This window comes from Lytechinus pictus, chromosome 8 (assembly GCF_037042905.1).
Source record: "Lytechinus pictus isolate F3 Inbred chromosome 8, Lp3.0, whole genome shotgun sequence".
Lineage (NCBI taxonomy): Eukaryota > Metazoa > Echinodermata > Echinoidea > Temnopleuroida > Toxopneustidae > Lytechinus > Lytechinus pictus.
The window spans coordinates 19,610,877-19,720,800 of record NC_087252.1 but is presented as its reverse complement, the minus strand read 5'-3'; the positions used below and the strand labels follow the sequence as shown (position 1 = coordinate 19,720,800).

Genomic DNA, 109,924 nt, shown 5'->3' with positions numbered 1-109,924 from the left:
ATTGGATGATGTCCTCGATCTGTGAGCAGATGAAACATCTTGGACCTGTTGCACCCCAACGGCATGCTTGACAAGCTAAACTACTGTCTGAGTGAAAGCACAATGCCAAACTTATGGAGGAAATCAAGGGTAGTTGCCTTATTCAAGCCAGGCAAAAAAACTGCTAGCACAAAAAAGCTACAGGCCTATATCTCTGCTTTGTCACACACACAAGATCTTTGAAAGGCTCCTAGTCAACCACATTGCTCCCTTGGTGGTTGAGCTCCTCATTCCGGAACAGGCAGGATTTAGGCCAGGAAAGTCTTGTACTAGTCAACTGCTGAATCTGATACAGTACATTGAAGATGGCTTTGAGAAAGGGTTGATAACAGGAACAGCCCTTGTTGACCTCACTGCAGCTTATGACACAATCATTGAATTCTCACAAGGAAAGTCTTTGAGATGATAAAGGACCTTAAGCTGACAGAGATGATTCAGAACATGCTCTCAAATCAGCGGTTTTTGTGAATCTCAGTGGTTCCAGTAGCAGATGGCTGACACATAAAATGTCTCTCACAAGGAAGCATCATCGTCCCACTCTTTAGCATCTACACAAATAACCAACCAATCCAGCGTACAGGGAGAACTTCCTGTACGCTGATGACATTTGCATTGCTTCACATAATTAGTCCTTTGAAGAGATAAAAAAAGGACTCAGCGATGCTCTGGTCATGCTGGTAGGCCTGACTCCTTACTATGCTGCAAATCATCTCTGGGCAAATCCAGAGAAAATCCAACTCTGCTTTCCATCAGTAACTAAGGGTCTGATGATATACAAAATGGTTGGATAACAACAGTAAGCTAATCTACCTTGACGTCACCCTAGACAGTTCCCTTACCTAAAAAGAACATGTTGCCAAGACAAAGGCTAAAGTTGGAACTAGGAACAGCATCCTGAAGAAGCTTGCCAGCACAAAATGGGAACAGATGTCAAAACCATCCGTGCGACAGCTCTTGCTCTATGCTACTTGACTGCTGAGTATGCAGTCCCCATCCCTTTTAGGTCATCACATGCTGCAAAGATTGATGCAGCCCTGAATGCTGCTTGCAGAGCAATTACTGGCTGCGACAAAAACAAGAGCAGATGATCTCTACCTACTGTGTGGTATTGCCCATCCACACATCAGAAGAGAGGTGTCAGCACAGGTGGAAAAAAACGCAAGAAGATCACCCTCTTCAAACCGCCAAAAAGAGACTCTAAACAAGATGTCGCTTCCTTCACTCGACTGAATCCCTTTATGGCTCTGCTCACAATCAAAGGGTCACCCTATTGTCTAACCACCTATGGTCTGTGATGCACAACCATTCCTTTGAACCTAGCAAATTGCTTCCCAGGTTCAAGTGAGGAATGTGGAGTGTAAAGATCCATTTTTGACCATTTGTGCTCTAAAAAATTTTATAAAAAATAGCCAGTATTATCAGTATGCCATTTTTTCTAAGGGTTTGTGAAATTTGGGAGAATTCAGCAAGAGACCATTTTGAGAATATTTTGGGCCATTCGGCCCAGAAATCTGACAGAAATATTGATTTAGGGGTAAAGTTTTGAAGAAATAGACATGTCACATCTATTTGCTGAATTGAATTAGCCCCAACTTCAAACTCCAAATTTAAGGGTCACAAATGTCTATATTTTAAAGCTAATGGTTAATGGGCTGAAATAGAATTGCTAATTACATTCATGTATGATTTGTTTCTGGGCAATTAATTGTATGAAAAAATACTGACCATGAAATTTGTATTTAAAAACTTTAAAATGGCTGCCGGCAAACATTTTGAAGAGAAATTTTGGGTGGATTTTGTTATAAAGCTGATCAAAATATTATAAAGAATGGGTTTTATAGGGGAAAAGGAAATCAAAATCTTAAGTCTATTTGATGAGTTGAAGTGGTCTTGACCTCCTGAACAGAGATTGACTAAAATAAAAATATCCAGAGTGGCCGCTGGTGGGCAGTTTGAAAAAAAAAGTATTTGGGTTGATTTGTGCTATAAATGAAAATAGCAATATGGGGATTTTGGGGGTTAGGAAATTAAAATCTTACGTTCATACAGTAAACCGACCTAAACTTGACCGCCTAATAAGAGATTACTGCCATGAAAAATTCAACCTGACAGCTGTCTGTCATTTTGAAAAATTACAATTTTAGGGGGTGATTCTATTTTGATAGTTGTTTTATTTATTTGGGGGTTTTAGAATCAAGAAATCAAAATCTGAACTACATTTGACACACTGACCTGGCCTTTAAAACCAATGGCGGTCGGTTGCCATTAAAAAAAGGGTCATGGGTTGCAAAATGGTGTTCCTCAGGGTTTTGTACTGGGACTTTTACTTTTCACACTGTATTTTTAACTACTTGGGGACACTTTGAGGCAGAATAATGTTGAATTTAATTTCTTTAGATCCCAAATCTGCAACTTGTTTTCACAATGCTGTTATACAATATTGTGTTCAGGAAATTAATGAATCAGTGATAAGAAATAAAGTTGAACCTACTCTTGAATGAACAAAAACTCCTAAACGTAGACACTATTTACATGCCCATGTTCATTAGTTAATTGGTAATTCTGAATGTGTCAGAATTCTAGGGGTTGAAATTAATTTGTCATTAACTACTAAACCAGTAAATTTGCTTAATTTAATTAATGGTCGGAAAGATATTGACAGATGATGCTTGGCATCATGCTGTTCAATCACTGGTGTTCAGCAGCCAGGATAATGGTCACTACAGCACATTGAGAATTGAGCAGTCGGTACCATTTCAACGGCCAGAAAATATGATCATGTGTTTCCTTCGTTCAAAGAGCTTCACTTGCTACTTGTCAAAAACAGAATTATAGACAAAATTGCTTTGTTTACTTGTCAATTGATAGCCTGACACCACAATACATTTCATGCTGGGGTGTTTTCCAGACCCTTTCCTATCCCCTAACTTAGGTCAACAGTGCATAAGTTTCACTGGTCCCAGTATTCAAAAACCGTTCATGTCCTTCTGTACAATTATTTGTTAAAAAGCTTACAAACCTGTAACACCCACATTATATATTGTAAGCACTTGAAGAGTAAAATTATTCATTTTATTCATAATAATAAATAAAATAATATAGGATTTGTATAGTGCTCCTATATTACCCTGGCTAAGCTGGTCTACCGCATCTGGTGCTCACCGTGAGCTTTTTATTGACTTACTTCCTGCAGGTACCCATTTACCTCACCTGGGTTTAGTGCAGCACAATATTGATAAACTTCTTGCTGAAGGAAAACACACCCTGGCAGGGAATCGAACACATACCCCTCAGATTGAAAAAAACAGTCTATAACCACTAGACCACGACGCCCCCACAATGCTATGTTATATTGAAAAGTGCTTTGAGCATGTTTACATGAAGAAGTGCTATGAATGTTAAAATTTATGTATTTATTTTAATAGAAAGCTGTTAATTTAACTCCAAAGTTTATTTGGCAAATTGACATGACATAATCCTGGCCTCCTATTAGATACAACTCACCTTTTGAGGATACTATGGTAAAATTCTTCCATTTTTTTAATGTAGACTCAATGTAGGATTTTCATGAAAAACCCATTCATTTAATAATAGAATCCTGAGGGTTTTTTTTTACCTCAAAAAACCATTGACCTTCACCTAGTGACATGATATCTAATTATCTTGAAAATTAATAAACCTAAGTAAAGTTTTTGATGTTGATACCACTGTACAGTCAAAGTTCATTGACCATAATTTTAACCAGAAACTCATGCACAAAGATTAGTGATAGTTTAATACCGTTATGTCCAAGTTTCATGAAATAGATTCATATATATGCACTCTCAAAGTTTTGCCCTTTCAGAAACTTGATGAGATTCAATGATGATAATACAACATGATCAATTTTGGTGATAGTAAAAGACCGCAGACCTTGATCATATGACCTGAAACTTGTGCAATATGATTTTTAATGATCATCCAATGTTTTGTTGAAATTTCATGATATAGATCCATACATAACCAAAATTATGAAAACATTTCTAAATTCACTTTTTTCAAAATGGACATCAGCTGCCATGTTGGATATGGCAATAATCTCAGATTAGGAGGTCACGACCACGTCACCTGCTGAGTCCTGTCATAGATTTTTTATTTTCATTCATCAAGTGTATACCCCCCTTATTATGTTGAACTCTTTTTAACACAAATCACCCAAAATCACTTTACTTGAAATTACTATCTGCGGTCATTTTGGAGTTACAATACTGGATTTCCTGCAGAATAAGTACAATTTTTCTTTAAAGATTGTCCATCATTAAAATGAGTGTAATTGGATAATTTATTTGAGTACATGTTACGTCAAGAAAATAAGCTGTTACCATGGTAATGGGAGGTTTGCAACATTCATACATGTATTTATATTTATATTAAAAGCAAGTGTCACCAATGCAACAGCTATTCTTTTCTTTCTAATGAACTCATGCAGACCACTTACTGTATTTTTTGTTTAATATAAAACGAATGGTTCAAACCTATTATATATGTATTATGTATGTATGTATTATGCATGTAGATTGTAATTTTTATGGTATTTTCCACCATTATCCCCCCCATGTTATTTGGTTTCCATGGCAATGGCCTAAGATGGCATTTATACATTTAGCAACAAGCATATATAGATCTAGCATTCTATAATTAGGGAAAATGAAAGAAAATTCAGATTCTACAATATTTTTTATCAAATGTATACTTTTCTGAGAAAATTAAGCTGTTACCATGGCAACGGCCAATTTGCAATATTGATATTATCTTTAAATTCAAGCATTGTCAAGGCAACATCAATTCCTATCATTCCAATAAACTCCTGCATAACACTTATGTAGTTTTTGTTCTAACGTTAAATGTGTGGGAAAACCCAATGCATGTAGATTAGGTTGCTTTTATTGTATTTCTCGCCATTATCTTTTTTTACCATGTTATTTTTTTTTTACCAAATTAGGTATTATTTGGTTGCCATGGAAATGGAATGAGAGTGTATTTATACATTTAGCAAAAATCACTCCTATGTTTAACACCCTAAATGCAGGGAAAATGACACAAAAACAAATTCGACAACTTTAATTCAAAATTTCTACTTTTCTGGAGGAAAAATGAGCCGTAACCATGGCAACAGGCCAATTGGAACTGTTTTGATGATCTTAAATATTTTTTAATTTAATTTTTATTTAATCAGAACCTTGAATTCAATCTATTGGCCAATTTATATCATGATTATCTACCATTTACAGGGGAATACATGCTATTTTTGATAAATTAATCCGTTGCCATGGCAACGGTCGAAGATGGCATTTATAAATTTGGCAACAACCAGATTCGCGTTCAGCACCCTCAAAATAGGGGAAATAGCACAAAAAATCAGATTCTACAGAAAATTTTTGGTAACCTTTAATATTATGACGAGGAGCTGTGTACTACTAGCGCTGTTTGGTGATGACTGGAACGTGCAGAGAGGATCTGCCTTTTTAGCATGAACTTTGGCGGCTTATTGGGTCTCGTTTACGGCAAGATTTACCTCTAAAACTGCGTTGATTCCACATATATGTTCATGACTGTTGCTGTCAAGATTAGGTAAAGGAGATTACAATGGTTGTATGATTTTAACAATATAATTTTTGCGTTGATCGCGGAGGTTTCCGATTGGGGGCCGGGCTTGCTGCTCGAACTGAGCTTTTTGACCCCGTCGTTATCCAGGGTTCACCGCTGGCTTGACCGCTGGGCGAAGCGAAGGACGTAGCTGGGATCTCATAGTCATACTCTTCTTTACATAACGTGGAAAAGCTGTTGCCTGAGCCGCATTCAAGATGTTTCCAGGAAGGTTTGATCATAACTCGAGACCTGAAGTCTTACGGGAGCTACCTGTTTCAAGCAGTAAGTTGGATAAAAGTTTATGAATAAAACTCACAGAGGGTCAGAGTAGACCTCTAATTTCTAAATAAAAAAAGTTATCCTAGCCCATTTAAAAACCAGAGCAAGAGTTGGTGGGCTCAATTCATGATGTATGGGCCGCTACAAATAAAGTCATTTAGCAAAGGCCAAGTTAGGCTAACTAATTCAATGTTAAGTTAAAATTCAGACAAAGCAAACAGTAAGTTGAAAAGTTACAACAGAAGTCAGAAACAAAGTTAAAGTGAAAGTAAAGAAAAAGTGAGTGTAAAAAAATACAAGAATGAAAAAGATCATTGTTATTAAATAATGCTCAAGTCATCTTTAATTAATCTAGAATGAGATCTGGTCGAGTGAGATTTCAGAGATTGACTGATTTTTTTTTCATGATTGAAAAATGTGAAAGGAATGAATAAATCTGTCACTTTAAAATTCCCAGCTGTTTGTGTCATAAAAAAAAAATTGATGGACTTGCAGTACCTCACACTAAATAAATTTAGTGAAGCAATAATGTGTGTCAGTGTCTCATTGCTACAAATTATTCTACTCAAGTGTAATAAATCTAGTTTTAAGAGACCTTGCAAAACTAGGTCATTACAATTTTCTTCCTATCATTTATATTTTTCAGTTGACAGTGATGCTAACATTGGAAGAGCAATGCGATCGGGGAATACCACCATCATCACGATGAGCCCTGATCGTCCACCCAGGATCCCGATCCATGCAATGGGCGGAGAGGGGCTGTTCTGCTCCCCGGTCCAGTATCTCTATGCAACTGGTAGAACCAGAAGAAGACTACAGCTTTACCCTGGTAAGTATGCATGGAAGAAATCTCTAAATATGGGGTATGGTTTTATGCTGGAAAATCCCTAAACATGGACCCAATTTTTAGATAATGGCCTTAAACATGGGTTCATATTCTCCTCCACTGTCTTAGGTGCAAATACGAAATGACCTTACATTTGTAAATTTTTTTTTTTTACTTGTCTTGTCAAATTTTCCAGGGGAAAATGTGCCCCCCCCCCCCCCTTTGGAAAATCCTGTATCTGCCCCTGTAATAAATCCCTAATAATGGGTACCTTTTTAGCCAAAATGACCTGTAAATATGGGTATGGGTTTTTAACCTTCAGCCGCACAACCCCGTCCAAACCAAATCTAAGTACCCCCCCCCCCCCCCGGATCCGGGGGGGGGGGGTAGACACTGTAATTAGATGGTGGACACCATATGTAATCATGCACAAAGCATGTAGCCTATATAATGATACAGGCAAATTAATGAAAATAAGGTTTGAGCTTTGGTTCACTTTCCTTCCGCAGTCTTTCCATTCACTAGTAGTTAGGCAAGTTTGATATAAAATCATATGACTTTATGGAAATCCTCATTAATTTAGACTTATGATGAGGTGATTGAAATTTGAAATCCCTCAAATTTTCACTCGTCACCCGTTTCTCCTCCATCCTCTGTCTATTCTTTTTTACTGACTCCTGAATCTTCGCATACTGGAGACAAGGAAATAACTCAAAAGTATAGAAGAGTCTTTTTTATTCTTCAATATTAAGAAAGTATTAAATAGACTGTAAACAAGAGTTTATGTTTTGTTGTTGCAACTGTATATTTCTTATACCTGGGGTGCCAAGTCTCCCTGATTATCAAGAAGACCCTGAAAATTGACTGCTTTTCAAGTGAAAAACTGGAGATTTTCAACATCTTGTTTCATTTATTGACTTTTTTTTTCATTCGATTATGTGAAATGGAGAAAAGTTTCCCTCCTCCCTCTGTAAATTCTCCCAGTAGTGTAAAGGGTGAATGTTGTACTACATGTATGTTGTAAAACATTGCTTTAAATCATTTTCTAGATGTTGACCGCCCAGTATCGCCGACCTTTGATGACTTCAAACCCCCGATGTCCAGCACCCCCGGTCCTTCCTCACCCTGTCGATCATCGCCCCGGTCGTCGCCACGGAAACGCAACATCAACCAATCATCGGGCTACTACAGCCACCTTGATTCTGCAGAGGAGAGCATCCTACAGGAGAGTGTTTCGTGGTTACGGAGGGCTAAGAAAGCGAGGAAGGAGAGGAGGGAGACATCAGCTGACCTGGTGAAACGGTTGAGGGCACTGACGGCCGATCAGCTCGCAACAGTCGTTGGTGACTTGCTCAAACAACATCCTGATCTTGAAGAGGTACTTTTTTCATGATTCTGACCAATAAAAGTAATAATCGTGAGTAGCATAATGAGCCCAGCTCTTTTGAGGAGGTCAGACATGATGATGCTGTATGGGCAATATTAAGTTGCAGTCGAGTAAGTGAGTTAAAAAAAAATGACCTTTTAATTATGAAAATCTTGTTTTTTTGACAGAATATTTATTTAAAAAATGAAAGTTTTGTCTCTCTTTTCCTTTTCTTTTATTCTCTTTTGTCCTGAAACAATATAGCAGTGATACAGTGTGAGATGCCCTGGTGAAGTTTAAGTCAAAAGTTAGTTTGATCAGTACGCCAAGCATTTCTTCATTTTAAACATACACTGTAGTGTACGTGTATTACAATATTATCGAAACAGCACTAAACCAAATATATTTCTTCATCTTTTTTTCAGGACCTCCAAGATTTAATACCAGAGCCCGATATATCGTCATGCGAGGAAGAAATATGTGAACTGCTCCATAATATCTACAGGGCTATGCCACGGCAGAGACTAAGCTCATCTCGTAGTGCGTTCACATATAGACAGGTCCGACTACACATTATCAAATTCAAGGTAAGTAAAATTGAGATTGAATTGACTGAATCTTCCCATGATAAACACTCCTGGGAAATTGTGCTATAATCAAGCTTCAAAATGTTTTTGTCGGCTAGCCCACGTTAATGAGCTCAAATTTATACAAACCAAAAGTCTAGCTCTATATGTTGCAATGTAAATCGAGAATACAGCAATTGTTGATTTGACCCTAAGAAAGATCCAAATACTGCACTTTGATCTGCACTTCATAACATACATGTGCATCTAGGGAAGTGAAATATGTGGAGACGTTGGTGATTGCATATAAAATCTCCGAAAGCTGGGAGGGAGAAAATCATAAAAAGGAAAAAAAGTTGTGAAATTATGAAATTATCAGGCTGACATAATAGATGGAAAGGTCTCCCTCTTTAATAGCTGAATACCCCTTTTCTGTGTTGCATTACTACAGAAATGTAGCTGATACTTGGAGGTATTAGCATTCGTTTTCCAGCCCCCCCCCCCCCTTTTATTCTCATTAATTGTTATAACAAGTTAAGTCTCTCAGCTTAGCACAACAATGACCAATGTTCAAAGCATTTAATAATGGTGGTCCCTTGTAGCTACTGTATAGGATTTTCTGAATCCACAGTATTGGTCATTTGTTAATCTTGACCAAACATTGTATCTTGGCCTGAGTCATCTGGATGACTATTGTCCAGAGGTGGTCATCTGTGAATAGGTGGAGAGGGAATTGTTGGGAGCCCTTGCCAGCCATTGTTTATAGACTGGGCATTGGTGAATGGTTAGTGGTGTAAAGAGGGATTAAGTTGCACTGTGTGAAGCATTCATGGTTGTGTGATGTGTTGATGGATTAATTTTATGACACAACCTCTAATACCTGGGCTAGATCTATACATGTAATGCAGGTAGTTTGAAGGGAAAGAAAGTAGTTGTGTGAGTGTGTGTGTGTGTGTGTGGGAGGAAGATGGGGGATATAGTATTGATTTTAATTGATGTTATGAAGGGACTAATTGCAGTTTGGAATATAAATATGCATGTCCAAACTGGCTGTCAAGTAAATGCTGCATGAGCTAGTAGCTACATGTACATGTAGTAGTTCATGGCTGAATGTAAATGTATATATTTTTTATTATTGAGCTAGAGGGAATTAAGTGGCCAACCAAATGACAAGAATGATATTTGTCGAAATTTTGAAATTAAAATTGAAAGATGTCGTGGGTTATTTAGGTTTTTTTTAAATTTGTCGAACCCATTTTATATAGTGGTACCTATCTAAAAAAATATGAATAAGTTCAAATAGGATCCAGTGAAATTACTGCTTAAGTGTTGATGTGTTGAATGATTTTGGGTGACAAATGCATATTCTTGAGAAATTTTAGGGTCGTTTTCCAAGCCATGGCAATATACCAGCCCCAGATGTGCTTGTCTGTGTTAGTGATCTTTAGTGTGATCATTTTTGTCTCGCCTGTGTAGCAGACTCGTGGCACATGCACCACAAGCAATTACACCTGGGGTTGTTTCACAAAGATGCATACATGATATGAAACAAGCAATTTTATTGATCAATACGCATAACTTTGTGCGTGTCCTCTTGGCATGATCTGACCAATGTGGTAGTCAATGCCTTTTACACCGAATGCAGCTCGGCATTTAACTGCGACTCTAAGTCATACTTAATTCTTTGTGAAACACCCCCCATATTACATGTAGATAAACATGTGTATTCATGTATCTGATCTACATGTAGATCTATTACACATGATTACAATTAATTGTTTTTATACATGCAATCCTTGTTATATCTGCAACTATTTATATTAAAGGTCAATTCCACTCAGCAGAAAGTTGATCCGAATAAAAACAAAAAACATCAAGCAAGTGTAACTGAAAAATATTATCAAAATCTCATGTTTGAAAAAAAAGTTTTGATATTGTAAAATTTCACTTAATTTCACAAAAGTTCTTTGCACGTACAGGTTAGTATGCAAATGAGAGAACAGATGACATCATCCACTCACTATTGTGCCAATATATATATTCTAAAAGAATGTTTTCTTTATTTTTTGCCAATGCAGAAGGAATGCATCCAACATGGCCGCCATTTTGTGAAGTGTAAAGCATGGGATGCTGCGATGAGATATGTTCTGGTTGCCTGGCAACAGGTCCACAAACTACCTGTGTAAGTATAATTTTGTTACGGGGGAATCCACTCTACATATAATTGGGTGTTTTTTTTAAGAGTGGATTTTCATGAAAATAGTCATCTTTGACACAAGAATTAGTGACTACAGCTCATTTACTTATTCTCAAACACAATTCTAACAATGTAAAGAACAATATGTACTGAAATTTTGCTGAATTTTACAAAAATTCATGTTTAATCTGAAGTTCAGTTCTTAGGTGTGAAGACATGGGCCCCCATCATATACTGTCAATGAACAACGGAGCATCCATAATACATGTAATCCTGTGTACATTCATGAAAAGGTCAACTTGTTACTATGAATATAAAGGTCAATGTTTGATGGTTGGGTAGGGGGTTTTAATGCATTAATGAGGCTTTACTGTAGGGGTGGTTAATCCTAATCTTACAAATAATCTTCAAAACATTTGCATAATAGTTTGCTTGGGGATTCATTTTCTATAGGATGAAACTTTTATTGTGATATTGATCCAGAGTTTCAGACTTGCCTTTTAAACTTTTGAATAGCTGCATTGGACAATGGGCCTAATTGGCTGAAAAGGAGAATAATTAATTCTCTGTGTAATCTTTAATAGCAAGTATTACATGTAGGAGTGCCTTGGCCTCCAGTGGAAAAGACTATGACTGTGTAAAATATGCATTTCTTGGAATTTGGTGTTAATAATTATAGCATATGGTAAATGGTGCATTTTTTTACCTGATTGCTAAGAAAGCATGAATGCTTGTAATAAATCGAGCAACCAGAGGTTCAGTGACTTCAGGTCCTCTCCAAGGGACCTGGTTAAGAGGATGAATGCCTTACCAAAGGACACTAGCGCATCAAGTGGAAATCCAACCCGGGTCACCGGAATCCGAAACCCCGCTCTACCGACTGAGCTATCGCACCTCCACAATACAGTAGACTGCAAAATTGCACCTTCCATAAGTCAAATAATTGCCTGGCTTAGTTTGAGCATTATTTCTGACTAGAATATGTATGTAAAGGATGCATTAATATTGCCTATTAAAGTCAAGCAGATTTCTCTAGTCCCAAGACGCCATGATGCTGTACCAAAATTTTTATTTCCATTCAGCATGCATTTTTTCTGTATGATCAAGTCCTTTCCCAACCACCCAACACTACTCAATATTACATCGCACTTCAATGTATTTAAACAAAAAAATACGTTTTTCCATGGATCAAATCTTCCAGCCTTCATAAGTTTTTTTTTTTTCTATTGTAGGTTTTGGTACATGAAGTGCAAATACAATTTTGGGATAACAAGACCTTGCACTCTGTTTTTTTTTAGAAAGATTTTATTTCATAACATTTTGTACAAACATGTAGTATCGTGTAACAATGAGTCCTTTCAAACTAGCTCCAAATGCCAGAGCCACTGTTATAATATCAAAGTCCTTTCAAAAGCACCTGGAGATGTTAATTGGTAAATGATAAGTGCTATACAAGAACCAAATATTATTTTGATTATCATCTTCTATTCTTTTATTCTTCCTATATAGGTGGGAGTGTCCTGCTCACAATCGTCTAAAGACAAGCTGTTATCTGGGTCTTGCTGCTGTGTGTGTAGAGTCTCTAAGGAAAGGAGCATTCAGTTTACAAACATTGCAAGAATTCAGACCAAAGTAAGAGCTATGCTTGTGTAGAAAATAATGTTACTTGTAATAGATGTTCATTTCACTTCACCCGCCATAACCCTACTGGGCAATTCCATAAAATATGTACGTCCAACCCCCTATATGTGGGGCCTTTATGAAATTTTCTGTCTCTGACTACTTGTTCTTTTGACAGTCTGTAATGTTCTCAAAGGACCATGACTTGGTCAGTTTATCAAGTGAAGTAACTTGAGAAAATGGGGGTCGGACGTACAAAAAGGTTGATTATTTTAAGGAATTGCCTCTCTTGTAATTTCTCAGTCTTTACAAGAGATTGGGTATTTGGATCAGTTTGGCTTTCTTGTTTAGAGTAATCTCAATTTCTAATACTTTTCAGTGCTCTGGGCGCCGTAACACAAAGGTTAGCCAATCGCTAAATGAAATGGCCTATCAAGATCATCGTTGCATGCACATTTTGCTCGGTAGACTGAATAGGAACCAATCAGAATTGGTCTTTCAAATTTGTGATTAATCACTAACCTTTATGTTACGGGACCCAGATCATATCATTTGGAGAAATAAAATTTGAATTGAATAAATCACACAAAAGCTGTATTGTATTGGTATTGCTTTGTTTTTGTTTTTTCACTCTGGTTTGGTGGAAGTGTATTGAATGATGATTTTCCTGTAAATCAGTGCCGGCCACACCGAAACATTGTTAGCCTAACAGAAAGCCCAGTCACATCTTTCGGATTGTGAAGTCAAAACATTTATTTTAATGTGTAAGTAAGAAAAATTGGTTGTCACATTAGGCATCGCTGCCATATTACTGATTGTAACATGGCTTCTGTTTGCGCATTGTTAGCACTAACAACGTTTCTGTGCGGCCCATACAAATCACAAAAAATATGTATGTTGCTATACATCTGATTTGAATTTATCAATAGGTGCAAAGTCTACACCAAATATTGTCTGCAGATAATTGCATGGCTACCAAGTCTCCCTGATTGTTGGTGAGACTCCCTGAAAACGGACCAATTTTTGAGCGATAAAATGCATATTTTCAACATCTCCCTGTTTCATACATTGATTTATGTGATTGGAATGTGTGTTAAAGAGAAAGATCTCCCTCCTTCCTTAGTAATTGCTTTCTGAGAGGTAAATATTTAAATTGGCATTAGTGTTATCATTATAAAGTCCTCTGCCCATATGGCATGGTTGATGAACTAATATTATTCTTGTATGAATGTTCCTGATATCTGTATGCTGTTCTCTATTGTGGATCAATGGGTAAATTCACACATGTTCTTATTTCTTTTCTTTTTATCGTTTTACAGGATTGAAGCCATGGTCAGCGCTGCTCCAGAGATGTCGGCTTGTCTACAGAGGTTGAACATCATGATGGAAACGTCATCAGAATCGTAATGATGGTCTGAACACTGCATTCTTGTTTGTTGTTTTAAGAGACACAACATCAAGTTCTTGTAGGAATGGGTTTAGGACATGTTGGTCACTATTTCTCAGTTGTACAACATGTCATCTTTGAAGTTTTGTGATGATCGTAATTCCAGAGTTGTTGGTTTGTCTAGAGGGTTGAACATTCATGACAGAAAAGCCATCAGAATTGTAGTGAAGGTTGTGTAGGTTTTGTGTTTTTCTGGGATTGGGTTTAGGACATGACTTGCTTCTTAATAGTTGAACATCATCTTAAAAGGTTCATTAAGAGCAAACTTGGGAAAAGGATGGTGAGAAGCCTCAGTAGTGAGTAGAGATGTAACGGAATCGTGAGGCTGCTGGAGAAAACCTTCCGTAGACTTTTTACACGTGACTCGGGCCGAGGCCGGTGAATTGTGGCGTCGAGGCCAACCAGCCTCCACTACATCCCTGCCAGTGAGCTTAATAATTATTGACCTTGTTAGAAGGATGGTGATATCATCAGTGCAGAGACCTGTCTGTGACTTGGTTTGTTCACATCGCAACTGTAAACTTAAGGCATAAGATGGCTGACAACGCCAAGAAGGCTCCTATTAAACCGGCCAGCGACCCATCCGCCTGGTGCTGAAATGGTTCTGACAGCAATCACCGAATTGAAGGAGCGCAACGGCTCTTTGCTCCAGGCAATCAAGAAGAACATCGAGCAGAACTTCGATGTTTAGATCAACCGACAGCTCATAGAAGGGCAAACTTATGCAGATGAAGAGGATAGGTGCTTTGGGTCGCTCAACTCGAATGTGCAAGCAGCCAGTCAAAGACAGAGACCTATTAAAATACTTTAAACACTTTTAATCCACTTCTTTAATTCCTATGATTATGTGAACACATATACCAAAGGATAGTGTTTGGTTCTAAGAGTTTTGACAATTTGAAAAGTTTGTAAAGGACATGTTCTATTGTCAATAACATGTACTGGAAATACATTTAATTGTGATGTAGTCATATTTTCATAATGTTGTACATGTACAACATTATGAACACTGGTTTATACTACAGTTGAATGCTATTGAGAACTTTCTTGGCTAAGATCATCATGTTGTTGGAGATGAGAATCTGTATTTCCAATACCTTTGTAGAAGTAGCAAGAAATAGTAGTAATTCACAGTGCATTAAATTTGCACACTTCGGGCAGCTGAATAACATTGAAAAAACATTGCATTGCAACTTCTAATGTTTACTGTGCTTCTGTCTACATGAAAAGTACTCTTAATACAAATTTTCTTTGTATGAAATAGTTCTTGACACCTGTCAAGTCTTGATTTGTAATGAATTTATGCTTGTTGATCGATTTAGTTCTACTATTGTGCCTTAATTTCTGATAAACTTATTCTTCCTTGGCCAATGACACTATTATGTGTACTGAACTGTGCTTTGATTTCTAATTCATACACTGAAGTATGATTTGTTACCGAACTTTATTGTGCCTTAATATCTGATAGAGTTGTGCCTTGATATCTGATAAATTTATTCTTTGTGGGCCAATGCTACCATTTATTGTGCCTTGATTTCTAATAAACATATCCTTTCTCTTGTACGTTAATTTGAATTAAAAAACTCTGTCTCGGCCAATGTTGCAGTTCTACTTTAAAGGAGAATGAAACTCTTGGAGCAAGTTAGCTTTTGTGAAAGCAGAAAAATCAAAGGATAAGATCAACAAAAGTTTGAGTAAAATAGGACTAGCAATAGAAGAGTTATGAGCATTTGAATGTCGAGATCACTAATGCTATGGAGATCCTCCCATTGGCAACGCAACCAAGATCTATGATATCACAGATGAACAACTCTCCCCTTTTGGACACTGAAAATATACCCCAAAACATCTCTTTTTGCTCATTCTAATCATATGACAAACGATTAATCAATGATATAATGTTGTGAAACCTCTGTATTTGTCCTCTCATAAAGAGAACACCTCACCTTGTGATAGATTCTATAAAAGTGAGAATATAAGTGAAATAAGTACTAAAGCAATGAGGGAGTTGTACGTGTGTGACATCACAGATCTTGGTCGCATTGCCAATGGGAGGATCTACATGGCATTAGTGATCTCAATATTCAAATGCTCATAACTTTCTTATTATTCATTCAATCTTCCTCAAAATTTCAGCAATATGTTTCTTTGATTTTTCTCTTTGATATGGATTCAGCTGGTTTCAAGGATTTCATTCTCCTTTAACATAACTTCATTTCTGATAAACTTACCTGTATTCATAACTTTGCTATTATATCTGTTATACATTTTAATATTGTGCCTTAATTTTTAATGAACTTATTCTTTCTTGGCCAATGTTACTTTTAGTTTATTGTGCCTTAATTTCTGATAAACTCATTTATGTCTCAGCTATTGTAACTGTTATACAATTAATATTGTGCCTTAATTTGTAATAAGCTTATTTTTCAGCAAATTGCTCCTTACGCAGTACTAGCGACAGAATTACAAGGTACGGGATTTGTTTAAACCTTTTTTTGTATGATTATGTTCAGGAACTTGACACATCTTTTTCTATATTGGCTGTGCATAGCTTAGTATAGTCAATGCATTCCCTCTTCTGTACAAGCAGTAATAATGACTCATTTGAATGTACTATAATTTGTAATATTTTTTTATATTGTGTCATCTTGTAGTATTAAGAGTTGCAATGGTATGTTGTGCTTGTTGATATTTGATTTCAATGTTAGTCGATTATCACCAGCAAAATAACGCTGATAACATGATGTATCGTCGAGTCTGAAAATTCATTATGAGCTGCAACTCCATGAAGGCGGGGAAGGGGGAAATAAAGTAAGGCCGTCATCGTAATGAATGAAATCGTAATGAATCTGACTTCATTCCTGATCAAGAGAAGGTATTGATTAAAGGGGAATTTCACCCTGACTAAAAGTTTATTGTAAAAATAGCAGAAAAAATAATAAAAAATATTGGCAAAGTTTTTAGGAAAATCCTTAGGAAAAAAAAAGTTATTAGAATTTTAATTATTTGATTTGTAACAATATGCAAGCAGTTTTCCTACATATCGTATGTTAAAAAATTAATGAAATGTTTATTTTCTCAGAAAATTGCAAATGGTTTTTATTTTACCTTCAGTACCAGTATATCAATACGCAAATGATATCACACCCACTCCTAAAGAGAAAATAATAAAAATAAGTCATCACAAATCATTCAAAAATGAAATTTAATGCATTTTGTATCATGGAACATATGGGGCTCGTTTTTTAAGTCACAAACCAAAAACTTAAAAATGTAATAACTTTCTTAAACTTTAATGGATTTTCCTCTAACCTTCACCAATATTTTTGATTTTTTCCCCCTGCTATTGTAACAAAGTTTCGGTCAGGGTAAACTTCCCCTTAATGACATTCCAGAAATGTATTCTTATTTTTTACAGTGTACCTTGCTAAAAATTTTTTGTCATGCTACAGTACCTACTCTTTCAGACCAGTCCACCTCATTTCTTTTCTACTCCATTTTATTTTTTTCTCCATTCTGCATTTTGTTTTCATTCCTTTCCACCTCACCTCTTTCCAGGCCTACATGTAGATATAAATGTAATTCAGCTGACTTTGTTGCTTTTTTCATCATTCCAATTGAATTGAGCGGTATTCTTGCACATTTAGATGTAGATGTTAATGTAATAAGTGCTATACAAGTGAAGGATATTTTATATTAATATAATTGCTATTGTGAATTATTGATCAGATATTATGTATTTCCATTCCAGTACATATTTTTTATTATGCTTGTTATTGTAAAATTTGTTTAGAAGTTGAAAAGGGAATTTTCGCTGCAATTTGGCTAGTTTCTAATGGCTCTATGTTGGCTTTGCCAATGTAAAGGTCAGGTCCACCCCAGCAAAAAGTTGATTTGAATCAATAGAAAAAAAATAAACCAATATGATGCTGAAAAGTTTTATCAAATTAGATAAAATAAGGGAGCTATAAGTTTCACTTATTTTCACAAAATATTCAAATGAAAAATGGTGATATGCAAATGAGCACACACCATGGACCTACTAGTCCATGCACACACTATTTCTTTTGTAATACCGTATGAATTATAGAATATTTCGTTATTTTTGAGATACGGCAATATTAAATGAAGCTCGTCAATAAGTCACGGTATGATGTAACAATGCTCATTCCACATTTTTCAGGGAGAAATAAATCTTTTTCACATTATGATAATGAAATATTTTAATGAAATGAATGTTTGATATATCACTATTTATTCAAATAAACTTCTTTTTGGAGGTGTACTTGATATGTAAGTAGGCCATCTACAAACAGGGTATGTACAGAGTTTTGGATAGATTGGAACAAATGAAGCTCGAACACTCAAAATTTCGGCAACTTAAATAATTTGCCAAGACGTTGATTGAATGCTTTTAAGCCAACTATGCATACTACAATGTAATGTAATGACGTCTTCCGTTCAAAATATTTAAATAACTTTAATTTACAGTAAGCCAAACTCCACATATTCAGTAAAGTCTTGTTAGGCGGTTCTAGTGACAATATGAGGCTGTTCTCACTACGTTCCTAAAACTAGTTTACTGGAAACTAGTTTAACGCGTAGTGAGAACGGTCGAAGCGATCTTGGAAGCGATCTTCCAAACCAGTTTGGAAAACCACCTCGAGATGTAGTTTTCAAGATCGCTTTGCCTCGTTAAACTGGTTTTAGCGTAAGTGAGGACACAACCGTTCTTCGGGAAGCGATCTTCGCACATTTTGAGTGTGCTACTCCACACGACAGGTGTAGAATGCCTATGCTGCAGTTTCGAATTTCGCGCGATACGTGTCACCCCACTGAGAGCATTTCCATAGCAACAAGAGCGCTTTACGTGAAGTGATTTTGAAAACCACTTTCGTGTGATCAAGTGAGAACGCTAGCAAAGCGATCTTCCAAAGTGGTTTCCTGAATCGGTTTCCAGTAAACTAGTTTTAGAAAGCGTAATGAGAACGGCCTCTATGATTAGCACGGTTTCCAATCAGTACGATATCAATACTTACTGATAATTGTTGGAAGTTCAAGCATTTGTTGGAATGATTGTACATAGTGGAACTGTATATTGTCTGTTAATGGACAATCGTATTTTGATTGAATTCTTGTTGTTCAATGATTTCAGGGTTTGAATAAAGAAATGTTAAAAAAGAGAAATATGCCTATCATATATTTCTATTTTAGACTCTTGTTGGCATGTATTTTGGTGCAAGACAATAGGACCAGGTTTTAGTGTGTAGTCAACTGGTAGGGATGAAGGCTGGATGGCCTGCAGGCACAAACCCTTATTGGAACTTTGATCCAGGGGAAAAACGTACACCGGGGCTTGGGGCAATTTTGCCCCCCCCCCCCCCGAAAAACTCAAAAGAACCCTGGAAAATCCCCATTCACTGCAGTGTATGTTTCAGATAATAATCTGTAGGTTGTAAGAAGTAGCTCCTGAACAAACAAACAAAAATCCTACTTTGATCAATAAGTGGGTCTTCACACATGACTAGCACTTACAACTGGCTGTTCTGAACTCAAGTCATTGGTAGGGGCTGTTACAACCGATAATGTCGCACCAATGCATAATGTCGCAGATTGCGACATTATGCCAAGAGCGTCCAACGCATAATGTCGTAGCTTTTCTACTAACGCATAACGTCGCAAGTCTTAACGCATAATGCCGCAGAGGTATAGGACTCGAGTTAAATATAACACATAAGATATGTTTTCACTGATTAATTTGTGCAAGCTCTGTCATCTGAAAGGTTTTAAGAGCGTGTTTAGTGGGGCAGGTGCGGATGCAGGGGAGGGGGTCAGTATCAAATTCATTGTCAGGAGGGGGGGGGGGGGACTTTGAACAATAATTGTAATGTGTGGACTAGTGAAACGCAAGTATATGCATATCACCATTCATCTGTGTATATCGCTTCACATGCAATTCAATTCATTTTGCAAGAGAGTAAAGTCATCTAGCTGAAAATTGAATACAAATTTCATTACATTTCATTGTTTTCATATTTTAATAAAGAAACCATATTTCGTATTGTTACTAGGAATGTGTCATCAATATATTTAGCGCTCGCATATCTTATACTGCCAACTGCTCAGAATGTTCATTGCTTTGGTCTAAATGCATCAAATATCCAAAAAGTTGAGCTCGCGCTTCGCGCTCTCATCTATTTAGGCAATGTGAGATAGCATATCTTTAAGAATAAAGCTAATTGAATGCACTTGAAACTTCAGCCTTTAGTTGGGACTGCTTCCCCAATAAACCAACAGCAAAAATTGGCTTTTAGCAGACCATCATGGAAAGTTGAATGAAAACATTCTGCACCCCACCCCTTTTGGCAAAATCCCGCTTTATATACTGTATAATAAACAAGTACATGCATGCTCTGAGCCTGGACTCCAACAGGACCCAAAAGTTTGATTCAGCGCCCTATTCGCGCTTCACACTCCATTTTGTGAAACATGCAAAATAAATTTTAGTCCCCCTCTATCCCTTTTTCTTTGCCACCTGGTGCCGCCACTGCTCAGGGACTCTCGTTATTTAGAGGAGAAACGAAAACAAGTTGTCAATGCATGTATGAAACATTGGAATGCCCGGTTATTTTTTTTATAGAAATACATACACAATTTTTTTTCTGTGAGGAGGGGATGTAATCATGTGAAAAACGAATCTAAAGTGATTTCGTGCATATTTCAGTGAAGTTTGTGAAACTCTGCAGTATGAAAGGAAGATTTTCACCTTTTTCCGGGTGGGGGGCATTAATTCTGCCCCCTAGCTCCCGCTACGTACCAACATGTTATTAATTCATCACGTGCTCCGCTCTCCCCTACGGGAGATTTTTATAGGACCTATCGCTTAAAATTATTGTTTATACAATACGAAATATAATTTCTTTCTTAAAATGTCATGAACAACGATAAATATATATTTTTTTTAAATTGATCACTCTTCATCATGATAAACTCAATACTGCCCCCCCCCCTACATTCGCGCCTGTACCACCAAACTCAATTTCAAAAACTTTCAGATGACAGAGCTTGAATGAATTGCCGAGTGAAAACATATCTTATCTGCAACTCGATTCCTGAATAAAATACCGCTGCGACATTATGCGTTAAGACTTGCGACGTTATGCGTTAGTAATTTAAGCTACGACATTATGCGTTGACTGTGACATTATGCCAAAATCATCCAACGCATAATGTCAAAATCAACGCATAATGTCGCAATTGCGACATTATGCGTCGCTGCGACATTATCGGTTGTAACAGGGGCCTCACATGTACGCTGCATACTCAGATCAGTTTCCTTAAAGGAGAATGAAACCCTTGAAACTAGCTGAATCCATATCAAAGAGAAAAATCAAAGAAACATATTGTTGAAAGTTTGAGGAAGATTGAATGAATAATAAGAAAGTTATGAGCATTTGAATATTGAGATCACTAGTGCCATGTAGATCCTCCCATCGGCAATGCGACATTATGCGTCGCTGCGACATTATCGGTTGTAACAGGGGCCTCACATGTACGCTGCATACTCAGATCAGTTTCCTTAAAGGAGAATGAAACCCTTGAAACTAGCTGAATCCATATCAAAGAGAAAAATCAAAGAAACATATTGTTGAAAGTTTGAGGAAGATTGAATGAATAATAAGAAAGTTATGAGCATTTGAATATTGAGATCACTAGTGCCATGTAGATCCTCCCATCGGCAATGCGACCAAGATCTGTGATATCACACACGTACAACTCCCTCATTACTTTAGTACTTATTTCACTTATATTCTCACTTTTATAGAGTCTATCACAAGGTTAGGTGTTTTCTTTATGAGATGACAAGTACAGAGGTTTCACAACATTATATCATTGATGAATCGTTTGTCATATGATTAGAATGAGCAAAAAGAGATGTTTTGGGGTATATTTTCAGTGTCCGAATGGGAGAGTTGTACGTGTGTGACATCACAGATCTTGGTCGCATTGCCAATGGGAGGATCTCCATAGCATTAGTGATCTCGACATTCAAATGCTCATAACTCTTTTATTGCTAGTCCTATTTTACTCAAAGTTTTGTTGATCTTATTCTTTGATTTTTCTGCTTTCACAAAAGCTAACTTGCTCCAAGAGTTTCATTCTCCTTTAAGTGAAGGGTTTGCACTGCAGACTAGGAGGGGGAAGGAGAGGAAAAAGAAAGGGATTAGGGATGGGGTAGGAGCGAGGAGGGGATGGGCACAGAAGAAAAGAGATGTTGATAGGGGAGGGGCAGACATTAAGGTAGTCTGCTGTGCAAACCCTTCACTTGAGTTTATAAGGGTCTGAATGTGCAGCCTATAAATGCCTTGTGTACTGAAGGCCCTCTCACTCAATTGAATTGAAAAAGCAAGTTTTGTATGAGCTAGTCTTTGCGTGGAGACCCACTTGTTGATTAAAGTTTCAATCAGGACTGTGCCTGCAGACTAATAAGGTATGAAGGATCTGAACTTAGGTGAGGGAAGGGGCCAAACTTTTTTTTTTTGGGGGGGGGGATAAACGATAGGAGGGTAATTTTTCTAAATAAGTGCCAGGGCATAGACACTTTTTATCAACTGAAAAAGTTAATACATAATTGCTTCATTTTCCTCTTCTTCATTTGTAATTTCCCTTCCATTTTTCCCTTGTTCACTCACTTAAACCCTTCTGGAGGTGTTTCACAAAGATTAAAGTATGACTTTTAGAGTCGCACTAACATGCAGATGCATACATAATATGCAACACACAATCTTATTAATACGCAGTAGTGCACATCCTCTTTGCATGATCTGACCAATGTGGTCTTGCCTTTCAGAACTCAAGAAACTCAGCATTTAAGTGCGACTCTCAAGTCATACTTAAATCTTTGTGAAACGCCCCCTAGATTTGCTCCTGTTCCCCATTCTATCATCCCTTGCCCCCTTCTCTCATAGGTTCTCTTTCTTCTCTTCACTCTATCCATCCTTCCTCTCGAGTGCAACCAAACAACAATATTGTAAATGGGGACAAGGCCTGGGCCTTGTTTCATAAAGAGTCAAAACTGTGTTAACTCTTTTCCACTTTGGCAACTACCATGGCAACAGGGCTCAGCAGCCAATCACAATCAAGATTTCCATGGTAGTTACAATAATGGCAGAGTTACCGTAAGTCTTCATGAAACATGCCCCTGATGCCATAATGATTACATACTATATGTATAACAACATTGTTTATCCATGCCACAAGAGAATGGGGGCAGGATTTTTTTCTGAACTTGTATTGCACATCAAAAGTTGGTCGTTCTTCTGTGCACTAAAAAAATGGACCAAGATCAGGCAACAACACACCACAGATTGAACCTAGATTATTTTTCAGCCAAATGTTTCTCTAGAACTTCTCCGTTTGCAAACAAAGTTTCTGTAGTAGAATCTGCATACCAGTGGGATCTCTTGATTGAGACCACAGAAATCTTTTAAATTTGCACAAAATTTGACTAAGATGTAAATACCATGCTCTCAAGCATTTTGGTGGGTTTTTCATAAAGCTGTTCGTCAGTTACGAATGACTTATGCACAACTGGTGACCCTTTCCTGTGCTGTATGATATATCCCCTATGTAACCGGCTTTCCACCTAAGAACATGTTCCAATCAATTGTAAAGTTGTTCGGAACTTTACGAATAGCTTGATGTAACACCCACCTGGGTGCCGTTTCATAAAGATGTTCGTAAGTTAAGAGCGACTTTAAGAACAACTGATAAACCATTCTTACGCGCTAAACCATCGCCAATGAATATACCATTTACCACAAGAAAGTATCACCAATCATTCTTAAAGTTGCTCTTAACTTACGAACAGCTTTATGAAACACCCACCTGGTCTGACAGACTCTACTACAATGTCCACCTTGAATTCGCAAAAAAAAGCCCAATGTAATATCATGCACACAAGATTGGATCTAAAAACACAGTAGGCAAAACTTGGGAAATACATTTGACGAATGACTGCATTTATTGAAAATTCTCAACAAATCCTTCTGTTCCTGAATTCTTCAACAGACTGTGCGGTGTTTGTGGGTAGGTGATAGGGTCCTTATCCAATCCAAAATGATCGTCAGTTTATCGGGCATCACGAGTATCCATGACAACATCTCATATCAAATAAACATGTCATTGATATAATGGTGACTAGTTGATATTTGACAGTTCAAGCATTGTCAAAGGAGACTCATGAGTATGTGGGTTGTGGTCAGAGTTCATTTGATCTTGTTAATCACATGACATGGTGGTCATGTGACAAGGTTGGTCGGTCATGTGACTTTACTTCCTTCCTTGTTTTGATTTGACCTGGGCTGCTATCCTGTCAAGGTCACGTTGTCCTTGGCTAGTAAGGCGACGTCCGCAGTTGCCTTCTTTCTCAATGATGTTGAGGCCTTCGAGAGCCTGGAGAACCTTGCGGGCAACGGAGGTGGATCCCCTGTTGAAATGGCTTGGGCGAGTTCCACGGCGCATGCGTCCTATACAATGAAAGATGATTTGATTGTTTGTTATTTGGCTATGATTTGAACTTGATAAATGGTCATGGTATTAACTTACTACAGGTAACTATTCAGTTGAAACTCTTTAGACAGCTCACATAAATATGTTTGACTAGAATTCGACTTACAGGCCCGTATTCTGAAGTCGGGTTTGACTTAAACTCAGGTTTAAAGTTTTTTTTTTTTTTTAAAGCTTTTTTTATTTCCCTCCGATAGGGCATATATTTGCATAAACATTTTAACCATGATATAAATGACATAACATATCATACACACATAGCATAATTTTGTACAAAGTATAGGCCTACAGGGCGTTTCAAGCAAAAGGCAACCGATACTAGAGTGCCCATGTCCTACACCCATCCGTTCCGCCGTTTAAAGTTGTGGTTTAAGTATGGGAAGCAGAAAGTATCAAATTTTTTATTAAAGGAGAATGAAACCCTTGAAACCAGCTGAATCCATATCAAAGAGAAAAATCAAAGAAACATATTGTTGAAAGTTTGAGGAAGATTGAATGAATAATAAGAAAGTTATGAGCATTTGAATATTGAGATCACTAGTGCCATGTAGATCCTCCCATCGGCAATGCGACCAAGATCTATGATATCACACACGTACAACTCCCTCATTACTTTAGTACTTATTTCACTTATATTCTCACTTTTATAGAGTATATCACAAGGTGAGGTGTTCTCTTTATGAGATGACAAGTACAGAGGTTTCACAACATTATATCATTGATGAATCGTTTGTCATATGATTAGAATGAGCAAAAAGAGATGTTTTGGGGTATATTTTCAGTGTCCAAATGGGAGAGTTGTACGTGTGTGACATCACAGATCTTGGTCGCATTGCCAATGGGAGGATCTCCATAGCATTAGTGATCTCGACATTCAAATGCTCATAACTCTTTTATTGCTAGTCCTATTTTACTCAAAGTTTTGTTGATCTTATTCTTTGATTTTTCTGCTTTCACAAAAGCTAACTTGCTCCAAGAGTTTCATTCTCCTTTAAGTTGTATGTTTCTTATGTTTACTGTACTCTTTCCTGATTCATCGATGGTGAAGACAATAATCTATTTATACTTCCTAGACAATTATGAATGATTTGAGAGCAAAATGAGCTGAAATATGATATCTCTACTGTTAGTGATTTAAATGTAACAATTGGCTATCCATACTTAAAACCACAACTTTAAACCTGAGTTTAAGTTAAACCTGCTATCAGAATACGGGCCACAGTATGTAAATAACACGTCTCAAATTAGGTGATTATTCAAATTGTGCAGAGTTAACTGTGTGAGTTGAATACATATATACAATAATCTAATTCAAAGTGTTTTTAACCCTAAAATGGCCGGGGGGGGGGGGGGTTGAATCAACCCCCCCCTCAACATTTTCTGCGTTCATTCCGCCGCGCGAAATTTTTTGACCACGCCACTCGCAGAGTTTATACTTTTAAGTCTCGCGCATCTTTTGAGACCAAATTTACGACGCCCGGGTACGCGGTTAAAAAATTACGCAACATTTCATAAGTGCATGTCAGACCAAAAATTGTTCAAAAACGTGATTTTGTGTACAAAGTCAATGCAAATTGAGTTTTCTCATCTTATTCATAAAGATATGATTATTTTTACTTTGAACAGCTGAAATCAATTGATTTTAGCATAATTATTCTTCAAAAAGGTTGTGCAATAAAGCTGGTGAAAAAACAAAGAAAAACAAAAGGTTGAAAAACAAAGAAATACATAAGAAATTCATAAAACAATAAAATACATAAGAAATTGATTTCCAAACCGAAGTTTTTTTCAATTGTGATTGTTAAGAATGCTACAAAGAATATTTTTACCAAAAATTAGCATACTAGGAGCTTTATTTAGTGAATTAGAGAAAAAATTATGATTTATGCATAAATTAGCATAATTAATTCATATAAAATAAAATCTCATTATTTTGGAAAATTTTACCATACAGCCTTGTAGATTACATCGCACACTACCAGCGTGTAAATTTTTGCGGCGCTCGCACGATCGGCGGCCGAGATCTCAGGGGGGGGGGGGGGGTGAATCAACCCCCCCCCCCCCGGCCACAGAACAGCCAAAAAAGCCCGGCCTAGTTAGGGTTAAGACCAAAGTACATAAAACAAGTTATTCACTCTTTTACCAGAGGCACTACCCTGGCATGTTGATTTTAGTGCAAGCAGAAAATTTAACTGAAAAAATATCCGTTACAGTTTAATGAAACAAGTGGAATGCCTCTGGCCGTCTCACCTGCATCACGCGATTCAATATAGCAGCAGTGCTGATTTTGAAAACTACTATAACTCGCACAAGATGTTCAGTGATACTTGGTTACTCGTATTTCCACGTTTTATGAATTAGACCAATACACTTATAGAGATATGATGGCAATTCAACAAATACCCCCAACGTGGCCAAAGTTATTTGACCTTACATGACCTTTGACCTTGTTCATGTGACCTGAAACTCGCACAGGATGTTCAGTGATACTTGATTACTCTTATGTCCAAGTTTTATGAACTAGACCAACACACTTTCAAATTTATGGCTGTAATTCAACAAATACCCCAATTTGGCCAAAGTTCATTGACCCTAAATGACCTTTGACCTTGATCATGTGACCTGAACCTTGCACAGGATGTTCAGTAATACTTGATTACTATTATGTCCAAGTTTCATAAATCAGATCCATAAACTTTCAAAGTTATGATGGTAATTCAACAGATACCCCCAATTCGGCCAAAGTTCATTGACCCTAAATGACCTTTGACCTTGGTCATGTGTCGTGAAACTCATGCAGGATGTTCAGTGATACTTGATTAACCTTATGTATAAGTTTCATGAACTAGGTCCATATATTTTCTAATTTATGATGACATTTCAAAAACTTAACCTTAGGTTAAGATTTTGATGTTGATTCCCCCAACATGGTCTAAGTTCATTGACCCTAAATGACCTTTGACCTTGGTCATGTGACATGAAACTCAGGCAGGATGTTCAGTAATACTTGATTAACCTTATGGCCAAGTTTCATGAACTAGGTCCATATACTTTCTAAGTTATGCTGTCATTTCAAAAACTTAACCTCAGGTTAAGATTTGGTGTTGACGCCGCCGCCGCCGCCACCGCCGTCGGAAAAGCGGCGCCTATAGTCTCACTCTGCTATGCAGGTGAGACAAAAACCATCATACGATAATAAACTCATAAATTTGTAAAGGTTTTTATTTTGTGAAATCACATGCAAGCAGCTTCCCAATTTTTCATATGGAGGAGCTGCTTGAATGTGACATTAAGAAAATAAAAACTTGTCAAATTCTTGTCATTCTTTGATGGAATTTCGCAAGACTGTTCGTTATTCATGATTCTCTCTCATGTTTTTCTTTGCTATTATGAAAACCAACTGACATACAGACATTTTCCTTTTAGTCAAATCTCTCTTAAAATCATCAAAATAAATTCAACTTTGACAAAGTTATTTGAATCTTTTCAAATTTAATGAATAGAATTAAAATATTGAAACAAAATTCCTATTATCTGTCGACAGCTGCATTTTCAATCACAAGACAGACTTTTACAAATTCTTATGTGAAATTCAATTCAATTTAATGTATAACGTACATAGAATAAGCCTGTTCACGGTTGTAAACTGCGCATGAGCAGAAAAAGGTCATTGGAGATAAACCATGAAGGTGGCTTTCAAATTCACTGACATAGGCATTTGTGATTTGATGATTATTCATGTATTCCTTTCAAAATGTTCATTTTATCACATCCAAGCTGAAGAGTAATAAATAGAGCCTTCATAATCACTGGTATTTGACAGTAGCCTAAACAATAGTCAAATGTGCCAAAGGCAGACAATAAAACAGATTTCCAAACTTTATCCCTGATGTACTATTCTAGTCACCTGGTCTATACAATGCCTTTTGTTCTCAGAATTTGAATACTCTACCGGTAAAGCTTACGCAACATCTACATTTGAAAATGATAGTGCTTATCCTAATGAAAAATCACAAAGGTTATTTGAGAAAAGTTGATCATGAGCTAACCGTGAACTGGCTTATTCCACAATATGAGTTTCAAGGTCAAACAAGCAATGTTTGTCCTACCTAGCAGGTTCTAATGAGTGCAAAATGTAAATTGCTTTTGTTACACCAAAAATGAATGAGTTCAATAGTGCATCATTTATCAAGAATTACAATTTGAGAATACTGGGGGTGTTTCACAAAGATTTACGTGCGGTATGGAAGGCATCACCAATATTGCACTTCACATGTGTGCGTCGGCATTTAAACATGACTCTAAGTCAAAATTAACTATTTGTGAAACATCCCCCAGGTTATTTTCATCTTGGATCTGGGGAAAAATAAAGACTGTGCGACCTATCTTACCTCCGTAGATCCTGGCAATAGCATTGACTCCTACTCCACCACGGTAGTAAAGGTGACGGGCAGTAGAAGCTAAAATGAAATGTGAATGAAGATATAACACAATTTTAGTCCTCATTTTTCTGGAGGCACAGTGTACAATTTCTTCAATAGGGGCATTAAATTGAAATTTCTAGGCCTGGGTTTTGTTTTATTATTTAAAAAAAAAATTGCATAACCTGTGTACAACACTGATACCATATGATGATTTACAATCAATAGTAATCCAAGTCTTGATAATTTAGATCCCTTTTGGGGGCACTGGTGTTCCATACCCATGCTACTAACAGTTTAAACAATTGTAAAACCAAGGTTGATTATCACTATAACATCACAGAAGCGAAACTAAAAAAAATGTCATTAATTCCTTATTTTTCATCTGATTTCGATGAAATATTCAGTGTTATGCTTCTTGGATTTTTTTCTTTTTAATCAATTTAATTTCTTGTTGGGGTGGACTTGTCCTTTAACCCTACTCCTAACCGTAACCCTTAGGCCGTCGCAAAAGGAGCTCTTCCGAAGACTAGACATCAGGCTGGAATTTCATGCTTGTTTTGCCAATTTCTCAGCAATTACGCAATTTCTTCCAGAATCCTTTGGCACATATTTTATTTATTTATAAATACAGACACATGGGTGGTAGTTCGATTGCATTTCGTACAAAATCATTTTGAAATCGTTACAACAACCAAACCAGCATTTATCTTTACGGCCTGCTCTGACTTACCAGCCCTTGTGTAGAACCAGTCTGGATCAACAGGAGCCAGTTCCTTGTGGGTTCCGGTCTTGACGATATCAACCCACTCAGGGACCTTCATCTTTCCAGACTTCTTGAAGAAGGCGCCGAGCGCCACCACAAACTCTTGCTGGTCAACGTCCTTCACGGTCGTACCTCCGCCTGGCATCTGCAAAAAGTAAAATATAGTCTAGGTCAATTGAATAGGCAGATTAGATCAAATAACCACAAGTGTAACACTAACAGGGAAAACTTACACGGGGACTCGGGGCGATTTTGCCCCCGAAATGGTCAAAAGAACCCTGGAAATACAAAAAAATACCTGGAAAATCTCCATTCATTGCAATGTTAAAGCTCATCCAATGTTGCGGATTTAGGCAGTAGGTTTTAGAAAGCAGATTCCGAATCTTTTTTATTAAAATCCCTGAAGTGTAACAATAAACCATTTCATTATTAGCTCTAGAGAAATTTTTACAAAAAGACCTCTCCCATTTTGGATATCTACCCAATGCTCTAAAAGATGTTATGTAAAGGTAAGCTTGGCTTGCCTGGTATAGCAATCTGCAAAGTTCAGCTCTAGTAAAGGAACCACTGCTCAGACCAGGGCTACGTAACACAAAGCATAATGATTGATCGAACGCTTGATATTTACAATTGATTGTACATTTTAGTCATGCAATCAATCATAGAAAAAATGTTCTACGATCATTGCTAAACTTTGTGTTACGGGCCCCAGGTGACACGACTTGTAGGTTACATTATATTTATAATAATTGGGAAGCTTATATCACACTGTATGCTTTTAATGAGCTGGCTATCATTTTTAACACTTGCTGTTATTTTTTAAGGGGAAATTTACCCTGACAAAAAGTTCATTGTAAAAATAGCAGAAAAAATAATAAACAATATTGCTGCAGGTTTGCGGAAGTCCATCAAAAAATAGTGTCATTTGAATTCTAAATTCTTGAGTTGTGACGTCATATGCAAGCAGCTTTCCTCCATATTGTATGGTAAAAAATTAATGAAGTGTCACTTTCTCAGAAAATTAAAAATGGTTTTTATTGTACCTTAGTATATCACTACACAGATCATTTCACACCTGCTCCTAAACAGAAAATTAAAAATAAATCATCACAAACAATAAAAAAAAATGAAATCTATGCTTACATTTTATATTACATAACACATGGGGCAGCTGCTCGTTTATGACGTCACAAATCAAAAACTTGAAATTCTACTTACTTTCTTAATCTGTAAAGGATATTTCTCAAACCTTCACCAATATTTTTCAGCTATTTTCACAATTAACTCTTTGTAAGGGTGAACTTCCCCTTTAACTAATTGGATATCATTAACCCTGTTGCCAAATACTAAAATATTACTGAACACTTGCAGTTACTCTTTTTTAAATAGAATAACAAGCTTATTTTACAAGAACATATGAATAATCAAGCTCATCTAAGAGATTAAAAACAAAATTCCAATTTCTGTCCATTGACTGTCGTCTGCTCATGCGCAAATTGTAAAACTTGTACGAAAGGCTTTTTAGAATCCCTTAACTTGAAAGCGTTGCAACGTGATATGGGCATGTGATATTTCTTATAAAAAAAAAAATCTTTTTATTATTGAATAGATCATATGATGGCCACAAACTAATCTTGATTATGATAGTCTACATTTCATGTTAATCACATTTTGTTAGAATTCGTATTTCTGTTCTTTGTTGAATATTTTTCAATGTGATTGAAGATTTAATTATTAGTCTCAATGTCATACAATTATTTATGATCGTTTTCATAATGTAAAGTCTATGAAAATCAATATTTCTAAAGAGTAAAGAAATAAAAATTAATGAAACTCAGAGGTCTGTCTCAAACTTGTCATGGAACAGCTGTACAATTGTACAATAGCAAGAATTAGTGATGGAATTTTTTTGTTAACAATTCCTCACACTTCCTCCCCCCCACAAAAAAAAGCTCATGATCATGATGAAACAAGCTTGTTAAAAAAAAATGTTGAAAAAAATAACAGAACCATGCTCGACCATTGTCAATTTTTTTTTTTTCTCTCTCTTTCTCACCGCCTCTCTCTTTTATGGTTCAAAATATCAACATTATTATCCTACCCCCTCTCTAGCCTGGAGGCGTCTGGGGAGTGAAAGTATATACTGTACGTATGGTCACTCCCCTAACGCCTGGCGTTGTGATGTATAGACTCCTACGTACCGAGGGAAAAGGCAACTATAAAAATGCGCCAAACTGCTAGTTATGTTTAGAATCTGAGGTCACGACTGCTGTACATGGGGAACAATATTGGTTGGCAACGTTTGGCAAAAAATGGATGGTAATGGTTATAAAAAAAGACTAATAAATTATATGAAGTAATAAAAGTAGAAGAGAGTTTACTTACACTTGTTGACATCGCCATCTTTGATCCTTTGTTAATGCAACCTAGTTACGTGACGCGTATAGAGGGCGGCAAAATCATGAGCGATGCTATCTTAAAAAGTGCTAAAATGTCCCGCTTCAACCACTGAACTAGAACTACATAGAGAAAACATATTGCATCTTGCCTTCTACGGCGCGTTCTCGAACAATTGACCTAGCAAAATGGCGGCGGTCACGTGACTTATCGAGTTCGCCGGCGATGTTTTGCTTGGGTGTACACGACTTCCACGTATTTATAGTTCAGTGGTTGAAGCGGGACATTTTAGCACTTTTTAAGATAGCACCGCTCATGATTTTGCCGCCCTCTATACCCATCACGTAACTAGGTTGCATTAACAAAGGATCAAAGATGGCGATGTCAACAAGTGTAAGTAAACTCTCTTCTACTTTTATTACTTCATATAATTTATTCGTCTTTTTTATAACCATTGGCATTACCATCCATTTTTTGCCAAACGTTGCCAACCAATATTGTTCCCCATGTACAGCAGTCGTGACCTCAGATTCTAAACATAACTAGCAGTTTGGCGCATTTTTATAGTTGCCTTTTCCCTCGGTACGTAGGAGTCTATACATCACAACGCCAGGCGTTAGGGGAGTGACCATACGTACAGTACATACTTTCACTCCCCAGACGCCTCCAGGCTACCCCTCTCCACAAAATTGCCATGCTTACTAGCACATGAAGCATTAGTTTACATTGATATAACTTTTATCATGTCTAAAACTATTATTGTAATGACTAGTGTATGCCACCATTGCCAGCGTTGCGCGTCAGTGAAAATGCCCGAACTGGATCAAACCAAACAGGCAAATTCAAATCAATTGAGACACCTCTCATCAATTCAAACTCAAAGACATTCACTGCCACACTGACACTGCACTGTAAAGGTTACAAAAGGTACATTACAATTTATTCAAATTTGGTACCGTACTTCACACAGCACTCATTCGGAAGACACTTGCTTTCAGTGCAGTGCACGAACATGACGAATACACATTACATGTCGTATTTCTCCGTGACGTGCATTGCAAGTTGCAACTGCAGTGTGCACAAATTCACGCTGCAGCTGCACCATACTCTATACACACGTGTGCCAGGACAGAACGCCGAGCATTCGATCATTTCCTATCAAATCGACTCAATAATCCCCAAAATATCACACACAACCTCTTATTTTGTATATAAACCCACTCTAGGATAGTGCGTTAACTAATCTGTAATGTTTATTAGTGGCATACAAGGCTCTATATTATATAATTTCATCATTTTTTATACATAATTTTCAAGTCGCGTACCTTGCTGTCTGTTGAGTTCAACGAAAAAGACTGTATAATGGTGAACACTAGAGGGAGCCAGAGATTAGTGGACATTTTTACAAGTTTGTGGAAATTCCATTACAATTTAGCTTTTTGGCAGTGAGTAATGCCCCCCCCCCCCAAAAAAAAATAATAATGATAAGCGACCAGACAGTTTAAGCCGAGGTTTAAAAAGTTTTAAAAAAAAGGCTGCGAGGGTGTAGAGAGAGCGATCAGAAATTTCGACTTTTTCTTTGAATAAAAAAAAACAACTGTCATACCTTTTTGACATAAATTATTCAGAAAATAATATATTTCACCCTTTTCATTTACCTTTTCCCATTTTCTCTTTTGTTTTCTTGGTCGTGAAAACTTTGGAGGGTCCATGGCCCCTAAGCCCCCCCCCCCCATCTGTATGCCAGTGCTTTTAATTGATGGTGTTTATATTTTCTTTTCTTTCTTTCTTTTTTTTTTGGTTAAAGCTCAAGTCCACCCCAGAAAAATATTGATTTGAATGAATAGAGAAAAATCAAATTAGCATAACGCCGAAAATTCATCAAAATTGAATATAAAAGTTATCACATTTTAGTTTCGCTTATTTTTCACAAAACAGTGAAATGCACAACTCAGTGACATGCAAATGAGACATGATGATGTTTGTTTTGTTTTCTATTGTTTGAATTATACAATATTTCATTTTTTTTAATTTTACAATAAGGACCAACCTGACTGAACCATGTAGTATTAAACAGAGCTAATTCCACGTTCATGGAGGAATTAATCATTGTTTCACTTGACAATGACTAGGAGAAAATTAGAACATTTTATATTTCACATAATACAATACAAAAGAAATAGTGAGTGGATGACGTCATCAGTCTCCTCATTTGCATGCCGATCGGGATGTGCATATAACTGTTTTTGTGAAATTAAGCGAGACTTTAAAATGTCATAACTTTCTTATTTTACATCCAATTTTGATGACATTTTTAGTATTATGCTTGTAGTATTTTTCTCTTTTTATCAAAATAAACTTATTGTTGGGGTGGACTTGTCCTTTAAATTTGTTTTTGTTTGGGGTGCTAAATTTATCATTTGTGATTAATAAAAATTGATATAGGATATGTCAGCCCCCGTACACATTAATGGGCCATGATTTTAGCATTTTAGTTTCCCTCTATTAAATTTCTCCCCTACAATCCCACTTCGTGTATTTTCCGTCATATTTTACCCGGGTGCCCCAACCCCCCTTCCCCGGGCCGTCCCCCGAAAAAGCTTTTGGAAAATAAATAAATAACCTGCTTGCTCGGTGCCTCACTTTTTTTCAACAAAGTTGGCGGAGTACAGCAAGCCTACATAAAATGCCGACTTAACCCAAAACAAGACAAAACAAAACAAAACAAATATATATATTTATATATTCATAGGCCTACACATTATAAAAAAAAGTTTTCCGTCATATCCCTTTTTTCCTATTGTTTTACTTAATACTATAAAAATAATGATCACCGAAAGCCGGCCATCACTAAATATTTTCAAATACCCCCCCCCCCCCCCCCCCCCCCCAGCGGGATTCTTTACGTGAATGGAGGGATTTCTCCCCTGGAGCTGGTGGATAGAGAAAAAAGACTTGAGAGAATGAAGAAGAAGAATAAGAAGAAGAGGAAAAAGAAGAAAAAGAGGAGGAGGAGGAAGAAGAAGGAGGGGAGTGGTGAACATTATAGGCTCTACAAACAGAAACAAAAGTGATACCCTCCCCCAACGCACATATTCAATCCAGATCTATTCTGTGCGTATTTATTATATCATTTCAAACAGAATCAATGTAAAAAAGAAAATTAATGATTGCTTATATTTTTCTGTCATACATTAAATACATTTTTATTTTTAGATTAATGATAACTTTTATTCAATGAAGATATCAAATATTGCAAGTAAATGAAATTAATGGTAAAGCTTGTAAATCTGGACAGCGCCCCCTCGTTTAGTGATTTTTGTCTTTCTTTCGTTCTTTCTTTCTTTTTTCCTTTCTTTCTTTCTTTCTTTCTTTCTTCCTTCCTTCCTTCCTTTCTTTCTTTCTTTCTTTCTTTCTTTCTTTCTTTCTTTCTTTCTTTCTTTCTTTCTTTCTTTCTTTCTTTCTTTCTTTCTTTCTTTCTTTCTTTCTTTCTTTCTTTCTTTCTTTCTTTCTTTCTTTCTTTCTTTCTTTCTTTCTTTCTTTCTTTCTTTCTTTCTTTCTTTCTTTCTTTCTTTCTTTCTTTCTTTCTTTCTTTCTTTCTTTCTTTCTTTCTTTCTTTCTTTCTCTATTTCTTTCTATCTTACTCCTTTCTTTCTCTCTTTCTTCTCCCTTAATTTCTTTCCTAATTTTCTTTCTTTCTTATTTTCTTTCTTTCTAAATTTCTTCTCACTCAAATTAAAATGTAACTCATTATTAATATTCCACCGTGACAATCTTGATAAAGAATTCTGACTGCACATACAAATGACATAGGTTTCGTTAATATTTTCTAAACTTTCGTCAATTTGAGAATGAAAAAAAATCAAAAGACCATTACGTTAGCATAGAAAATGAGTGCAGAGAAAGGAACCAAAATTTAACGAATTTATCTTTTATTTTTAATTAATTTTAATTTTTAATAAGTCAGGTGCATATAAGTTTTCATTATATTGGTACAAATTTCACACATGTGGCTATAAATGTCAACTTTTTATCATGTTTTATTTTAAGGGAACTACAAAGAAATAAATCCAAATTACCACTTAATGTCTGCCGGAATAATATGATCAAATAACATAGGACAAGATTAATAAGATAATTTTCCTTACAAAATTCAAACTCTGGAAGCCTATAACCAATGATTTATTTGAAATAACATTTTTTAAAACAGTTTAATGTTATAAAAAAAATATATGATATTCATGATGTCAGTCACTCACTTTTTTTCTTTTTTACTTAATTATGAAATATTATTGTTTCATTGGTTAAACGTTTTGAATAGTTTAGTGGAGTGCCATTGTACCTAATGACGATTTATTCAAATTATTTACTTTCATATCCATTTTCTTGTAAATGTAGGCCTATATAAAAAAAAAGCTGAATGTATATGACATCATCGGCTTTTTTATTTGCATATTACCAGTGTAATGTGTATAATAGTAATGCCTCTTCTATTTTTATTCACTTTAAATCAAGAATATCCGCGATGGGGTGAAATGAATTTCAAATTAAATAGGTTTTATCATGAAATACAGAATATACTAGAATTTCTATATCATTTCTCTGTCGCGCAGCGAAAATAGATACCCTAAGTGTTTTTTACACCCTTTTTACGTAACGTACGTAACGTGCCCTATCTTGAAAAAGACATCCTTTTTCCGTGTTTTTTTTGGTCGCGCATGGTATCCACCCGTCAATGTAAGTGGCCCCCCGTGCGTAGGCCTTAGAAAACAGTAGAGAGATTTCGTTATTTTAATTTGGCAAGTGACACCAAATAAATGGCGTACATATGTTTATTATCATCATGTTTGATTCTTGTTACCTTGGTATTTTTTTCTTATGCCTATTATTGCCATTGTTGTAAGTTGTTATATTTCTTCTATGCCCCCAGGAGGGGCCGTCAAAGAAATAAAATCATTGTCATTGTCATTGTCATTGTCATTGTCACACGGAAAAATAATAAAATGATATTTATACAAACATAAAAAATATCTGGTGAATATTACTTTCGCGCAATAGGTGGTATAATCCGGATTAGGACCAATTTGTGATATATCAGCGCCTTTCGACGAAATTCACCTGCTGCTCGACACAGGTGATTATGACGTCACGACTCGTCGATAACTTTGTAGGGGAAAATATCACCAAATATTTGGTAGTGTCATCGAAATTGCCTTTTAGCACGCTTGTAAAGAAACAAATCTATATACGTAATTATCAATGAATATTTTAATCTAATTTTGAATCATTGTTAATGAGTATGTCTCAGATTACAAATTTGTATTTTTATATTACCCCCTCTTTGAAAATGAAAAGATCCAGACTCCGCCCAATATTAATAAAACATTAGAATTTTATGCATTATGCATGAATACTGTGACGTATGTCAATCAGTGCATAGCCTTGTTGTATAGCGGCCCCGCCGCCATAATCTAACTTGGTCGCTTTTGATGCCTGACTGACACTTCGAAGGTATGTCACTCAAAATTTCTTTCTTATTCTGTCACTTTTAATTCACCCACATTTACTCGTAGAAAACAAGCTAATACACATCTAGAATTCATCATAACCCTCGCAAATTTTTAGATATGACTATAACGATTAATTTTTCGTTGAAATCGGGAGGAATTTCTGGCGCAGTTTTCGGGATTTCTTTGTTGTGAGTGGGAATAGCAATATTGAGTGTGTGTGAGTGGCAGCCGTATATAACGCCCGTTTTTTGTGTTGGGAGTGTTCTATGTGTGGAAAGGCGAGGTTGCTGTATGATTTATTCGTTTATCACCACGGCGCGTTTGCTTTGGTGTATGCGTGTTGTGTGGCCGTATTTTATGCATGTGTGAGCAAGTTCAGAGAGATGATCCCCATGTAGTATATATATGATGCAGTCTAATAAGACGTGAAGGTTTCTTCTTTTAACATGTGCTAGCTATGAAATTGCTTCTTGCAAACTATGTTGTGTACCTCTGCTTTACTGCAGACAGAACACAATCATGCTTAAACATTTTTTTGGAAAAATACAATTGAAAATTTTAGACAATATTTTGAGAAATAGTGCGGCTTGTTGTGAGCACTATTTTGGTTTGGATTGATCTTATTTGTAGGCTTGGGTATGCCTGTTGAGTGTTGGTATGTTGCACGATAGCTAGAGCAAATTGTGTGATTCTTATATCAAGCTGAAGCTATTTACATTTTTTTTTATATACACTGCTTGAAAAAAAAATCAGACTAGCATAGGCAACATTTCTTCATATCAGAGTGATGGGGGGGGGGGGGGCACTGCTGGGCACAGCTGTTATCTTGTCACTGGCTTAAATTCAAGCAGCAAACCTTATGTTTAGGGGGAGGGGGTGAACTATTGCCACCCCCAACTTCAATGATACATGTATAACATCATTTATCGAAAAGGCCAGTTTTATTTTGAAAACCTGAAAAATTCATTGATGTACATTTTGTAATGTTTTTAACCATTATTTATTTTGACAGTGTGGGTTGTCTTTGATAATTCCTTGATATTAAATCAATTACCATATATATTTTAGGTTAATTATATCCTACATAAATTAAATCATGTATGCTGATTGGTTTAAATAGCATCGTGTGACCAAACATATTCTCACTATTTTGCGATGATGTTGAAAATGAACCCCCGTGAAGAAAAATTATTATTCTGTGACGTCAAGGATGGAAAAGTGCACTATTCCATCATTGATGGTACAGATCATTGACACAGATCGCGTAATCTCTCAGGCGCAGGCACAAATCTGCATTCTGCTCTAGCTCTTTTAGCATGTAGCTTCAGGAAAAGTATGCATCAGTCAGTGCAGCCCGTTATCTATATTTTGGTTCAGATTAAAAAAAGATAAACTACGTGCACAAGAACTAGATTATCAAGGACTGTAACGTTCTGATTAAATGTAGGATATTCATGTAAAACAAATATACCAGGCCTTTATTTCGAAAGTATAGAGGTACAGTAATTATTCATCCTCGGTTGTACTGGCAAAATTTATAGTAAATAAGTAAAAAGTAATGCCAGTCCACATTGGGACAAATAATTCCTGCTATACTTACTCAAAGCCTGGTAGTGATATATTTGTATACTATTTATTTAACCCATGAGTTGTGTCCCAAACTCAAGTCCCCAACTGTAATGAAAACAAAAAATAGTGCCTGTAAAATGTTATTGAGATAGTGTTTATTCTCCAAATACTTTTTGGGATGTACTATGTAGGCATGTAGTATATGAATTAAGGACAAGTCCACCCCAACAAAAAGTTGATTTGAATAAAAAGAGAAAATCCAAAGTACACAACTGAAAACTTCATCAAAATTGGATGTACATGTATGGTCAGTTCCCCCATGTCTGCGCGGTCTCCCAAGTCTGCGCACCCGCGTATCTGCGCGATTCTAGTAAAAGAAGATATGCAACGAGCACGAACTTTACACATGCAATACATAGACAGGTATTCATTAAAAAATTTCACTCAAAATAGTGGAAAAATAATGAATTCAGGGCATTTCATGTGACGGCCTCAAAATGCAGCCTTTGTCATCAAAATCCCTGAATCTCGTGCAAAGAGAATGAGTGCGCAGACATGGGGTACCATTTTTTTTTCAATCTGAAAATGACTGCCCAAAGGTTTTTTCAAGAAAATCTTATATTTTCTTTCATTTTTAAATGAGAAATTTGGTACACTTACTCTTAATAATATAAGGAACACTATTAACCAAAAGATTTTGTGAAATAAGAAGAAATTCATGTTAAATCTTAACTCAAATTGTTAGGTGTGCAGATTTGGGGCCCACCATCATACATGTAAAATAAGAAAGTTTGTACATTTTAACTTTCACTTAATTTTACAGAACAGCTATTATGCACATCTTGGTCAGTATGCAAATGAGGGGACTGATGACATCATCCACTCACTATTTCTTTGTATTTTATTATATGAAATATTCTAGGTTTCTCCTCACTTTCCTGTAAAACAAAGTTTTTTCCTCCCTGAACATGTTGAATTACCACTGTTTTAACATGAATGGTTCAGTCAAGTTGGTCCTTATTGTCAATCTGTAAAAAATGCATTATTGTATAATTCAAACAATAAAAAAACAAAAGAAATAGTGAGTGAGGGACATCTGTGAAATATTTGTGAAAAATAAGCAAAATTTTAAGTAGTTGTAACTTTCTTGTTTTAAATCCGATTTTTATGAATTTTTCAAATTTTCAGTGTTATGCTTGTTTGATTTTACTTTATTGATTCAAATCAACATGTCTCTGGGATGATTTTGACCTTTAATCATTTTAAAGCGTTTGAAATTGAATAAACCTGTGACTATGATTGACAGTTACTTCTATTACCACTTCACAAAATCCTGTTTTGAATTTTGCAGATAAATCTCTGAAAATTATCTTAAATTCTACAGGTATTTTAAAGGGTCAATGATTGTGAATTGTATCACCTAACACACTTGTACAAATTTTAATGAAGCGTAGTGGATGCTTATTCTATTCTTTGCTGTTTCTTTGTAAACATTTGAATTGTAATTTTTAAAATTTAGCCTCCTCTCTTTCTACATGTATACTGTTTTTATTTTCTTAATACACAGTAAAAAAAAATAGCGCGTTGTTTAAGCCCGTCACTCTAACTTTTTAAACAACTTGTTTAAAAAGTTTACACAGTTGTTTAAAACGTTTAAACAGTTGATTAAAAGGGTTTAAACAATAGTGGTTAGAGTGATGGGCTTAAACAACATGCTTAGAATTTTAAACAGCGTTTTTACAGTGTAATAGATTCATTTAAGTATCTTACAAACTTAGTGATTGCGATATCAGAAACCTATGGTAGACTTGTTTAGCCAGATATGGGAGTGCCTTGAGCACCTAACAAGGTGGATACGTGTGCTAATTAAATCCTATATTATTATTATTTTATTATTATGTAAGTTTTGTAAGATAAACATGTAAAATGGAAAAGCCTGCAATAGAGTATCTAAACTCCAGCAACTCTTGACTGCTAAAAATGTAAGCAATGTTGCTTCAGCCCATCGCTCTAAGAATTTGAACTGTTAATGTAAACAACCAATTATCTACTACACTGTAAAATTTTAAGCATGTTGGTAAGCCTGTCATTCTATCAACTTTTGTACTTTTTAAACAAGTTGTATACATGAAAAAAGTTTAAACAACTGTTTAAAAGTTTACCAACTTGTTGTTAGAGTGAGAGATCAGAGCCATACGCCACAGTGCATAATGAAGCCTGCCATGCCGTGCTGGGAACGAAATTCTGTCTAAAATTGCAAATTTCCAACACATTGAAATATATATTTTACAATGATCAGTAATTTTGTAACAATGTATGTTTGAATTACAGGGTATGTTTTTCAACAATATTGCCTAAAATGGGAACAACACAATTAGTTGAGACATCATCAATTTTTTAAACAGTGCAACCAAAGTCTAGGAAATGAATATGAAATTACAAATTGAAAATCAACTGGAATATGTCTCGTATCCTCAATCTTAAAATTAAGTTTTTACAAAGAATAAATGGATTAAACCGTTGTTATGATTTTGAAGTCGAATATTACTACATTAGTCCAACATGATACTGATAACTGAACCTTTACCAAAAATTTGGATGGGCTTTAAAGAGGTAGAATTTGGAAATATTTTTTGCTTCAGGAAAAAATGTGCATAAACACTTAATCCTATGCTCTGCTATCCAAAATAAAAATCATTTTCTAAACTTGATGAATAAAAAAGATTTCTGTTTGATTCCCATCAAATATCTTTAATCATTTAAACATCAGGCGCAAGGCATTAAGGTCAGTCGAATATGATTGACAGTTGATAGCAGAAAAGACCGGTTAAAAAAAAATCTGTTGTACATGTAGGTGATGGTTTTTTGAAAGAAAAAGTTCTGTGAGGAGTTTGACTTAACATAAATTTACAGATCATTTTCTTATTTATGTTTTACTCTATGTGCAATCAGTTTTTCTGTCTCTTTTTTAATAACACTAATACCCCTTTCATAAACCCAATAAAACCTATCCTCCAATTAGCCGCCTAAGAGTAATGCGGATAATTCAATAAAAATTGCGTTCACAAACTCCGAAAATTATCCGCATTATTTTTACGAGCGCCCGTCCTGAAAAAGGCGGATAATCGTCATGACAACTGGACACGCCCCGTCTGATGCGGTTGTGTTGGAAAAGGGTGACCTTGTGACCGCACCATGGCAATTATCTGCATTATTTGGAAATACGTTCATAAACTCAAAATCTTGTCCCGATGCCGCTATTATGCGGATAATAGCAGCATCAGAATAATGCGGATAACTCTTGTCCTCTGATTTTACGACCAAATTATGCTGCTATTAGCCGCATAATTGGGTTTATGAAAGGGGTATAAGATGTTGAGGGAATGTTTGGATCATGTCAAATCCTAATGAAGATTAAAAAGCTTTATATTTAGTACATGAGACTGAATCTAAGCTTCGGTAATAAAAAAAATGAATTTTTGAATATCATTTCAAACATTGGCTCCATCTTTGTTATATAATTTTAAAGGATATTATGGTGTAAAATTTATAGTATACAAATTTCAGATCTATCAACTTAAGGAAATGAAATCGAAAATCATTTTATGAATTAGAACTTATTAAAACAGAATCATTTCCAAATATTGGCTCATTTTTCAGTACACCTTCTGCAAATACTGTAAGAGACGTTCAAATTGCTGTTTTCTATAAACCATATATTCTGTGAGCTTTCAGTATTAGAGTTAGCCATTTTAAAGTTAAAAATTTTTGAACCTCTTTCAAGAAAATGTTATTTGCTATGAAAAATAAATTATCTTTTTTCTATGTCAAGTATCATAACTCATTTTGCATACCGACCAGAATGTGCATATAAACTGTTTTGTGAAATTAAGTGAAACTTTGAAATGTCATAACTTTCTTAGTTTACATTCAATTTTGATGAAATTTTCAGGGTTATGCTTGTTAGATTTCTCTTTTTTTGTGGTGGACTTGTCCTTTAAGTTTCCCATTTGTACACATTGCTTGCACCCTGAAGTTAGCAAATACATACATGTATAATCAGATTTTTAACTTTTTTTATGGGCAACTTCCCCTTTAAACACAGTCCACAGGAAATTAAATATTGGGAAATTACATTTGACAATTTCTGGACAGCTGTGTAAATAAGAAAAAAAAAGAAGAATAAATGGAGAGGAAGGAGAAAAGAAAATGAAGACATATGTTCAATGGTTTATCCCTTTCAAGAGCCTCTCTTGCCATGACCCTCATCTGTTAAAAAACAGAAGTCCATTATTTCTCAATTGAGTAGGTATATCGTGTACCGGTATATGGTTAAAGGTTTTTCTCTAAATTAGAAACAAGAAAAACCGCTCTTGATTTTATAAAATACAGGCATATGTACCTGAATGTAAGCTGTGAAAAGTTGCTCCCAAAAATTAAAAATTAATTTTTTGCCTTGTATGTGAAAGCACTACGATTAGTCTGCGAACTAATTTTGTTATAATACGTAGTAGAATTTGATGCTAATATCGAGACATGAAATATCTTACTGTGTAGTGTCCTAAATCATCGTACAAATACCTACATGTATGTTCAAATCTGTGACTATAGAATAAAAGGGAATTTGATATCTAGTCCTCATGACCTCATAGCAATCATACGATTGGCTACAATTTGAAACTAAGCTGGCCTTTATTAAAAAAACAAAAGCTTTCAATCATCTAAATTATCTCACAATTAAGTGATTCAATACTATGTATAATTCTGATTAATTTGAAAATCCAGTAAAAGATCAGGCCTCTACAAAATGCAAATCATGTAGTACATGGTGAGGTCCTCCAAGTCTTCGCAGTCCCCGTTGTCCGCACACATGTGTATTTGCGACTGGTCACAAACTTTACATAGAAAGGTATTCATTAAAAAATCTGACTCAAAATGGTGGAAAAGGAATGAATTTTAGGCATTTTATGTGACGACCTCAAAATGCGGCCTTTCTTAACGAAATCCCTGAATGGTGTGTAAGCGAATGGGCATAGGGGACAATTTTTTTGTTCAATCTGAAAATGACTGGCTGGGTTTTTTTCCAAGAAAATCATACATTTCTTTCAAATTTTATGAGAGATAATTGGCCGATAATTTTGAATTATCCAAAAATTATTGAAATTTACTGTCATTTTATTCATTAAAAAAACAACCACCTACCCGATGGGGCTATTGACTTTGAGAAATGCTTCACATCATTTTCACTTGCCCCCGGCAAACAGGTTTGTCGCGCCCTGAAGATTATTTGCATACTGAAATTCACATGTCTCATTTTTCATGAATGATTGCATTGAAAACTAGTAGATGAATCATGAAATGTTGTACCAAGGAGATAGAGTGATATCTCCTTGGTTGTACACTGAATGACTGCCTAAATTAAATATACTTCAACATAAAATGACTAGTTTGTTAAAATCACAATTCTTTTCCAAATTCAAAATTCAAGGATACTCCAAGAAATTAGTGAACGCCGGGTATCGCATGGTTCTACAGGCCTACCGGTATATATTTTTCTGTGACCTGCTTCCATTTGCCAATTTCTTTGAAAAAATTGTGAATAATTCTGGGATTTAGGTCTTAAAAGTTCATACTTTTCCTTGATCTGGCTAATAATTGAATATATTCACTGTGCTTTTTCCAGAGGGCCTGTATTCATTGACACATTGCCTCATATTGCTTGGCCATGCACTCTAAAAAACAATGTGTAAACTTTTAGTTATTGATGAATGAACACATTTTCAAAATACCAATCCTGTAATATTATAATTTTTGATTTACATGTAGGCAATAACAGATGATGCTGAAGATCCAAATACAAGATATGAGCCTTCAAGATTTTTTTTTTTTTTTTTTTTGTCATTTCCAGCAAAAGTATGAAAGTACATGTATCATGAAATTATGCAGTAAAAAGGAGATAAATACATGCCTTGTGTGCATGATGGCTGCCAGAAGTCCCAGAACCATATAATTCAAGTACCGGTACACTTACCTTTCCTGGAGCTATCAAAGAAGTACTATTCATTCACCATTTTGGTATATGAATGTAGTTAAAAATGTATATGGCAAATAATATAATGATAGCATTAGCAAACAAGTGCAAAGGTCAGCTATGCATTCAACATCCGTTAATTCATGTAGTTATCCTCCTCATCATCATCATTTTCACCCTCATCATCATCATCTTCACCATCATCATCATCCAGGGGCCACGGAAGCGGGGGTGGGGGGCTTCAGCCCCCCACTTTTTTCCAAAACCGTGTACAAAAACGACCATAGGATTGTGATTTTTGCATGGTCAGCCCCCCCACTTTTGGCTCAGCCCCTTCGCCACTTTGAAAACCGTTCCGCGGCCCCTGTCATCTTCATCATCATCATCATCATCACCATCATCATCATCATCGATCATCATCATCATCACCATCATCCTCATGCACCATCACCATGCACCATCATCATCATCATCATCATCACCATCATCACCATCACCATCATCATCATGCACCATCATCATCATCATCACCATCATCATCATTACCATCATCACCATCACCATCATCATCATGCGCCATCACCATCATCATCACCATCACCATCACCATCATCACCATCACCACCATCATCATCATGGTTTGGATTTGCTTTTGATGTCGATCTATGCAACTAGCATAAAGATCGTGTTGTACAGTGTATGTAGGTAACTGTCATTCTGAATTACATTTTGTTTATCTAAACTCTAAAGATGACTTGATTTCAAACAATTTACTATTTGTCAGATGTCATAAAACATGTGTATCAAACTAGGTATAGTCTAAAATCTAACATTAAGTCTAATATAAATCAGCTTAATATTGATAAAAAAGGGAAACAGTATACAATTTGTAATAAAATATAGACGTTAGTATGAAACTATAAAAAAGCTTTGAACATCAAATCGGATAAAAGTTTCACTAGTAGGCTATAGGCACAAAAGTCAATTGTAATAACACTCTTTTCATATGAAATATACATGTAGAATATTTTTTTCAAGATTTGATCCATAATTCTTCAATGGTTCAAAATAACACTACAGTAATGATGATTTCACAGTTATTCAGGTAGCAGTCAAATCATAAGTCATATGAGACATTTTTTGTTTGGTCATATTTCATATTGTAGGCCTAAATGGAAAAGCAATTGAGGCCTGGTAGAATTGAATCGCATGCACATACTGCTGTTTTGTGCATTATATACTTATAATAGCCCACAGCTATTGTTTCCGGAAAACTGGAATTGTTGAAAATGTCACAACTTTCTCATTTTCCATTCTATTATGATGAATTTTGAGTGTTACGTAAGGTTGATTTTTCTATTTTGATTTAAACCAACTTGTTTATGTGGTGAATAGGCCTTTAAAGTACATAGGAGTGTTTGTAACTTTTGTACACATTGTATGGTAGCTCACAGTTTCTGACTTCCGTTTTCCTCATCATTACCACCACCAGATCTTGAAATGTCTAGCCAGCCAAGAAGCTTCCAGCCATCAGGCATGCATTGTTTTTTAGGTTCATGCTTGTTACACCAAGGGTCTAGCAAGGCTTGCATCTCATTTTTATTTTGGTGTGTTTTGATTGTGGTTTAATAGCACCAGGTCTCACTTGAGTGACGGGCCAGGTCATGTAAAAGGTCACGTTACCAGTGATTGGCAGCTCTATTGTTTAGTTGTTTGTTTTAGCTGGCTTACAGCACCCCCTTTTCCTTGGCCATGTGAGCTGGCACACAACCTTATGTTTTGCATAGTCTGCAAGCACAGACTCACCTTTGACACTTAAACCAATTATACCATGTCTAGAATGGAGACTATAGACGCAAGCTTTCTGTCTGTGTCAAACAAAGAGCCAGCCACAGTACATAGTGAATCTAGTCTCACTACTACAGACTCTGCATTATGCACTCTGCGTATTGTGTAAACCAGGGTCTGTGCATACAGACTACATGTATGTTCAGGAGGGTATTTTTAGTCTACAAGTCAGAGCATGGAGTGTACTTGTATAAAGATACCTCCATGGGCAAATTATGTAGGCCTACATTTAGTTTTATATGAAAAGCTAATTTGAAAATAAGGGTATGTTCTTATATATGCTCAAGTAAAGTAGAATTTTGTTGTGATTAGATTAAAAAGACAAAATTAGTAGTCTCCACTGCATCATGTTCAAAATCTATTCACCCCATCATACATACCTCCTATCATATGAAAATTTGTACTACTGACTACCGGTACTGTCCTTCGATAAATCTTCAGCTCACGATCTAGAGATACATGTAGATAAACATAATATTAATAAAGATATAGTGGCCCGTATTCTGAAGTCGGGTTTTACTTAAACTCAGGTTTAAAGTTGTGGTTTAAGTATGGATAGCCAATTGTTACATAAATCACTAACAGTACTAGAGATATCATATTTCAGCTCATTTGGCTCTCAAATCATTCATTATTTTCTAGGAAGTATAAGTAGATGATTGTCTTCACCATTGATGAATCAGGAAAGAGCAAAGTAAACAACAGAAACATACAACTTGATAAAAATGTTGACACTTTTGGCTTCCCATAACTTTAGCACAGAGATAGACCATGGTCTAAGTTAAACCTGACTTCAGAATACGGGCCAGTATGTTTACAGGACAATTATTTGTAACTGTTTAACAACTACTGTAAAGTTCGTATAGCAAATGGCATTGTACAAAAAATTAAAATAACGTTTTTAGAAGAAAATCGAGGCACTAGTCCATTGGATTTGCAGGTAGTCCAGATTGGTCAAGTTGTTTTGAGGAGAGATATCAACTTACCATTGCAGGGAAATGTGAAATGGGATGTGTGTCAGCAATTATTGCCCATTTTTACTTTCATTAAGAAATTACCTGCCATGGACTTGAACTGTTTTTCAGTAGGCCTACTCAATTTTGGTCCGAAGATGCTGGTAGCCTGCAAACTTAAAGAGAATGAACTCTACCCAAATAGAAAAAAAGCAGATTGGTAAAATAAGAACATACATGTACATGTACTTGGACAAGTAAGGAAGCAAGCAAACAAGCGAGAAAAAAGGAACAAAAAAATTGAATTTTTGGAAGTTGTCATCACTACAGTAAAGTGTAGATTTTTTTATAAGAATAGTATAGATTTGACCAAATAGACCTTTATATTAAGGGACCATTTCCAGTTTCCACATTTTGCTTTTGAGTACTACAAAACGATTATAAAAGACATTAAATGTCATATTTTACTCCAATTGATATGAGGTGTGATCTTATGATTATCGCCGGAGAGAAAATGAGCTGTCCCCACAAGTCATTGATGACTTATGATTTACAGCGAAGACGAGAGCTGTCTATGTTTAACTCAATGTCACATTTGAACATCGGTTTCCCATTTCTAGTTTAAATTACATTCACTCAGTAAAGTAAAGTCAAATGTAGACTTATCAATTAATAATTAATTTTGTTTTTTATGACCGAACTGTCTTTTCTTATTTGTCAACACAGATAATGTAGCTTTGATAGGGCATCAGAAAAACTCGACCAAAAAAGTAGTGGATATGTGCCGCGGGCGAGAAAAAAAAAGGGGGCCTTGGAGCGGGCTTATTGTAAAAAGGAGGGTCCTCGGAACGGGCTTCGGAACAACAAATGTTTGTGAAAACGGGGGTCCTTGGAACGGGTCGCCTGCGTGTGATTGTGTATTCATCATCCCTATGGAACGGGCATACGTGCATGCAGCTAGCCCGGCGGCACGGGTGCGCTAGCGCAGATGCGATGGTCGGACAGCGCTTTGCGGCTCATTGTAGCAGATCAATACCGCTGGAACATCGTAACGGAAAATATGCGAAGCTTTGGAGCGGATTTCTTTCTTCTTTTTTCTCGATAAGAAGAAAATACTATGCTTTGGAGCGGCCTTCTGTGTTCTTTTTCTCAATAAGACAAAAATGCTATGCCTTGGAACGGAAATTTGAGTGTAAAAATGGGGGTCCCCTCCGCGGCACATACCCACTATGCATTATATACTGAGTGCCCCCCCCCCCGGGTTTTGCTGTACAATATACTATTCATTGGGCAGTTCTCAAATTATAGAAGGGGCATGACTTCAAAGAGGGCTTGACTTCCTAATTCCCTAACCCAGTGCCCATTATTTCCTAACCTACTGCCAATCCCCTCATCTCTTCAAGGAGACACATATAAAGAATGAAAGAGAAAGAGAAGAAATAAATTGAGAAACAAGAATAGAGTATTGTTAGAGAAAGAATGAAAAAAGACAGAAAGAGACAAATCAGGATTGCTTTGAAGAGAGAAAAAAAATTGTTATTTGTAAAGACACACAAGATGGATGTTTGGAAGGTAATAAATAGCAAAAAGACATGCAGCTACAAACGATAAAAGAAAAGTGAAAATGAGAGAGGGAGAGGGGCTGGTCGAAAGTGTTGTCTTCTCTTCAAGGAGACACATATAAAGAATGTAAGAGAAAAAGACAGAAATAAATTGAGATCGAGGGAAGAATAAGAATAGAGAAAGAATGAAGACAGAGAAATCTCAAGATTGCTTCGAGAGAAAAATGCAAATGCATTATAATTGTAAAATGGATGGGCGGAAAGTAAATAACAGAAAGCGAAGAGATGACACGATCATAGAAAAGTAAAAATGAGAGAGAAAGAGAGGCTGAGAGTGTTGTCATCTATCCAAGGAGACAAAGAATGAAAGAGAAAGAGAAAGAAATAAATTGAGAGAGAGAGGGATGGAGAAAGAATGAAGAATGAGACGAATCAGGACCGCTTCGAGAGAAAAAGAAAAAGCGTTATTTGTAAAGACACAGGTTGGATGGAAGGTAAAAAATAGAAATAAAAAAGACATACAATTATAAACGGTAATAGAAAAGTAAAAATGAGAGAGAAAGAGAGACTGAGAGTGTTGTCATCTACTCAAGGAGACAAAGAATGAAAGAGAAAAAGAAATAAATTGAGAAAGAAGGGTAGAGTAAGAATGAAGACAGAGAAAGAGACAAATCAGGATTGCTTTGAGAGAAAAATGCAAAAGCATTATATTTGTAAAGACAGTTAGGATGGACGGTAAATAACAGAAAGCGAAAAGACATGCAACTACAAACGATAATAGAAAAGTGAAAATGAGAAAGAAAGAGAGACTGAGAGTGTTGTCATCTATTCAAGGAGACACATACAAAGAATGAAAGAGAAAAAGAAAGAAATAAATTAAGAGAGAAGGATATAGAGAAAGAATGAAAGAAAGACGGAAAAAGAGACCAATCAGGATTGCTTCAAGAGGAAAAAATGTTTGTAAAGACATGTAGAACTGATGGGCGGAAGGTAAATAATACAAAGCAAAAAGACATGCAACTAAAAAAAAATAATAGAAAAGTGAAAATGAGAGAGAAAGAGAGACTGAGAGTGTTGTCATCTATTCAAGGAGACAAAGAATGAAAGAGAAAAAGAAAGAAATAAATTGAGAGAGAAGGATATAGAGAAAGAAAGAATGAAAGAAAGACGGAAAAGTGACTAATCAGGATTGCTTCAAGAGAGAGAAAAATATTTGTAAAGACATACAGAACTGATGGGCGCAAGGTAAATAACAGAAAGCAAAAAGACATACAACTACAAACGTTAATAGAAAAGTGAAAATGAGAGAGAGAGAGAGAGAGACTGGGAGTGTCGGGATGAATCATATGTGTATGATTGACGTTTCCATTGTTTGGTTTATTGTTTGCACATACCAGCAACTAAAGGCGTCTTTGTGCACTTTTTATGACCCATACACCCAGTCAATGTCACAGAGTGTGGAGTGTGGTTCAAGGCTTGAGGCATATTTGGGGAATATCAATTGAAAACAAACCTTTTCTAGTCAAGTACAGTTTTAGTATTCAAAGTCAGGGGATAATTTATAATCATGCCTAATAATAGAGTGTGTAAACTCTTGCTTGCATGCTCCGGGTATGCTCCCCTGGGTGCGGAGAAAGTGTACATGTATACAGTGTGTGCAAGCTTACAGAATCTGTTAGTGACGACATGTAGAAAACAGAAACTTTCTAGATTAGTCTGAGTACATGCACAGTAAGGGAATATGGTAATATGTACGTGGGGGAAGGTTTACGGTTCACCATGTGTAATATGAAGAAGGGAAAGGAAATACAGGCAGAAAGATTGAAATGGAAAGACCAGAAAGGATGAAAAGAGGAAATTAGAGGTAGTCTTTTCTTGAAAGTGAGTGAAGTCCTGAAAAAGGACTGTAAACCAGATGAGATGAGCTGAATATGGCTTGAGTAGCGATGATTTGAGTAGTAGCAGGTTGAAGTAAGAGAGGTTACTCAACGTTTTGGCAGGTTGACTGTCCATCTTTAGAAGTGGTAATAAGCCAGAGTGGTAATATGCTTATTCAAAACTCTTGACTAAATCCTCCTATGGAGTGTAGAAAGTGCATTTATTGTGTGCGGGCTTGTGAAAATCCGATGAGATCATAATCGATCTCAATTTGTTTCTGTGTCTCTTGGAATGATTAGTTCAAACATCGACAACTGATTTTGTCATGTATATCTGTAGGTAATTGGTGAAAATATCGGTAAATTGCCAATTCGTCCACTGCCAACTTGTCCACTCACCACATGGTCTACCTTCATTTAGTCTAATGCCATGCCGTCCATCAACATTTTGTCTAACAACCATTTGGTGGACAATAATCACTTTGTCTAATCACCAGTTCGTCTATTACCATTTCGTTTAATAACCAGTTGGTCTAATACCCATTTTCTTTTCCTTCATTTTGCACAATTAACACTTTAGTTTAATTAGACCAAATGGTATCTGGACTAAATGGCTATTGGACCAACTGGTTATTAGACAGAATGGCATTAGACTAAATGAAAGTAGACCATGTGGTGAGTGGACGAACTGATGGTAGACAAAGTGATAGTTGACGAGTTGGCAATTGGACGAATTGGCATTAGACGAAATGTTTAGTTTGAGAAATTTATTTTGTACTTAAAGCATACTAATATAGTTGCTGCACTATGCAAATTGATCTTATTAAAATTATTATTTCATTTATTATTTTTAGGCCAGTGCAACCTGACCAATCAGGATGCAGCAGTCTAGCGGCGAAGAGTCGGAGAGTAAGCATCGTCCTGCCGGGACTAGGACAGTACCTGCTAGCATCCTCAAGGCAGGAACGGAATCAGTTGGGAACCTTACTCCCGAAGAAGCAGAAGAATTACAGGTCCAGTTAGAGAAAGATAAGCGAGCAGTATATCAGTGAGTACTCTCTATATATAGCTTAATGGCCTCCAATATTGCTTAAAAAACCATAATTATTACTAATATAATACCAGAGTATACTTCACTTTAAAGTCTGTCTCAACCAGTACGGGTCACTGATGGACAATTCCATGAAATATGCACGTCTGACCCCATGTATGTGAGACATTCATGAAATTTTCTGTCTCTGATTTCTGGTTCTTTTGACAGTCTTCAATGCTGTCAAATGATCATGAGTTGGTCAGTTTATGAAGTAAATGGGAGTTGCATGTACAAAAAGGTTGATTATTTTACAGAATTGCTCTGATGTGAAGTCTGTAGCTCGAGTATCTTCTAACATTCAAATTGTTAAAAAATGTAGAGGTCATTGATGGTTTTTCAGCTGTAAGAATTCAATTCCAGTACCATCTACCATTCATGTTTTTATTGTTTATTAAAAAAATAGGTGTTAGAGATTTTCAAGTTCTTACTTGACTAATTTGTTGATTGAATGTCAGAAAGCTACAGACAAAGATTATATCTTGAAATTTTCAGCACATTCCATGCTTGAGAAATGAGAAGGTTTCATATAAGCAAGATAAAAAATGTGCGGATAGTTTACTTTGATGGGCACCTGATCAACGTAATTTTTTATGTAAAATTGTTAAATTTATCAGATTTAACACATTTTCATTTTTGCCTCACTCGCATCATAATAATGCTAATGATGATAATAATGTAGGATATATAAAGCACATGTATCACCTTGTTACATGTAGGTGCTCAAGGCGCTCCTATTTTAAGGCACACACAGCTCGCTCCACCTTTAACAAAGGCATTATATTTTTTTTATCTCTAGACACCCTCTGTTCCCACTCATGGCGTTATTATTTGAGAAGTGTGAACAGGCCACCCAGTCACCTGACCCACCGACGTCGGCGAGCTTTGATGTCGACATCGAGGAGTTTGTCAACAGGCTGAAGAGAGAGGGCAGCACATTCTTTATTGAAGACACAGAAATTGATACATTAGTGAGTATAGTTGTTGAAGTGAATCAATCAGCCATTATTGAACCGGGTTGTACAGAACCAGTGGTAGATCCTGTCGGGTGGGATACAATACCATATCGTGGGTCATATTGTTTGTGTATAATGGTGGGCCCATCCAAAGTATTGTGTGTAATCCGACTAGATCCACCCATGGACATGAGCCATGGACCCGTATTCTGAAGTCGGGTTTAAGTTAAACTCAGGTTTAAAATTGTGGTTTAAGTATAGATGGCCAATTGTTACATAAATCACTAACAGTAGAGATATCATATTTCAGCTCATTTGGCTCTTAAATCATTCATAATTATCTAGGAAGTATAAATAGATGATTGTTTTCACCATCGATGAAGCAGGAAAGAGCAGAGTAAACATAAGATACGTACAACTTAATAAAAATGTTGATACTTTTGGCTTCCTATACTTAAGCCACAACTTTAAACCTGAGTTTAAGTTAAACCCGACTTCAGAATACGGGCCATTGTAATTAATGATAAAGGAGAATTTTTATGCCAAAAGAAAACATTTTCAGCATTTTCCGGATGTTGATGTATTCATGATGTAAGTGTGGTTAATTAGGAATGAAATTGAGATGCTGAACCACTTTCATATAGTGCTGGGCGATATTTCAACGTCAAAATTATGCGATATTGAAAAATACTAAATATTCAATTTATTATTTTCTTTATGAGGGTGTTCCTATATGTTTGGAGATAATGCATCTTGCAGATTACTCTATAATTATCAGATTCAGAGTAATTTGCAAGTTTGTTGAGTTCAACTAACCAACTTCTGTCTTTATTGTGGCACTCTACAGCATGCTTACAAGTATAGAAGTAAAGGATCACAGTGAGTGCTAACAATTTGTATCAATGTTATTTCTTATATCTTCCAGATGATCAAAGCAATCCAAGTACTAAGAATACACCTGCTAGAGCTGGAGAAGGTTAATGAACTTTGTAAAGACTTCTGTCATAGATATATAACTTGTTTGAAGAGCAAGATGCATAGTGAGAATTTATTGAGAGATGAACGGTAAGTTTTAACAAAGGGATAGATTAACTTTGTCAAAAGAAGAGACATTTGCCTCTGACTTCATGAGAAGTTTACAGGTGCCTTTATTTTGAAGACCAGCTTAAGTTAGACTACTGTCTAACGCTGTGTTTGAATTATGGAAAGCTTGAAATGTCAAATGTTTGTGTAAATTGTTTGTTTTCTAATGTTTACTCTGCTCTTTCTTGTGGATTTAATGGTGGAGAAAACAATTTTTTTTAATTATTTCCTGACAGTGATGAATGAATTGAGTGTCAAGTGAGCAGATAAATTGAACTATGATAAAAGTATAATAATAACGGTATATTTCCTAAGGGTAGCCACTTCAGTTCAGAAAACTGTTCTCTCAGCAGGCCCTGCTATTATTATTACCCAGCTAAGCTAGGCTACCGATTAATGTGCACACAGCTTTTTGAGGAATTATTTCCTGCTGGTACCCATTTACCTCACCTGGGTTGAGTGCAGCACAGTGTGGATAAATTTCTTGCTGAAGGAAAACACGTCACGGCCAGGATTCGAACCTACGACCCTCTAGACCACGACACGCCCACTTATACTTGTACTGTTACAGATATTTGTTGTAGATGGCTGTCCATAATTAAACCATAACTTAGATCCGAGTTCAGAATAAGGGTCAATGTATTTACCTAGTGTGTAATTAACCATACCTGAAAGCCCAATGTTGCAAGAAACGTGCATTCAATTCCAAATCAAACATTAGTCCCAAAATCAAAAGTCTTTTGATGGGTCTTTATTGATGTAACTTGTTTTGTTTCAATTGGAAATACATGTATTCTCTATGTACATCAGTGAAATAATAACATGTTCCACCTTTTATACTATATTAAATAAATAAAAGATTGAAATTTTCAAATGGCTTATTTGCCTATAACTATTCACAAAATTCTACATATTTGTGAATAATTTTCATGAAATTCCTTTGTGTTTCTCTTTTAATGTCACTGTATTTATTTCAATCAACTTGAATTTAGCATGCACGACCCCACTTAAGTCAGAGCTTGACTAGGTACATGTAATTCCTGTTTAATATCTTGTTAAAGATACTTGTAACCGCTGAATATTTCTTTTCTTTTTGATGTTTTTAGAGGAGAAGCCACTCAATTTGATAGTCAGTACTTATCCAACGGAGATCTCTTAGATCTAGAACCACCGCCCACGGAACATAATCAGGTATGTGTTCTTAAGAGACATTTCTTATCCCTAATGGATTAAAGGGGGATGGGGGGGGGGACTGGGAGGGGAGAGTGGAGTCAGACTCCCTCTTAGATCTAGAACCACCGCCCACGGAACATAATCAGGTATGTGTTCTTAAGAGACATTTCTTATCTCTAATGGATAAAAGAGGGAGGGGAGAGTGGAGTCAGACTCCCTCTTAGATCTAGAACCACCGCCCACGGAACATAATCAGGTATGTGTTCTTAAGAGACATTTCTTATTCTAAATGGATTAAAGGGGGAGGGGAGAGTTGAATCAAGACTCCCTCTTAGATCTAGAACCACCTCCCACGGACATAATCAGGTATGTGTTCTTTAGAAACATTCCTTATCCCTAAAACAGTGTGATGAATGCGCGAGCTGTTGTCATACTACTACGTGTTCTTATTTGAATAATTAACATATGTCTCATGATTCCTGTAAGATTTGAAGTTATTGTGTTAGTAGATTATTGTATAGGACCTATATGAATTGTCAATAGTTTCTAAGTAGTACATCACAAGTTAGGACTATTTGAATTTACACACATACATGTATCGACTCTGTATTTGAATTATATGTTTTCTGATTATTTCTATATTCTTATGTTCAATTAATTGTAATGATGTTTTCACTTTCGTATTCTTTCTTGTTCTTTGCCTAGATATCTTGTATATTCTTATTTTCTTTGCTTATAGCGGTTTGAAACTGCTGTATAAAAAAATGTGTATATTATGATTATTAGTATTATTAGTGACGCTGTGCATAGCTTATATGTTAATTGATTATTACATCCATTATATGGATTACCATTTTTCCAATTGCCTTTTTCTGTTGCGATACATCTTTTATTTTCTTCCTTTTTCCCTTTTCTTCATATTGTTTTTAGATCCAGAACCATCCCACCTCAACACCAAACAGCCAACCTGTTATATTACAACATGGAACACATTCACCGGCAAATCAAGTTAGTACCCTCTTGAATAAAACCTTAGCTCTATTTTTATGGAGTGGTAATCAGCATAGGAAAAAAATGAGGGCAATAGGGAGTTTTACCCTAACAAAATCTCAAATCTCCCCAAGATTCCCCAAGTTAAATACTTTGGGCTATGATCTCTTCTAAAGTCACCCCAAGATTAGCCAGAAAAAATATTCATGAAGGTTTAGAAAATCGAAAAGTAGAATAATGAGAAAAGCTTTTACAGCATAATTGCTTGTTGCAGAAAAGTAGTCCTTGAAATTCAATAAGTAACAATGATGGACAATTTTTCTAATTGTACTATAACTTTTCATCTAAGGAGTATTTCTCGAATTAGAAGATACATTGCTCAATCAGCCTGTGATAATGCACCACGTTTTCTAGTTCTATCCCGTTTAGATTACTGCAATGGCCATCCCTGTTACTCAATTAGAACATATTCAATGGCTTCAAACTTGGGCAGCATGCCTCATTTATCAAGTAACAAGAAATCACTTCTCAAAACCACTCCTTTACTCATTACCCTGGCCTCCCATACAACATTGTATAGTTTTTAAATTACGTTTGTTCGTTCCGATATCTCTAAAATGCAAATGTGAAGTATTCGTTTTAGTTTGCTGGTTATTCAGGGCTTGGCACGATTATCTTATGACTTTTCTCTTTCAGTATCAGGCAGCTACGGTAGTCAACTCTGCGGGTCAGGTCGTCTACACTCCAGTTATACCACAGGGTGTCGTGACACCACAGGGATTATTAACTCAGGTGAGTGCAGTCTCTATGGTCCGAATTCACGAAAGAGGTTTCAATAGGTCACAAAAAACAGACTTTGCAGATTTTGTACATGATTAAAAGAAAGTAGTTGCAGTTAAAGCCAAATTCATGAGAAAGTCTGTAAAACCAAGGTATATTGTCACCATATCATCCTAGGTCTGGAACTGACATAGTTACCTAAACGGAACTTTGTGAAATCATGAAATCTAAGCTAGAAAAACGATCACACTGAAGATGGCCGACACAGATAAGTACTTGTGGGACAGTGGATTATTATTGCTTGGAAAAAACCCTTACAATCTGGTGAAATACCATGATTATTTTGCTTATTTCTCAGCAATTACACAATATCTTCCAGAATCATTTGGCACTTACAGACACTTGGGTGGTACGTCATCTTATTGCATTCTATACGAACTCATTTTAAAATTTCTGTTTCTGTTTATGGTAACTCCCATAGGAACTCGGCAGGACAGCATTTTTGCTGGTAAACGCCAAGCTGGTATATAACCAATTACCTAGGAAACATTTTACGTCTTGGTTAATCAGTCATAGTGGCTGACGTTATAGATGACAGATATTACTCTCGGGCCTTTTTATCAAAGTGGAGACAATGGCAGAGTAGGGATTCGAACTCACAACCTTGCGATTATGAGTCCAATGGTCTAACCACTGGACCACACAACCCTTGTCGTGTTGTTACCATAACTCATATATACCTTTAAACGCATGCTTTTGCCAAAGGGCACTAAAATTGAAGTGCAAAATGACAAGAAATTGACAAAATCCATGGTAAAATTGAAACCTCTTTTGAGAATACAGGCCTCTAAGTAATCTGTCTTGAGAAGGGATCATTGTGTGGTGGTTCTGACTTTCGTCTATTAATCAGAGCGTCAAGAGTTCGAATCCAACTCTAGACGTTAATTTCCTTCAGCAAGAAATTTAGCAATGTTGTGCTGCACTCAACCCAGGTGAGGTAAATGGAGACCTGGCATTAATTTATTCCTTGAAAAACGCCTGGTGTGTAACAGTAGCTCTGCTAAAGCCAGGGTAATAATGCTGCATTTATTGTAGAGTGCTTAGAGACTTCAGATAGAGAAAGTGTTAAGCACTATAATAATAATAATAATAATAATAATAATAATAATAATAATAATAATAATAATACTCAATATTTATAACACGCTTTTCCCACATGGCCCAAAGCGCTCACAATTTCAGTTAACATATTTATACAAACAAAAAATCAGAATGACATATTAAATGAAGGCAGTTGGCTAGAACAAAAGAGTTTTAAGGGACTTCTTAAAGGACTTGATTGTTCGGGATTGTCTTATTGTGAGAGGGAGTTTGTTCCATTCCATTGAGGATGCAACGGTGAATGTTCTATCTCCGGTCTGTTTTCTTTTAGATGGATATGTTAATTTAAGTGTGTCTTCTTCACTATGTATGTAAATATAATTGAACTTGTATTGGGGTAGTGTAGACTTTGCAGTCACTGGATATTTGCACTAATTAAGTGGAATTATAGGGATCGGCCATTTATTATGCTATCCATCTGATAGTCCTTAGCCTGTTTTGGGTACTGTCGGCCAGGATGGGCCAGATTACGATTTTATCACATGAGTTGATAGGTTGAATATTGGTCACAAGATTGGATTTCACTCTGGGCGATTGAGTTCACCTGTTACTTGGTACACATGCTGCATGTGTAAAATTTAATGTAGACTGCCTTAGAGAGTATTTTAAAAGTATAGTCTAATGATTTCTAGATGTCAAGAGAGTCTCATGAAGCTCTTCACAGAGTTCCACATTACACAATAAGTGACATTATAAAAAAAAATGTTATTTTCAACAATCTTTGAAGTATACAAATGGACGATATACAGCTATTCTCCCAGAGAGTTTGGTTGAGAAAAATATTAATTTGTCTCTTAATCTACAAGGGTAGATTGGTGGGGGAAAATACAGACGGTCAATTACATCAAACATAAAACTTAATGAGGATATATGCATCCTAGTTTGAAGTGATCTCATCCAGAGCTGATGTCTCTCCCTTTTTTCCCTTCCCTGAACAAAATAATCCTGGAATTTCATGCATCCATCATATATTCTCTGTAAGATTCCAGAAACCCTTAGTAGCGTTCCTCCAGTCTTAACTGTCACATTGAGCTCTCATGAGCTAAACTTTCTGTAGGAATGTTGTAGATGGACTGCACCTTGATGACACTCTTATGATGCGAAAGCCCTCTACAGTAGATCCTCTAGGCAACACCGTTGTTTTCCTTCTTGTAGTCCATTCCAGGCAACAATGCCCACCACCACCACCACAAGAAGAAGTCCGAACCTCAGCAGCAACTGCAGCAACAACAACAACACGTGGTACCGATCATACATGGTTCTACTCCTCTTTCACAGATCGGTATCTCACATCAGGGTCAAAGTGCGGGTCAACAGCAACCTCCCAGCATGCTCTCTCTCAGCCAAGGGGATCTCAGGGTCGCGATGGCGGACGCTGCCGAGGTCAACGACCTGCTCAACAAGAGGAAGCCCAAACGAGGGGTGCTACCGAAGCATGCGACCACCGTCATGAGGTCATGGCTGTTCCAACACATAGTGGTAAGTTAACGCTCTTACATCTGAAAACGTATCCCTTTTTATTGGGGGGGGGGTGGGGCAGTGGTAAATTTGAACCCCCTCAGGTCTTCACTAAAAAATGGAACAATACAACTCTCTTGTAAAAGTCTTGTTTGATTCACTCTGGAGCTTGTATGTTTTCCTGAAAATTTTATACATTCTACCCCTTTAGAAAAAAAAAATCCTGCTTATGGCTGTGTGCAAAAAAAAGTGGCCTTGAAGTAAAAAAATGCCTGGCAAATATTAGTTAAGAAAACAAAAACAAAGGGACTTTTAAAAATGAATGTCATATATTTATGCAAGATTTTGACTGGGGCAAGCATCAAAATAAAGGTATTCCATTGCTGTTCAACTTTAAATTAAAAAAAATAAAACTAAGAGGTCCTTCCAATGAGAATCATCCCACCGCTGCCACATAAAGTCTATGGGACAGAAGAATATTGATCTATTTAAGATCTTGGACCCAGTTACTACAAATTGATTATAAAGGTAATTTCCCCACCAATTGTATGTACTATATTAGCCTTGATTCTGATTGCTGCTGAGCTTAAAAGTAATAATTATGACAATAATGTTATATTTTACCCAGGGTAGCCACTTACCCTATCCCAACTCTAAGAGTAATTACCATTGATAACAATGTTACCATACAAGTTTCATGACATAATTACTTTATTAGATTTATTTAAAAAAATACTTGTTTCTCTCTCTTCACATCTTCTGTCATTAAATCCTTGTACTACTTCTGTTTTAGTTTCCTCACAAGTCTGGTAATCTTGATTTTTTTCATGGAATTATCTCTTGTTTTCATGGTGTTTTGATTACAGCATCCGTATCCCAGTGAAGATGAAAAGAGAATGATAGCAGCTCAAACCAATCTTACTATGTTACAAGTTAATAATTGGTAAGTTAAAGGACAAGTCCACCCCAACAAAAAGTTGATTTGAAGAAAAAGAGAAAAATCCAACAAGCATAACACTGAAAATTTCATCAAAATCGGATGTAAAATAAGAAAGTTATTACATTTTTAAGTTTCGCTTAATTTCACAAAATAGATACACATCCTGGTCAGTATGCAAATGAGGGAACTGATGACATCACTCACTCACTATTTCTTTTGTATTTTATTATATGAAATGTGAAATATTCAAATTTTCTCCTCATTTTCCTATGAAACAAATTTTTATTCCTCCCTGAACATGTGGTATTCCCATTGTTATAACATTTTATGGTTCAGTTAAGTTGGTCCTTAATGCCAAATTGGTAAAAAAATAAATATTGTATGATTCAAACAATAAAAAACAAAAGAAATTGTGAGTGATGGACATCATCGACTCTGTCATTTGCATGTCACTGCGTTGTGAATAGAAATGTTTTATGAAAAATAAGTGAAACTTCAAATGTCAAAACTTTCTTATTTTACATCCGATTTCAATGACATTTTTAGCATTATGCTCGTTTGATTTTTCTCTCTTGATTCAAATCAACATTTTTCGGGGTGGACTTAACCTTTAAGTTGACAACTGGCAAATGGTTGATGGTTGATAAATGTAAGTCAATATGAAGATGATTATATCACCTAAAATTTCATTGACAAGACAGTAATTAATGGTAACAGAAATTTATTGTTTTTCATGTTTGACAGATCTCATTAGAAGTAATCTTTATTTTATTTGTTAGGTTTTAAAAACAACCTACTTCTAACTGCTTGATTCATGTAGACAATTTGAAAAGTTCTTCTTTTCTTCTTTTTTATGTTTTATAAATAAATGCTTGCATTGCCAGGTTTTTTGAAAATGTATAAAAAAGATTTCTTCCATGAATTAGAGGTTTTGATGTTATTTTCAAATATTGTTGTTTCTATAGACCAATTACAGGTTGCTCTAAGGAAAGTAGATCATTTGATTTCATTATGCTGATGCAAAAAGTTGGAATTTATTTTTACTATATATATGTATGACTTGTAATCCCATCTTTGCTAGATGTCGAAATGTGTTTTCCTATGAGTAATTGGTGTTTCCAAAGGAGTTTAATTTCAAATAATTTTCTTTATGACTCTAATGTTTATAGACACTATCAGGCAATGTCATAAAATAAAATTTCTATGTCAGACCCCTGTAAATACAACATTCTTACTTCACTTTATGAACTGCTTAAGCCAGCCATAATTGAATAGCATTAGAACTCTTCTATGCAAGTTTGTTTATGTTTGCCAGATTTCTCCATGAAAGTATTACATTATTATTTTTCTCACAACTTCCAGGTTCATCAATGCAAGAAGGCGGATCTTACAGCCGATGTTAGACGCCAGTAATCCCGAAGCTGCCACGAAGAACAAGAAACCAAAGAGTCAGAACAGACCATCAACTCAACGATTCTGGCCCCAGTCGCTTGCCCAGCTTGGTCAGACGACAACAGTAACACAGTCAACAGCAGGTGGGACTAATGCATTGGACAGGAGAAGCTGTAAGTTCATTCTTTATTGTAGAGATTATAGTGGTGGTGGTGGTAGTGATATTTTACCTGTTCTGGCTGCTCAAAAACGTAAACGTTGTTTGTACTATCAGACCACTAACAGTAGACCTAGACTCATCTTTTGGATTATGATGCCAAAAGTTATCCAAGATTTCAATATCGTTAGGCATTGCTTGTAACAGGGCCTCTAACAATGCGCTAAGAATGTTTCTCTGTGGCTGGTACGAATTGCTAAGAAAGCATCAATGCTTGTAAGCTGGCATCCAGAGGATTGAAGGCTAAAGGTCCTTTCTGAGGGACCTGGTCACTGCTGATCAATTTGATTGCATAGCAATAATAATACATATTATGATAGAACCTCTGTATGCGCTTCCAAAGGACTTTGGATCACATTTTATGGGGTTCAGTTAATTTTGACAAGGGATGAATTTCACTGACTAATCATTTCAGTCACTGAAATCTTGATTTACAAAACTTCAAAAACAAAACATGAAACAAAATATTCTCCAAGCCTCTAAGCCTGCATTTCGAAGGAGCTTATGCATTACCATAATTTCTTATCTATTTCCTTTACAGTGGATGATGAGGCTGCCCTCTCTAGCAGTGCATTAGACAGTGTAAGACATCTATCCTCCGACAGCATGTCACCTATGCTTGGTGTCAGGCAACGGTCGCCGTCATCGGTCTCATCGCTGGACAACTTAGGAGCAAGCGGCGGGGACAGTCTCCACGACGACGATGAAGACGATGACCTCTCCACCAATTTAGAACTGGGTAGTGATTCGGGGATGGTGGATTGATAGTAAATTGGATGAAGCCAACGTCGGAGAGATATGGACTTTATTACTGGAATCAAAGACATAGAGAGGGAGATAAACTTAAGAAGCCGTGTTGTCAAGAGCTTTGACATGTGTATTCTGAATCATCACCATGCTAACGGAGGATTCTACAGTCTGCATGGGTGAATTCATTGACAAGGAAGTGTTTTAGCTATCATTCTGAAAGTTTTGAAACCAACGGTCATGACAACTTCATGCTTTTTACTGTCACTTGGCGCTTTACAAGCATTGGGTCCTCATATTCATGAAAAGTTCCTCGTGTACATTTAGTTGTCGGCAAGTACATTGGGTAAAAAGAGCATAGCCATGGGATTACTTGATGTATTCAGAGAATACTGGGCCCTGGTAGTTGGTTAATTTATGTACGACATGCTCCCTCTCCACTCCCTTTGGAATATTCTAAGGATTTGCCCATCATGGGTGTATGTATGATGAGTAATTCGTGCAATGGATTTCAACATCTAGTTAGGGCCAGTTTCTTTAAGAAATTTTTGCAACTTTTTCCATTACGGTAACTGTGTTGGGAACATTGATTTTGGTACATGTATGCAGCTAAGCCCTGTGACCATGGTACGTATCGTAATGGTTACATAACCGTAATTGTGAATCCTTTCATGAAAAGGGCCCTTTGTCCTCATTTTTCTCCCGGGTATAGGAGGGCAAATATGGATTAATGCTGTGTCTCTGGTCATCTACCATATCACAAAGTGTGGAGAAACTCAAGAAACCAATGTCATGTGTTTGATGTTTGATGATTATGGGATTTTTTTCACTTGCAACAAGAACTGCCATAATTTCAAACCAGTAGTATATCCTCAAGTTTGATCATCTAGTCCTTTAGTATATGACTTGACTTACTGACTTTGGTGAATAGGACGGTGTGTCCCTTCGCTCTCCTACGGGTGATCCTTTTCCATTCAGTTCTACCCTGGGCTAGGCCTTCAGCATCCAGTAGAGGGAGTCCCACACCATGACATCATGTCTGACATGTCTCCATCTGGAAGGGGACGTCCTGGTAGTCTCCTTTTTTACAAAGTTGGGCAATTCCATAATATATGTACTTCCAACCCCCTATGCGTGTGACCTTCACAAAATTCTCTATCTCTGAATTTCATGTTCTTTTGACAGTCTGTAATGTTCTCAAAGGACCATGACTTGGTCAATTTATGAAGTGAAGTAAGACTTGAGAAAAATGGGGGTCAGATGTACAATAAGGTTGAACATTTTATGGAATTGCCCAGTTATTTCTGTAAGCCTGGACTGGAAAGCGGTTTTGTGGCATAAAGCATATTTCCACGAACCACCTCAGGTGTTTTTGTTTTTTTAGCTTCCTCACACATTGTGTTTGTGATATGTAATCTCCTGATGTCCTCATTCCTAATATTGTCCAGTAAATGAACCCATATATATCGGTGATAAAACACAAATTATCCATCACCTTACAATTTCCAAGTTTTCAAATTTAGTTATGGTTTATTCTACAAGACTCCTGTGAAAGCGCTCATTCTTTTCAGTCTCTCATTAGGGGACCTTCTGCAGTAGGTACTTTCTAAGGGACCTGGTAATGATGATTTTTCTTCAATGAATATTTGGGTATCATGTTCACTGCTCCTATATGAGCTATAGTATATTTTGTCTTCTTATGTCCATTATGTTTATTTAGAATGTGAAGTCTGAAAGCTTACATGTATGCCCTAAAGATCAGTGTATTCAGCAAAATCCCTTTTTGCCAAAAAAAAAGAAATAAATAAATGAAATACGGTAGTCGTTTTAAATCTTGCAATAAATGAAAAACCAAGGGAGAGGAAAATATTTATACAAAGTTTGGGTATTATGTTCAAGTACATGTAATCACTTTGGTCAAAGGTCTGCACTTTGAAAACACCGTATCACCTTTGAGTCTCCGAAAGATAAGACAAAACTGGTATAGGGATCTATGTTCAGGCCCTTATCAGTTAACATCCAAGCTAAAACTTGAAGTGAACTATCTTGGTAAATGAAAAAAAAAATCTGTATGTCTAGCACAGTGAAAAATAATGCTGTTTTGTAGCCATTATATATGTACCAAATCTCTATGGAGAAATCCAAATAACAAAAATTTGCTTTTTCTATCTGTTTTTTCAAAAGTCACTCTGAAATGGCTTTAAAACGGCTCTAAAAAGGAAGTACAATGGCTATAAAACAGCACAATGCTCACCATGGTTAGTTTCGGTGAACCTATATCAAATCTCGAGAAATGTATATTTCCAGTAGGTAATAAGCTGCATAGATTGCACTCCCAAGTGTTCATTCATAATCATGAAATTACTGTTGTAGGTTTGTGGTAGATTTTTTCCTGAAACTGATCCTTTATTTATGACCCCCTCCCCCCAAAAACAGAAATATCTTGAAATAATTCAATATTATTTTTAAAAAATTGCTGCTTTTCTGATATTCAGAATGTATTCTAATACCATGCATTTGCATGCACCCTTGTTCGGTCACATGACTTTATCAAGTCACATGACCTGTATTCAAGCAGTCAGTTGTTTTTATTCAGGAAAAAACCTGAGTTTTTATTTTGCTGCTGAGGAATAGACCTCAAGCTCCTCATTTTTGTACACAAAATAGTTTTTATCAGTTTAAAAATAGTTGTGTGTATTTTTTTCATGACATTAATGTTAGTAATATTTAAGAATGAATTTTAGTCCTTTCATTGATTTTTGTTGTTTTTTCAAATAATTTTTCTATATGATTCTGCCATTTTTATATCTTAGTTTTTTTAAGCAAGTTTTTCACTAGTATTTTGCATGAAGAATATTTTGGATCCATAATTTTCTATTGATAACAAAATCACAGAATGTAAGACTGCTACTATTCATGTCCATTTTGTTGAAATATGTATATGAAATTAGGGGCCCAGCCAGAAACTTGCATGAAAAGTTTACATTTCAAAATTTTCTATGACATGTCAGACTGGTAATGTGATATCACAATCACTTTGTGAGAGGATTCCACCATACAGCGTGGCCATTTTAGTTTTTTCTGTGCAAGTTCTAACTACTTTTATGGAACATTCATGCAGACGGCCCTGCCGACAAGGTTTCACTGGTGATAAGCATTTTGTTGAATGACACATCCTATTGAAAGTCACAAATTTTCATGGTTTATCTCTTTATTATCAAAATGATGCAATCTTAGGGACCCAAAAAATATTTCAAAGACCACAAAAGGAAAAGGGGCTTGTTTGAAGTGTATCCTGAAAGTAAGAAAATAAAAAAAACATGACCGTTTTTCAAAGAAAGCAAAGTGTACAGCCTGCCGATCAGTTTAAAACTTTGTCTTTGTGTTTTTATTTGCTCTAATGATGATTCCAAATCCTAATCTTTGCCTTTTAAATATAAATTACTTTTTTTACAGAACAAAACTTATTCTTCTAACATGAATATTCCAAAATAAAGAACTTTCCAAAGAATGATTTCCTTTTTATAACAGGAAGGTCCTTTTAAACACAGCTGATCTGCCCCCCCCCCCCCAAAAAAAAGACCCCCACATGGGATAGAAATTTATTATATTGCAAAACACCAACTTTGTTGTTGCCAAAGTGGCCCTCATAATACATGTTGTTCACTTTTGAAGTCATGTGATTTGATTGGCCAATGGCAGAGTTGTCTTTGATTTCAGAATTTGTTTAAAAAAACAAAAAAAAGGCTCTAAGAGCAAACCTGTTTCTTGGTGTTTCTTATAACAAATATTGAATAATTAATCAGAAATCTTAAGTATTTCACCATAATTTTTCCTTTACTAGACATTTTTATCATCTTTGTATCACTGATATTGTTCATTCGATGGGTGTGGTGACAGAACATTTCTTTTTTGGCAAATCATGAAATGTATCAATTTTTTTATGCAATCACTTGTGAGGCTGTAAGATTCATCAGACCTTTGGTCTTAGATGGCATAGTCACTGATGCAGGGTGACAAGGCCTCCACACACCTTAAGACTGATCCACAGTCCAACTTTGGAACAAATCACATTTTGGCTCATTTTCTGAAAATATTTTATTTAGGTTCAAATTAACTGAAAGAATACCAATATAAAATTTTTTGATGATTGCAAACTTTTATTAGCAGTCAAGGCCAAATTAGTTTCAAAATGTAGCCAATTGTATGATTGCCATGACGGCATTTGATGGGATATTCAATTTGCTTTTATTCTAATAAGGATTGTACATGTAGCTTGGTCAGATTTGAACATAAGTTTCTGTACCATGATTTAGAACTTTACATAGCAAGATGTTCGATGTCCTAATATTCGCATTAAATTTTACATTTTATTTCAAAATTCGGGTCGCAGACCAATTGTAAAGGTGTGCGGTTTAGAGTGGGATTATACGTCGAGGTGAGAGCATATTGCCCTGAATCTCGTTGCGCTGCATCAGCAATTATGCTATCAATGATGAAAGTCTGATGAAGCTTTCACCTTTGCAAGTGAAAACTTACCAAATTGGTGATAATTTTCATGACAGTGAAAAGGATTTTTTTTCAATTTTGATTCGCTGCTCGTAAGAACGTGCGATGAGGCATTACGTGTTTATGTCTACACTCTCTGTTCTTATCAAGTATCACAGTGTATATTATCAATGTCTTGTGCTTGCCATACAGAAAGAGGTATTGGGGTTTTTCATCTATTCTTAAGATGCTTTTGCTATGAAGAGTTGTTAGTTTTTTAGATGTAGAATGTATTTATTGCTCATTCCAAATCATGTACTGAGATTCCATAGAAAGGCAGAATATCAATTGGATCATGTCAATAATGGACCAAATTACATCTAAATTATATTGTAATATGGGCTTGAATTACAATGACCAGAGCTAAATTAATAGTCTTATTATCCAAGTTTAATTTCTTAGTCAGTATTGGATATGAGTGCCCTGACTTCTGTATCTTAATTGATAAATGTAATCAATGTGTAACATGTTGACAAATTATTGTGACATGGTGAAGTGATGTATCAATGTGATATGTTAATGGGATGTATTTGTGTGTCATATGAATGTGACTTTCAAGTGACAATTTGATATGTTACATTAATGTGACATGTTAGTGGGTCATATTGGTGCGGAATGTAAACGTGACATTCAAGTGACACATTAACATGTTGCATTAATGTGACATTTTAATGTCACACATTCTTCATATTGTAATATCTCGTTACTCCTACATCCTTCTAATTCCTAATAATTGACCGATGACAACTTTTATACCAAACCTTTCAATTAGGTTTTAAGTGACATGATGTCTCATTCTGTCAGAAGGTCATTTTTCGTGTGATATCTACTAGATTAAGGTAATGCTCTGTTTTTGCATAAACAAAAGTTTAGATCAAGAAAGGCATAATGAATGCTCTTAAAGAGAAATTCCAGTATTTGCAGTAAACACTGATTTCATGAGAAAGTCTGTAAAACAAGGCTTAATTGTCAGTATATCATAGAGGATCTAGATCTGGTACAGTTACATAAACTGAACTTTGTGAAATCTTGAAATCTACGCTGAAAAATGTTCACACTGAAGATCACCAACACAGATAGGCACACGTGGGACAGTGTATTATTATTGCTAAAATAAAGACCCGACGGAAGTGACCGAATCCGCGCTTATTTTGCTTATTTCTCAGCAATCACACAATTTCTTCCAGAATCCTTTGGCACATATTTTTTATTCATACAAACAGACACTTAGGTGGTCATTATATTAGATTCTGTAAAAAGTCATTTTTAGATCGTTACCAAAACTGGAATTTATCTTTAACTTGCCATTCACAACCAATATGCTTGATGAATGAAAAAGATAAATACAATGGAGCCTTTGAATATACAAAATCACAAAGAAAAAATACAATCCTGTGACTTGAACTCAACCATATTTCCTGGGTTATGTGATGCAAAGCTTAGTGATCGATCTTATGATTAATTTTCAAAAGTGATTGTAGATTCTGGTCTACACGGTCAATCATAAAATTTTGTTCTCTGATCAATTGCAGAGCTTTGTGTTACGGGCTCATATTGTTTGAAATATTCTTCTGCTGATGTCACAAATCATGCATTCTAAATCAGTACTTTGATATACATGCATGAAAACAATGTATTCATGAAGTCTAGGTCTTCATTCACAGTGGGCAGAGCTGTTGAAAATGGGTACAAATACACCATTTTGTAGCCGTTTTATGTACTAGGCTTTCGAGAAAGTTGAATGGATAACATTTACCGTTTCCTAGCCACTTATTAGAAGGGCTTGAAGAAAAAGATCATACGGAAAATTTTCCACCGTGATTTGAAGGATAGCTTCAATGGGTCACACATGCCAGTTTTACATTACTTTTTTGTACAGCATCGTTAATTGCTTATTCATCCTTTGTAGTTGTATTTGAATTTAGAAGCACTCTTCTGATAAGCGTGAATGAATTTCGAGTGAAAATTTGGCAGGTCCATCTCATGTCCATCAACATCTCTTTGATTCACAAAACAAAATGGTCACACCATTTAATTTCAAAATAAGTGCCCTAATTAGGATTTATAAAAAAATTTGTGCAAAGAGAATGTGCACATATCATTTATTTTACTTTTGCATTCTTACAGAGGACTAAACTGGCATTAAATTTTCCCATTTGTTGTTATTTACATAAAATTCAGGTTATATTTGTTGGGTTTTTTTGTAAAAATTGTAACCGAGTATGATATTTCTCATTGAAGTTTGGTAAAATGAATTTCAAATATTATGAATGCTTGATAATTTATTTTTTAAAAGAATTATCCTCATCATTTAACAAAACATTTTGATTCATTTCTTTTTCTCTCCTTTCCAATTTCCTGAAAAGCTCCTTGAGCACCCAACAGCACGACATAGTCCAATTATTATTATTATCATTATTTATTATTTTCCTTCTTACAAAACTAGAAGTACGTTCCCATTTAGCTTTCTTCAAGATAGGGGTCAGTTTCACCAAACTGTCATAACTCCTGACTTTGAAACATCCTATAGGAGTATGATAATTCCACAACACATGTACCTATGGAGTTCCCTAGAGTCAGATTGATTACCATCCTGAGAAACCTGTCCTTGGAAATAAAAAGTTTGATGCAGAAACACTTTTGACACACTTATGGACCTGCATCGCACAGAGTCTAATGTGTCAGTCAGGGAGATATTCTAAAGACAAATTTCCATCACATTTCTTTTCCTGGGCTCTGTTGCATAAAACAGACTATTATAGTAACCTTGCCATCCAGTGGTAACTACCATGGTAACAATGCTAATCGGCCGATCAGAATCAAGGATTTCATGAAAGTTAGCATTGGATGGCAAAGGTACCATGTTATGTTATACCGAGGTTATTTTACCTGACTGCTAAGAAAGCATGAATGCCTGTGAGCAAGCAACCAGGGGACCAACGGCATAATGGTAACTTGACCCTGATCAAGTCTTTTGAAAACATTTTGATGTGACTCTGATGGAATTGAACATACTCTTAATATATTGTGCCAAAGTCGTACTACAGGGTACATACATTTTTATTTTATGTATTATGCTACTTTTTGTTTATTCTATGTGGCTACTCGTGAATTTTATTGTTCTCTTTATGTGAAGGTGGCTCATAACATCTATTTTGTCAAATAGTTTTTAGTTTTTCATGCTTGGTTTGTTTTTACTTGATGTGGATATGTCCTGCATTATTTGATTGTGTCACAAACTATAATGATGAAATTTAATGTCATGTAATTTGTAAAGATGCATTATACAGCAGTACTCAAAATTTGGAAGAAACTTGGATGAAATATTTCATTGCCAATGACGCAGTTGTTTAACTCAAGAGAATGGTTTCATGTTTGATGTCTCAATTTTATTTGCACAATGGTATTTGAGATATTACAAAATACTGATGAAGAGTTAAAAGGTCACATTTAAGGGCATGCTTATCTTTTACGCCTTTCCGCCTTATTCTTTCCAACTCGAATTTAAAGTTTAAAGTAATGCATAAACTTCAAGAAGAATCTGTTCTGTGCAACCTTCATGCTATCCTCATTAGATAAGTAGTGGAAATACTTTCTGCATTGTTTTTCCTTAATTCATGCATCACGTACATACAAGTACCTGTTAACCACAACTTAACAAAATGCAAAATTCCCATCGACTTTTAGATTTATGTTTCAACTTGCATTTTTATTACATTTATACTGATATAATTATAGGCCAAACATGTTGCTTTTTGTTGAACACGAATGACTGTTACAGAAGTTTATTTTTTAATGCCAGTTTCATTTTTTATATTGTAAATGAACTTGTACATAGAAAAAAGATATTGTCAAAGTACTGTCGCTGACTTAATATGTTATTTCGTACAAAATGAAAATGGCAAATGATGACGATGAATAAATACGGCATCACAACACTACTGAATTAGTTGCTTATAACCTATTTCTTTTAAGGTTTTTTAGTACTGAATAATGAGATAGTTGTGTGAGAGGAGAGAAAGGAGAAGATGGAGGATGAGCAGAAGAAGAAAGATAAGGAAATTAATACCACAAAGAGGTAGGAGGAAAAGAAGAAGAATATGAAGGAGGAAAAGAAGAAGGAGAAGGGTAAGAAGAAGAAGAGGAAAAGGAACAAAAGGACGAGGAAGGAGAAGAAGAAAAAGAAAAATAAGAGGAAGAAGGAGGATGAAGAGGAACAAGAAAGTGAGAACAGTGAGAAAAAGGAGCAGGAGGGAAAGAAAAGGGAGAAGAATGAGAAATAACAGAAAAATGGAAGATGCAGACACTGAATAGCAAGCGAGGGAAAGAGAAATGAGAGAGGTCCACATAACGGTTTCAGCATATGACACAAGAAAGCGCAATAGAAAATCAAACTTTTTTCCCTTACATGTACAATTGAGATATAAGAGTTCCAGAATATAATTTGAATTATTATTATATTATCACAATTCAAAGTATAAATTCTGGACGGATTACATATATACAGTCGGTTACTCGAATTCAAATCGCCTTTTGTAAATAGCAGTTTTCATAAATATCGAGAATATCAGCACATGTTCACTTCGTTTCGCTTTTGACGTTGTTACATAGTTTTCGCCGAGCAACGCAGAATGAATCCTACATTAATTAATTGATAATACTAGTCAAGTCACAAAGAAGTCTTTGTCGACGGTTGATAAATTGGAACAGCAGTTTCGTCCGAAGTTTCAGAACTGACGAAAACTGGCAAATATGCCGTTTGTCCAGAGTCACGGACGGAGCTGTTGTTTTGATTCACAGACCCTCGACAAAGACTTCATTGTCATGGCGGGCATTTCACAATAGATTCTCTACGTTCCAGAAAGCGTCTGCGTAGGAGTTGTGAAAACTTCCCAATGTCTAGCCTTTGACCACACTGTCTCCTAGTAGGCTCATTAACGAATGCATCGTTATCCCATCGGCGCGGTAGTTTGGCGGCAAAACAGCCCCGTATCCTTAAATTGCCAATTTCATCGTCGACAACCTCTATAGGACTAAACGCCATGAATTCCGTGATCATCGACCCGGCGCCGAGCAAAGGATGGTCATGATGGCGGCGGGGGAGGACCTATGTTGCAGGAATGTAGAGTTCGTTGTCAACCATTTCACCGGCATCACCCACTGCTTCATAAACGTCATCATCGACCGCTTCGTTGATATAAGCGACGCGGGAAGTAGGCGGTGCATCAGCATCGTCATTTAGCTCTTCATAAATCCCATCATTCACCTCATCAACGACCGTATGATTCTCATAAGCGGCCCGGGTTGCTGATGGGGTCGCAGCACCGTTCTCTACTATCGAGTTAGTCTTGTCAGGGTCTTCATAAACGGCGTCATTGACGTTATCGACCACAGCGTCGGGATTGTGAGCGCGAGGGGTCGTCGGGGACGGAACGCCATAAAGCTCATTTTCAATCAGGATATCGTCATCTTTACAGTCTGTATAGATATTTTCATCAGGGTTCTCGTAAACGTCATCAGTCCCCTGATCACCCACCGACTCGAGATTAAGGCTGCGGGGAGTTGTCGGGGGTTGTGCCTTGTAGAGTTCATTCTCAATCATGTAATCATCTTCGTCCACATTTGTTGCATCGCTCTTATTATCACGTGATCCATGATGTTCATCGATCACGTGATTTGATGAGAGTATCCCCTGGCTATTTGATGTTTTATGACAGTTCGAACTCAACGATGATGGCTTCACTGTTGGTTCATCACTCGCTTCATACAAGACATTGTCTACAAAACCCTCCTTGGCATCAGTTTCTGCCCAATCATTCAAGCCCTTAACAAAATAGTTTGGGTCCTTATGGACTCCGCCATTCCCAAGATGCGGTTGCGTAGCAACGTGATCCACGGAACCGCCATTGTGATCACTTTCGGGTACGAGTGTTAGATAGTATGGTTCGTGAGGAGTGCCGTTTACCGGTTTGCTTTCTTCGTAGCTGTTTGCTACCGCAGCGTAGTTTTCCATTTCGTTTTCGTCATCCTTTATAATACGTTTTGGTGTTCGATGCCTGCAGGAAAGAAATTAAAGAACAACGCAAGATGAACGATCAGTGTTTATCGAGACATATGAGTTTTCGCTTCCACGACACAAGACGAATCGATTCAAGAACATAGAAAATGTATTGACAAATGCTCTTCATGACAAAGCACAAGCGAGAAGTCTTTGTCAAAGATTGGTGAATCAAAACAGCCGCTTCGTCCTTGAATCCGGACAAACGACATATTTGAATTTTTGTCAGCTCCCAAACTCAGGACGAAACTGTTAATTATTTCGGTTAACCAACTTCAAACAAAGATCTCCCAGGTGTTCTCCATTTCATGGGCTTGTGCGCTTAAATCTGTCACCGTTGCAGTTGCGAAAATATTACTATTTGACACAATATATAACGTTAGATTAACACTTTTCGCGTTGAAGAATTAATTATCACGTGTTGAAATTAGCATATTCAGAAGTTTATAGACCTGCATATGCCCTTTAACATGGCGATTTAAAAATTTTATTTCTAAAATTGCAGGATATTTGAAAAGATAGGAGCTTCCAAGGATAGGATGTTCGGAAAATCAGGACTTGTAAGATAGCGAGCGAAGCCATAAATCTGATTTCAGAAAAATATAATTTGCATCTAAATTAAAGAATTTAGCATGGACCTCCATGGCCTTAAAAAATCCAATGAAAACGATATCTTTTTAGATATCTTGGAATGATTATTGTAAAAGAAAATGTATATATATATTTCGAAACTTACCAGAGCGAGAGAGAGAGAGAGAGAGAGGGGGGGGGGGCGCCATTTAATATCAAAATTAAACTGGTTTTTAGGAGTTCTTCATCAGTCCCTGCATAGCTTACCTTCGAAAAAAGACGACGGTGAAGATGATAAACACTATGATGAAAAGAATTGCAACTGAGCTGCCAGCTGCGATAGCTTTAAGAGAGAGAGAGGATAAAAAAAATCAATGACACCATGAAATATCATATAATATACTCTTAAAAGGATTGCTCAAAATAATCATTGTGTTGGTGAATATGTATCTCACAAAACATGGTGAAAGAAAATGTTCATAATGAAATAATTTGCTAAAATCTAATGTTTGGTTGAGTTTGAACTTTATTTTTTGGTCGGACACTCACTCAGAAACAGTATCGTCATTTTGGACAATCCCATTTTAGGGTAAGTTTGATCTATCATCATGCCAATAGGATATTTACCAACATTCTTGCTTTGGCTTTTGCCATGTCTGTTGGTAGTTGACTACAAAATAGAATTTCCGTAATAATATATACACGATGCTGCGTCGTAAGATATTAACATTATTGCAAAGCTATTGCAGACAAACAATAAAATCAACAACAACAACAATAATAATAATGACAATAAAAATGATGATGATGATGGAATTCTCTTCCAGCTTTCCTTCGTTCTATCCCTCATGTCACATTATTCAGATCAAATGTAAAGACTTATCTCATGAAAAAAACATATTCAACCTAGCTCCATTTACAGTGACATAAAAAAAAAACATTTTTGTCATATAATTTCTATTTCACTTTTGTTTGTATGTTTCAAATTTTCTACAGTGTAAAGAGCTTCGATATGGATCTAATGAGAAGCGCTATATATTGATAATAATAATAATAATGATAATATTAATAAAAAAAATTATAATAAGAAGGATGTTAATAACGAAATCTGGGCAGCAAGGGCAACCAGGTCTTACCTCCCAGCGGGGCCGGATTTCCCTCTGGAATTTCTTGAATAAAAAGTGGAAAGAAAAACAAAACCTATAAGCAAGAGAAACATGGAACGAGGAGTCGTTTTCATGAACTAGTCATTATTAGCCTGAATTCACAAACATCCAACGCCAGTTGATTTGTATCTTGGTATAGCGCCATCTGCGTCAGTTATGCGGCTACACGTTCGTCCGACTCTTGACTTGATTACGGTTAAATAAAGTATTGATCACAACTACAAAGTTGCTTCCGATTCCTCTTTTATTGTCGTGGTGGCTGCTTATGGGATTCACTCACGCCTGAATTTTTTCTTATTCCATATTTGAAGGACTTTGCTGAGAAGGAAAACAGCCGGTTGCACCGTAAAAGTAAGTTTACCGTGAACGAGTAGTTGGTTAGATCTAGCCGAAATTAGAGTCGGTCCCACAGCCTTACAATGGCGTGCAGTATGCCTAAAGTACCAAAGCAATGGTGCTTGGGTAAAGTCGAATCAATTACATCCTTTGAAGGATGGAGACAGAATCTTTTGTACACCTTGAATCTTGATCCTAACTTCGCTTTCTTCCTTTCTGAGTCGGTAACATGGGGTAAGAAAACAAAAGCTAACCCCACAAGGGGTTTCATAGATGACAATCCCTCTGTTCCTTCAGAGTTGCGCAAAACTGCTCAACAGAAAGCGAACCTACTTGATCTATGCTCGGTTAGCCCGGAGGCGTCTGGAGAGTAAAAATCATGGTACTATACGTACCCTCACTCTCCAAACGCCTGGAGCGGCTTAGTATGCCTCGCTATAGAGGCTAGGATTACCCAAAAAATTTAGGTCTAGTTTCACCAATTTCTATTTTTTGTTAATCGCCCAAACTTTTGTACATGGGCAAGTTTTATGTTTACCCCCATTTTTTATCAAATTTGTATATTTTTATTTCTTTATTATTCTTAAAATGGAAGAAAATTAAGAGCAAGAGTATTCACTTACCCCGTCTGTTTACGTCGCCATTTTGCAGTCTTTTGTTATCGATACCTAGATACCAAACGCGTGCAGAGCTGCAACTTAAATTTTAAAATTACTTGCATTTGCCGATTAATATCAAGATTCATAAAATATTTGTTTCGGTTAATAAATATCATAAATTGATTTATGTGATATTTATTAACCGAAACAAATATTTTATGAATCGTGATATTAATCGGCAAATGCAAGTAATTTTAAAATTTAAGTTGCAGCTCTGCACGCGTTTGGTATCTAGGTATCGATAACAAAAGACTGCAAAATGGCGACGTAAACAGACGGGGTAAGTGAATACTCTTGCTCTTAATTTTCTTCCATTTTAAGAATAATAAAGAAATAAAAATATACAAATTTGATAAAAAATGGGGGTAAACATAAAACTTGCCCATGTACAAAAGTTTGGGCGATTAACAAAAAATAGAAATTGGTGAAACTAGACCTAAATTTTTTGGGTAATCCTAGCCTCTATAGCGAGGCATACTAAGCCGCTCCAGGCGTTTGGAGAGTGAGGGTACGTATAGTACCATGATTTTTACTCTCCAGACGCCTCCGGGCTATGCTCGGTCAGATTGCTAATTTTTGTCCCGTCATCGCTAGAAATTCTATTGTTTGCAATTCCACTTCTTTGAATGACATTTGGGCCACTATTAGACTTCACTATGGCTTCCAGGCAACAGGTGCCCATTTTTTGGATTTTTGCGAGATAAAGCTGGAATCTGATGAGCGACCAGAAGATTTATATCAGAGATTACTTGCCTTTGTCGAGGACAATTTGTTGACGGCTGGTGGTGGTATTACCCATCACGGTGATCCCATCCTGGATGATGAAGAACTTTCGCCTACAATTGAGAATTTCATTGTTCTGCAGTGGCTTCGCCTTTTGCACCCTGACCTTCCCCAGGTGGTGAAGCAGAGGTACGGCACAGAACTCCGTTCACGCACACTTGCATCCCTCAAACCTGAAATTTCTCAGGCCCTTACTAGTCTTTTGGAGTCAGTTGAATGTTCCAGGGCAATGCGTACAGCGGCTTTTCCGCCTCGTGGTCGTAGTCAGACTGCTCCCCGGCGTACTCAGTCTCGAACCCCAGCGAAGTTCCGTCCTAGGTCTTCCAAATCGTGTCCACTGTGCGTTCAGGCTGGCCGTCCTAGTGACCATTTTTTGAGTGTCTGTCCTTACCTTCCAGACTCCGATCGGCAGTACATGGCAAAGGCCAGGCAGGTTGCCAAGATTTTTGATGATTTTAACTTTGATGTTGACCCCCAGGAGTCATGTGACGAGGCTTGTTTGTCACCAGACCCTGGCCGTGGAGGTACCTCTTCCACACTGCGTGTCCAAGTTCGCCAGTCTCCTTATTTCGATGCATTTTATAATCATCATGCTGTTCGTATCACCCTCGACAGCGGTGCTACTGGGAACATGATGCGTGCTTCTACGGCCCGAGTATTAGGTTGTAACGTGTCCTCCACCACCCAGTCAGCTCATCAGGCTGATGGGTCCTCTCCGCTGCAGGTTTGTGGTGAAACTCGTTTCACCGTCTGTCGTGGCAGTCATGAGTTCCACTTTGAAGGATTGGTCATTGAGAACCTTGATGTTGACGTTTTGGCTGGTACTCCATTTATGGAAAGGAATGATGTGGCCATCAGGCCAGCAAGGAGGGAGATTTCCTTGGCTGATGGTACTGTGATTAGTTACGGTTCCTGTAATAAGCCTAAGGCTGGTCATGCAGTGCGTCGCGCATTTGTCCTTCGTGCCCCTTCTCAAACTACCACCATTTGGCCAGGTGAATTTCTTGAGTTTTCCCTACCTCCTGAGTTTTCTGCTGATGAGACACTTGTCTTGGAGCCTCGCTCGGATTCCCCTCCTACACCAATGATCACAGAATTCTTTCCGGCTCCAGGTGTTGTCTCGAGTGTTGCTGGTAGGATCCGCATCCCAAATCTCTCTCGCGGTCCTTGTGTTATCCGTCGCAATGAACATCTTTGTCAGGTTTGTCCAGTGGTTGTCTCAGATGGCAGTCAGGTTGCGCAAATTCCTCCTAGTCAGACTGCCCTTCCCTCTGTGGTGCAGGGAGGGCCGACCTTATCACAGCCTTCTCAGTCTGTTATTGTGGATCCTGATAGTATCCTCCCCCCAAAGGCAAGGGGAGATTTTCAGTCTCTTCATGCAGAACATGATTGTGTGTTTAGCCCTTCATTCAAGGGTTACAATGGTGCATCTGGTCCATTCAAGGCCGTTGTGAACATGGGTCCTGTGCAGCCCCCACAACGCAAGGGTCGCCTTCCCTTGTATTCCCAGGAGAAGCTTGTTGAATTGCAGGGAAAGTTTGATGACCTGGAGAAACTTGGCGTCTTTGCACGCCCTGAGGATATTGGTGTTACGGTTGAATATGTCAACCCGTCGTTTCTTGTGAAGAAGCCAAATGGCGGCTCTCGTCTTGTCACAGCCTTTGCTGATGTTGGGCGCTACTCTAAGCCACAGCCCTCAGTTTTGCCTGATGTTGATTCCACTCTGAGAAAGATAGGTCAGTGGAAGTACATTATTGCATCTGACCTTGCAAGTGCCTTTTATCAAATACCTCTCTCTCGGGATTCGATGAAGTATTGTGGTGTTGCTACCCCTTTCCGCGGCATTAGAGTTTACACCCGTTGTGCTATGGGTATGCCGGGATCAGAGACGGCATTGGAGGAGTTGATGTGTCGAGTGCTGGGAGATCTATTGTTTGAAGGTGTTGTTGTCAAACTTGCAGACGACTTGTACTGTGGTGCTGACACCTGGCAGGCCCTTTTGCATAACTGGTCCAGGGTGTTACATGCACTAGCCTCCAATGGTCTTCACCTTTCTCCATCTAAGACTACCGTCTGTCCAAAAACCACCACTATTTTAGGGTGGGTTTGGTCTGAAGGGAACCTCAAAGCAAGTCCTCATAGGATAACAACTTTGTCAACGTGCTCATGCCCTTCAACCGTGAAGGGAATGCGGTCTTTCATTGGAGCCTATAAGATGCTTGCTCGCGTTCTCCCGAATTGCGCATCCTATCTGGGCCCCCTGGATGAATCGATTGCAGGTATGAAATCTCAAGACCGCATCTGCTGGACAGATGAGCTTCATGATGCCTTCAACAAAGCCCAGTCCGGCATCAAGTCTACTCGTACGGTTACTTTACCCCGGCCATCTGATCAGCTATGGATTGTCACTGATGGATCCGTGAAGAACCATGGTCTCGGTGCTACCATGTACTTCACAAGAGACCGGACGCCTTTCGTCGCAGGTTTCTTCAGCGCGAAGCTCCGTGGTCGTCAAATCACATGGTTACCTTGTGAAGTAGAAGCACTGTCCATTGCTGCTGCCACCAAGCATTTCAGCCCGTACATCATCCAGTCTCACCACCCTGTCTGCATTCTTACTGACAGCAAACCTTGTGTTCAGGCTTATGAGAAATTGTGTCGTGGTGAGTTTTCTGCCAGTCCACGGGTTTCTACCTTTTTGGCAACCATTAGCAGATACCAGGTTTCCTTACGTCACCTGGCGGGCTCCGCTAATGTCCCATCTGACTTCGCGAGTAGGAATGCTCCCCCATGCCATGATGTTCGATGCCAGATCTGTACTTTCATTTCACGGATGGAAGACTCTGTTGTCCATCTTACGTCTGTTGCTGACATCCTCTCAGGGAAGATACGCCTCCCTTTCACATCTCGTCACGCGTGGGGTAAGATTCAGTCTGATTGTCCGGCCCTCCGCCGTGCCCATGCCCACCTTACTCAGGGTACTCGCCCATCGAAGAAGTTGACAGGTATCCGTGATGTGAAGCGATATCTCCAGGTTGCCACCATCGCCCGTGATGGCTTACTGGTCGTCCGCCGGGATCATGCATTCTTGCCACAGCAGGAGTGTATCGTCATTCCTCGCAATGTGCTACAGGGGATTCTCACTGCCCTACATCTTCAACTTGGTCACCCCACATCACACCAACTCAAGCAGGTTGTCTCACGGTATTTCTATGCCCTGGATCTTGATGCAGCAATTCAACAGGTGACTGTCGGTTGTCACAGCTGTCTTTCCCTCCAGAATGTTCCTCGTGTTGCTACTCCCCAGTCTACAGGTGACCCTCCATGTGTCATTGGGGTGTCTTTTGCTGCGGATGTCATCAAGCGTTCCCGCCAACTCGTTTTCATCCTCAGGGAGAGTGTCACTTCTTATACTGTAAGCGCTTTGATTCCAGATGAACGCAAGGAGACTCTCCGCACAGCCCTCCTTCAGCTATGCGCACCTCTCAGGCCACTTGATGGCCCTCCATCTGTCGTCCGCACTGACCCTGCGCCAGGATTTTCTGCTCTCCAACACGATGAGTCTTTACGCAGTCAAGGCATCACTTTGGAGATTGGCCGTGCCAAGAACATCAACAAGAATCCTGTCGCTGAGAAGGCTGTCCGTGAGCTGGAAGATGAGCTGCTTCGTGATGATCCCCGTGGTGGTCCTGTTACTCCACTTGCGCTTGCTCTGGCTACCGCACGTCTTAACAGCCGTATCCGTGGCGTTCCTTTCTGCTCGTGAGCTTTGGACCCAGCGTGACCAATTCACAAGTGAACAGATTCCGTTGCGTGACATGGACGTTATTACCAATCAACATGAGAAACGGCTCTCCAACCATGGCCCCAGTATGGAATCGAAGGCACCCAAACGCCTATCTTCGATGGGAGAGTCTCTTGTTCACGTTGGTGACCTTGTCTACCTGCGCTCGGACCGGACTAAGACCCAGGCCAGACCTCGCTAACCTTGTCTGCAGTGTCGACAACGATTGGTGCAACATTCGCAAGTTTGTTGGGAGCCAACTACGTTCTACGTCATACCGTGTCCGGCGCTCGGATTGCTTGAAGGTCCCCCCAGGGATTCCTACCTCTCATCCTTTTCGACCGAGGGTTTCTGATGACGACGACGACCACCGTGATGAGGAGTTAGCCAGTCCCACTCCAGCGGATGACTCACAATGCTTGCCTAATGCCTCTGACGTTACTGATGTGCCGGGTGTCCCTTGCCCCCCTCCTGACCCCCCTGATATTCCTCACGAACTTTCTCACCCTGATGTTAGTCCTTCCCTTTCACTTTCTGGTCAGTCAGATCCCCCAGGGCCTTTTGACGTCACTGCCCCCAATAATGGCCGGCGGTATCCCTTACGCCGTCGTGTCCCCCCTTCGTATTTTAGCGACTACATTTGTGATTGACTTTGGCCTGCATTTATGCCCCCCCCCCAATTGCCTGTGCCTTGTCCAGCTTGCCCTTTACTGATGGACTCTCGCTGATGGACACTGTTTTTTCATGTATATCTTTTGTTTTTTTTATGCATTTTCGTACGCTTTACCTTTATGAGTGTATCTATGTGTGCTAATGGGTTCCTTAATGCGTCTAGTTTTTTTTTTTTTCGGCGAACGAACAGACAAAAACAACAAGCCAGCTCGATTTAAATGTTTTGATTTTAATTTGATAGTTTATTGCTTTCAGGATTCACACCTTACCAAACGAATACCTCTTCTTACTCCAGCTAGTTCGCCTTTTACCAATTGCTGCGCATTTTTGCGCTTGTGATAAATTATGCTGCGCATTTAATTTTTTTGGTTATTATTTTGGGTTTTGTTTGAAGTCCCATTAGTGGGTATGTCTTCGCGTTAATGTTTGCGCATTTGCTTTGCAGTTGTTTGCGAGTTTACACCTTTATAATATGACAATACTTTTACAAAGCTTTTCGCTTTGGATCTTTGCAAAATTCTTTTCATTTACATAAGGAAAAAGTGATTACGCCAGTTGATTTGTATCTTGGTATAGCGCCATCTGCGTCAGTTATGCGGCTACACGTTCGTCCGACTCTTGACTTGATTACGGTTAAATAAAGTATTGATCACAACTACAAAGTTGCTTCCGATTCCTCTTTTATTGTCGCAATACTAACAATAATATACATGTAGATATACAATTATCATATTAGCCCATACACTGTTAGAAAATGTATCCTTAACATAAAAGAAGTTCCTGCAGAAGAGTCTCGAGAACCACCTGTAATCTTACCAGATTGCGTAATCTTACATTATATCATGTAAAATTATATGAAATTGGTATTTGGTGTATGGAACCTTACAGATTTCCTTAAATGAAACACCCTTTTCCCCTTTTTAAACAGATCTGTTCTGTTAAATTGCAGAAAATTCCTGTTATATGAATTTACAGAATGATTCTGTTATTGCTTTCTGCAAAATAATTTTTCCTGTAAAATCAGGGTTTTAAACAGTGTATGTCGGACATTTACGGGTTCCTTCTTTGCTTGAATGAGATTCGCCAGCTCCTGACAAACATTCACTTTCAGAATAATGACCGCAAAGGTTCTTTCAGTCTTTGACATAAATGCATTTTCAATTATTTTTCTCGTTTTAATGAGATCCTTTGTAATAATATTCCTAATTAGTGAAACCAGAAAACGTTGAAAATGATTTTGGTGATATGAAATTTCAAATTACCGATTTGCATAACCTTAAATCTCGAAAAACTATCTGAAACTAAGTAAAGATCTTTGTCATAACTCTGACGTGGCTAGTGAGGTAGGCTTATCAATATACGAAGCCTATAATTCTTGGAAAGGGTGTAACAGAAATTCCTGTAGTCCGAACATAGTTCCGACATAACTTCAGAGAATATAGTCTATTACACTCAAACCTGTTATTGCTTCAGTTGTTTGTGCTTGTTTTGTGGAATGCCAAGTGGTGAAAGCTGATGATGTTAAAAGCGAACTTGATGAATAAGTCGTTGATGCAAGAAGCTCTAAAACAATTCAGAAGATAATGCATGCATGATTTTTTACTAGAAGAAAACTTAAAGCATAAAAGCACACAGCATCATGCTAAAAGTTTGCTTATATTTGTTTTCTATTATTCACAAATAGGGCCAATACTGGCATCATACGAAAGCTTGAAGATTACAGACTAAAGAAAAGTCGTTTTAATTAAGTGGGTACAATTGTGTGTTTATTGGGTCCAACAATTTAGATGTTTGGGTCGAGCCATATAGATTAGTAAATTCAATATTCATTAAAGGTTGTCACTCCAATCTTTCAAATGTTGATTTACTATTTCATTTTTTTAAGAGGGAAAAATATCTAAATCAATAAAGAAGATGACGCAAGCAAGGATTCTACTAGGAAATTGTGTTTTTTAACATAAAACCTACAGAATGAAAGCTTTTTTCCCCATAAGAATGAAACACACACAAAAAGAATGATTGACTTTATTCTCTTTATATCATTTGAAATTTGAATCTATTGTTCGTCTTCAATGAATATTAGATCTTAGCGTACTGGTATATTAAAATGACGACAGGAAGACGAAATAGGTTGTTCATTAAGCCAATGGATGATCTTCTAATTGTGTTCTAATGGGAAGGGTAATCTATATTTCAACTATATGCAAACCTGTGAGTGATCCAGTGGTTTTAGTAAACTTTGAGATAGAAGATGAAGTCGATGAATGGACAGTTGTTGTCATTGGTATTTCTAGAGCAATATTAGAAACAAATATATGCAACATTCCTGGTGTTATATGCTTATGAAAACAGTGTTGAGCTATTTAGTTATAAAAAACGATTTTGAAACTTAGAATAAGAACAAAAAGTTTTGTGCAAATTTAGTTTTATATGTCCACACATCCAAGAGCTAAATTTATTTTGAAAATAAATTCAAAGGACAAATATCGCAAACGAATGAGATTTGGGAAATAAATGTTCGTGATCATAGAGTACATATTGTGACCATACATTCGTAAAAGGGTATACAATGGAACCATATATTTCATATGTTAACCCGTTCTTAACCGGTATGAACTGAAATTTAAAATCTAAATAAAATCTACCTTTGAGAGAGTTAGTAAACTATATGTGACACAAACTAAAACTATGATGAAATGATAATCTGATATTTGTTTCATGTTTTGGGATCAGTGGTTCGAATTCATTTCTCCGTGGCATAAAAGCTTTTATTATGGTAACTTTGCCCTCCAATAGCAACTACCATGGTAACAATGCTCATCAGCCAATCAAAGTCAAGAGTTCCATGAAAGTTACCATAATAGTAATTTTTATGCAACGGGGCCCAGATGGGTAATGTTTTATTAATAAAGGGACAAGTTTCTTAATTCATTGATTTTTAGGGGGGTTCAGGGGGGGTGATACTAAAACTAGAACTTAAGCAGAATAACTAGATCAAAACTCAAATCACACAACAAATCAGCCTATCAATTTATCAATAAATCATTCAGTTTACTAATCGACCAATCAATCAATCAACCAACCAATCAATTCATCAATCTATCAATCCATCCATCCATCCATCCATCCATCCATCCATCAATCAATCAATCAATCAATCAATCAATCAATCAATTCATCAATCTATCAATCAATCCATTCATCCATCCATCCATCAATCCATCAATCAATCAATCAATCAATCAATCAATCAATTCATCAATCTATCAATCAATCCATTCATCCATCCATCCATCAATCCATCAATCAATCAATCAATCAATCAATCAATCAATCAATCAATCAATCAACCAATCAATCAATCAATCAATCAATCAATCAACCAATCAATTCATCAATCTATCAATCCATCCATCCATCCATCCATCCATCCATCCATCAATCAATCAATCAATCAATCAATCAATCAATTCATCAATCTATCAATCAATCCATTCATCCATCCATCCATCAATCAATCAATCAATCAATCAATCAATCAATCAATCAATCAATCAATCAATCAATCAATCAACCAATCAATCAATCAATCAATCAATCAATCAATCAATCAATCAATCAATCAATCAATCAATCAAAATATTTAGTGACTTACCTTCATCGCACGTTGGACCAGTGTAGTCGGATGAACATGTACAACTGAACGATGATCCACTTTCAAAACACGATCCACCATTTATACATGGATTGCTATCACATGGGTCGAACTCTGTCATGACAAAATGATGTAGACTGTGACATGCATGACTTGTTAAATACTTTGCAACATTAATGATATCATTATGGTCTTCGATATAGTAACAATCAAAGAATAGAAACCGGTAACAAATGAACAAATTCAAAATATGTTATTTATATAAGCCCTATACTTACCTACAAAAAGAAAGAAACACATTAAACATGACCGTGAATAGAGCTAGACATTGCTATCAGTTATTAGTCAATTTTTCCTTACAGATAAGATAAATGACTGGTAATGTTATAGATCAATCATTTGATAAGGATAAATTTCACCATTTTATCATGTTTTATATATGTCCATGTTTAAAAGATCTTACCTTCATCACATGTTGTTCCAATGTATCCTTCGGGGCACGTACAGATGAGTGACGATCCGTTCACACTACATGTTCCTCCATTCAAACATGGGTTACTGTAACACGGACTAAGAGCTGGTATGGAAATAAAACAAATAATTAGCCAACTTGTACGGAGGCTAATGGTTCACTATGTAAGTAGTAATGAAATGAACTAGTCGATTAGTAAAATGAAGACAAAATAATGGAAATGGACGAGAAAGAGAACATTTAGGGCAAATCGAGAGGCGAAAAAGTGCTGAATGAGTGAGAAGAGAGTATTATTTCGCCTCCTTCAACTTCTCCGTAGCTGCATTGTTGTAAGAATACTTTTAGATTATGTCTACTTAGTCTAGCACTTTGTGACATTTGATTCAGAACATTCTGTGTAATTCTAAATTTTGAAGTGAACGTCCTGAAATAAAATGGGGTGGGAAGTTTGTTTAGTCACATCTCATTTCATGGGTCTATCTTTTGCCATTTTTGTGACTTTGCATTCAGACAACAATTGAGGAGAGGGGCTACAGCCCCTCTGTGATTAATCATTGAAATGTGCTTAGTAAAGATTAATGTAACTAGCCTGTGTGAAGATATTGTTAATTTTGACTGAGAGGAAAATGTGCAGTGCCATTGTAATCGTTTGATCAGTTTCTTTTGGAACCAAATCTATTTCTTTCATGAAATGCTTCCAACATAATATAACGGACTTACCTGAACATGTAAAGTTAGGAATACTCCAATTGCCTGTATGTTGACAGAAGCTGATTGGCACGTTGTCAGGAATATAACCGTCATCACATGTATATACGGTTGTGTCTCGATAATATGCTGATTGTACCATGCTTTTTGATGCTCGAGTAACATTTAGCGGCATTCCTTCACATTTAACAGCTTTTTAAAAAAAAATGTAAATTTAGAAAGTCATCAGAGACGTGCACCGTCAGAGGGCTGGCTAATTTTTTCTAAATCACATTAAGACTGCCAGGTGATGTCGGCCAACATTTTTTTTTCATTTTCGAATACTCTATCTTCGCATCATGGAGCCCTTCACAACTTATTTATTCTTATTAAATTTATTCTAAGAACAGTTACTACTCTAAGAAAATCATTAACTTTTTCAAGCCATGATTTACTTGCATGAATTGAGTATGTACTTTCCTATTATTCAAGGGATTCTGGGCATTGATAATACTTTCTTCGTTCCTGGTCTGACAGTTTACTTCTCAGGTCTGAATACATCAAATATTAAAAAATGAGCTTACCCTGTTTATTTAAGCGGTCGATCGGGGAAAGTGTTTGATTTCTTTCTGCACCCCCCCCGTGTTAGAAAAAACTGGATCCGCCCCAGGGAGTAACGGAAATGATCATGAGCTAGAAAGGTACACTCTTTATAATTCGGAACCCCCTCATAGAAAATCCTGGTTACATGCCTGACAGTATAGTTTAATACCATATTTGCATAGCAATATCCCACACCGGTTTATTTCCAATTCGTCTAATGCCAATTCGTCCAATTGCCAACTCGTCAACTTTCATTTTGTCTACCATCAGTTCGTCAAATCACCACATGGTCTACCTTCATTCAGTCTAATGCAATTCCGTCTAATGACCAGTTGGTCCTGTAGCCATTTAGTCCTCATACCATTTGGCCTAATTAAACTAAAGTGTTTATTGTGCCAAATGAATGAAAAGAAAATGGGCATTATACCAACTGGTTATTAGAAGAAATGGTAATAGACGAACTGGTCATTAGACGAAGTAATGATTGGACCAAATGGTTATTGAACCAAATGGTTGTTAGACGAAACGTTGATGGACGGAATGGCATTAGACTAAATGGCGGTAGACCATGTGGTGAGTGGACGAGTTGGCAGTGGACGAAGTGGCAATTTACCCCCACAGCGTTCCTCTGTAAAAAGTCCCGTTGTTGGTGATTCAAAGTTACGCCATCCACAATACGGTATTCTTTGCAAATGAAATGATAAAACATAATCATCACCATGCACTTACGGAAAGATATTTTCAATAATGGATCCTTTCCTTCCTGAGTAAATATGTACTGCAATCCTTTAAGACTCTTTTTTATTTGCGTGAATTGAATTTTTTTAATATACCTTCACAAAATGGTCTTGAGTGATTCCATGAGCCATTCGTCATGCACGTTAGGATCTCTTCCCCTGATAATATAAAGCCTTCGTTACAGCTGAAATGAAGAGTCGCTCCGTCCAGGTAAGTTGTTCTATCGTCTGGTAAACGATTCCCATGTAAAGGTTGACCTGGGTCTCCGCAGGCAGGAAGCCCTGCAAACAATGATTTAATCAAATGTATAAAGGTCTACCTTACAAAATGAAAAAATAACAACAACGAACACTTAAACTAATACTCGATCTTAAAATAACGTCTATATACGATAAGCCAATTAGCGTCAATGAGGGATTATGATTGATTTTTTTCGTTTATTTTCCTTATTTATTTCTCTTTCTACATATTTATTTCTATGTGTATACTTTCTTATCTAATAATCATCTTTATTTCAATCATTATAATTATGATTCTTCTTCTTTTTTCTTCTTGGTGGACTATAATGTATAGATTTAAAACAATCATCAGCTCTAGACACGTACGTGTAAACTGTAGCTATTCCCCTCTCCGTGAAGATTTGCCCAGCGAGTATAGTATCAACATTACGATGCTAGCCATTTCGTTTTTCCCTCAGTAACGATTATAGACTACGTCGACTAGCAATATATATGAATATATATATACACACTAAGAAATAAAGGTTCAAAATTAAACCCCGAAAGGTTGATGCAAAATCAGCACCCTATGGGTTCAAAAATCGAACCCCTGATTGGGGTTAAAAAATTGAACCCCTGGTTGGGGTTCATTTTTGCACCCTGCGGGTTCAAAACTGCACCCCTAGGGGTTCAATTTAAAATTTAGGGGCGCAGTTTTGAACCCGCAGGGTGCAAAAATGAACCCCAACCAGGGGTTCAATTTTTGCACCCACTGAGGGTGCTGATTTTGCATCAACCTTTCGGGGTTCAATTTTGAACCTTTATTTCTTAGTGTGTACATATAATGTAATATAAAAAATAAATAGTGACATTACTTGCCTATTTGACACAATGTCTTTCTCATTTTGCTACAAGATGAATCATCCCATTTGTAATCATGATTTTCCTTCATTTCTACACAATCATGATTGTTCTTATCCGGTCTGCCACTGTACCATGCGTTATATATGACTCGGGTTTCTGAATAAAACAAAGTTAGTGATAAAAAAAGAGAAAACGATTAAGACCGTACATGTGCAATATCCTTCTTTTTATGATATACACCTGTACGGAAACCAATGTGTAAGCTAATATTGCGATCGTGTCCCCTGTGAAAGTGACGTCACGCTACTATCAGTTTAGGTCGTATTATAATATTAATAGAAATATGGCAATTTTTGTGATTGTTGTTATGGTTCCATGACATTTACTAAGGCTGCAATTTATATGCCCGTTAAATTAAACATAAAATATAACCTCCAAAACTAAATAAACCCTAATCCTTATCACTGCATTATTCTGAACCAAAAACTCTGTAACAATCCTAACTCTAACCCATTGCCCTGTGAGATATTAAGACCGGAGCAATTGTCGTGTCACTGTTGTGGTTATCGTTGCTATTGGTGTTTTCTTTTTATTGATACCACTACTATCACAATAATGCTCAGCATTACTAACATTGTTAATTATTCTCATTATTATTATCTTTATTGCTAAAATTACCATTATTTTTCATTGTCATTGTTACTGTAAGAACGTAAGTGGTAAGCAAGTGAGTGGGATTATTCAGGTCCGAGCTTCACTCTATCAAATTAGGACATGTCGGAATAAATCTTAACATACTACAAATTAGGGTTCTAGGACTACTCCCAAAGGACAGCTCTCCCGGAGGACTGCTCCCCTTGATGACAGCTACCCCGGAGGACAGCTTCCCCAGAGGACAAAAGCCACTGTGACAGAGGTCGACTCTTCCGGGGACAACTCCCCTATAGGACAAACGTCCAGTAGGACAGCTCCCCCGAGGACAGTTCCCACGTATAGGACAGCTCCCCGGGCACAACTTCCCTGTAGGACAGCTCCCCCGAGGACAGTTCCCCCATAAGACAGCTCCCCCGATGACAACCCCGGTAGGACAACTGACCCTAGCACAATTGCCCCGCAGGGCAACTCTCCCGAAGACATCTCCCGTACTATAGGACCCAAAATGGAGACTCTGCAGACTTTCCCGAGCACATCTCGTGCTGATTTAAAATCTTCCACATGAAAAAAGCTATTTCAAACAGTACAATTTGTCTTGAAATTCAGCTGATTTTTTTTTATTTACCGTATATGCTATGCTTATTTCATATGTGTTTACTTTTATTGTATATGGACCCCCATGGAAGAACAGTATTGTCATGTCGACAAGACTGAACATGGGCTATCAATCCGTTTTGTATTTTTTATACGGCAAATACTACTATACTATACTATACTTGTTTTGTGAACTTTAAAATAAAACATAGTATTTGCAAATCGTTTCTAGTTGTTCTTGAAACTTACATCAGCTTTATCGTTTTGTATGTATGTATTACACGCTTCAACTCAATCACATGTAGCGGTTTTAGATTTCATGAGTAAAGGAGGAAGGAGATGGATGAAAATAACAGGGGAAATATGAGAAAGAGAGTGGATGAAGGATAAGGGGAAAGGGAGGGGAAGAGAAGAGAAGGAAAAGGCATTTTCTTTTATTGTTATATCGATTGAGCATAATTTACGTGTGAGCGAAGGTAATTGGTGCACAGGTTTTTTTTTAAATGAAAGGATGATTTTGTTTTATTCCATTTTAGTATACGTACTTTAGCCATATATAAAATAATACGGATGGATTAGCCATACACTCATCTGACAGGCGCGGCCACTCCTATACGCCTAGTCTTTCTTTGTTTGCCAAAATATATTAAAATATACCCTGGAATACAGGCACGGATCCAAGATTTCTTTGAAGAGGGGAGCAATTTTTTTTTATAATCATGTGAGCTTTAGCCGTTGCATGAACCTATTGTACTAACCTTGCTATAATAAACTGATGGTGATGATGATGATAAAAGACTTTTATACAGCTATTATCAATTTATGACCGATGCTCAAGGTGCTATTTTCCCGCCCAATTTCATTCAGAAGTCAGTCAGAATAATTTACAATTAACAACTTCTCCGTAGGGGAGTTGTCCTACACGGGGAGTTGTCCTCGGGGAAGTTGTCCTACGGGGGAGTTGTCCTCGGGGCAGCTGACCTACGGGGGAGTTGTCCCCGGGGGCTGTCTTACGGGGAAGTTGTCCTCCGGGAGAGCTGTCCTGAACGGACAAATTATAATCTTTGAACGCATAATATCAATTTGTATGCCACAAGATCCAAATCCGCATCAGAATGTATTATAGAACAACGAGACATTAGAGAAAAACAACTTTGGTTACAAACTGGGCTCTCAGAGTGCTGCTAATATTTACGATCGTCACTGAGAATGCAGATAAATCATAATCATATCTTACTTACTGTCAGACCAATACCAGGATCTTTCGCTGTCGTCTGCATCATATCCACCTATCCACCACGCCGTGTTTCCAATATTTTTCCTCAGATCAAGGGCGCGTTCTACCAATAACGTATTTGTGCTATTGTCGAGTATTTCAGCCAAGAATCCCCCGCTCCGATTGCATGTTTTCACTCCATCATCCCAATTGTTTGATACATTCATGAATTGAAAACAGATGCCCATGTAATCTAGAACTGTGTCCGATTGGTTGAGCCCGGCATGTTGGCAAGACTGACCTAAGCATAGATAAATATAGGCCCTATTAACTGCTAAGCAATATATAACGTAACGGTTAAATTTCCTTCCCACGATTCACGCATAAATAAACCATTCGCTATTTTGGTTCCACTTTCCAAACTAATCGTTTTAATAATAATAATAATAATATAGGATATTTATATTGCGCACATATCCACCTTGTTAGGTGCTCAAGGCGCTCCTATATTACCCGGCTAAGCTAGCCGTTCATAGCGCACACAGCTTTTTAAGGAATTACTTCCTACCGGTACTCATTTTTTAGCCGACCAGAAGGGAAATTCCTTGTCCATGTAGGGGACAGTTTTTCCAATGGGGGGGGGGGGGGGGGGGGGTAATTTAATGTGTTTACCATTTATCCACTCTCTTCCCTATATGGACCCATGACTTTGATTTTGCTTATTATACTTCAGTTTATTATAATTGTATTTCTATGGATATTTGTATTGTTCTGTTAGAAATGAGAAAAAAAATTAAACTAAAAACCCTAGAAGCCCCCGACCTATAAATAAGGAAGTAAATAATGATGGTGATGATGATGCTACTACTAATAATAATGATAGTGATAAATAGCTTTGATATTAATAAATAATATCAAATAATATCAATGGTAATAACATATAATAATGATTAAAACAGTAACAATAACAAAATAGTAAAAAATGGTCCAGTATTGCGCCTTGATTTCCCGCTGGATTTATCGATTAAACATTACTGCAGGGATAGCTCACTTCGCGCTCTCACGGCAACTCGCAGAAATACTTTGCATCGTATATATACAAGACCTGAAGACATAATGCCACTGGCGTGAACGATAGCACCAAGCATACTAGTAACTGCTAATTTTGATAATTGTCAATGATAATTTCTATAAATTTACCGTACTGACAGATTACGCCATTCTTTTCACCAGATGACTGTGGATTCCATGAAAAAGACCCATCCTCAAACGACATTTCAATAAAATTCCCTTCAGATGCATCTGGAAATGGATCTTTCCAAAAGAAGCGTTTTATATATTCATCGCCTGAGGAAAAAATGTTCGAAAAAGTATTTTTGTTAGCAATAATATGATAACTCACGTAGCATCTATCTAAATTTCCAGCATTTAGATATCATTAATTACGAAATGACAAAAGTTCTCTATTTTTGATGTACAGTGATATACCAAGCGCCTCAGAAATATTTAGGGGTGGCAAGGTAAGACAGGGGCCGCGGAACGGTTTTTAAAGTGGGGGGGGGCTGACCATGCAGAAAAATCACAATAATATGGTCATTTTTACGTTTTTGCACACGGTTTTGGAAAAAAGTGCGGCCCCTGTAAGATGAGCAATTTTTTGCTTTTTGCATGTAAGGACTGATATAACTAACAATCTAAACTGTTAAAAAAAACCGTGATTTTACAGAAAGAAAACAGAAGATTTTGCAGAAAGCAATAACAAAATCATTCTGTAAATTCAGAAAACAGGATTTTTTCTGCAATTTAACAGAACAGGTCTGTTAAAAAGGAAAAAGGGTGTTTTATTTAAGGAAATTTGTAAGATTCCATACACCAAATACCAAAATCCTGTAAGATTACGCAATCTGGTAAGATTACAGGTGTTCTCGAGACTCTGCTGCAGGAATTTATTTTATTTTAAGGATGAATTTTCTAACAGTGTAGAAATAAGTACAATGCCTTCAAATTTAATTCTTTAGAAACATTGTTTTACCTATATGAAACTTTCTACCCCCACATTGAAAGGCACTGTCACCTTTGAAACAAAAGATGTCAAATGGCTCAACTTGCCCCACCCATGGGTAGTTGAGCCACCTTCTAGGGTAAGTTGAACCACAAAAACAATGTGAAAAGCTATGGGACAAGAACTAACGTAAAAGTTTTTTTATTATTATTTAAAAGTCTTTCCACTTGCTAATTCTCTATAAATACTAACATCCACTAAAAGTTAAACAACTGTCTGGCGAAATTGGCCCCTTTTGCCTGCATATCAATAAATTGTCTTTTAAAGGATTTTTTTTACACTACCATATGAATTACCATGGCTCAACTTGCCCCATGTTGGCTGGCTCAACTTACCCCGGTCCAAACTTCATGGGATATTTTCACATCCACACATTCTTTATGTACCCATCATTTAAAAGACTATGACAAGAATGAGGATCTATACCTGGACTAACAATTTTTTTGGCTAAAATTTGTATTTTCCCTCTGAGCATGGACCTACTAGTCAGAGTAGTGCGTCCATGCTCTGAAAAACTACTCTCTGTTTAAATGTTGCAAACAATGTGGTAGGGTTAGGGGTTATGCATTGGGTCATATGACACCACCACGATGTCCGACTCATTCATTATTGGCCTGGGGTGGTGGCTCAATTTATACTCTTTGGCTCAACTTACCCCGCCTTCCCGTAATGTCGCTAAGATATTGCATTATAGGCAATTTATTTTCAGTATTTAGGCAAAAATATGAAATAATTCATGATCATGTGTTGCATGCTACTCTTCAATAATTACAGGAAGGTCTGAAAATATTGCATTATTGCATGTAATGATCCATAATCATTCATGTATAACCGATCACTATTTGGAAATAGGTGCAAAACGAAGACCGTCCTTCATTTTTCATTTTGTTTTATTGATATCAACAGCAAATGAAATATGACAGATGAATCGAATTACATCCCTTTCCAAAAGTCAATGAGGTAATAGCAGTCAGAGATCCGTTCGTCTAAAGTCGTTTGCGAAATGCATAATATAGGAGCGCATTGAGCACCTAGCAATGTGTATACGTGCGCTATACAAATCCTATATTATTTGTGTATATTATTTTGATATTATTATATTGATTGAAATTGCATATCAAGTGAAAATATGAAAATAAGAAATAAGTCGTGACCACTGAAGCATTGCGAGCTTCGCGCTTCAAAGAGCACAACAGGTCTGAAAATTAGGCCTGTTGCATATTATAATGATTCATAATCATTCATGCAGAAAATTGTAACTTGGTGCAAAACGAATGCTTTATACTTTCATCTTTCAGATAATATATATTTCATTATATTTCATAAAAGCAAAGTTAGGAATTTTTGGGTCCCATCTTAGTCCATCTTCGTATTTTCATTGTTGTATGTAGTAAACAAATAATTCCTTGAGACACTGTATGAGCATAGAAATGCATATCTCTGAAGACATTTTGTCTAGAACATCGTACGTATCAATGGGGATACACCTAACAATTAATTTAAGCAGAGGATGGAAAGGATGGAATAATAACCTGATAGCCCCCTACGCTCGGAGATAATACAGACTCTAACGATCTATGAGATGATTTACTTACTATGTCTCCACTTCCAATCCAGTCCTTCCTTTGCACCGATCCAAGTGTCTTCACCAATGCTCTGCCCAACGAATTTGACGAGGAAAGACTGTGTCTCAGCATCTTTCACAGTGGCAAGAAAGTTCCTGTTATTATGACAGAGGTTAAATGATGATTCCCATTCTCTCTCGTTGCCATAGTCACGTTGGCGGTAGCAAACCAGATCAGAATAACGTCTGATGTAATTTCCCGTCTGGCAGTTTACTTTAAAGAAACAAATATAAATGAAAATTATTTATAAACGGGGTTATATCAAACTACAGACATGACAGAGTGTTCCCAGATATGTTGCATATGAACACCTGTGCATAAAATCATGGTAATCTTTTTTTTCACAAGGTTCCCCATTGGTTCCCCACAGGTTCCCCATTGTTATGTCCGCCACTGTGATATCAGTGAAGTGGGAATTCTGTAATGACATCATCAAATAACCATCTCTTCCTGTTTGAAATATCTTTACATCTGTAATCTTTTCAATTACAATATACTTTAAACCAAATTGTGATAAACATTATATGTGATGTTATTGTTTAAATTCTTGGAATGAAACAAAAATCGTAAAAACACAACCTCCCGGGAGGATAACCTCCAAGCGATATCCCAAAAGATTTCACTGCAAAAACTCCGGTGTTGATTTAACACCAGCCGGGAATCTATATATATATCGATCCCAGAGAAGTGTTGAACAACACCAGTTTCATTTTTGGTCTAACACCAGATAGGTGTTTATACAACACCAACTAGTATTAAAACAGCATCGGTTTGATTCCAAATACTTCTCTGGTGTGGACATAAATAGACTCCGGGCTGGTGTTAAATCAACACCTGAGTTTTTGCAGTGTATTCTTGCAGAGTGTAGCATTAGAAGTGGACGCGTCGTGGTGTAGCGGTTCTGACTCTCGCCTTGTAATCAGAGGGTCGTGTGTTCGAATCCCACCATGGCCTAGCGTCGATCTTTGGCAAGGCGTTAATCCACACTTTGCCACTCTCCACCCAGGTGTTAAATGGGTACCCGGTAGGATGTTAAAGCCTATATGTAGTATGCCAAGCAATTGAGTCTTTGAACTCTTGTTGGAATGCTCCCCAGGGAGTGGAGAATGTGCGTATATTGTATACGGGCATGCAAGGATCCGATGACCGGGATAATAGTATGTCTGTAAAGCGCTTAGAGACGTCGATCCGACTTTGTATTAAAGGTAAATGCTAGTTTTGGTAACGATATGAGTTCGTACAGAATCCAATGAAATGACCACTAAAGTGTCTGTTTGTATAAATAAAACGTATGTGCCAAAGGATTCTGGAAGAAATTGTGTAATTGCTGAGAAATCAGTAAATAAGTACAGGATTCGGGTATAGCGTCGGGCACGACATTCAAAGCAATAATTATCCACTGTCCCACGTGCGCTTATATGTGTTGGGGATCTTCATTTTTCAGCGTAGATTTCAAGATTTCACGAAGTTCAGTTTATGTAACTGTATTAGATCTAGATCCTCGATGATGTACTGACAATTAAGCCTTGTTTTACAGACTTTCTCATGAAATCAGTGTTTATTGCAACTACTGGAATTTCTCTTTAAGCGTATATAAATGCGGATTATTATTATTATGATTAGATATCATGCCAATGGAGGAACCCAAAAGTGTTTTTTTTACATGTTTATCTACAATATGTTCAAAATGACTGTCAACTTGTCTAAAGTGACCAAAACTTTTGATTCTCTTCGGTAGTCACTTGAACATGTTTGAATGTATTGGTCTTTTCCAAGAGAATGTCTCTCCCAAGCGGCAAGTCCTCTAAAGAGAAATTGCAAGCAAGTCATCAGGGAAGATTTCTTCCTGCAGCAGTTGTCCTAGAACACTTACTTTTGCATACTGGGGGCTGTTTCTCCCATGTACCGTCCATAAGACATCTATTTCCCGTATTATCCATCAGCGTATAGTCATTGCTGCTACAAGCATATGTTATTGTCTCGTTAACTACTGGAGAATTTGTTAATGGAGTCTCGAGCTCAGAATAGGCAGCGATGGGTGGCGAAGGGCATTCAATAACTGATAAAAGATATGAGAATAAAGAAGATTAATATTTTGACAGCTATTTAATGACGATGCCTATAAAACAAAATTAGTCAAACCAAATTCCGGCAAAGAGTATTTTTAGAACGAAGCCCCGATTGTTTCACACAGATTCCCACTTTTAGAGGAATAATATGATGGTCTTTAACCCCCCCCCCCTTGGGATGAAGATCTCTGATGCCACCAATTACAAAGTGAATTTATTTGAAATTAGATGATTAGGATTATGTCTCGTTTTATTGAACACAAAACATTAATATTAAGCACACAGTCAAACATAGGCCACATCAAAGCCGTATTGTAATTTGACATTTGACTAAGTATTGTACGATAATAGTTTCAATACGCGAAAAAACCATGGAGTTTAACAATTTTCAAAACAACATTTTGACAATTTTCCGCAAACATGGTACGCAGAAATAATGAAGACTATCTCAAATAATAGTGAAGACAAGATTGTTGGAATGTGGCCAATCCATTAATTTCAAATCATATTCCAGAAACATCGCAAAATGTAAAATTATTTTCGCTTGCCTGTAAGAGCGAGCAATGTGTCTCCTCAATGAAGCGTAATACACTCTGTACTTGCGATATCAAACATGGGTGTCACGCGCGTTAAAACATTCCCCATAGACTTGTGTGTTAAAATGGCACTTAAGAAAAAATCATTAAAAAATAAATGTCCAATTAAAGGGTCGAATGTTTACTACTTTTGGATAGGATATATATCTGACATTCCATATCTGACCAGAGAAGGGTATCGTAGCCAGCTCATTTTAAAAATAAATCGCCATTTATGAAGATAACTATGATGGGATCAAATTCATCAACTGAAACAGTAAAATAGCCCGAATAGTCGGGTAAATATGATCAAAATTATTGCATGACCGTCAAGTTGGGTATATATGCAATTTTTTTGCTGAAAGTTGTAGTGTAGGGTGTCTACTTCAAGAATCCGACGGGTGCCACTTGGGCACCCTTGGGCATTTTTTTAATTGACGTCATAGGCCACGCCCACTTTTTTACATACCTCTTATATATGACTTTCATATTTTACAAAAAAAAACATGTCATGTTTGTTATCAAATTAAAGCTAATGAAATATCAAATGCAAATACATGGATCCCTGGGCATTTAAATTTCATCTTTGTCAGTTAATGGTCATTTAAGGTAATAAAAGGTCAAATTGCATTACAAATGTAAGTATTACATATAAAGTAATATCATGTTTTAAATACAAATAAGTTAGGAATTATGAGCATTTTGTGCTCAAAGTTAAGTTGAGGGTGCGCATATTAAGAATCCCATGGGTGCAACCTTGGTATCTTGAGGAATCTTATCTATGTGACATCATAAACCACACAAACTTTCTTGCATTCCTCTGAATTATTACTTTTCTATTGAGCGGAATAAACATATCATGTGAGATATCAAATTAGTACAGATGCAAAATAAAATCCATATGTCTGAATCACAAGGCATTTAGAACGCATTCAGGGCAATTAAAGGTCGTTAAGGTCATGAAAGATCAAATTAGGTCACAAATTCAAGCATTGTAACATATAATGCGACTCATGAATCTCATGAATGAAATCAAACAAATTGGGTGTCATATGTATCTTGGGCTTTAGGTTATGTTGAGGATGTTTATTTTAAGAATCTGACAGGGGCTACTTTGGTTCCCTTGGGGCAACATCATTTTCTGACGTCATAAACCACATCATCCTTTTCACATAGGACAACCTCTTAATTATGACTTATCTCTGATCTAGTGTATGGAATAAACATTATGTTTGGTATCAAATTAAAATTTATGAAAAATGGATTGTGCACTTATACAAAAATAAAACACACTGTGTCTTAAACAAGAATGACTATGCCTAATGTCCTGTTCCACGTTCTATCAGTTATCTTCTGAAGATGTCATGGAATAGTATAATTTTTTTCTGACGACACTGATATTTCTGTTCTACCAGACTGTTCTCCTTTTTTGGTTTACAGGTCTTCTGCATACTGTTGAAAAGGTAACCGATATGTATGGTATTGAAACTAGGAGAAAAAAGCTGTCTGTGCACAGACAATTCCTTTCATTAGGTTGGATACCATGTTGTGTTAATTTGGCAAGGGAAATACTTTCACTCTGAACTTACTGCTTACTCTACAGAGCCTGATGCAGAAGAAGTGTACAGGAATCAGGATCAATAAGAGCTGCAGTATTTATACTTTATCTCTTTCTTAACTAATAATAAATGTAAAGATTACGAACCTACTCCAACTGAAAGGTCAGAAAAATGTGCTCTTCTCCAGGATCTTTATCCGGAGAAAATCTTACCGAAAGACTACCCTGCTGGCCCTTCAACTAACCTTTCATGTATGGATTGGAAGTATAAGTTATAGGAGAGCATTCCAGTACCTGTGCATAGCACAGTGGATACTCCCATCATGGAATTATCAGAACTTGTTCTATGTGGATTAATATCGGGGCCACCATGCATATTCTAGGGCTAGCGTTTGTCACTTTGGTGTATCGTATTGTGCCATTCTAAACACAAGTATAACTTAACATGCAATCGAGATTGAAGAGGGGAAAATCAATGAGGAAGAGGATTAAGCAAGTTCAGAGTGGAAGTCTTTCCCTTGCCAGATTGACACAATATGGTATCCCAACCTAATATATTGTCTTTGCACAGCCAGCTTTTTTCTGCTAGTTTTTATACCATAACTTTAATATCGATCACTTTTTCAACAGTATGTAGAAGACTTGTAAGTCCTAAAAGCAGAATAGTCTTCTAGAACACAAATGTCAGTGTTGTCAGAGAAAAATTATATACGCTCTACTCCCATGACATCTACAGAAGATAACTGATACTAGGTGGAACAGGACATTAGGCCTACCCGTACTTGTTCATGACACAGTGGTTCCTCCCCTTGCAGATGCAAGTCAGTGTCACCATGTTCTTTGAGGCTTAATGTAGTTGCTGCCCAGCCATCGAGTCATGTATTTCATAATTCATACTGCAAGTTTGAAACGAACATGACGAAGTATACAACTAAGGCAGAGACATGCAGTCGAAATTGTTGAGAAATTTACACTTTTTAAGTACTTATGAGCTTCCGCCTTCATTAGACCTTTCATGAGCTAATATTACCCAAAGGTGACCTTGGTATGTGATTTTTTTTAAATAAATGTACACTCCATTTCCATAAGCTTTGATTTGATACCAAACATGATTTATTCCGTACACTAGAAAAGAGATAATAACTGTAAATAATTTAATAATTAAGAGGTTGACCTATATGAAAAGGATGGTGTGGTCTATGACGTCAGAAAATGACGTTGCCCCAAGGGTACCAAGGTAGCCCCTGTCAGATTCTAAATATACACATCCTCAATATGATTATCAGCCAAAAATACATTTAATGCTCAATTGAGAACGCATTATATGTTGCATTGCTTACATTTGTGACCTAACTTGACCTTTCATGACCTTAAATGACCTTTAGTTGGTCTAAACACGATATAAATGCCTTGTGATTCATATTTGTGGATTTGATTTAGCATATGCTATGATTTGATATCAAACATGATACGTTTATTCCGCACAATAGAAAATCAACAATTAAGAGGAATGTATGAAAGTGTGGTTTATGACGTCACATAAATAAAATTCCTCAAGATGCCAAGGTCGCACCCATTGGATTCTTAATATGCGCACCCTCAACTTAACTTTCAGCACAAAATGCACACAATTCCTAACTTATTTGTATATAAAGCATGATATTTTTCGCCTTATATGTACTACTTACATTTGTAATGCAATTTGACCTTTTTTTTACCTTAAATGACCTTTAACTGACAAATGTGTGATTTAAATGCCCAATGATCCATGTATCTGCATTTGATTTTCATTAGCTTTAATTTGATACCAAACATGAAATATTTATTTCATAAAATATGAAAGTCATATATAAGAGGTATGTAAAAAAGTGGGCGTGGCCTATGACGTCAATTTGAAAAAAATGCCCAAGGGTGCCCAAGTGGCACCCGTCGGATTCTTGAAGTAGACAACCTACACTACAACTTTCAGCCAAAAAATTGCATATATACCCAACTTGACGGTCATGTTGTGGTTCTACTTGACTACAATTCTTCCGCCAGTCAACAAATTGTTCCAAATCATTGATATATCTTCCCAATTTGGGCAAAGGAAGTTCAGTAGTTACCATTTCTAGAATCAGCGTTAGATTTTGAATCATATTCATAAACTTTTGTCAATCAGCAATACCAAATTGAAAAAAATCGAATGGGTTGGGTCGAACGAATATCTTTAGCGCTCCTTATGTAATTAGGCTCGTGGCACCCATGACCACTGATCTCTCCACTAAGGAGAGGAGAGATCAGTGCCCATGACTTATAACGGGATGGGTAGTATGGCACCCCATCTGTCAAATTCCTTGACAAAACCTGCGCTTTCAACTCAAACGCGCCAATAATAGAGGTACTTCCTCACCTGTGCAACTGGGATCATGACCAAGCCAGGTCCCATCCTCGAGGCACACCCATAGAACAGTGTTAGTGTTACCCTGCATGACGTATCCAGCACTGCACTCCCATCTGATATAGGACCCTGTGTCCAGTGTTTGGTTAACCCATGGTGTTACGGTGTTAGGTATAACATCTGGCTTGGCACAGCTAGCTGAAATTGTACCTGTAGTATATGACATTTTATATAATGAAATGCTGTTTACTATACGACCCTATGTACATTGCAAAAACTACGGTATTATTTAACACCAGTCTAGAATCTATATATGACCATTCCAGAGAAGTGTTGAAACAACACCGGTTTGAAATTAAATCGATGCTGTTTTAACACTAATTGGTGTTGTATACACGCCTATTTGGAATTAGTCCAATTGTCCAAAACTAAACCGGTGTTGTTTTAACACTTCTCATACATAGATTCCGGACTGGTGTTAAATCAACACCGCGGTAGTCCTATATAAATTAGTTTTTTAAACAGATTAAACAAGTGCATGTATGATTTTTTTTAAATCCAAGTTTAATGTGCAATACTTAATTCTCAATAAATTGGTATGGTTGTTTAAGCTGCTAAGCGACTACTAAAAGACTCATTTAGTGAAAAGTGATGTATAGATTTTTTTTAAATAGGCGTTTTTACTGGGTGAGCTAAGAAAGTAGACATTCATCTATCTGATCCGTTGACGCGACATTATGCTTCTGCGATATCTGATAGGCATAGGGTTTGAATTAGGATTTTATTAGAGATTTTTATTCAAAATAATCTAAAGATTCGGATTAGGGTTATTTTGTTTGGGAGGTTAGATTTCAAGTTTGGCTTTGTGTCCAGATTTTCCATTGGAGCAATTGTCGCCGGATAAAATGTCATGGAACCGTCTGATCCTTGCCCACATCCTATTCCGTCATTCCTGTGTAATATAAAACCTATACATACAAATCCATTTGCAATGCATTTGCAAATCCCTTTCCAATGATTTACATTATAATTGTTTAAAGGTCAAGTCCACCCCAAGAAAATGTTGATTTGAATAAATAGAGAAAAATCAAATTAGCACAACGCTGAAAACTTCATCAAAATCGGATGTAAAATAAGAAAGTTATGACATTTTAAAGTTTCGCTTATTTTTCACAAAACAGTGATATGAACAACTTGGTGGCTCAGTCGATGATGTCCATCACTCCCTATTTCTTTTGTTTTTTATTGTTTGAATTAAACAATATTTCATTTTTTATAGATTTGACAATGAGGACCAACTTGAATGAACCATATAGTATTAAACAATGCTAATTCCACATGTTCAGGGAGGAATTAATAGTTGTATCACTTGACAATGAGGAGAAAATTAGAATATTTCATATTTCATATAATAAATACAAAAGAAATAGTGAGTGGATGACGTCATCAGTTTTCTCATTTGCATACCGACCAGGATGTGCATATAACTGTTTTGTGAAATTAATCGAAACTTTAAAATGTCATAACTTTCTTATTTTACATCCGATTTTGATGAAATTTTCAGTGTTATGCTTGTTGGATTTTTCTCTTTTTATTCAAATCAACTTTTTGTTGGGGTGGACTTGTCCTTTAATAAACAATTTTAGTTCCAATTCTCAAGTTAATTTCATTGAAATGAGATTTGCAAATATGCTTACTATCTCATGTAGGATTATGGCATCATACATATATGGATTCGTCGTGTTCGTCCATTGCAGTCATGCCTTACTTTGGCGCAAATCAAAATATACATCACTGCAAGAAATACCTTCTGATCATCCAAGCGTCAATACATACCACATATATAGATATGGTATCAAACTATTTTGGAGAACATGTACTTTCAAGCCATATTTTATTATTATGTGTTCATGACATATATTTTTTTTCTTAAATTGGGGATTTGTGAGGTGTCAATTTTTTGTTTACTCACAAGGTATAATATCATGTCTTTTACAGGAGAATACGTTCTTCACCTTTGAAATTCCTGGAACCATTACTTTTCCTACAAACTCTACGCATTACTTTAGAATAGGCAATCAAAATTTGCCTTTCTTCTGAAAACGAGTTATCACTTATGGAAAATCATTTTTATCCTGGTTAAATTTAAGACATAAGTACGTGTTTACCAAACAAGGAAGAACGAGAAGCGTGATAGGATGGAGTATCATATTGTACTTTCGAAAGAACACGGTTCCCATTAATTTAAAATGATAATTAAAAATGAAGTACAGTTGACCAGGTGAGACTGAGAGTGATTAAAAAAGAAAACAAGGAAAAGGAAATAGTTCGTTCCGCATAAATTCGTAATTCCGAAGCTTCGTTATTCCGAAGGTTCGGATATTCCGAAGGTTCGTTATTCCGAAGGTTCCTATTTACGAAGATTCGTAATTCCGAAGGTTCGTTAGTCCGAAAACGAAATGAGGTTCGTAATTCCGAAGGTTCGTTAATCCGAAAACGAAATGAGGTTCGTAATTCCGAAGGTTCGTTAGACCGAAAACGAAATGATGAACGAACCTTATTTCGTTTTCGGACTAACGAACCTCCGGAACAACGAACCTTATTTCGTTTTCGGATTAACGAACCTTCGGAACATCGAATCTTATTTCGTTTTCGGATTATCGAACCTTCGGAATAACGAACATTTTTACGTTTTCGGACTAACGAACATCGAGGTAAAGGCAATTTACGTGTTTAGGAATTACGAACCTTCGGAATAAAGAACCTTCGGAATTACGAAGTGTAACCGTTCGTTCTACGGTATAGGGGTGGCGCCAGGATATATCGACAGAGTGACATCAATTTCCAAATAGATGTGCGACTGAAAATTTTATCAAAATACACTGTAAAAAAATACTGGGTAAAACTTTAACCAGCACGAGGGTAATTATGTGTCCAACCAATTTGGGGTAGTTTTTTTACCCAATGCGGGAAGCATACTGTCCAGTAAGGTTAAAAAAACAAGCAGCAATTACTTTAGAATGGGCAAAATTTTCATCACACTGGATAAATCAAAATGCCCAAAAGAAATGCCCAATGTTGGATGGACACATAATGACCCTCATGGATCATTTTTACCCAATATATATTTTTTGAGTGCAGGATATAAAATAACATACCTACAAATGATTTAATTTATTTCTTGTTTTCACAAAAGTAATTATGCACATCGGGATAAAGAGGCATATGAGGGACCCGATACACATTTACCATTTATTTTGTATTTTTTCCTGTATATGAAATAAACAAATGTAATTTCAAAGAAATTCAATGATTTCATAATTATTTACAGGAGGTATCAAGCCAAATTCTTAACTCTTGGAGAAAAATATATGTTTTCGTTTCTATTTTCCATATTTTCCTTTCCCCTCATTTTCATTTCCTTATTCCCCATTTTTCTTTCCCGTTCCCCCTTTTTTTCTCTCTTTATTTTTCTTATACAGCCCAGCAGGGCACTTCACTCTAAAAAAATATTGGGTAAAAGTGCTCCATGAGGGTAATTATGTGTCCAGCCAACATTGGGCATTTTGATTTATACAGTGTGATGAAAATTTTGCAGATTCTAAAGTAATTGCTGCTTATTTTTCAACTGATTGGACAATATGCTTACCGCATTGGGTGAAATACTGCCCCAAATTGGTTGGACACATAATTACCCTCATGCTGGTTAACATTTTACCCAGTATTTTTTAAAGTGTTCTTCACGCCCATGCCTTCCTCATATAGACCTACCCTTGTGTTGATTTAACTCAAACGGCCATACTTCCTTTTATTTTTTCAATCATATTTGATCAATTATTACAGCAATTTACAAAATAAACAAGTTCACGAAGTTAGGAAAAGGAAAGTCGATTGACAAACTCCTCTCGTAGCCCATGCATTTATCAAATTCAGCTACATGTTCATCCACGTTCAACAAACCCACTCTTTGTAAAAACTGATTCAAACTAAATAATTCTTTATTTACAAATTCCCATATCAATCACAAAAGGGCAGTTGTATTTAATTATGTAAACATATGCCATTAAATAATCGGTGGATGAAGGTCAACGTATTGACTTTGAAAGAGTTTCAGGCCAGTGCCTTACCACAGCAAAACACACGTCATTATTTTTTTTTCAGGGTTATTGTTTTTTATAGTATCATTATGTTATTCGATATTGATGTTTTTATATAATTATACAAAGATATGTAGAGAGAGAGAGAGAGAGAGAGAGAGAGAGAGGGAGGGGAGGAGTGAATGAATGAAATTATGAGAGTTTTGATTTGTTTTACAGTAACGTTATTATAAAAAAAACCGTTGAAATAAATAAGAGAAGTATCATATGTCAAGTTCATTGTCTTTTTGAGAGCACCTTCCCCAAACATCGTATGGGAAAAAAAATTGACACGTGATTTTCGCAATAATAATGAAAATACTTCTTTATTGTACGTTCAGTATATCAACAGACAAATCATTTCACACCCGTTCCTGAAATAAACAATTTGTAGTCCTCATGAACCATTACAAAATTGAATTTAATGCATTTTTATATTAACATAAAATATGGGACACTTGCTTGTATATGACGTCAAAAATCAAAGCCTTCAAATTCTTATAACATTTTAAATCTTTGATGGATTTTCCTCAAACCTTCACAATTTTTATTACTTTTTTCTGGTATTTTGACATCAAACCAGGGTGAACTTCCCCTTGAAATCAGTTCAAACATTTTTCGATAGTAACAAAACAAAACAAAAATGGAGAGAAAAAAAGGAAGAACGTAGAAAGAAGAGCTCAAAAAGATATTATCAGTGTCGTGTAACTGTATAATATCCCTATCATCCAATTAAAAAATGTTTCCTTTAGGTATTCTCCCCCCCCCAATCCTCCCCCCATCGTCACCCTGTCGCTTCCCCCTAGGGGCTTACTTAGGCTTATATTTACCCAGTGTTAAAATGCTCTACATCTGTATGAGTCAAGTCCAATATTTATGCTGATCAGAATTACGCAAAGAGTAGATCGACATTGTTTATTTAAAATAAAAACCACAACAACATGCATTTGGTTTAGATAGATTACATTTTAGCAATATGCAGTTTTCAAATTCCACATTTCGTTTATTCTATTATCATTGTATGCAGTTTAACTGACAACAGGTACTTTGGACCCATTAACTGTATTACTTTTCTACTTCAATGCCGAAAAGCAATGAAAAAAGTGTACTTCCATCACACCTCAATCACACATCATGTCTTGCCTATACAGTTGTGCTTAAAAGTTAGTGAATCCCAACCACAAAATGTATAGGTTACTCTTTCATGCTGAGTGTTGAAGGTAGACAACAACACTACAATGTTAGGCGAGCCCAGAGAAACAAACTGTATTCAATTTAATATTTTATCACCTGACTTCACAATTAAATTTCTAAAACATGTGAGAACTTGATCACTTCAAAACTTTAAATATGTTCACTAACTTTTGAGCACCACTGTATTTGATTGTACGCTAAGCATACTGCTGCCATTGCTATCATTGTCATCCCGTGTGGTGTGGGACACGTTGCACAAAGAGGTGCAATTAAACTTAAGTCAAAAAATCAATATCAAGTCCCGAATGCGCCCTTATGATTGGTTAAAAATCAAATTGTGTTTGATTTTTAGAATTGGATTTGATTGCAACTCTTTCAGTAACGTGCCCCATATTGTCTAAGGAGTAATCCTTTGGTTTGTCACTGTCACTGACTGTACCACATTTAACTGCAAGCCCACCTCAACAAAAGGTTGATTTGAATAAAAAGAGAAAAAAATCATACTGTGCTGAAAATATCATCAAAATCGAAAGTAAAATAATATAGGAAGTTATGACATTGGCCCTATTAAATTTTGGTTTAATTTCACAAAACAGTTTTAAGTACATCCTGGTCGGTATGCGAAATAGCAGACCGCTGACGTCACCAACTCACTAATATTTGTTGTATTTTATTATATGAAATATTTACATTTTGTCATCTTTGGTATTATGTGAAACAAAGTTATATTCCTCCCTAAAAATGTCGAATTGCCAGTATTAGATGCTGTGATTGATTCAATCAAGAGGGCAACTCAGTAAACATTGAAGTATCATATATTACAATAAAAAAAACAAAAGAAATAGCGAGTGAGTGGTATCATCGACTCTCTCATTTACGTATCACTGACTTGTGCATAATTACTGTTTTATGAAAAATATGCGAAACTTTAAAATGCCATAGCTTTTTTATCTTACGTCCGGTTTTGATAATTTTTTCAGTGTTTTGTTTGTGTGATTTCTTTTTTTATGTAGAATATTTCTTTATTGATTCAGATCAATATTTTTTGGGATGGACTCTACTTTAAAACACGCCACCCCATCAGTCCTTGTACATACCAAGGACAACACAGCTTCGGAACTCACTTCCTGCCAAAACATCTCCTTTAGCTCCCAACATATATATGGACATATTTTAACTTCAGTCACATTTGCTCGACATTTGCGGCCGCAAGACTAATTGGAAACAGTCGTTCCGTTAATTTGTATTCAAAATGTAAAACGGCTGTTTCAGTCGACTCGCCGTACGGCCGCCATAGAGCAATTGTGACTGAGTTATTAAGAATGATTTAACTCATATTTCATTACTTTGTGTCTTACTAAGACTTTCTTTTTCTACGATGCAAAAACAAATTAATAAGCTATTCCAGTAATGGTTTATTTTGGGGTAGCCTAAATTCCGGCCATTTCACCTCAATTTGACTAGAACATTATGAGACCAAACAGATATAAAAAACATGAAATGATGTACAAAACAGAAGAGGAAAATGCTTACCATACTTGCAAGTATAATGAGACAATATGATGATGACGGATATTACTTTATTATAATATTTCATTTCGGTGAAAACGTCAATAAAATCCGACAAGAAGCTAAATTCATGAAGACGCATGCAACTCCAATCACTTCAACATAAACGAGACAGGACATGGACTTTATCATGTAATAATTATTGAGCTGGCCGACCGAACGAGGATATTAAGTGCTTATTCCTGTTTAGATCCCAATATTATGATAAAAATGAAAATAATTGTCACGTACAAAATCTGTACGTTCCGCGAGAGCTGCTCACTGTGCGTGCTGGTAAAAGTCTACCCGACGAGGATTTCATATATTGTTGTCAGCAGACCGTGGAGGCCTATATCACCGCAAGAAACGATAAACTTTAGATTGATAAACTATTGGCATTGTTATATTGTCTAACCCCTTCAGGAGTTCCAGTCTTATCGACTCATTTGGTGGAATAGGGGAATCCCCTTTGACCATTATACTGTCCGAGCGTGCACGGGTACAACCGTGTAAGATCTTGACTGTGTAAAGCGAAGTGAAGTTCCGTTTTTTTTTTTTTTTTTTTTTTTTTTTTTTGGGGGGGGGGGGGGGGGGGAGGAGTATTGTGGCAGAAACACGCCCCTGTGTCTTTTCGGGATATCACTGCACAACTTCTCACTGGGAAGGAAGTTCGTTAAGAACAAAAAAAGGAATAATAATAATAATAATAATATAGGGTATTTATATTGCGCACATATCCACCTTGTTAGGTGCTCAAGGCGCTCCTATATTACCCGGCTAAGCTAGGCGTTCATAGCGCACACAGCTTTGTAAGGAATTACTTCCTAATAAATATGTAAAAAATAACAAGAAAAATGGAAAGTGGCCAAGCCACCTGACGTTTTCTTATGTCTGTAAGCATTGATTTAAAAATACATTAAAGGGATTACAGTGCATTAAATATGACAATAGTCTTGAAAATTGAAATAAAGAATAATAATATAAGGGGTGGTCGACCACCCCCCCCCCTGTAGTACCGCCCTCATGGCAGTGTCAAAATTAT

At 36.7% G+C, this 109,924-nt stretch overlaps 4 protein-coding genes across 12 annotated transcripts; 2 read left to right on the top strand and 2 right to left on the bottom strand.

Annotated features, from left to right (window-relative positions):
- The first annotated feature begins 5,468 nt into the window (after positions 1-5,468).
- On the top strand, positions 5,469-19,155 carry LOC129266253 (uncharacterized). 3 transcript variants are annotated; one of them, XR_010294443.1, is made up of 9 exons: positions 5,498-5,949; positions 6,593-6,775; positions 7,822-8,150; positions 8,564-8,725; positions 10,783-10,886; positions 12,411-12,533; positions 13,841-15,573; positions 16,156-18,518; positions 18,974-19,155. XR_010294443.1 is itself a non-coding variant. In XM_064103733.1 (7 exons), exons 1-7 carry the CDS (start codon positions 5,883-5,885, stop codon positions 13,926-13,928), a joined length of 1,056 nt encoding a protein of 351 aa, XP_063959803.1. In that variant the 5' UTR covers positions 5,469-5,882; the 3' UTR covers positions 13,929-19,155. The 3 variants fall into 3 exon arrangements, 1 of the variants encoding a protein (XP_063959803.1); XR_010294442.1 differs by having other exon boundaries at positions 16,156-19,155; XM_064103733.1 differs by having other exon boundaries at positions 5,469-5,949; positions 13,841-19,155.
- A 4,814-nt stretch (positions 19,156-23,969) lies between these two features.
- LOC129266250 (small ribosomal subunit protein eS19-like) lies at positions 23,970-33,471 on the bottom strand. Its single transcript, XM_064103732.1, has 4 exons — positions 33,447-33,471; positions 29,692-29,869; positions 28,929-28,997; positions 23,970-24,497 (listed from the first exon to the last, which is right to left on the bottom strand). The coding sequence occupies exons 2-4, from the start codon at positions 29,867-29,869 to the stop codon at positions 24,301-24,303; spliced, it is 444 nt and encodes a 147-aa protein (XP_063959802.1). The 5' UTR covers positions 33,447-33,471; the 3' UTR covers positions 23,970-24,300.
- Positions 33,472-52,324: 18,853 nt separating this feature from the next.
- Positions 52,325-67,023, top strand: LOC129266252 (homeobox protein PKNOX1-like). 2 transcript variants are annotated; one of them, XM_054904090.2, is made up of 10 exons: positions 52,325-52,519; positions 53,361-53,532; positions 54,443-54,582; positions 55,707-55,791; positions 56,704-56,781; positions 57,460-57,555; positions 59,983-60,183; positions 61,029-61,105; positions 62,465-62,667; positions 63,253-67,023. In XM_054904090.2, the coding sequence occupies exons 1-10, from the start codon at positions 52,350-52,352 to the stop codon at positions 63,474-63,476; spliced, it is 1,446 nt and encodes a 481-aa protein (XP_054760065.2). In that variant the 5' UTR covers positions 52,325-52,349; the 3' UTR covers positions 63,477-67,023. The 2 variants fall into 2 exon arrangements, with proteins under 2 accessions (XP_054760065.2, XP_054760064.2); XM_054904089.2 differs by having other exon boundaries at positions 59,860-60,183.
- A 4,350-nt stretch (positions 67,024-71,373) lies between these two features.
- LOC129267062 (uncharacterized) lies at positions 71,374-109,268 on the bottom strand. 6 transcript variants are annotated; one of them, XM_064103727.1, is made up of 16 exons: positions 108,868-109,223; positions 102,017-102,214; positions 97,296-97,481; positions 95,393-95,635; positions 92,936-93,082; positions 91,761-92,036; positions 89,287-89,427; positions 88,285-88,470; positions 86,882-87,061; positions 86,153-86,266; positions 85,690-85,803; positions 84,244-84,324; positions 83,493-83,597; positions 75,771-75,803; positions 74,902-74,977; positions 71,374-74,062 (listed from the first exon to the last, which is right to left on the bottom strand). In XM_064103727.1, the coding sequence occupies exons 1-16, from the start codon at positions 108,983-108,985 to the stop codon at positions 73,114-73,116; spliced, it is 3,147 nt and encodes a 1,048-aa protein (XP_063959797.1). In that variant the 5' UTR covers positions 108,986-109,223; the 3' UTR covers positions 71,374-73,113. The 6 variants fall into 6 exon arrangements, 5 of the variants coding, with proteins under 5 accessions (XP_063959797.1, XP_063959798.1, XP_063959799.1 ...); XM_064103728.1 differs by lacking the exon at positions 83,493-83,597 and having other exon boundaries at positions 108,868-109,265; XR_010294441.1 differs by lacking the exons at positions 83,493-83,597; positions 84,244-84,324 and having other exon boundaries at positions 71,704-72,687; positions 72,911-74,062.
- Between the last annotated feature and the right edge of the window lie 656 nt (positions 109,269-109,924).

Bases quoted from the DNA above. Each gene is read 5' to 3' on its own strand.
- LOC129266250 (XM_064103732.1), bottom strand. From the start codon at position 29,869: ATGCCAGGCGGAGGTACGACCGTGAAGGACGTTGACCAGCAAGAGTTT. The intron at 28,998-29,691 runs GTAAGTCAGAGC...ATTTCATTTTAG, and splicing joins CTGGTTCTACACAAGGGCTG to CTTCTACTGCCCGTCACCTT. The intron at 24,498-28,928 runs GTAAGATAGGTC...TTCATTGTATAG, and splicing joins TATTGCCAGGATCTACGGAG to GACGCATGCGCCGTGGAACT.
- LOC129266252 (XM_054904089.2), top strand. From the start codon at position 52,350: ATGCAGCAGTCTAGCGGCGAAGAGTCGGAGAGTAAGCATCGTCCTGCC. The intron at 55,792-56,703 runs GTATGTGTTCTT...TATTGTTTTTAG, and splicing joins CGCCCACGGAACATAATCAG to ATCCAGAACCATCCCACCTC. The intron at 57,556-59,859 runs GTGAGTGCAGTC...TCCTTCTTGTAG, and splicing joins CACAGGGATTATTAACTCAG to TCCATTCCAGGCAACAATGC.
- LOC129266253 (XM_064103733.1), top strand. From the start codon at position 5,883: ATGTTTCCAGGAAGGTTTGATCATAACTCGAGACCTGAAGTCTTACGG. The intron at 5,950-6,592 runs GTAAGTTGGATA...TATATTTTTCAG, and splicing joins GGAGCTACCTGTTTCAAGCA to TTGACAGTGATGCTAACATT. The intron at 6,776-7,821 runs GTAAGTATGCAT...ATCATTTTCTAG, and splicing joins AAGACTACAGCTTTACCCTG to ATGTTGACCGCCCAGTATCG.
- LOC129267062 (XM_064103727.1), bottom strand. From the start codon at position 108,985: ATGCGTCTTCATGAATTTAGCTTCTTGTCGGATTTTATTGACGTTTTC. The intron at 95,636-97,295 runs GTAAGTGTTCTA...GTTTCTTTAAAG, and splicing joins ACAGCCCCCAGTATGCAAAA to TAAACTGCCAGACGGGAAAT. The intron at 86,267-86,881 runs GTAAGTCCGTTA...TTTCCATACCAG, and splicing joins TCCTAACTTTACATGTTCAG to CTCTTAGTCCGTGTTACAGT.